General features: G+C 39.5%; 2 protein-coding genes across 9 annotated transcripts; one reads left to right on the top strand and one right to left on the bottom strand.

Moving 5' to 3' along the window:
* Positions 1–34015: 34015 nt before the first annotated feature.
* CUL1 (cullin 1) lies at positions 34016–87756 on the top strand. 2 transcript variants are annotated; one of them, XM_069007739.1, is made up of 22 exons: positions 34016–34103; positions 50671–50963; positions 62611–62785; positions 63457–63624; positions 64687–64737; positions 65706–65796; positions 66507–66670; positions 69968–70130; positions 73744–73874; positions 76564–76671; positions 76771–76877; positions 78018–78066; positions 78597–78728; positions 79265–79382; positions 80352–80428; positions 81199–81330; positions 82164–82256; positions 83420–83467; positions 83554–83636; positions 85048–85153; positions 85919–86032; positions 86966–87756. In XM_069007739.1, exons 2-22 carry the CDS (start codon positions 50824–50826, stop codon positions 87044–87046), a joined length of 2331 nt encoding a protein of 776 aa, XP_068863840.1. In that variant the 5' UTR covers positions 34016–34103; positions 50671–50823; the 3' UTR covers positions 87047–87756. The 2 variants fall into 2 exon arrangements, with proteins under 2 accessions (XP_068863840.1, XP_068863839.1); XM_069007738.1 differs by lacking the exon at positions 86966–87756 and having other exon boundaries at positions 85919–86957.
* Positions 87757–89522: 1766 nt separating this feature from the next.
* EZH2 (enhancer of zeste 2 polycomb repressive complex 2 subunit) lies at positions 89523–139508 on the bottom strand. Of its 7 annotated transcripts, none has more exons than XM_069007731.1 (21): positions 139358–139507; positions 137768–137833; positions 118416–118539; positions 117783–117911; positions 114705–114821; positions 113218–113356; positions 110911–111054; positions 110243–110345; positions 109518–109681; positions 102985–103076; positions 101786–102026; positions 101181–101350; positions 100719–100813; positions 95079–95119; positions 93793–93918; positions 93288–93466; positions 92345–92440; positions 91631–91712; positions 90759–90839; positions 90562–90646; positions 89523–89852 (listed from the first exon to the last, which is right to left on the bottom strand). In XM_069007731.1, exons 2-21 carry the CDS (start codon positions 137803–137805, stop codon positions 89792–89794), a joined length of 2307 nt encoding a protein of 768 aa, XP_068863832.1. In that variant the 5' UTR covers positions 137806–137833; positions 139358–139507; the 3' UTR covers positions 89523–89791. The 7 variants fall into 7 exon arrangements, with proteins under 7 accessions (XP_068863832.1, XP_068863834.1, XP_068863836.1 ...); XM_069007733.1 differs by having other exon boundaries at positions 110923–111054; XM_069007735.1 differs by having other exon boundaries at positions 117810–117911.
* Positions 139509–143623: the final 4115 nt, after the last annotated feature.

The raw sequence follows: 143623 nt of genomic DNA, 5'->3' as shown, positions 1-143623 counted from the left end.
AAAGGTGTGCCTCATGTCAAGGCCTGGTTTTGTCACACCCAAAAGCAGATGTCTAGGGACAATGATAACAAGGTACGTCCACAGCACAAAATACTTGTTCTGCTTCCTCAGAAGAGCCTCTCAGCTGCCAACCATGTGCACTTAAAGGACTTCTGGGGCCAGAGGTGTTTTATATGTTTAGTCATCTCTTTCAAACCTACCTGCCATGTGTTTGTGCAGAACAAGTGAGATCTCCTCACAAGTCTAGTCCTTTCAAAACTGTGAAATTCTGTGCTCTTTAATTTGAAAAACCCACCAGCAACCGAGCGAGAAGGGGAGTTTTTTCCTTTATGTCTGCTTGCTAATGAAACAACCTCACCATGACTTGAAGCAGAGATGCAAAAGAAATCTCTCAAATCTAATTTGTGTTCTGCACAGTTCCAATTACATCTCTGCACGTGCCCATAAAGATCAGTGCATTTTATAATGCTACACTGCACAGCCTGGATACCCAGATAAATCTGCAGCCCTGTGTGATTTGACTGATACTTCCCGTCACCACCTGACAAGATTTGTGGCTTGATCCCACTTTGTGCATGGACTAGAGAATTATTTTTTTGTCTGTGACTTCCTCATCTATCAGTGTTCATGGAGAGTCATGGTGCTTATATGAGAGGCAGGCAGGCAGATAGACACTCTGCTTTTTTCCCTGGTTTAAAGACAGGCCCCAGCAGCATGGCTGCAGGCTGCCTGACCCTGCCAGCTCCAGCCTGAGCAGCAGCAGCTTTTGGGGGAGAGGGGCAGGGGGGACCTGTGCAAGGTGACCTATCCAGGGAGTTCAAAGCAGGGAGAGGTAGCACAGATCAGGGCTGGAAGACTTCCGGCAGGAAGAGCGAGACAACAAGCTTCAGGGATGTCAGAAAGAAAGATTTTTTCCTAGGGCTCTGAAAGAGGCTTTGTTTACTTTGCTGCAACCCAGGAGGGCCTGAAAAGTCGTTGAACTGAGAGCAGGATGAAAGAAAGGGGCTACCCTAGGAAGGCAGTGCAGACAAGGGGAAGACCTGCTTTGTTTATCTTCTGAATCATCCATCAAAGATGAGAGGTCGTTTTGTTTTGCTTTGCTTTTGTTTTCAGAAGTTCCCTTGTGCCAGTTTTGTTTTAGATGAAACCTAACTATGTGGTGGAAAAGCACTTTTGGTATATTCACATCGAGGAAGAACTGTAGGCACTGCTACCTCAAGGTCCTGGCTTATGTAAACTAAGAAAAGCCAGAGGCACCTGACCTCTCCAAACCTCTCCATTCTCACGGATTACATCTGTGATGTTCCATGATGCAATTCTGCAGCAGTCTCTTCCCAGAGGAGGGCTTTGCCTCATCTTGATGGCCAGTCTTGTCTGAATCCCTCAAGCATGGCTGTGGCCTGTGGGGGTTTTTGGACTCAAAAGCCCCAGGAAGAGAGCAAAAGATAGCAACTCTGACAGCTTCATTTCTCCCACCAGCCTTTGTGCTACCCCCCCACGCCTCTCATGGTGTTTTGTACTTCTCCATTTCATCAGTATCCTCAAGCACACAGCAGATTAAACACTGCTTATCCCCAAGCTGTGAACACCTCTTCTTCTGTCTATAGAGGACACAGTTGAAAACCCTGAAGGTCCTGAAAGAGTTTCAGGTATTCCTCTCTCTTCCAACAGGTGTGAAGTTCATCAATGCTGAAAATGCATCATTGCAGTACCTGCTCTTCTAGGGAGGTCAGCTTGGCTTTTTTTCCAGGAGTGTTAGGAAGGGAATCTTCAGTAGCTGGGCAAAAGGGCTCCCACACCCTCTTGTACTGATAGTTTGACCACTAAGATGAGGTAAAGAGCTGCACAGATACAGCAGGTTCAAACTGCTAAGTATCTTAGCAGGATACAGTGAAGGGAAGGGTAGAACCAAGGGGTTTAGCTGCTTGATTTCATTTATAGGGGCTATGGCAAAGCAGCATTTTAAATCCTATCAAATACGAAGCCTCAGAAGTCAATGAGACAGGATATCCCTTTGCAGCGTTGCGCTGGGTGAACCTGTTAATCTCCAAATCCTGCACTTGTTTCATGATGGGATGTCGTAGGCAGGTCACCATTACTGGCTTTTCTCCATTTCCAGATGCCTGCGCATTTAGCTGGATAAGAAGTGAAGTGAAAGTGCTACTTTTGTGCGTAAGGGATTTGGAGGGAATACTTTCTGCTGTGATGAAAGAAGGCTTAAACAGCAGAGTTTCAAGCTGGAGAGTTTTTTTGGTGGGGGGAGGGAGTGTGTTGTTTAGTTTGGTTTTGTTTTGGGGGTTTTTTGGTCTTTTTTTTTTTTTTTTTTTTTTTTTTTAAAGAGAGGGAAATGGCAGTCTGTGGGCAAGCATTTCTCAGATTAAGACACACTCCTGGCTTGTAGATGATTCTTCTAATGGTCCATCCAGGCAGGTGCTCACACTGCCATGGTCAGCCCCCTACCCTGTTCCAGCCACCAGTCTTCACAGCAAGCACTGGGCTGTTGTTCTGTGCCAGTCCTCTGCATGCAGGGAGCTGTGAAAAAGATAAACCTGTGTGTCACATCGTAGCAACCTGGATGTGGGGAGCAGGGTGCCCTGAGAGTTAGCACCAGGCACAAACTCAGTTCCCACCACAGCAGGAGCATCACAGCAACCTAAAATGGGGCTGTCCCTGCAGGTAGATAACAGAATGGAAGCAAGTAGGCCAAAACCTTGCTGACACTTCCTGCCACCCAGAAGAAGGGTTTGCAGGTGGACATTGTTGACATGCAAAAATGATATTGTTGACATGCAAAAATGAGCCTGCAGGCTCATTCTCCTTTGCTTGGTTGATGCCAATTCTAACTCAGCCCCAGTGAGGCTGCCAGCTCCCTGTGATGGTTTTCCCACACAGCAGGTATACCTTTGGGAACAGGATGGATGTTTTGGACGCTGACTTCCCACGACTCACTTGGCAGTGGATGAACTACAGCAGCTGCAAACACATCTCTGTGAGCTGAGGGTGCAATTGCATCTGCTCCCAGAGCAGCCGAGGCCGGAGCTATTTTCAGGATGGTTAACAAAGCAACAGTCCGGGCCACTGCAGCACGCAGAAGGCCAATGGGTTTTTTGACTGGTGTTAGGGCTTTCAGACCTAGCAAGGTGTTTAGCTTTAGTCCAGAACAAACTTCTAGACTGCCCTGCCTCCACATTCCCAGTGTTCTCGTATTTGTGAAGTCCACAAGGACTCTTTCACTCTGACAGAAAGAAGAATTACTCTGATGCATTGCAATAAGTTGCAATAAATTGCATTGACTTTTTCCCCCCTTTTTTTCTCTCCTTCTGCTACTTGTTCAATTGATTTTGGGATGAAGCATGCAATCATAACTCACTCACAGTGTCACAGCAGGGACTGAATTACCTAAGGGAAAAGAGTTGGAGGAGGGAGGAGTCTGTGGAGGACCATTACATCTTCCTTCTTTTCTACAGACCTGAACTGCTTTTAGGGCAATTCAGTGATGGGTACGCCAAGGAGACACAAGCAGAAACTTGAGCTAAATAATGGTGAAAAGTCTTATTGTGGCCTGTCACAAGTGTGATTAATGACATCTGGCAGGCAGACACAGGGGAAAGAAGAAAAGGCAGCATAGAGGATGGAAGAGTGGCACTCATCACAGGCAGTGCAGCCAGCAGCTCATAGGCAGAGAGAGACGAGGATGGAAGGCGAGGTGAGCCCAAGTACTACTGAAGTTGTGAGCATCATTTCATTTTTAAGGGCATCGGGGTGGGAGAACACAATGGAAACCATCTTCCTGTATGAAGAGGCCACTGTGGATAGCAAAGTATTATTCAGTTTCAGGAGGAGAACTCAGTGTGATACAATAAGCAGTAGGAAAGGTTTGAAAAAGGGCAGGGAAGATAAAACAGAAATGCCAAAATCTCTGGAATCAGTTTAGGAGATTTTGGGTGCCACTGGACACCTCATACCCTCCAATTGGGAGGGTTTCTAGTGCTAATGATAGATATTGTCACTAGGGACTCAGCCTCAATAAACATTACCAGCTCCTTCTCTACATCTCACTTATTCCATTAATACTTCCATTTACTGCAGAGGATGCCCTTGAGATTTATGGCAGAACAGCAATGGCATTTTGGACTTCTGTCACGAATTGCATTTTATTACTGGAAGCTGAAGGATTGGGGGATAAAAATAATTAAAGCTGTTTAAAAAAAATAGTCTAAACTGAAAATATTTTAAAAGCTTCCAGTAACAAAATAACCATCAGAAGTTAATATGCTAGCAGCATTTAAGTATTATCTTTTATGCACTGACTAACTGGTTACAATCTGGGGCAAAGTCCTCTTTCTTCCCACCTCCTGCAAGAGCTGGTAAGGAGAAAAGATGCAAAACCTGGTGTATAAAACATACTGGCCAGCTTCTGTTTTCAGTTGTTTTACCTCTCTGTAAATCCACGTGACAGAATTGAAACCTGTGGATTCAAACTGCCAGTAGAGCCTCGAAGCAGACTGCTTCTAAAGAAGCACCATGAATGATTTTCTTCCAAAATATATCTTGCTGTACAACGGAGCACCTGATTCAGAGCATTTGTGACCTGGTGTAGGTGTGAGTGAAACAAGATGCCGAGTTAGTTATTCTAGGAACTGTCATGACAATCTTTGCCTCCCCAGCACAAGTGCAGTGTGACTGGCACCCTGCTATCACCGACAAAAGATGATGTGCATAAAGGATTTGCTGTAGTGTCAGATTAGGGCTTTCCTTAACCCTGTCACACAAATATTCATGCATGTATTGCTGTGTAGCAATTCCTAGAGGATCCACAGCTTTAACTACAGAAAGAAATTAACTGGGCTGGCCATCTGCTCCCTAGATTCACCAGCAGGAATTACAATGCATCAGTTGCATGTCTCAACATGTCAACAACCTCAGCAGAGTCATAAGGCTCCACAGGTGGAGCTTGCTGGGAATTCAGAAAAGCTCCTTGAAAGAGAATTTCAGGAAAGAAAATAAAATAAAATTGAAAAAAAAAACCAGTACAGCGAAACCAAATAAAACCAGGCAAAAGCAGCAAATGGTTTACTTTCCTGTGGAGTGATTTCTAACAAGCACCATCCTTCCCTATGAGCACAGAGAGCAAGGGCTGGAGTTTTCCTGGACCTTATCAAAACAGCAGGGCCTCCATGGACCTCATTGGAGAGACCAAAGAAGGAAGATAAAACAGGAGATGGGAAAGCAGAGATCAAGCTGGACAGGCTCCATGTAGGCAGCCCTTGTGTGAGTTTGGGCTTTCCCACTTTTGAAAAGGGTAGGAGAAAATTTATAATCCCATCCCATTATTATACTGGGAACATGCCAGGGGAAAGCTGTAAAAAAGGCTGGTTCCTGGGTTATTCATCTGTGTAGGTAATTTAGCAGCCTTGGAAGGTGTTCTTGGAAGCCAAGACGGAAAGAGAAGGTGTCTGTTTACACTAAGGAGTTAAAAAGAAAGATGGGAACATTGGAAATCATGCAGTACAATGGCAAAATCCTGGAAATTAGATTAGATTTTGTTCTCACTTTATTTTTTTTTTTAATGGTGCCTAAAGTAAAATTTCAGAAAAACAGATTTTATTTTATGTATTTTTCTGAGAACCAAATATCTGTGTGTGTGTACATGTGCCTGTTTTTATTAATATAAAAATTTCTTAGAGCACTTGAATCCAAAGAGTGCCATCTACTGCTCACAAGAACAAGTTGCATGTGTAAGCACAGCAAATTTGGATTCTGGATGTGGCTTCCTGCACAAAGACGGCTTTATGATATAAGGACTTCAGGCATCTCAGACCATTTTAGATCCTTCTTGGGATTAACCCAAAGCTGGGACGCCTGCTAGAGGGGCCAGCACTCCCAGCAGTGCCACAGCTCTCCTGTCAACAACACTGAAAATTATTTTTTTATTTTGTTCTCAGGTTACTTTCCAGTTTATCATGTCAAGGCAAGCTTAAACAGGCACTGATACATTTTGTGTGATTGTACACCTACACCACTCAAGACCTTGGCTATCTGAAAGCATGGACATGAGAGGCAAAGCTTCAGGATTGCTGTTTGGTACTCTGCTCAAATAGCAGGCTGCAGTCAAGCGTAAAGACCATAAATTGCCTCTATGCCCCCATTACTCTTCCCTAGTCACTCACAGCTCTGAAGCTTGTCACAGCATCATTACACCTCTTCCCTTGTTAGTTGGAAAAAAACCTACTGGGGTTTCCAGGGTGTTGCACTAAAGCTGGTGCTGCCTGTCTGCAAACAAATGGAAACATGTATAAATGCATCTTGTGTAATACCTGTCCGTATGTTAAAGCACCTCTAAGTGTCTTTCTGTGGACTGGGTTTTTTCACAGACTAGCTCAAGCTGGGCACTGAGTCACTTTTCACCTGGCCCTGGGGTACTTTTAGTAGTTTTTACACATTTATTGTTGCAACTGTGACAGTACAAGATCATGAGCTACGTATGTGAAATACTGTACATCCATATATAAGGAGGATGTTACTGCCAAACACCTCCAGCAAAGAGAAGGAAATCTTTGTATGCTGCCTGAGGAAAATACACAAAAGTGGGATCTTAAAATGTCCTTTATCCCCTTAACTGCAAAGCTTGGATCATTGTGTATTAAATCAGCATACTCTGTGTCCTCTGCTCAAAACCGATTTCATATAGTTGGACTTACATGAGAAATTGTTGAAAGCAAAACTAAATGCCACTCATATTGGAAACATCACATGCTGTTATTGAATCATGATGGGTCCAGCTTTACTAGCTTAGGGTTCCTAAAATATGATTTTTGAAACACTGATAGATGCAGATGTTTTCTTTTTCCCCATGACATTTTAGAACATAAAGAACCACTTTATCTCATCCTGTCAGCTCAAAGGACACAGTACTGTAATATGGATAGCATATTCATTCCTGGAGGATAACTGGTCCATTCAGGCCCAGATATGTTGCATTTGCAACAGGGCTGCTCCATTTAGGAAACACATCAGCATCTCTGCTATTCACAGTCATATCAACCCCTCGAAAACCTAGTGAGTATCCAGATCAAAGTTTATTGACTTGAGGAATAAACAAGACGTCACATTGACCAAGAGCCTTTTGTGCAGCAATGTTCTTCGAAGCTGCTCTTCCATGCAAGGAGTGTCTGGTTGGGGAACTGGATGGAGCATAGGAAGTGGCACCTCAGTGGAGCTGTTAACCAGCACTGGCATGATTAGCTAGTAGCTAGAGCCAGCCTGATTTTTTCACACATCCTGATTTAGATGAGATGTGTGAACTGCCCCGTTCACCTCAATAGATGTTAATGCAGGATTTAATAGCTTATATCAGATACTGATGCTAACTACATTCCTTATCAAAGAATGGCAGAAAGGAAACTTTTTCGGAGTTAGGTAGAATGTGGCATACAAAATATTTTCCAAGCAAGCAAGCTTCATTCAAAACAGCATTTTCCTGAGAAGGTTCAGTTTCCATTAAATGCTTTGAGCTTTTGTCACTGAAAATCTCTGGAAGAAAAATGTAACAAAAGTCCACTGACATCTGCCCAGGAATAAAAAACCTCACCAGGTTCAGTGTCATGGTAATGAAAATTTCTTCAGGTGCTCAGCAGGGCAGGTCTCCCAGATTTTGCAACAGTCATGGCTGCTCCACTGGAAAGGGTAGCTTCTCCAACCTTAGGGGCTCCAGCAGAGGAGCAGAGTGTCATGGGGAAGGCCCCCAAGGCATTTGCCTTAGTAGGAGCATCCCGCTGAGCAGCAGGCTTTCCTGGGCTGCTGCAGGAAGGCATAGGAGGGGTGACAGCAGGTAGCAAGACCTTCTTTGCCTTTCTCTGATATTTTCTTGCTTCAATTCCCAGCACATCTACTCAGCTCCATGCCATGACAAGGATACGGGCTGTCACCCTGATGATTGCTGCATGCTGAGAAAACATGGTCTCTATCTTTGGAGAGATGTAAGGGGATTCAAGCTGTTTGCTTACTACAACTGCTGCCTGGCCAGCCACCAGAGCATGCCAGTTTATCCTTTGGAGTAAGTCAGTAACAGTCCTGGGAGGAGGATTAAAAGGGATGAATGTAAAGTCAGGTAGGAAGGGGCATCCAAGCAGTTGAAGTGGTTGGTTTTGGTCAAATGGGTGTCACTAACTGAAGTGATATGCCAGCTAAAGAGATAAAAGATCTTTAGCCTTCTGCAGGTTACCACCTGCAAGAAGTAGAAGTCAAGGCTGCAGATGATGGGATGCAGATGGCTTAAGGACAGGAGAAAAGTGCAGCAAGGTTTGAATGTTGGCCTGAACAGAAGCTGTTCCTGCAGCTTCTCCTGTAAAATGAACAGCATTTCAGGAACTCTGAAAATCCCTCTCTAGCTTATTTAGTCAGGGCCTAGATGGCACTGTGTACCCAAAAAAATAAGATGTTAGTCACAGATTTCACAGTCAGCTGTTTCTGTACAGTTACAGGTTGTGAAAAGTGAACAGCAGTTCAAAGCCTGACAGGACAGGAGCAGCAGCAAGAGAACCAGACTTCTGATGCTGTGGTCGTGCATACAGAAGCCTTATTTATGGGAAAACAAAATGAAGGACCCACATTCTGACCTGAATATCCCCATCATCTGAAATACCTCTTTCCAGACAGGTTTGCAGTACCTTGCTACCGCATGTGCCTGGTGTGTCAGGCTGGTTGTTGGTTTTGGGGAAGAGTACAAGGCCCACAGACCCTTTCTGTTGAACCACAAGCTGCTTTTCTGCCAGAAGAATGTGGAAGCACCAACACAGCTTGTTCCCACCAAGGGTGAGCTGACCTCCTCCCACAATACCTGCAGGGCTTCTGGGACAAATGCCAGGGCATCCGAGCAGCAGATTACTGCACCTCTTGTGGGGGAAGAAAATTTTTCATCAAGATAATTGATAAGGCATGATAAAACACAGCAAACAGCATTCAGCTCTGAAATCTAGGGAGATTTAAGACTTTTATAATAGGGAGAAGGTATTTTTTTCCCTTCCTCATTAAAGCCATGAAGGCAGACAATTCAGTCTGTCTTCAAGCTACAAGAACTTTTCAGAAGCTGACAGTTTACAAAAAAACTGGTATTTGCACACACAGAAAATAATTATATTGCCAGGTTGATTGGGGCTTGGTTTTCTCTGCTTGCCCCCACAACACCCACAATTTGAAAAGGTGGAAACAGTTCCCCCTGAATTACCCCACAATGATTCATTCCAGCAATTACCCCCTGCAGCACCAAGTGTTGTTTTCTTGATTACGGTACATTGGCACACAGTGATGGGAAAAAAAGTGGCAGCTTAAGCAAAGAATTCTTTACAGGCTTGACTCTGAAGCCCTACCAATGGTAGAAGCTGGCTACAACAGGAGGAAAACCAGCCTGGAGGGGTAGAGAAATCCTGTGTCCATCAGGTAATACCATCTGGGGGAATCATTTGGCATTTTGTATGCACCATTTGAAGCAGCACAGAGTGGGCCAGAGGCCACAAGCATCTACAGATGAAATTGCCACCATGTTATTTTTCCGTCTGTACTAGTTTGAAAACAAACCAGTGGGAGGCACCATGTCAGAATAACAACTTAATAAAAATTAAAGAAAAGAAAAAAAAGGTAAAAGAAAACACTGGTTCAAACTGACAGAGTCAAGATACAACCTGAGTCCCTGTTAGGCAGGGTGGTGGTAGCAGTCTGGTAGAATGGTGGTTGCAGTCCTCTGAAGCGGTGATCCTGTAGAAAAAGGGTCTGCTCTTTCTCAGAAGGTCCAGTGGTGGCTATGTAGCTCCTGTCCTCTGGAAATACAGTGGAGAAGGGTTGTCTCTGGTGTTCAGAGTCCCAGATTATATCCATGATGGGATGCTTGGTTCCTCCCTCTGGGTGGAGCATCTCACAATAGGGTAATGAGTCATGAGGCCAAGTGTTGATTAGGTTCGTTAACAGAAGATAGTCCGGAGGGAGTTATCTCTGAGTCATGCAGCAGGACAATGATGGGCCATTAACAGCAAGATAGTCTGGGGGGAGGAGGCAAGGAAACACTGCCCCACCTGATTTCCACAGCTCATGAGGATGGTAATAGAATACACTGCAACCCAGGACACTGTCCCAAGAGTATTTGGTGTCTGACTTGCAGATGGAAGCCTGCAAGGGTGAGGAAGCAGAAGAGGGACCACATGAGGAAGCAAACCATTCTCTAAACCATCTGCAAATTACTGATGAACCCTCCACTGCTACCCTGCACACACATTGATTGAGCTGCTGGATGCTTGTCACAGCGTACATCTTTTGATTGCTTTCTGCTCTTCTGAGGGGATGAAAGATTTACTTACTTGTTTTGGCTCAGGAGGACATCCTTTCTATCCCCTCATTGTAGGGGCTGCTGTCTCTGAGTTCCTCAGACCAATAATCCCAAGCGAATCAATGCTATGGCTGACTTCCTCGACTTGCCTTAATGGGCCATGGAGATGAATACACAGATTAGGTGTCTTTAGAAATGCCCTGGTCCAGGGAAAATAGTAACATAAACAATCCAAGTTGCTTTTGTAGAATGCTTTGCTGCCAATTGCTGTTTAGATTTTTTCTGAGACACCAAGGAGTTATGTTTTGTTAAACTTTAAGGAGATGAGTTCTGTTGCTATAGAAAACTAAATGAGAAGTAAAGTAAATGAAAAGCAAAAACATCCAAGGTAGTTGATTTAAATTAGCGCAAGTGGAATATGAAAACTCAAGTCTTTTGGGGGCCTACAGTAAACAAAAATGCTCTCATCAAGTGGGCAGGATCAAATGGCAACACCACAGTGGGAAATATTCCTTCATATCTTCAACAAAGTTCTCTGAAACCATAAATCCATTTTAAAAAAGCCTCAGTTGATTTTCTGCTACTTCCAGCTCTCTTCTTCCTACCCTTATCCTTCCTATTCTCCTATTCACCTTCAGGACAGTATGTGCTATTAACATAGATAAACTGGTTACCAGCAGCAGTCAAGTCATGGGGCACATCCACATGATGCTTTGTAGGGAATTATGAACTTACCCGCCCTGAACACCTGGGCTGTCCTGACACAGCTGTCCCCAGCCTGTGTGATACGAAATAGTTGGAGTCTTGAGTGAGCTTCTACAAATGATTGATCCACGTGCTGATGAGTCTCCATGTCCAAAGCATCAGCCACAGTCACGTCCAGCATATGCCCAAGCCCATCTCCTTGGCTTTCCTTCCTTTTTTTTTCCTTCTATTTGTCCCTACACCTTCTAAAAGACTGCTGTATTAGGAAGTTTTAAAGAATTATCCAGTTCAGGTTATCCTCTCCAACCATCACCTTTCCTTGCCGAAAGGAATGATATCAAGTATTTGCAGTGCTGCTTCATCCTCTACTCCACCTTGCTCTCATCTCCAGCACAAGGAAGTTTGAGTTTCAAATCCATCTCACCAACCAGGCCACCAAACACGAAATATACTTATTATCTTTTCTCTCCAGCTATCAGAGAAACTTGGGCAAAATTACCCAGCAAACAAGCAGTTGCTCCGATGGCTATAGAAATGAGCCGCTGTATTTTATGTTCTTGGTTTGCACAGTACAACCAGGGTGCAGTCTCAGTTCATTTCAAATGAGCCTTGTTTTCAAGATTCAGCCCTGGGCAAGGTGGCAGAGCAAAGCAGCCATGGTAGGTGAGAGGCATGGCAGGTGAGTTGTGAGACTGACCAGAGCATTACTTAACTAAGTGATGTGGAAATGCACCAACAGACTCTCGCTTCCGTATGTAATGGGATTTCTCAAGGGACTGGTTGAACTGGTTGTGATGACTGATTCACATAAGCAGACCAGTGAGAACTGATTATGGCAATGCCAAAACTTGTCTGAAAGTGTGTATTTATCCTGTGTTCAACAATGTGGAATGACAGGACAAAAAATTTCAGTAACTTCTGCTTCTAGACTGTGTTAATCACACCTGCTGCTTTTAATGGCAAAGTTAAGCTGGGCATTAACTTTCTCCCGCAGCTCCTCAGGAAAATTGCAAGCAATTGCCCTAATGCAGGTTCAGCCAGGGTGTGTGCAAAGCGAACACAGAGAGCAAAGGTGTTTGGGTGTAGCTGAGGGCTTATTTTGGTCTGAGCATGGCTATTAACAACAAAAAGCATGATAAGAATGCAGTCAGAGTTCAGCGTCCTTGGCTAAGTATACAGGACTGAGAGTTAATAAAAACACATTCTTACACATGAGGAAGGTAAGTATACACCAGCCTCCACAAAAGCATTGTACTAATTTAATAACTATGATAATTTAATAATTTTAGAGTGTATCAAAGCTTTACAGTCATCCTGAACTTACAGCACTACTGGTAGCATCACCACTGGTTAGCTGACCTAGGACTCAGGGGAACATACAGAGAAATGAGACAGATTCGAGATTAAACTCAAAGCCTGCATCTGCATTGACTTTTTTTTTTAATCTATAACACAGTTATTCTGCAACACCCATTGTCCAAAGTCTGTAATTTATTTCCAACTATGTAAGTTTAGACTGTATTTCTACAAAGATCACGAGATATTGTTGCCATTTTATGAACTAAATATTTTGCTGTGCTATGTGGATGCAGTCAAAGAATGAAATATTGAACAGTTATCATGGGTCTTTTTGTGATTTACCACACAATAATTTAGTAACTGTAGCTCCTGCTAAATTCAATTATTTCTCCTGCAGCTTGGGTTTTAAAGGTGCCATGCTTTTCTTGCATTCAAAGGACTTTTCCTCTGCCCTGGAAGAATTAAGAGAATTTACAGGATGGAGGTTAAGTGCTAGGAGGGGATTTAAAAAAAAAAGGCATTAAAAACATTAAAAGCAAGTACCATAAACTGCAGATGAACAGCTAATAAGCTGAAGAAAAAATACCTGATTTAGCTTTCATACCTGCACCTGATAATCCCTGAATATTTTTAAGTGTCTCTGAGATGGGGGCTTTTTTCCAGCTATATTGCTAATACAGACATGTTAGATTAGCATGAAAGTTCAGTTAGAAGTATTTTTTAATATTAATGGAAGTATTAGACATTTTCCTGCTATTCATTACAGATGCATAGCTGAATTCACACTTAACATCGCCAAAAACTCTGGGCAGCCATTATGAAAACAGAGAAGCACTGCTAGGAAAAGTGGGATGTGGGCAGGAGTGGTAGGTCCACTGGGTAAATCAAGACTGATTCTGCCACTAAAATGTATATGTATAAAAAATATATGCACACACACATATATATAGTATGTGATAGAAGATATGTATGATATATAGCATATTATATACCATATACACCATATATTACATCATGTATTATATAGTATGAATATAATACATACTCTGGGCTCTGCTATGCTATGTTGTATTATATTATGTTACATTATTTATAGATATACTTACTGTCTTTAAATACATCTTTGACAGTTGGATATTTTAGAAATGTCCATAAATTTATAGAATCAGTTTTTTCACCATGTTTCCTGTGAAACATGCCTTCTCTTACTGGGCCAGTCTTTCTGAGAACACAACTGTTCTGGATGGATCATCTTTAGGGAAGGTACGGGAACCACATGCACTGTCATGACAGAAAGCCAACTTTCACACAAATTCATCCTCTCAATGCTTTCCTATCACCGAATGGGTTGTGAATGAAAGGGAAATACAAGATTTTGAAGACAAGATCTAAAGCACACAGCAACTTGCCTTCCACATTTCAGGAATTGCAAGGATGTTTTATCCTGACTGTATCAACTCTCTGAGAGTGTTTCTTCTCTAGACTATTCTGTAAAGATAACTCTCATGTAAATTGTGCTTTTGGAGTTAAAAAGATGGGCTGGTGTAAAAGTAATCAGGCTGTTGTTACTCTTCAAAGAGTTTGAAGAAATTTCAGAAAAGGTTGTGTACAATGTGAACAATGAATTGTCTCTGCAACTTTTACTTAAACTTCATATATGATGCATGAAAGAACCCTCTGGGCAAATACTATGGTAGTTCAGCCATGGTCTGATGGCTATTTTTCTAATGTGTGGTGTCTTGGTAAGTACATTAGACCAGGATTGTTGATAAAGAGCTCCTGAAAGCAAACAAGCAGTGGTGCCATGTTTTTACAGAAGGGTTGTAGTTTACACAGCAGGCCCTCCTGGCACTTGGATGCCTTTGAGCTAATCTACAGCATGCCTAATCTCCATCAATGCCCAAGCTGTGACCCATGACGTTCTCTCATCAGCTTGGCTTCTGTTGTTAAATTGTACAGCTACTTATACTGTAAGATCATGAAGTTGCTAGGCAACATATTTGGGCCAAAAACCCATCAGAAGTGCAGATTGGAAGGAGCTTTGAGCAACATGGTCTAGTAGAAAGTGTCCTTGCTCATGGCAGGGGGGTTGGAACTAGATGACCTTTAAGGTTCCTTCCAACCCAAACCATCTGTGATTCTGTGCTTCTAAGTCTGTGTATATAATGTGAGCTTGTGTGTGTTCTCATACGGGCATAGAACATACATACGCCTGTGTACATATGTGCATGGAGATTTGTGCACTTGCATATATTAAAATACATGTACACAAAAATTGGACACAGAATGGATGATTTCAGCCAACTACTTATAAGCAGTAGATCTCATAAACAAAGCAATGTACCATATTCATCAGTGATGAAGAAAACACTTTGTAGGACAGTACTCTGGAGCCTGAAATATTCCCACTACAGACCCTCAAAGCCAGCTCTGACAGAAGATACAATGCAGACCAGTCTTGCCCACTTCAAAAATATTACTCCCAGACTTTTGGTTTTCTTAGCACAGTCAAGTTTGGTTTTTAAAACTGCTGGGAATATCTTAAGCAAATAATTTGCATCAGTCCTATTGCCTCATTTAAACCAGATGACACTTAAGCTGCTGCTGATCCAATCTGTTTCTCAATCATACAGCCAGCCATGTACTTAGCGTGGTCCAGTGCTAAGGTAGTTTTAGGAATCATTTCTCTGCATGCATCTACAAACCACAGTTAAACATAGTGCAGCATGATGAAGTGGCAATGAGTTGCCAACAAAACAAGAGACATCAGCAAAATGCCTCTGGTTTCTCACCCAGCCCTGGGTTCCTCACAGAGAAGCTTCCTGTGGGTTTGGGAAAACTGTTTATTTCTTCCAAGCAACAGCAACCAAAACGAGATCATCACAGATTTTGCAAATAAGGTACATGTTTTACAGGTATCTGCTCTAGCGCGTGTCAACGAAGCCAGGAAAGGTGGAAGAGGGTGGCAGAATGGCCCATGGGTTGGATTCTTGTCCCCTGCGGCACATGATGACCTGAAAACACCTGGCACTGATGCTACTTCATTCTGAAGGCAAATATTTGCTGTGCAGAGTACTTGCAGGGTGAACAGAAGTTCTTGCTACCTGTTGCCAGAACAAAGAATTTACCCGAGGAGATGAAAGACTTCATTATTCCTTCTATCTCAGAAGAAGAAATTTAATAACATACTTCCAGGATATCCCCCTGCAACAAACAAACAAACAAACAAACAAATAAATAAACTTTAACAAAAAAAATCATTATGATCTCTATTTACTGAAGTTGCATTTAGGGACACTGAGTAGATCAGAATGGAGATTATGCTCTGAGGGGATAAAACCAAAAATTCTCCTACTTGCCCCTGTGGAAATGCATATGCAAAATACAGATATATTATTCTCATCTGACTGATAGCTTGTTATTACAAGAAACAGCTGGAAGTCAGCCCATGTTTGCCTTTCCCTGCTGATCATTTTTCTATTCACCTTCTATTATTTCATGGCAGACTGAAAAATACTTTGAAAAAATTATTAACTAATAAATACACATATACTCACGCCCACGTCTCTGTGTGAAACATACCATAGCATTTTCCTGCATCCAGAATTGAAAATAATTGTCCTATATGTAACTTTCACATTTATTTTTTAAATATTGCTGGTGATTTTTTTTTTTTACACAGCATCCTAAGAAGGAATTCTTGTGCTGGGAGTGCTATGAAAATTGCAATTTTTTTCACCTTTACCTATACCTGTTGTTTAGAATTCATCCTTCTGGATAAATGAGAAAAAAAGCCCACATCTTATCTTCCCAGATAGGAAGGAACATGAATTTATGGAGCAAATAAGACCTTTTGTAAGTGCCTAACAGCTGTAGGCGACAGGTCTCCAGTGAGAATTCAGGAGGGGACAGTAAAAAGATATCCATGGAGCTGGTCTTAGCCACAGGAGCAGCCAGTATCTTCTTAGTCCAGGGCCTGACTGGACACATACCACATACCTGAGGTCATTATTTCCATTTCGTAGTGTTTGTTAAATGATGAAATTAAATGAAATGACAACCAAACATAAATTATGGAGATTTGAAATGATTCCTCCCCAAACTGGCCTGCCTTAATGGAGCACTGGCTCATAGTTTGTTAACCAGTTACACTTTCTGACAGCATTTTAAGTGTGGTGACTTTGATTCACTGCCATCCCCATGTCAATGGGAAGACTCTGAATCTATTATTTTCACCAGAACATTTTCAGTTGCTTCCCTTCCTGTGTCAGTATCTGAAAGTAACACAAAGAAAGAAGACTTCCAGTACCCAGTTGTGCATCACAGAGGGTGTCCAGCTGGTTTAAGGTATGGAAGTCAATAGCTAATAATCTTCAGATTGAATGAAAGTAATGATACTGAGGATGCCAGGTTGGCTTTTTGTTTTAAAAGATCTCAAAATTTTATGTCACTAAGTGTTTGCTAGGAGTAAAAACCATATATAAGGTATTTTGCAGGTTTTTTAATTAATAACTGTACAGGTACTCATGTTATATAAACTTAAGGAGCAGTGATTCTGGAACAAATTAGCTGAAAAAAATTAAATGGTGTCTGTTCCCAAATGCAACTAAAATTTGAACATAGAAATTTCTAGAGCACTTTGAAACAAACTTAGGGAACTGAAGGCTCTGTGATACAAAGTGTGATCAGCAAGAGCTTTCATTGTACTCTAACTAGGGCATGTTCATTTCTGTTAACACCTTCTGGTGCCCTCATCATATAAAGGACTGGACTTACCCGACCTGTGCAACAGACTGGATGAATTAATTTTGTTATTTGCTAGGCAAATGTATTTCAAAGTCTTTGTGCAACAAAGATAAAAAATTCCTTTTTTTTTAATTTGAGAGCTTGAGAGTTGTGCAGGGTGGGGATTTTTTTCCTTTTTTTTTTTAAGTTTTATTAATTTTTCTTTAGAACTGTGAAGAGACATGCTTATGTTCAAAAGATTTTCCACACTGAGAAAAATTGAACTGTGAGATAACATTACAGTTTCATTGAATTCTTTTAGAACTTTTCCATGAGAATGATACCTGAAATTGTTTATTTTAACATGGCATTTATTTAAACTGTTAGGCACTAATTTGTTCTCTGCTTTATGAGTGTGTTTTCCTTTTTTTTTTTTCTTTAGGACCAGATTCATAGCTGGTTACAATATACGCCACTAGAATTAGTGAACTGGAAAGGTCAGTGTTCGATTTAGCAAAACCTCAAGAATGAGAGCCATTTTTAAAAAAACCTGTAACACCCTCCCTGTCCCTGAGCTCTTTCACTTGAGGAGCTTTCAGATCTATTAAGATAGACATGCATACCAGGTTATTGCCTGTAATAGGTCACCATTCACCATGGGTGACAGTGCAATCTCTTCTGCTTAGCCAGATTTGACCTAGAAACACCAAGCAGCTGAAAAAGCTGACACCTAGCTGGACCAAGACACTGTCAATGTCTCAAATACCATTGTGGGACACAGAGGTTTGGAGACAGTCTAGTCTGTGGGATGTTTCACCTCATTAAACTGGTCATTTTACTTCCCATTTCCAACTGGGGACATAGCATCATGCCTGATGTGAAGCGAAAGCAGCAGGTGGGCAGGGGAGGAAAGGGCAAGGGGGAAGAGAAAGATTTGTCTGCAAATCTTTTAAAACATGAACTTATTGAAATGTTGACAGCTATGTGGAAAGAGCCAAGAACAGACCAATCTTCTTCTTGAAGAAGCCAGCTGTGGCCTTCCTGGTAAGCTGTAGCATGTCTTTGTGGGGACAAAAATGTTAATGAAAGATTGTACTAAATGTGTATATGTATACATATATATATACATATATACATATATACATATATATGCAATCTTTAGGATCTTGGTATTTCTGTGTCAGCTTTCATTTGTATTTATAAGATTGATTTTATTTCTATTTGCAGCATTCCAAAGGGAGGGAGCAAAACCAAACCCAGAACATCTAAGACACAGCCTAAGCCAAGGCTTAGAGCAGCAATCAGATCACAATCACAGCCTGTCCCATATCACCTAGGTATGATAGCATCCCCGGCATCTGCCCTGCTTAGGATACTTGGGTCATTACAAAATACTCCTGCCAATAAAAACAAGCACCCCAGAACAGGCATCAGGTTTATCCTCATGGCTGGTGGATCATATATAGCTTACGCTAATAATTTTCCATTTCTAAATCACAGCAAATGCATACTTTTCCGTTTCTAAATCACAGTGCAGAAATCACTGTAAAAGATAAAATCAGACAGGAATCTTGCAGGTGAATAATTCAGTTTCTTTAAGCATCTTTTGTAGTATTTTCTTAGCAGTAAATGTGTTCTTTCTGTTCTTCAGTGAATCTGATTTGAAAGCCAGTTAGAATTAACAGGATGCTATTTTGACATGTTAGTCTTCCTTTCACTCACCTCCTGCAATCTCAATCCCCCCAAACAGCTTAATCAGCTCAGGCTGTGCCTGCTTCACCTTTCCACTGCACAACTGCTATGGCCTAATGAACATGCCATTGTTGAACAGCAAGGATGCAACCTCTGCTGCCTCTCTCCCTCCTTTTCCTTAGGTGAGCTTCACACAGCTCCCTGCTGAACTCTGGAAAGGTGACACCTCTTCTCCTGAGGCTGCAACATCAAAGGCAGGTGAGTCCAGACTGAGCTTTCCCGCTTCCATACTGGTCTCTCTCCTACTGCTGCCACTCACCCTCATCCAGGCAGCCATCCTGCTGAGGTCAGGCACCATGGCCAAAGACCTGCCCAGCAGCAGGAGAGCAAGATGGTTCCACATCTGCTTTTGGCTACAGCACAAGCCAACCACCCCACTTCTCCAGACCTCATGTCTGTCTTTCATAAACAGACATGGTCTTTTCACTGATTATGAGATCTGGGAAGGAATTTGAAGGAGTTGTTGCTGCCAGCTATAGGCACTGCCAAAGGAAGTTATTGTGTATGCATAGACTTAATCCAGCTTTCAGATGATGTGGAGCTAAACTGAAAACAGACCCAGCCACATCCTTATAGAGGTCTGGCAGGTATGTTACTTTAGCTTCTGTAATGATACCTCTGCAGGAATGCAAGCTGAAACAGATCTTACCACAGAGACACCCTGTTGGGGTCTCCCCCCCCCCCCCCCCCCCCGCCATGGAGCCCTGGGAGAGGGGCCCTGGGGGGGAGACACGGGGTTTCCCTGCCCCTGGTCAGCCTCATTCCCGATTGGTTGGTTTGTGTTCCCCTGTGTGGGAAGGACCCTCGGGTCCCGTGACTGGAGGAGTTCCTGAGCAGAGCCCCGGCCATGCGGCTGGGGAAATAAACATCTCTGAAACGTCTAGCAAGAATCCGTCCACATATATTTCCTTTCCACGGGACTCCTGGTTCGATATATGCTTGTTACAGTATCCCCGCTGTAACAACACCCTATGAAAATTCGAGCATGCCATGTACAAAATTATTTGCCTGTTTGTATTTTGTAAGACTATCCATAGTACCACTGCACTATGTGTAATTAAAAAACCCACGGGTGACCCATGATTAATGAACAGATTTGACAGCTGGAAACCTGAGATCTGATGATGGCTCTCCCAGGCTTTCTATGCAACTTGTAGCAAGTTCTTGCAGATAAACATTTCAAAACCAATGGCCTGACTTTAGCTACTCTGATAAAGTTGATCTCTTTGCCAGAGCCACTGAGTTTAGTTGCTGCATATAAGCTATGCAAAAACTGTGGGTACTCAGTAATTCTGATAATCAGGCTGCTGTTTTTCTTTTAGGTTACTAAATTGAGATATGTCTTAGCACATTTGGAAATTTATCCTGTAAACCTTGTTTCCTGTTTTGATGAAATTTGCCCTTGAGAAATCTCATATAAGCATGGAAAGCCTAGATTAAGACCAAGAATATGATTTTTTTTGTCTGCGTTTAATTGCAAAATGGAGCTACAGGTATTAACCTTATTCACCAAAGGCATTAAGAAGGACATTCATTAAATTTGTATATTGCTCATCTGCTGTTTGAGGTTCTCCAAGATCAAGGACTTTTTGATCAATTGAAACTGTCCCCTGAGCCTATCCTGCACACCAATGGTATCTTCTCTTTTTCTTGTTCCAAGGATTGTCTTTCAGTCTTTGAAGCCAACCTGAACATTTTCTGTCATGTTTTGTGTTATCATTCATGATTCTCAAAGGTAGACCAGACTGAAGACGGAATTAAACAAGTTTGGAAGACTAAGGAGGCAGTAAAAAGAAAAACACTGATAACTGAAAAAGATAAATGAGCAAAAGTGCAAAAGGCTAATTTCAAATTTCATAAGAGAAACAAAATATCAGAGAAGAAATGGTCAGAAATGAAAAATATCCAGAAAACCAAGGAGAAATGCCCAGAACTTGTTCTGCTGTTTTGTTTTGCTTTGCTTTTTAATAGAAAATGTCATATAGCCTGGTAAAATGTTTAGGATTTAAAATGGTAAAAAAAAAAAAAAAAAAATTGAAAACATGAAATAGAAAGATTATTAAAGAAAGACAAAAGAAAATGTAGAGAAGGGAAAAAGAAAATGTTTACAGTAACTTACATTGCTTTTCTAACAATAGAAATGCAAAGATTGAGAAAGTTACAATGAAAGACATCAGCCCTTATTTTAAAATTCATTATTATTACACAGGTTAGCTGTAATAGTTTTGGGACTCCTCAGCTTTTCATAGCTAAAATCCTCACTACTCAGTACCTCTGAAGGTTACAATCTTATAAAGCAATTGCAGCAGATTCTGTGATTACCGTGCAACAATAATTGACCAACTTTTAAACATGCCTTTAAAAATGCAGAAACTTGACATTAATGTTTATTAATGCAATAATATTACTATATACCTTTAATGTTAATATTTAATACAATATTAATGCAGAAACTTAGTATTTCTCTGTGATAACCCTATAATTTTTCATCTTCTGCTGTTTCAAACAAATTTCTTCCCTGAGCATATTTTAACAGTTGTCCAGATGTCACTGTTTTCTTGTCAGACTGTGCTAGACCCAGCACAAGAGACAGAGTTCATAACCAAATGACAAAGGCTTAAAATTGCCCATGAAAATGAAAAGTGGGGGTGGCTTCACAGCCAACAGTATCCGTCCTGTTCTGGTGAGAAGCTGCTCTTCCCATTCCTGGCTTTGATGACATTTCACAGAGCTAGAACAGGGTAGGAGAATAGCAGGGCTCAAGCACGCTCCTTGCTGGGCAGGGTTGGTGGGATTTACATTATTTTAGCAGCATGAAGGTAAGGTGCCTTGTCTCTCCTATACTCCACCTACATTCAGCTTTCACTGGCACGTTTCCCTAAAACTCTCAGCAATCACTGGCTAGAATGGAGGTTAGAAAACTTGCCCCAATTCATTGACAGCTGTAGAACAGAGGACAACCTCAATTCACAAAGTAGCTGAGCCCTTGCTGAAATACATTCCTGCATCTAGTAATCTCTGCACAGGTTGTGGTGTTTAAGTTCATAAATATTTGCTTTTGATCAACATTTAAACACAGAGGTAGTGAACAGATCCTGGTGCTGTATTAGGTACTGAAAGGCCTGTGATATTAAATACCAGCTCCCTGCCCATCTCTGTCCAGCTGGGAGCGTGAGATGGTTCAGGCAAAGGGACAGTTCTGTGTAACTTCAATATGGCCCATTCTCTGTGCTGCCTCCATCTACCAGTACATCACTTGTTAATGGCTGCAATACATCTTTCCTCTGACTCACCACATTTTGTCAAATGCTTTCAGTACTGAAGGTTTCTCTTTTTTTTTTTTTTTTTTTTTTTGCCAGAGCAAATTCTGTAGAGCTAGTAAAGAAACAAATGAGAGGGAGGGAATCAGCTCCTCCAGGCTTTTGAAAAGGAATTTATTTATTTCAACTTGCAAATCACAATTCAGGTAGTATTTTTAACACCATGTCCATGCCTAATTTCTCTTCAGTGCATGAGGGGCTTGGAATCTATGTGCTTTGGGAAATCTCCCTGTGTACTTGCCTTCATCTTTAGATATGAAAAACAGGATCTTAGAATTTCAGTGCCTCTTGCAGTTTCTTACAAAAATAGTGCCTCCCTACAACATGGATGCACTTTGAAGAGAATTACGCAAAATGATCACTGAAAGATTCTTAGATTCTCTCTTGTCAGGATCTTATAAATTAAACAGCAATATTAACATGCTTTTTTAGTTGCTGTGGTGTTCCTGCTGTTGGTTTATTCTGGTATGTTGACGGCTTCAATCGGACCAGCTGATTGCTTTCAGTTAGGCAACATTTCTGTAAATACTTTTGGTGTTTTACACTTATACTGCAGAAATTCAGACTGCACCTGCAACTAGCACTATGCATTTGACTCCTTCATTGATCAATTTTTCTCTGACACACACCCCTATGAGAAATCTAGTCTTTGCAATCCATCATGAGCTGCTGTAAAAACTCGCTCCATAGAATTTCACACTTTCCACTAGCGATGCTCAGAGCTGAAGAGAAAAGGCACAACAGCTCTATGGAGCACATTGCAACCAAAGACTACACTCATAAAGTCATGGAAAAATAATCTTGCTAAGTTTCTGTGCTTTTTTATAAAGGATCCCATTTTCAAACTTGAAGCCATAATTGTTAGGCACTTCAATAAAGTGCCTCCAGCGCTGAATAGCAACAGTGGGCATAGAAACTTAGATTTCCTCAGCACCTCTAAAAGTCAATCTACACTCAGTTTGGCTGCAAAAGTAAGAGGCAGTATACCTAACCCAGCTCTGAAAAGTTGTTCTATGCTATACAATATACTTCCAGCTTAAAGGTGGGACACGTCAAAACCCTCCAGCTATACTGAAATAGAAACTATGTTTCTATTGTTAAGAAACCATTATTGAAAGATTCTTTTCCTCCCCTTCAACCAATCCACTATCTTTGGAAGGACAAACACCATCCATTCTGGGCACCACTGATTACCAATAGAGCAACACTGGTCCACTAATGACCTGGTCCATTAATGATGAAAATATCCTAATAATCAGCACATGGTAGCAACATAGAGGGCAGGAGCCCCATTTCTTCGCCACATGTCCCCACACACATGCAGATCACTCACTGCCTAATGGCACACAGGGACTGTGCTTTGTGCTGGAGCCAGAGCTCAGCACCTACCTCTCCCCTCCTTCTATTTCTGCATTTACAGCCTTTATTTAGCAAGAATTTATTGAGACTGATTGTTGATGCCTGGAATTTTGGAGGGTAGAAATGTCAAGGACAGCAAACAAAAACAACAGCCACCACATGTCCTTGAAGAAGTTCACACAAGCCTTCTGACCAGCCTCAGCAATGTGAAGCAGCCAGGACTCTGGTGTCCCTAATTAATTTGTAATGCTGTGTAAAAATGGCTGCCCTAATTTAATAGGGGAAAATCTGTAGGGGTCTGTAACTCCTACCTTTAAGTAAATTCTCAAAGTCTTAACAAGAAAGAATGAGGCTAAGATAAGACAGTTACAGTAATAATAGTTTCATAAAACTCCTTAAATCCATAAAAATTGAGAGGTTATTAAACACTTGATTTTACGTGATCTTTATAAGGGAGATCAGTATTGCTTTGAAAAAAAAATTTAAAACTGATATATGAATCACTTTATTACAAGTTAGGATAATTTTACTGTTTATTTAATCAGAAGTAAACTGAGAATAGATCACAGTTCTGAAGTAATGGAGGCTTTAATAATAGTGGTTGAGTCACTTAATGAGCAAATGAAAATTTTTGACTCACTAGAGATCAGTTTAACAAATATTAACTAATAGTTCTCCTAAGTGCTGGTTTCTGATTATTTCGAAAACCAGAGCAGTAACTAACTATACATCAGTAAAATAAGGTGCAAGAATGTAGATTCATACTTAAAAATCTCTCTGTGTGTACTTTCTTCATTTGGACAGCAATAGCTTTTCTGGAAACTTCTGTAATGGTAGTCTTCCACTACTGAAATAAATCTCAGTTGCATTTCCAATATTAAGCAACGGTATTCAGGATGTTTCAAATTAAATGGGAAGTTTTTCACATTTGTGTTAAAGAGGAGTAATATTTAGCATCTCAAGTATGTTTATACCAGCTGCCCCACTTGAGTACACAGAACCTTTTTGTGGTAAGCTTGGCTGCAATGATGCATCAGTTACTATCAGACATCGACCAACAACTTTGATATTAAATATTTGGCAAAACCAAAACCACTCACATGGAAAACTAAGTCACACTTAACATTTTATTCATTTATGTGTTCTAAAGCATAAGCATAAGTAAATATTCCAGTTTAGAGAATCCATTGGACACATTTCTTGAACATGGCAAAGTAAAAAAAAAACCCAAAGCCCTGAGCAGCAAGCCCAACACTTGCTGTCTAGAGCATCTTGGTAATTATTAGTGCTAGCTTTATCAAGTTGTCTTATACAGATGGAAACAAGGGAACAATCAGCATCATATTTACTAGTATGAACAGAGGAAAAATAAGATGTCTGCAATCCAGCAGCTGGTCTCTGTTCAGCCTACAACTTTACAGGTTGTGAATTGACTGCTCACAGTGTGTACTGTGAGGGTGTACAAAGAACCTGCATGAGTTACTGACTTTGATGTCATTAGAATTATTTCCAAATGTTTTCAAATGTTGTCCCCTGGGGATTAGTTGCCTTGGGAATCACTTGTATTACTTACCATTATTTTCCTTACTGACACAGCATGATCTTGACTGATAGCCTTAACTGGTGCAGAGGTGGGGGTAGTGTACTTTTTGACCATCAGCCTCATACTCTGATGTAACAAAATTGCCATGATTTTAAAGATAAGTAATCCTTCCCAAGCATATAGTGAAGCTTGTGTCAAAAGGTCAATATTCATGCTATTTTGTGTCTTCAGCAGAAAAAATAAAGCTAACAGGAGTTACAAACTGATCTGCATGGTACCAAGGGGTGTGGGCAGTGGCATAACACCCTGGAGATGGCATCTGGACCCAAACACTACATGTAGCTCTTGACAAAACATTTCACTTTGTTCTCTTGCTATATTATATAACTGAAGTCCAAGTGGCTCATAGAGATAGGTGCATTCATAATAATAATGATGGTTATTATTATGTGGAAATACCTTGTTTCCAGAAACCAAAATGTGAAAACAGAGGAAAATAAGCACATTTTCAGCTTCTGGGGTGATTTCTGTGTCTTTATTTATAGTGGGGGCAGATGTGTTTGCCATCTACTTAAATTTATTTAAGTAGATGGCATTCTAAACTGTCCTAGATTTTAATCAAGTTTAGTGCTATCACAATTTCTATGATAAATTTCAAGGAGTGGAGACATTGTTGCCCATAATTATTGCTCAAGTGTACTTATACTGGCTTTTTGGAGCACCAGGTTTTTCACATACTCATACCACTATTATTCATTTTATGCAGTCTTTTGTTCAGCAAAGAGATAAGAGTATTTATTATCCAGCAAAGTGGGCTAATTTTGCAATGATATGCAGAAAAACCCACTGTAAATTGTTGAACAAAAAAAGCAAACATAATGACAAATAACGGAGCATCAGTCATAAACAACACAATGTACTTCGTTTATTTTAGAACAGCAATTTTAATTCCTTCATAATTGACTTTTTAAGAAAAAAATGTACATCATCTGTTACTATCTGGGTTTTGTGTACTTTGCTCTGCAAAAACACAAGAGAATTAGGGTAAAACTGATTACTTGCTCTACTGAGTTTAAATCTACCACTTTTTTCTTGCAATGGTGTGAAGGTAGTTGCTATTAGCCAACAGAATTGGTCTCCAAGCTATAAAGATTGATTAGGTTATTCTCAGACTTCTGGGATAGAAACATTAAGGCATTCTGGCAGCGTTCATTATGCAAATAACTAAAATCTATCTGATCTAGACAGGAATCACACAAATTATTTTTGGACATTTAGTGACTATACTACCTCAATACAGCAAATTAATTCAAGGTTTTTGCTTTACTAGACCTTTAAAGTCCAGAGACCAAGTCCCTGTGCCCAGGTAGCTGTCCCTGTCCTTGGAGGCTATGCATTGGGTACAGCTGCAAGGCATCCCTGTAAATTCATCTGAACATCCAGACTATGTAAAGAAAGGAATTTATACCATGGGTATAAATGAGTTCTCACCAGGGCTTTACACAATCAATGTCTTTCCTATGGAAAGGCTTGGAACAGTTCAGAAATCTCTTCTGCACTTGTTACAGAGGGGGTTAAAAAATCCTCTGGTGCTCATTAACATTAGCATATGCCTAGTTTGGGAGTTTACCTGTTGTATTACTACTGCTGATCTCAAATGCAACACTTCACTGATTGCTGCTTAATTTCATGTTGTTGACAGATCTGTAAAGCACTCGGATCCCAATTTTCTTTAAGCCATGTGGACTGAACAGGTTTTCTCTGCAATACTCAGGGAAAACAAATAACCGACTCAGTTGTGTAGATCAGTTTAAAACACCTCAGCTAAATATCACTGAAGGAAAGGGTCCTACACAGAGGGTACGGATTGAGACTTTGAGAACATATCACCCCAGCAAGTTTGTTCACACCCTTGGAATGCAGAAGGACTGTTGGTCTCTTTCCCATAAGACCTATCTCTTGAGTGGATGGTTTGGGAAAAGGGAAAGCCACCCAGTGCGTCACTGGAGATGCTGGGGTAGGCTACTGAAGACAGCCCTACCTGAGTTCCTATCTGAAATGAGGAAATGTTTGTGTATGTCTGAACAAACTTTTCTTTTAGGCAAAAAACCATTATTCACATTGAAAACAGCAGCAGAAAATGCTACTGCCTCTGCCCATTCCTGGTACAAAACAAGCATCATGATCTCTTAGAAACAACCAAGAAGAAATGATGCAGGCACACAAGCACACACATATCTATACCTATGCCTGTATCTATCCCTCCAGTGAGCTCCTGGGTTAGTGCAAACAAACCTCACATCCCAGCAGTACTGGTAAGGGCAATGGAGGGCCTGTGCTGAGGACACCAGTTAGAGACAGCAGAGCTGCATCCAGGCAAAGGGGGACAAGCTGGAGGAAGCTCCAGCAGCAGTGCTCTTGCAAGAGCTGCTCATAAGCAAAGACAGGAAACAGAAGCCATGACAGAGCAGCTTGTTTCCAACTCCTGAGATGTCCTGAATTGGTACTGAAAACGAAGGGCCAACCCTAGAAGTAAAGGCTCGAGAAACAGTGACTTCCCTAGCTGGGAGAGAGCCAGGCCATGGGGGACAAGAGGAGAAGGACTGAAACTTCTGTGTTAGAGAAATATTGCATGCTCAGTAAAGGGCAGCACTGCTGAGTTTTGCTGTGCCAGACAAAGGACCGGTGTCCTTTGGCACTGGCTGACATGTCCGTTCATGGGCCTCACTGTTCAGTCCTGCCCCAAGGGTCTCTTCATGGAAAGAGCAATATTCACAGCCTGTAGATCCCCAGGAGGTGCTGGAGCTCCTGTCACTGTCCTGTCATAGGTACCCACAGATTCACACCACAAATATCAAAAGCAGGGACTTGCAGAGATTTCTATGGCAAAGGCCACATTTCAGACAGCTTTCCAGGCACCATCTGATTTCCTGACCACACAAACCACCTGTTTTCTTACCATTCCTGCCAACATCCATCTTATATTGATGCCATGCACTGACATATGCAGATAACACATCAACTTACTCCAAATCATTCTCTTTGTGATTGCCTTAGAATCAAAATGTTAAGGAGTATAAGGAACCGCAAAGATCATTTAATCCCAACCCCATCGCCATGGACACAGGCACCTCCCACTAGACTAGGCTGCTCCAGGCCTTATCCATCCTGGCCTTAACACTGCCAGGGTTGGGACATCCCCAAGCACCCTGGGCAACCTGTTCCAGTGTCTTACCTCCCTCACAGTACAGAATTTCTTCCTAATATCTGACTTAAATTTCTCCTCTTGCAATTTGTACCCATATATTTAATATATTACAATTCACTGGGTTTACCTGTCGAGCTAGGATACAAATATTTCCTCTGCCTATTTTCTTCCACTAAAAACCTCTACAAGACCTAAACCATACAGTTTAAGCACATAAACTCTGAAGTATCATGGCAGGGAAGGAAAAATCAGAAGCTTATCAGTATTTAAATACACTACGAAAAATCTCCTGTCATGCTCCCTACTAGACCTTCCTGCTTGTAGGAATTCTGTGTACAGTGCTAAACCTAACACTGATCAGAGAGTAGCTAATTACCGTACAAGAGAATGTGTCCTGTGAAGCATCTCAGTGGGCTCAAACCTAGGAAAGCAAGCTTTGGAAGGTCTGAAGTTTCAGCCTGAGGAAGAATGTGTAAGGATAAACTCTTGTTTTGAATCTGCTGAGTGTGAAAAGTTGAGCTGTGGCTTGCTCCTATGACACTGCTCTTCTTTATTCTCCTCCCCTCAGGTAAAAATATTGTGAGAAACGAGTAAGCCCAAAGAGCAGTGTTCTTCTATGAACAATGTTCATACGCAACGTCAATTTCCTTCGTTACACATGTTGTGTCTGTGAACAGCTGCCCCTTCATCATCACAAAATATAAAACAACTACAGAAAACAAACAAAAGGAATACTAACTTTACTAAAGATAAATGAAACTTAAGAGTTCTGCTACATTAGCAGCAGATTAGCTGCTATTCAAAATATATAAAAAAATAAGAGAAGCATAACCAAGGTTGTCTTTCAGTCTGCAAAAACTCCTACAAAGAAAGAGATAAACCAAGTTAAACCATTGCCAAGTCTTGGATCTCAGGCCCAATAGAAACCTTCAGCCCAGTGAAGGAAAAGATGGAAAAAGAAAAGGCAGTGGATCAGTGCATTACTTGCCACAGTAGACAGCAGAGGCATTAGCAGAAGGAGACCATTTATGATTAAAAGCTTTTAATCTCAAAATTATTGCAAAGAAAAAAACAAAACAACAGAACAAAGGAAAAAACAACAAAAACCCAACCAACCAAACAAAAAAACTACCACCATCTTCTTTCTATTATGAATTCCCAGAGCACATGTGTGCCTTTAGATGTGTGAACAAATAATGTAGCCAAATTTCCATTTTGGAAATTTAAATATCCTGAAGTTGAGAACAAGGTAGATATTTGCTCTTCCACCCAAAGAGACATAAATCGTCTTTTCTCTGGATAGGCAATGATGCTCCACTTCTTGTGATCCTACTCCACATAATATCTCCACATCCCACCCTGCGGTCAGAACTGTTAGAAGTGATTAGACCGAAGTGCTCATGGACCAAAATATGGTTGTAGCTCCCTTCTAACTCAACTTTTCTTTTCTCTGTTCCTCTTCTCTACTATAATGTTGGAATTCAGTCTGCTGCAAACCTCTAAAACAATCAATTGTCCAGGTGACACTAGTCAGAGAAGAGAAGAGGAAAAACCAGAAGGCTTGAGGAGACCTGCTGTCCTCCACCTTCTATACATGTCTGTATACACATCGTATCATTCCTGCTGGAGATACAGCCAGAGTGCTTTACAATAAATACACTGGCCTGTGCTTTTAAAAGCAGATGAACCAAGGGTTACGGTGTTTGTGCAGCATTCCTGGGCTGCCTGTTTATTCCTTACAGGAGTCTGGCACTACCTGTCTGACACATGCAGAGACTGGCCTTTGTGAAGAACAATTTGATCGCAGCAAAATGTTTTTTTACCTTCCTGCAAAGGTTCACAGCACAAGAAGCAGCAGAGCAGTGGAGTATCATCTGTCACTCAGATTCTTTTGGGCACCTTTGAATTTGGAAGCACAGGTGATGTCTCTTCTCAGTTACTTTATACAAATGTGCATGACAGACTGAGCCCAAGGCTGAGTTACAAGCAATCATGGAAAATCCTGAAACTCAAATTTTCTACTCAACAAAAAAGCTGAAGAAATTGCTAGTATGCTCACATACTGTACACAACCACATATCCCTTTGCCAAACATGTTGTTTTTTATTTCCTGTATCTTAGCCTGCAACCCCCCCAAGAAGGAACAGTAAGGGGAAAAACGCCTGCAGCCTCTCGCCAGCTCCAAAAAAGAGGCTCTCAGAGCTAGGGAGCAAACTGTGCTCAGTTCAAAAGCAGGAATAAAGCATTTAAATGGGGAACCACCACTTACGAGCTTAGACAAACATTCTTGACCAAAACACATAGGAAAATAGATCTGCCAGAAAAAGAGATGTTCAATGCAGCCATGCAACCTTTACCAAATCTGGTTGTCATCTACCTTGCCTATACCAAGCCTGTCCTCAGGGCTGTATGGAGGGGGGTGATATAATTACTGTTTTCAGACCATCACTGCAGATGTAACTAGCAGGGAAAGTATCCCTCCAAATCAGCCCAGACTCCTGACAGTAGTTATAAACTAGCAGCCGCTGCAACTCTGTGTCTTTGAATGACTCAGGCTTTTCTTCCTTGCTGAGGGAGCTACCTACTTAAACTGACAGCAAACATTGTCATGATAATTTTCTTGCTTAGTGTGTGCTGATTCACTGCTGATGCAACAAGTGTGAGACCTGCAAGTTATTTTGAAAGCAGGCCCCTCTCAGGAGCGCCGCAAACTCATTTTAGTAAAAAAAAAAAAAAAAAAAAGTGGATTTCTCTCATGAACTCTGTCTTTGAAATTCTGGCTGCCTCAGTCCCTAGGGGAAGCTTGTCTCCTTTCATGCAAAGTACATAAATTCCATTGGACAATTTAAAACGCATTAGCCATCCTGCTATGAGTAATTTGGTAATACGTATTTTGGCATTCAAATCCCTGCATTCAATTCATTTTTCTCTCTGGGACCACTTACCCTGCTATTGGAATTCTTTCAATGGATGTGTGAAGGAGCCATGTTATGCACCATGTCTGAATCATCTAGCAAGGCTTTCTTTATGGCCTACCTTTTCAGAGTGTCAACTCAGCTACCACTACCATGAATGAAATCAGAAAACTGTGTCTTGCCTCTATAAAGTGAACACAAATCATAATGCAACCCCAGGGGAAAAAAATAAACAAATTTTAACACTCCAAACTGTCAGATCTCAAGCTTCATCTGCAGTTAATCACAAAAGCTAAAAAAAACCCCAAACAGTTTAGTGCAAGATGATGCCAATTCAGGCCTTCCTTCTCCCCTTATTTTGTTCCCTTCCTGCCATATCTCTTCCACTTTTCTTGCTATTCATAGCTCTATTGTCTCCTTGGTGTAGGCTTTAAAACCATGATGCCTTTACCTCTTGCGAAGACAACTGCTGTAAAATAGAGCACCAAAACTTAACTTTCCAAGACTGAAAAATTAGTCCTTATTTTTCATGATCAGTCCATCCTCCTTTGGATTTGATTCCTGTTTGCCCTCACTGTCCCAGTCTTTAACACACCATGCAGAACCAGCCATGCTGATGCCAACCAACTCTCCTCTAGTACAACTCATGAATGTCAGCAAACCAGAAATTTAGTCATGCCCAAGAATGGTATTTGCAAAGTATATCTACACAGGCAAAATTAATATAAGCGTCGTGATGCCAGCCAGCCAACTGAGACAGTGTCCCTGCTACACATTAAACCAGTTCCTCAGACAGTGCTCCTTAGTCAGCACTGTTTCATTGGAAGAGCTGTGTCACTGACTTTGCTTGTGTCCACTTCAGTAGAATGTGCCATGGTAAGGCATTATTATACAGGGAAATAATTTTTCCAGCACTTACATGACTAAGGACCATTATCTTTGAGAAGGCAAATTTTCAGAAAAGGTGAACAGCTGGTAGAACCAGAATGCAAGTGAAGCATTTTGAAAAGAAAAATCTTCTGTTTCTTCCTGTTGCTTCCCCATTTCTCTTTCCTTTCCCATGAGGCTACTGAATTTCATGGGTTTAACTCTTACACTAATATAAAGGATAAGAACTTTTTATGACATCTTTTACAAATGTTTTCCTTCACAACACTGCTCCAGCAATATAATTCCTGTCTTCAAGAATAAATAAGACAGAACTCACTCCAAAATACTACTTTTCTGAAATCTGTCCTAATTTTGGTATGATTTTGTATCATCAATTTCATACTCTTCCAAAGAAAAATTAACTGCCCCACTTTCAATCCACATATAAGTGATGCAAATATGCTAGGCGGTTTATGTTTTATCATCATACATTAAAGTTATGTACACTAGGTAGTTTTGCTTAAATTTATTTGCAGATTGCAAACAGGTCCAGGTAACTTCTTATCCCTCAATAAGTCAGACCAAATACCTTCACACATCTTCCAAGCAGCTCACATCTAAACAATAAAATTTCCTTTCTTTCAATTTCTACCCTCTTCTTCTCTCTGCAGTGTTGTTTCCAAGTTGTTTTGTTATTACTCTTGAAACTCACAGAAAGATTTCTATGTTCTTACAAAAGCCACACTTTAATCAAAGTTTTCAAGGCAATGTTCATGCACCTCAAGGCAGTAATTCCTGATGTGAATAACTCAAGAGGAGCTTCACAGTTTGGTTTAACACTTGCTTGACAAAGACATACTGTTAACACACAGCTGTACCATCCACTCAGGCTCCCAGACTCAGTGTGGTGCCATTCACTATGTCGAGGGCACTTTAGAAACCCATGTTACTCATAAACATAAAAGCAGCTGCTTAGCTATGGATGGAGGAAAGTCTTATCATGTCTAATGATGTCATCCTGAAACACATGGAATCATAGAATGTTACGGATTTGGAATGGACCTTGAAGATCATCTAGCCCCAAACCCCCCTGCCATGTGGAGGGATACCTCCCACTAGACCAGGCTGCTCAAGGTCTTATCCAACCTGGCCTTGAACACTGCCAAAGTTGGGGCATCTACATCCTCCCTGGACAACTTATTCCCTTGTTCCAGCATCTCACCACCCTCACAGTAAAGTTCTTCCAAATATCTAACTTAAAATTCCCTTCGTTGAATTTGTACCATTGCTACCTGTCCTTTCACTACAGTTCCTGACAAAGAGCCCCTCTCCAGCTTCCCGGTAGGACCCTTCAGATACTGGAAGGTTGCCATGAGGTCTTCATGCAACCTTCTCTTCTCCAGGCTGAATAGCCCCAGCTTTCTCAGCCTGTCTTCATAGGGGAGGTACTCCAGTCCTTTAATCAACTTCGTGGCCTCCTCTCGACTTGCTCCAACAGCTCCATTTCCTTCTTATGGTGGGGACACCAGAACTGTACACAGCACTCCAGCTGGGGTCTCACCAGAGAAGAGCAGAGGGGCAGAATTATCTCCCTCACCCAGCTTGCCCCGATGCTGCTTTTGATGCAGCCCAGGTTCGACTGGCTTTCTGGCCTGCGAGCGCACACTGCCAGCTCACGTTGAGTTTGTCATCGACCATCACTCCCAAGTCTTTCAGCTCATCCTTCAGCTCTTCTGGCACGGGACTAACCTGGGGAGGGGTCGGAGCAACGACCCCTCGGGCAGGGCAGGGCCTGGCAGCCAAGGAGATGGCGGGCGGCCGGCCGGCCTCCCCTGCCGAGCAGCTCATGCGGGGGCACAGGCTCCGCCAAGAGGCCGAACCCCAGCCCCACCAGGCCCCGCCGGCGCGGGCAGCCGCAGCCCCGGGTCCCCCACCCGCCGTGAGCCGGGGCGGGGCGGGTGCGAGGGGCGGCGCCTCCGCGATCCCCGGGCCGCGCCGGGGGGAGGCGGCGGCGGCGGCGGATCCGGGCCCGGCGGAGGCGGAAGGGGCGGGCGGACGCGGCCCTGACTCTGCGGGACGCGCGATGCTGGTGAGTGCGGGGAGGCCGCGGCGTTGTGTCGCAGCGAGGCCCGGCCGGGCCTGGCTTGGCCCGGCAGGCGGCGAAGGCGGCGGTGCGGGGCCCGGCACTGAGTCACGCCGCGGGGAGCGGGGGAAGGGGCGGTCGGGCCCGGCCCGCCCGTCCGCCTGCCTGCCCGCCTTTCTTCTCCCGGGCGCGCTCCCGGCCCCGGAGCGCGGGGGCGGTGGTGGTGGCTGCCCGGCCCGCTCGTGGATCCGGCCCCGGAGCCGCGGGCCGCGCCGGAGCGGGGAGGCCGCGAACTGCGCACTCAGAACGCATCGCCCCCGTCGGGGTGCGGGAGCGCCCCGCGGCTGCCCCGGCCCCGCAGGATCTGCCCGGCCGCCGGGGGGTTGCCCGCTCCCTCCTCCGTCCGTCCTTCCCCGGCTCTCCCCCGTTGACCGCGGCCCCCGCATGGCCAGGGCACCTCTGTGGCTGCCCGAGCCTTTCCGTCCCGCCCCGACGGCTCTCAGACCTCGGGCCCGACCTCCCGCAGCCCCACAGCCCTCCCTGTGCTCCCCTCGGCTCCGGGACTGCCCACCCCAGCCTTCCCAGGCCCTGGTCGTCCCACGCCTCTGCCCTCTTTTTTCCCTGTGAGCTTTTGTCCGTAACCTCAGCGGGCTCTGTTTTGGGTTGTTCACCTGCTCTCTGTCCTCCCTGTCCTTTTCTGTGCTGCTTCCTTTCACCCTGTTGTATCCATCCCCATAGCCCTAGTGATACTCAGGTCTGTCTAGGAGCTTTTTAATTGTACCTAGAAAAATTCCCTAGTGCCCTCAGTACCATCGTGGCTGGGGGATATTTGCCACAGTTCATCTTTGTCACCTTCTCTAGGTTTCTCTCGCTCTCAAGGACTGTGCACCAGGCTTCCCCTTGTTGCCACCTACTGTTGTGGCCTTACCACAGAAGGTGCCCTCTGTAACCTTTTGCTTGTCTGTGTATTTATTGTCTCTATCAAGATAACTAGTCCTGCATTATTTGTTGTTTCAAATAACCAGCTCATTTGTTTCCCAGTAACTTTGCCACTGAGAGCTAACTGTGTCCTGATTGGGATCCTTTCTCCATCCTTGTTTCCTCTTGAAGTTATATTCCAGCACTGTCATTATCCCTCTGTTATCTTTCCCCTTCCAGTTTTCTTCTTCCCAATAACCATTTCCTTCTTCGTGTTTTTTTGCCTTTCTGATCTTACTTTCCTGTCATTAAAACCTTCCTTGTGATCTCACCTAATACTATTTTCTTTCCACATACTCCTTTCCTTTGTAGAGTCATGTGCTATCTCCCCCACTTTGTATTTAAATCTATGCCTTTGAGGAGAAAGGAATTGTACCCGAGGTTATCTGTATACGTGTGTTCTGGTTTCAGCTGGGGTAGAGTTAAACACTGAAAGGGCAGAGATGACTTACTTGTTTTACCTTATTTTGTTTTGATCTTTTATTGACTTCCTCAGCAACCTTTCCCTTGGTATATGTGTTCATGTATAATCATATACCTCAGCCCTAATAGGCACACATACCCTGATGCTACTCAGGGAGAGAAAACTCTATTGGAAATCCTTTCGGCAGGACTGGGAGGAATGGTCCACAAGGGCCAGAAATACCTGGTGGCTACATGACTTGAATTAGGCCAAATAATGTTTGTAATACCATATTGTGAATTGGTACTTAGTTGATATGGAGTGTATTTGGGATGCCTCCTCTTTGGGGAAGTACTAAGATACTATATAGGTATCATGGTATGTAGTCTTTACTTACAGTGAACTGCTGTAATGTTGTGTGTTGATGGTTAGGTGTCCATGTGGCATCGGCACTTTGTGTCTCTGATGGTCGCTTAACTAGAAAGATGTCTTTTCCCTCTGCTTTGTAACTTCTTGTTTTCAGTATTTGTTGTCCAACTTCTTATTTTGTTTCTTTCTTAGTTGCTTTGGTTCTTAAAATTGGATACATTTCACAGTCACCTCATGACTACATATGTGAGGTGCAGGTGAAACACTGGGCATACTTGTCCCAGGGAGGCATGGTGAACACATTTGATCTCGTGAGTAATTTGTACACCTAACTCTAGAATCCCAGTTCAGTGCCTTGCGTTAACAATGTCTCTGGAGGAAACTTTCCACTACCTATCCAGAGATCATGTAGAAAACAGTGTCTTAGTTTGGGCACCTAAATTAGGCATATGCATTCTACTCCTTGGCTGATGAAATAGTGGTGCTGGTTTAGCAAAATGATTCTTCTTCCACCTTACTCCTTTGTACACTGGTTTGAACTGGCCTTAAAACTTGGGCCTGTTACTTGAACTGTCAGCATGAGAAAATTGCATTGCTTTAATTTAAATAACTTAAATTCATTTCAGCTAAATGGATGCACACCCTTATTTGGATACTGCTTTGGGGGTGCCTGTTTTTTTGGTTTAGCTTATTCTTAGTCTTGGTGCAAGCTCCTGGATTTTAGATGTATTATTATGAAAACAATACTGAATCCTTTGAGAAAGTTCTCAGATATTCAGCTTAAAAGTTATCCTACAACTGTCATGTTAAGATCGCTGAGTACTGCTTTTCATCTGTTGTGTTTCTTAGGTAGAGCCTAGTTTTGTGTAGTTACAATTATTTCAGTAGGGCCCAGCTTAATGATGAGTCATATCCCAGGTGCCAGTGGTTGCATGAATTGGGAATACCTGGAATCTTCTCTCTTGCCGCTGAAGTTGGATTTTTTTTTTTTTAATTAATCAAAAACCCTACAAAATTTTAGTGAATGAAACAGCTTTAAAGATGTTCTACTTGCACTTACACCACTCTCAACATCAAAAATTTGTATTATGAACATGAAGTGAGGGATTTCCTTGTAAGAGGTTGTCAGTGTCTTACCAACTCTGCTGTTGTACTTCCCGTGCTGTCCAACAGGGTCTGTCTGGGCATCAGAAGGAAAACAGAAACAGGGCAGATGTCCCACTTGGATGGGATATCAGGAGGATGTGTACAGGCAGTTTAGCGGCCTGCAGGTTGATACAACCTTCCTGCTGCACAGACCTGGAAGAAAGAAGAGTATGGAAAACTTGGCCTTGGAAGTTCTGCATGTGCTTTAGGAATGCATGATCTCATTTTGAACAGAATACTTAGGTGCTAGCATTTTTTAGGTACACTAATAGAAAAAATTTAGTTACTGTATTTTTCAAGCTTATCTCCATGTGAAGAAGTGGTTCTTGGAACCAACATTTAGAGGTCTGGGTACAAATTATAATCTGTACAGCATGCAAACTTAAACTACTATTTTTTTTATTTGTTATGGAGACCACTGACTTTCCCTTGCCTGATGAAGGAGAATTTTCAGTAAGAAAATGTAGTGATTGGAAAATCATAGAGACATGTTGAGCTTGTGTACATGAGTAACTTGCTGTTTTATTATAAGAGTTGTAGGTTTTTCAACAGAAGAACTGCTAGAACAAGAACAGATTGACTGTTCATGTTTCTACAGCACTGCAGTCCAGACCTGTTACAGACATGTCTAAATGACTTGGTAATAAAATTGTTCTGAGCTCATGTGCCCTGCTGTAGTGCTGTAACTTGAAGCCTTTACTGTAACCACACAGATAGAACCTTGTCAGATTTAAACACTCGTTGCAGTATCCCAGCTTCTGGAAAGAGCACTGGTTTAGGAAATAATGTGTCCCAGTGGGTAGTTTTCTGTCAGTTTGCTTTTTACCCATAGAACCTCTGATGTCACAAGAGTGAACCTCTTCCTGTTGCTGGCTTACCTCTTCTCATAAATGATACAAGTCAAAATCAAATACATTTTTTTTTAAACTAAACCAAACATTGATTACATTCCACTTCATTTAATGTAGTGTTTTTCAAATCCTTCTTTATCTATGAACCTTAGAAAAATGCATATAGGCTACTGTGAAAATAGGAAAATAGTAATTCTGTTTTGCACTTGAGGAAATGGGTATAGACTCATATGTAAATTTTTGCCAGAGTTGGGATCTCTTTCTCTCCAGAATTGCACTACTTTCTTTGCCAGTTGTATCCTGAACTTGTCAAAAGGAACAGGTGATTATTGCCCTCTGTTCTGCTCTCAAGTGACCCTACCTGGAGTACTCTGTGGCACACAGCACAAGAAAGACATGCACCTATTGGAGCAGATCCAGAGGACGGCCACAAAAGTGATCAGTGATGGAACACCTCTCCTATAGCTGAGAGGGTTAGGCTTGTTCTGCCTGGAAAAGAGAAGGTTCCAGGGAGACCTTACTGAGGCTTTTCATTCAGTTTATAAACGGGGATTATGAGAAGGATGGAGAGAAACATTTTACCAAGGCCTGTAGTGACTGGACAAAGGATTTAAGTTTTAAATGGAAAGAGTGTGGATTTAGTTTGGATATAAGGAGGGAATTCTTTACTGTGGAGGGTGGTGAGGCATTGGAACAGATTAGCCAGAGAAGTGAATGCCCCATTTCTGGCAGTGTTCAAAGCCAGGTTGGATGGGACTTAGAGCAACCTGATCTAGTACAAGATGTTTGTCTGTGGCAGAGGGGTGGTTATTAGGTGATGTTTAAAGGTCCCTTTCAACCCAAACCAGTTTATGGTTCTTGAACAAACACTGTAACTTCGATGTGATGTTCTTCCAAAAATCTCAGAAAAAAAAATTATGTTGTCTCCTTTTCTTCCCCTTTGGATTATTCTGGTTTTGGAGTCAAAAGGTTCCCTGTTTTAGCTTGGCCTAGTAGGTACAAGGCATTGCTTGACAGCAGGACTAAGAATAAAGGACTAAGAAAATATATTTTCTCTGACATCTTTGTAGTTATGCACTGGATTTGAGTATCAGTTTGATACCATTGACTTCTGGGGTTTTTTTCGATTAGAAGTACCTGAAGGTGATATAAAATTCTCATTGTCTTTGGATTTCATTAGATTTGCTGTAGTTTATGTTCTGTATGGCTCAAGCTTGGTGTTATTGTGAAGAAGAAATGGATTTGCATGTAGGATGGTGAGGATCATGATGCTGGAAAATTTTTGCAGTGCAGGGAGCTTCTCACTCTGCTCTGGTAACATACTTTTGAACACATGCACATGCTTTTCCCGTTTTATTGGAGACTGGTGGCTTTGCTACTGGGACCCAGATGTATTTGATTCATTAATATACAAGGTAGAAGTGAAGTTTTTGACCTTAAAGCAGGTACCTACAAGAATTTGGGTTATTAGTAATGCAATTTCAGCTATAACTGAACTTAGAAACTTCTTGTTTGTATTTTTAATATGCATTTGATGTAACTTGACTTTTTGTTGCTCTGTATTTCAGGTTGGACAATATCTTAATGTGGATTAGATTTCAGAACTAAGGCTGCTGGTGTGACCTTAGTTCACCCTGTTTTGCTCTGTAATTTAAACTTAATTTCATATGAAAATTTGCAAGCTCATCTTGTCTCACAGACAGTGGAGACTCACTTGGAAGTTTTATCTGAAGTTTGGAGGACTGAATTAGGGGAAAAAAAGAGTTATAGGAAATAGTTCTTGTTTTGTTAGCTGTTAGTCTTTTAATCTTGCTTCTCATGGTAATAATTTCATGGGCAAATGCTCTGCTTGCTTCTGGGTAGCCAAAGGATAAACTTTTCACTGTACAATTGAAAATGCTTTTTTAGAATGTTTTGCATTTTCTTAAGGAAATAGGCTCTTCTCTTACTCTCTTTTTTTCCAGAGATAACTTCGGAAAAGTTTACTTTTATTATTTCTGAAAGTATGCCTATGCTAGGATGCCATCACTAATAGGAGTTGTATAAAATCAAAATTGATATCCTTAAGTAATTAAATTGATTTTGTTAGATTCTAATGCAGGGTTAGGTTTAAACCTTAATGGTGTAAGCTTAATCAACAAGAAGGAGGATTTAAATGTGGGTGTTAAGGATGTGTGGCAATTTTAACTTTTACAAAATTAGTTAAATTGTTTCGCTTCTATAGCAAGGGTGCCTGCTGCAGTCATTAGAGGTCAAAACTGATTTAAAATGTGCTGAAAATGATATAGAATTTAAGCAGAACTACCTTTTTGTGAGGTGTAAATTCTTGGCTGTAAGTTAAGGCTGTTAGAATTCAGATTTAGTAGTTGAACCAGAAAAATTACATGTGAATCCCTTTCTAAGCTTTAGAAAGCCCATTCTTTTTTGGGCTGGCTGTATTTAGGCATCTGGAATGAAACATACGAGAGTTGTACTGTTCATTGCTAACAGTGTTTGCAGCATTACACCACAGTAGGAATCAAGATCACTAGCACATATATCTGTGCACTTAATGTAGACACGATTTAAAAGGATAATAAGAAAATAAAGAGGGAGCGGCTTTCACAGGTCGTGATTTTGTCACATGCAGGAAATGAATGTAAGTAAGTGCAGCAGTCCTTGATTTGTCCATTATTTGTCACTTCAGACTGAAATATTAGTATCAAGGTGAATATGGGAGGAAGCTCTTCAGTATTTAAGCTGTGTTCTTGTGGTACATTTGAATGTCTGAAAATACCAGACTGCTTGCAAGATGAATCGGTGTGACCATCATCTTTTTTTATAAATCAAAGTGGCAAACTGGATTGCCTTAATCAGTTGAGTTCTTGCACAAGTAACAAGAGGGAAGAAGCTGTAAAATTAGCAAGCACTTGGGAAAAGATTCCAGCCAGAATTGTTTTTCGCTTGTTAACAATCTGTTAATGGTAGTTTTAAAGTTATTGGTAAGAACTGCTGCCTTCCAAGAGCATGGAAAAACTCTGTATGGAAATATCATTGCAGGTGAAAAATTCCTGTTTGTGTCTTTAACAGGGCAATATGAAAGTATTTGTTGTGGTGCATTGAGTGCTGTTATAATTTTGGGGGATTTGTGTTAGGGTTCAGAGGCTTGCCCTGTGTGTTCTGGTGGAGGTCACGCTGTGTCTGAAGCAAACTGTTAGACGATACCAACATTTTCTTGGTGGAGACCAGTAGGATTATGATGTTTTAGCTTATTAAGTTGGATTTAGTTGAAGTTTTGATGTCTGGTAAGATCTTTTGGGAAAGCAGTTATGGGTAAGAATTGTCCTTGCAGGATCATTAAGGTCTCTAAACTGGCCCAAGGTATTTTAGAGTTTCCAGTCTTCTGTGCTTGTTCTTTCTAAATTGCATGGGATTTGACTCCCTGCTGCTGTTGCTTCTTTTTTCTTTTTTTTCCTTTTTTTTTCCTTTTTCCCTTTCCAAGAAAACAAGGTATATTACTCTGTCTTCTGCTTGGCATATTGGGTATCTAACAATTTTCATGGCTTGTCCTCCTTCATTTTCCTTTTCTGCATCTTGACTGGTTCAAGAAGTGCATCTTCACATGCATTGTCCTTCATGGTATGTTTATTTGGGTTTCATTGGGCTTTGTTTAGTCTTTTGCTTTCTTGTTTGTTTTTATTTTTGTTTGGGTTTTTTATGCAGGTTGTATCATATAGATGATTTAAGCCAGACAGAAAATGGGAATAGTCAAGGCTCTTTGACTTATTGTGGTGGTTTGACCCTGGCTGGATGCCAGGTAGTCACCAAAGCCACTCCATCACTCCCCTCAAGCAGACTGGAGAGGAAAAATACAATGAAAGGCTCATGAGTTGAGACAAGGACAGGTACAGATTTCTCACTGATTACCATCATAGGCAAATTAATTGAATTTATTAGTAATCAAAATAAGAGCAGGTTAATGAAAAGTTAAAACAAATTTTAAAAACACCTTCCCCCCACCTCTCGCTCCTTCTTGGGCTCTATTTCCTCCCTACCAGCAGCACAGGGAGACAGGGGCTGAGGTATGGTGATTTCACCACAGGCTGTTTCTCCCACAGCCCAGGGAGAAGCGTCCTTCCCCTGCTCTGGTGTGGGATCCTCCCATGTGAGATAGTTCTCCATAAATTTATCTTGCATCAGTCCTTCCCATGGGCTACAGCTGTTCATGGACTGCTTCAGTGTGGGTGTTTTTCCATGGGGTGCAGTCCTTCAGGCACAGCCTGCTCCAGTGTGGGTTCCCTACGGGGTCACAAGTCCTGCCAGGAAATATCCTCCAGCATGGGCTCCTCTCTGCATGGGTCCGCAGGTCCCTGCCAGGAGCCTGCTCCAGCATGGGATTCCCATGGGCTGATGCCTCCTTTCAGGCATCCACCTGCTCTGACATGGGTCTCCTCCATGGGCTGCAGGTGGAAATTTGCACCCCTGTGGACTTCCATGGGCTGTGAGTGCGTCTCTGCATCCCTGTGGTCCTTCATGGGCGGCAGGGGCACAGCTGTTTCACTGTGGTCTTCACACAGGCTGCAGGGGAATCTCCACTCCAGTACCTCTTCCTCCACTGACCTTAGTGTCTGCACAGTTGTTCTTCTCACATATTCTCATTTCTCTCTTCTCTGAGCACAACTACATCTGTGCAATAACTTCTTTTCCTTCTTAAATATGTACTCACAGAGATGTTACTGCCATCTCCGGTTGGTGCAGCCTTGGCCAGCGATGATTCCGTCCTGGAGCTGGCTGGCATTGGCTCTGTTGGACCTGGGGGAAGCTACTGCCAGCTTCTCACAGAAGTCACCCCTGTAGCCCCCCTGCCACTACCAAAACCTGGTCACACAAACCCACTTCACTTCTGTAAAACTTTCTTCCTTCTTTTCAGTGCACTCATATCTTGACTTGATTCTCTTTGTTCTTTTCATAATCAGCAGCATTCTTTTTTCCAAGGTGTAAAAGCTGAGCATAATTGGTGTTTTAAGAAGCTATGAAGCATGTTACTGCAGGCTCAGTTAAAAAAATACTGTAGGGTCTGCATCCTGTTTGTGACACAGAATATGCAAGACCTTAGGTTAGAAAGGGCATTTCAGTTTGGGAGCAATCTACAAACTTTGTACATAAGGATTACTTCATCAACAGCAAAGTGAACTCTCTCTGAAGATGGCCAAGCAAAACTTGAAAAGTTTTACCTGTATAGTACTTAAGGATGTAGTCCCTTGCACTGTTTTCCAACTTGATGTTGATGCAGTAAAACGACCATGAAACTTTTATTGTTGGTGGGATTCTAAATATTGACCAAACTTTACTTTAGCTGAAATTGCTAAAGGGAGAGTTTGCTTGTGTAGAACACAACAGCAAACCTTGTTGAGTCTCAATCTAGCCTTTTGTTTATGAGGCAGCATGTATATGTTGGGGTTTGGTGTGGGTTGTTTGGGGTTTTTTTGTATTAGCTATAGCATTATTGTAGGAAAATACCTGTCAATAGCTGCTGGGATTGTTTGGTCAAGGAAGACAAAGGTAAAGCTGAAAGGAGAAATAAAGAAAGAATGTTAAAGAGCTGGTAAAAGAACGGGCAAAAAGAAGGGGAAAAGCAGCACAGTCCAAGTTTCTTGGTGTTCTTCTGAGGAATAGTTATTGGTATTTTGGAAAAATCCTTGTTCTCAGGCATGCAGATAAACCAATGCAGTTAAAAAGGCTTTTAGTGAGCACAATCATGGATAATTTAAGTAAATAAGAAAAGTGTGAAAACTGCAATTCCAAGTTGCTTCCATATATTGTGTTTAAATTTGAACGTACAAGTGAATTTTAGACTCTTTCTAGCTGTGAAGAACATGTCCAGGCTTTGTTTTATTTTTTCAGCTGGCAACTGTATCATTGGCACATGAAGTAATGTAGGAGTGTATTAATTACAGTGCTTGAGATATCACTGATCAGAGCTGTAAAACATGGAGGAGAGGGTGTGGGGAGAACATTGAAGCCCTAAATGAAGTCATCGTTAGGGAGGTACAGTATTAATCACCCAAAATTTACACCAGATTTACACAACTTGGTCTTAAATTACTGCCAAATTACACGCACTTGCTTCTGCTCTTTCTTTTTTTTTTATGCTGCAAAGAATTTTTTACCACCCAAAGACAACTTTTGGAAGGGAGGAATGCATGCCTACATCTCTGCCTTTTCTCATAATGAATGAATTTTCTCATAATGAACTGAATTTAACTCCCTTGAAAATAAGATGATTTAAAGCTTTTCATACTACATGTAACTCAGTGTTTTGTAATAATACAGAGGAACTGAACATTGTAAATTTTGTAATTTTTCTCTTAAATATCTTTATTGAAAAGGGAGAAAAACTTCTAGTATTACTCTTCTGGTACTGATTTCTGGAATAACCATTTTTTACAATAGTTGTGTCATTTTGCTGAGGTACAGGGAAAATGACTGCTATAGGCAGATTTTCTAGATGTTGATTAATTACACATTTATAGTATATGAAGTGCTAAGGACACTATGCTTGTTCCTAGTCTTGCTTTAAGGATTGTGTCATATGAAATGCATCAACTCTCTACCTAGCTTATAGCCTTTATATTTAGTGACCTAAAATAATTCTGGACAGAAATGTGAGTGCTATATAATGTTGCATGCAGGGCCGTGGCTCAACTAAGCAGTGTTACAGTTCAGAGCTCATAATGCTAACCTCAACTGAAGTCAAATAAAGACAAAATTAATTTGCGGGTACATGGATATGAAAGGTGTCTTTGAAATCATAAATTGTGAGTGCAAGTGATTATAGGGACAAAATAGAATTATTTCTCTTGTCTCTTTCCATTCCATCTGACAAATATGTGCTGGAATGGAGTGCCTCCTTTAGGAGCCAGGAGGCCTTTTTTAACCGGGAAAAAATTTCAAAGAAGTAGCTTATGAATTGTAAAGGCAAAGAAGTAAAAGGTGAAAAAACAAACAAATTTTAATCTGTCCCTACCTTATACTTAAATACTTATATAAGTATATACCTATATAAGTGTACAAGTATATACTTATGTAAGGCTCCCAGCACTTATATCTAATTAGTCATGTAGATTGTATCTTACAGGCTAACTCCACAGCGGTGGAGGGAGGTATATTGTTCTTAGCTCTGTACTTAGCATTTGCATGCCTTTTTCAAAAGATGTTTGCATGACTTCAAGAAGAATCTTAAACCTGGTTTGTAGGATGGATTGTTGGCAGTGTCCTATCTCTGAAACGGTGTATGTTTTGTAAGAGAGGATATATGAATGCTGAATTGATGACTTCAGTTGTATTAGGGGTTTGGTTTATTTTTTGGTATGTTTTCTATCAAGCCTAATACTGAAGAAATAGGTGTACCTTTGGATGCGTATTGTAAGGCAAAAACTTGCCAAATATTTTGATATGGTAATACCTAAGTATCACTTCAACTGTAGCCATTTTGAAATTTATGTCAGCTAGAGTATAAACTAGCATGCAATGTTTTGAGTTGTTTTTAAAATAGTATAAGAACAAGCACACAGCTTGTGCTAGACGAAAGGTAGTGTTTAGTGTGCTTCTGTTTCAGTTTTTTGAAAATACTTGTGTGCTTGTGTCATATAGCGTTCATTCAGTATTGAATGTCTTGGGTAACCTGAGAAGTTGCCTTTGCTCAATGCAGAGACTTTGAGGGAATAAAACTGGTCAGAAATCTTATTGAGTGCTGCTGTTTGTTGAACACAAGAGAATCTGTTGAATTTCTGGATCAGACTTGCTTGGAATACAGCAACAGGGGAGCAGAACAAAGTAAGTTAGAGGAGTTGGGCTGGAAAAATGGGGAGAAAAGTGTTCATCAAGAGGAATTTCATACTGCATTTTTTAGGGAGTGACTGTACTAAATTCTTGACTTTGTTCTTTCAGCACAGAGGGCTGATATTTTGCTTTTAGTGGCCGTTAAAGTGAGCATGGTCACTGCATCATTTTTACAAAAGATACCTGCAGCCACTGTCCAAATGAACTAGTACTGTACTCTTGTTACTGGATAACTTGCATTCAGTTTTAGAAAATGGATTTGAGGCAGTGTACAGAGGTGAAATTCTGACTTTTAATACACAGACTTGTAAACTTTGGAAACTTCATAATGCTGAAGGTCTTTGAACTTATTTTTCATGACATTCATTCTACCACAGCTTATTAGTGAAACTTGCTTCTCTTCCCAAAGGTGTTTGGGCTTAGTATGATTAAAACCGGTCACTTAAACTCATGCTATTAGACATGACGAGAATGTTCTCCTCATATTTGAAATTAGACAAGAGATAAAATAAGTCTAGAGATTGTGCCTCTTTATTGTGTCTTTAAAATAATGCTATCTGGGCTCTTGCATCAGCTGGGAAGCTTTGCTCTGAACCTTTAAGTTCTTACTGTGCAAGAAGCTGACAAGTTCAAATTCTATCTGTAATTACTGAAGTAAGCTATCTTGAAATATGTAATTTAGAAATAAGGGGTTGTAGGAGAACAGCAGGTGATGCACAGGCCTCAGAGCTGTAAAGTTGAAAGTTGTATTGTGTTAGGATGTAAAAATTAGGTACTCGCTCCAGCAGATGGCTTGGGATGCTGAAAATCTGGTGGGGATTATTGTGTTTTTTAGATAAAAGTAGGGTTAACTTTCACATTTTCCTGAAGGCTTCTTCTGGCCTACACATTGTTTTCCACAGAGGGGGGCTATCTAAGAAAATAGTCTTGATTATTAGATTATCAACAAAAACAAACCCAGTGTTTTCTAATGCAATGTATTTCTTTGTATATGAGGTTTATCTATCATGATGTGTGTCCCCAGGTGATGAAAAAGAGGGAGTAACATTTCTTTTAAGTCCTTCAAGGCAGTTTTAAAGTTTTGGCAGAAGTGTTAACTCCTTTTGTTTGGGACTATTTTAATCGCAGTTCTTGAGTGCAGGGTTGAAAGATTGGGTGTCACTGAATACTTATCATACTGCTGCATCAAATTGTGCATATATTGTCTGGAAACAGCAGGGGTAATATTTCTCATGCAAATATAGCTGGTCCTGAAGCTATAATGAAGTCTGGGTTCTCTGGTCCAAAGCTACAGAGTGGATGTTGCAACTCAGGCAGCTGGTTTTATCCTTGAGGCAGGTCAGCAGCCAGTCTGATCTGTTTGGGTGAGAAAGCATGGTGATGGTCAGTTCAAGACCAGCTTGTGCATAGTCCTGCCAAGAGCACTTTGCAAGGAAGAGATCTCACTGATTTAAAGGTCACGACTTAAAGGTGAGGTTTTAATTCAGGCAGTTGCGCACAGCCTGGGCACTGAGAAATCTGGCTTAGGAGCTCTTTCTCCCTCTTTTTAGCAATTGAAGTGTTGGGTGAAGAGATGCAGTGTAACTACTGTGGACTCGATTTGACCCTTGAGAATTGTTTGCCTGGGAAAGGTTTTTTTGCGTGTGAATCCCAATAATAGCACTTTTCACATGAAATAGAATTTCTTGTGTTTGTGTATGACAACAACTGTGCCAAGTAACATAGCTTTGTGTTACCACTGCTCTTTCTATAAATTTAATCCCATAGTTTAGTTTAACCACTAAGTACGAATAGTTGTTTTCATAAATACGTTTTTGTAGTTAAAGTATTCTTAAGTATTGAAACTTTACTTCTATATATTAATAATTACCTTTCTATTTTTCTGCCATGAATAAATCTGAAAAAAAATTCATAGTAGCTTATAGAATTATTCATCTATTACTCTTTTTCTGATTGTTAACTAGTATTTAACTGGAAGAAGTAAATTGTTTGAGTCTAGGAAGTTAGTGAGATGGTATTGTCATTCTGTATTCATGTGTTTAATTGCAAAATTCAAACTGGAAGCCTACCAATAGTGAGGTAGTGTCAAATGCAGTGGAATTAAGACTTATAAATATCTTTATATAGTGGACCATATAAAATATATATATTCACATGTTTTATGAGAAAATATAAACCAAAATTCAGTTCTTTTTCATAGTGTTGTTTTTAATAGCTACATCCTGACCTAAGTACAGAGGGGAAGGGAAGGGAAAATTAATACAGTGTGAATGAGGAACGCCTTGAGTTGAAAAGATTTTGGGAAAAGGTTGTATTCGTAGATGCGCCAGGGTACATAAAAACTAGGAGATGCTTAATTAGAGAAGAGACTGCAATAGTTCCGTCATCATAGCGAGGGAAACTCACCATCTGCTGGTTATGCTTTCTGCTAGCTAGCAAAGGGTTGGCCTTTTGTTAGAAACTCTTGTAGAGCAGTGGAGTATTTTGTATTAGGTACACCAAAATGTTTTTACACAAATGCACTCTGAACCCAGGCTGCTGGCTATTGGCAGATTAATAAGAGAGTGACAGCTAGTTCTTACATGTACTGCAGTTGTTGTGGGGTTGCAGATTCAGAACCGTGTCTTTCTTTGCTCTACAGAGAGTTCAGATAGTACCAGATTTAAGGAATCAAAGAGTTTCTGCTCTCCTGGATTGTAGACACTGGATTAATTTTCCTGCTTTTATTGCATTGCTGACTTAGGATCGTAGTCCAAGACTATGGGTGTGTAACATGCACAGAGTATTTCCCGCAGTGGAGGTGAATGGCCACTCGTAAACCTTTGTTCTTCCTGGCTTTTGTTGCTCAGTCCTGAAAGTCCATCATCAGTAGTACCTCAGCAGGTTTGATTTCCAGAAATTTAAGAAGTTAAATACAAGCAAGGTATGATCAAGATTGCATTTCAGCATTATAATGCATGATTGTCATGTGTCTTTAGTAAATAGCTTGCTGTAATTAGAGAAAGAAAAACAGCAAGGTAGAATTTTAGGTGTGTGTTTTCTAAGATGTATATTGATTGAATTCTTGTTTTTCCACCTAATCCTCTGAGTAACTGTTACCCCTGTAAAAAAGAAAATTAGCTGCATAAGCGGTTGTATGTCAGACTAAAATGAGACAGTACTTGTTGCTGAGACTGACATAATGAAAATACTTCTTGGTGTTTTTACTTAGAGCTTGATATTTAAATGTGTATGGGTGATGGGAAAGCAAAGGACTATGAGGAGCGGTAATTTCTGTGTTACTGTAGTAAGACAGTCATTGACTGAAAAGAACGAAAAAATGTCTTTATCTCAGCTGGTCTTTTTAGTGTCCAGGAGAAAAGGCAGAAGGAAACTTCAAATAATTGGATGGGTGTCAGGGAGGGTATAACAGAATACTTAATCTTCAAAACTCTGTGAAGCCTGGAGTGGAACATGGAGAAGCCTAGAAGTGGCTGTGACAAAGCACCTATGACTTTACTGTAGATCCCGAAGGAATATGTTTTATTTTCTGCTGCTCAGAGGTCAAGCACAAATAATAGGATTTATCTGGTCTCAGCCAATACTGTTCTTGAAATTATGGAGGGATTCATATGAGCATTGGATGACAGATTTATCATAAAACTGTATTGTCTGTAGAAAAATGGAAAGCCATCGTGTTTCGCGGTGGTTTGAATATTCCAGTCAATGAGCTCTAGTATGCAGAATGACAGAGTGGTTTGGGCTGGAAGGCACCATCTAGTCCAGTCTCCTTTTCTTGAGCAGGGACAACTTCCACTAGATCAGGTTGCTCAAAGCTCCTTCTAGCATCACTTAAAACACTGCCAGCATCAGGCATCCACAACTTCTCTGGGCAACCTGTTCCAGTGTCTCACCACCACCCTCACAGTAAAGAATTTCTTCCTTATATCCACTGTAAAGCTACCCTGTTTTAATTTAAAACCTTTCTCCTGTCACTACAGTTGCTAGTAAAAAGTCTTTCTCCATCTTTCTTTTAAGCTCCCTATATGGGGAGACTGCAGTAAGATTAAGTTGGTCCTGACCTAGTACAACTCTCTTATTTGTGGGCTAATTTTTTACATTGACATTTTTTGATATATTCTTAACTGTGTTGCTATGGACAATAAGACATGTTAAAATTGCAAAAATATTTTTATGGACTTGTGTAAAAATGGATCTTCTCTGCTTGATTTTTTCAGTAGACCTTTGCAGGTGTCTGTGTTTCTTCTCCATCGTATCACAAGGCTGATGAATTGGTAGCCATCTTTTCACTATGTCCTGAATTTTGTGCATTTAAAACTCATGGGAGTAGTGCATTTTCTTACTTTCTGATTGTTTCATTCACAATTCATTCAATATTTATTCTGTGTACTCCTATTAGTAGTTCTTTCTTCCCACCATTATTGACTGCATATTCTCTTGCTGGTGAAATGACATTGAAGGAAGTGGTGTTCTACTTAGCAAACAAATTAATGTAATCCTATGCTTGCCAGATAGAAAAATTTTCTGCTTCCAAAATGCCTTGGCCTTTCAGGTTACCTGTAATAGAATCTCAAGTCTGGGAGAGTTATTGATACCTGAAGAAAAAGTTATTTGTAGTATCTTCTGGTTAATCTTTGGTATCCATCAGGATGTTTGTTAGACAGTGAGCTACCACAGAACCCAGAGCTGCTCACAAGTACTGGGGTTTTACTGTTGAATGGGAAGGAAACACTTGTTGGTAAGTGGTGCCTGCTGCTTGGAAATCTTTTTACTGTTATGTTTTGTTGTTAGCATTAGGGTTTTGTTGTCAACTGCATTGGTCTGACTACCTACAGCCTTTGGATAGCTCTGGGTACTAACTGTCTCATTCTGTACTGAATTGCAAAATTATGTTCCTTGGTTTTGGTATTTCTCATCTGTGTAAATGACAATATTGCAATGAAGTAATAATGAAATAATTATCTTTCATGTCGTATAACATGTATATTTTCTTTTCCTGTTGCAGGTTATCTTCCTGGGAGACATCATTTTCTGTGTGTAAAGAATATCTTGCTGAGTTGCTGCAGCTGAGTTTAGAATGTTACTTGACTTGTGATTCTAATGGAGGAATAACAAGATCTCAGGCTGTTGCACTGGAAGACTTTACAGGAAATACAAAATGTCATCGAATAGGAGTCAGAACCCGCATGGACTTAAACAGATTGGTCTTGACCAGATATGGGATGACCTAAGAGCTGGAATTCAACAGGTTTACACCAGACAAAGTATGGCGAAATCCAGATACATGGAACTCTACACGTATCCTAGTGCCTATGGAAGTTAGTACTTTCACTGCTAGTAGATTAGAGGTAGCTTTTTACTTTTTTTAGACACAAAATTGCTTCATAACTATTTCACTTAATGTTTTTTAAGAATACATGGTTTTATTTTGAGGATTGGCCTTTTCTGTTTAATATTACTGGCAAGTAGCAGGAACATTCTGTTGTCTGGAAAACTGACTTCCATAATTATTAAGGCTATCTCTGTATTTCAGGTTTGCTTACTATTATCTTTAATAGAGCACATGTTCAAAGAGATTTTATTAATAGTCAAATTTTGAGTCTACAATGCACACAAAGGAAACAGAAATTCTTTTTCTTTTTTCTGTTAGTCTCTCACATTATGCTTCAGGTCTTACAGATAATCATGTCTAACTACCTGGAAAATTTTTCAGTTATCATTCTCTAAGTAATACTTTCCCTGGACTTTCTAAGGAAGTAGAAGAGTTTTTCTGTACATGTAATCTCAGCATCAACATGTAATCTTTTCTATCCATGGCTGCAGAATCCATGCTCCAGGGTGTGGTGGGAGAAACCCTGAGCAGCCTGCTATATGTTTCTAGGCTACTTATTCAATAGTGATGGGAAGATGAAATAACATTTGTTTAGGGTCAGAACTTTTCCTAAGGCCTAAAATCAGTGATTTCTTGCAGCACTAGGTTCAACGTTGGTTCTGACTCAGTGAAACAAATCTGCAAAAGTTGAATGTCTGATAGAAATTTGACACATAGTAGAACCTCTGAGAGTTTTTTCTTCTGAGTGCCTTTGATATATTCTTGTTTGTGAGGTCTGTTAAGCAGGGCAGCTGAAGACTGATTATAATGGTAATGGTAAAGCACTGACTTTTCTCCTCTCCTGATGTTCTCAACAATGCTCAGAATGAAGCTGTAAAAGGGATATGCTGTCTGTTAGTTACTCATTTCCTCCTTGCTGCTGCTTCAAGGAGTTGTTGGTTTGAAACTAAGGACTGTTTTTGTTAATTTCATAAGTTAATTAATTTAAGGGGTAGTTTTGGTGGTCGACTTGGATTAATATAGTTCGATAACTCAGAATATTTGATACTGGTTAGGCTGAGTATTTAATCTACTATGAAGATAGCAATGCATTTTGCATTCTTATACCAAGTACACATGTTCAGAAGTTGTGCTTAAAAGATTACACCCCTTTCAAAGCAGTAATTGTAACATGTTTTCTCAGTCTTTGTGTACAGTAAGTCTAGTAGTTTGGTGGACTTTTATTTCAGGAAGCTTTGCTTATCAACCAGCTTAGTTTGGAAAGCAGAACAGCTGCAGATGAGTTTCAGCTGTAGCTGTAATTGATCTCAAGATCAGCCCTACTTACAAGAATGTCTTGCCCAATGGACAGTTTAGTTTTTCCTCATCCTCTTTTGTCCTCTTTCTCTCTTCCCCCCCTCCTTTTTTTTTCTTTTCATGATCTCACTCCTGAAGTGGATTTCATTTCATCCCTCTTAATTTATAAGAGGAGAACCATACATACCAGCAAACCTACCTTCAGTCCTAGATCTGCTATCAGTTTTTCAATCACAATTGGAGATGTAGAAGATTTTGTTGTGCCTTGGTCAAGTCCCTCTGGAAAAGAATTAGAATAGTTACATAATTCAAGCAGTTCGGACCTCTGTCACACCTGCACTCATTTTCTTTGTTCAGAGCATCTCTTTTTGTGAAACACTAAATTCAGTCTCTGAGTACAGGCTGGAGCTTGTACTTAAGGTGGGTTTTTTCCACTTCATTTCAGTGAGAGCAGAAAGAAGTTGATTTTTCCAGGAGTTTTCTAGATCTGAGAATATTGAAGAGGGGAACGAAAAATTTTGTTTCTGAGTGGTGGTTACCAAGTTCCTCATACGTACTTTTTGTAATTTAGATTTATTTGTGCTTTTAGTTGCAAGGTACCTTTTTCTGTGAGATGAGATGATTATGTGTTTCCTTGTGTGGTTTGTTGTTTTGGTGTTTCATTTTTTTTTCTCCACATGTGAGATTCTCAAAAAATGAAATCTGGATGTTTTTCTGTTCCTTACCAACTTATTATGTAATATCTAGTACTGAAGAGCCTAGTCGTTTCTACAATAGTAATTAACATCATCTGACAACCAGTATTACAAGCTAGTTCAGAATTACATGCCAAGCATTGACTTCATGCTAAAGAGAGAAATAGGCAATAAATTTAACAGGATTTCTAGGAACAGTAGACCTAATAGCACTACTAATATTGTGGGGGATGGGCCTGTTTACCCTGTTTTCAATTTAGTGACAGTTAGTTTGGAGGCTGTGAGCCACAGGACCCACTTGTAAAAGTCAGCATTAGTGGTATATGTATTCAGAACGTCTCCTGATGGCATTCAGTCTGTTTGGAGGAAACTTCCAGTTAGTCTGTCCAAGAGAGAACTAACTGTGCTTTTGTGTAGCAAGTTCTGAGTTTGTTTTGAATTGTTGATTGAAAACCTATTGCTTGGTTTACTAGAATTATTCTTACTCAACTTATTTATGTTGCTGTAATCCACTTGTCTTTATAGCCACCTCTTCTTAACTGTGTTTGGCAGTGATAAAATATTCATACATCTTGTACTATTTTCTTCTCTTTTAGAAGGTGGTGATGTCCATTTTTCAAACTAATTGTATGGTGAGCCTGCAATTTATTTTCCTCAGGCCTCATGGTATGAGAGGATGAATTGGAATTTACTTAACATTTGTATTTAAACTCAGCAATGGGGAGAACAAAAGAATTGTGACTTTTCTTTCTTCTTTTATATATCTTAAGATTCTCAGGCCAAGTACTAAAATATCAGAGAACTTTCCTGCACTGTATCAAAGTAGTATAATTTTTCACAGTGACTTAGACAAAGAGCTGAGTAACTTTCTAAAATATTATTTTTTTGTCAAAATACACATCAACAACTTTCAGATAGCATTGATGAATGGAAAGATTAGTGTTGTGCTTCTCTTTTGTATGTGTGCAGTGTTTATTTGAAATGCCAACATTTTGACATAAACTCATGCTTTCACTGCCCTGATTTACAGCACATAATCTGAGAAGCATTTTTAGGGATTCTTTTAAACAATGTAGTTAATTTATTCCCATACAGAACAGATTAATCTTTTTGTCCAAGTTTAATGTTTAAAGAAAATTTGAGAAAAATAAGACAAGTTTAAAGATTCCAAGCACTATTAATTTATAACAAATAAGATTTATATCTGCATGAGGATATCTTAAAATGTTTTCATTGATAAGAAGAGTTTATAATACTGTGGAAGGCGTGGTGTGGTTGTTTAACAAAGATATAAATTGCAATGTCCAGATTGCAGTGTTCAGATTGGCTTTCAAAGTCTTTCAGATGTTATGTACATAAAAATTACACTGTTGATTTCAGCAGGTTCCTAGAATATGTTTCAGTAGTTGATTGGCATCATTATCGTGTATGTTTTATGTGGAAATTTGAAGAAAATTACTGAATTTATTATTACTTAAAATTTGCTCAAGTCTTACATCAGTAAATTGGATTTTACAAATGTGTTTCATATATTATTCCATTATTAGCCATCATTAGTAAATATTTTCAAAACAATTGCTTGAAGTTTGTCATGGTTAGGTAAAGGCTAGGCTGTTCTGTCGCATTTCAATATTTTATGAAAAGTCCTTGCTTATTGTGATTCAATTTTGTTTACTTATTTTAACAAAGCGGTAGCTACTGATTATCCATTGGATTAAATATAAGTAATTGTACATCACAAAAGGTTACTGTAATCATTTTATAAAATGTTTTGTTTTTTTTTCTCACATATTAGCAAGTGATATAGGGAAATACTGTGTTGAACATTAAATAATTAAGTGTAGTATGCTTACACTTTAAAAATACCAGATGACTCAGGATAATCTGTCTGTTCATAAAATAGAAAGTATATTTAATTTTTTTTTCCTGTGAGTAGATTCAGCACCAGCAGTACATGTTGACAAAGCAAAACCATGAAGCCCTTTTCCTAGCGTCCATTTGCCAAGGTCTTTTGTAGTTGCTTCTAATACAGTCGTCTTCCTTGTGGCTTTCACTTGAATTCCTGTATTTTAGTAGGATTTCGGATCAGCAGATGCATATTAAAACTGTGAAAATATTTTATTTTCTAATCACGTGAATCTGTTGTTACCAGGCAGCATGGTATGTTCTTGTTTTTTCTTTCTAAACAGATTATTATGCTCTTTCTGTACAGAAAAGATACTGAGGTGTTAAAGCATGCACTTTCTATTTACATTTGAGACACTGTTCCACTTTCTCTTAAGATTCTGTCACTCTAAGCCATCCTTTCACTTCAATGTCAAATTGTTTAAGGTCACTTTGGATACATCAAGGCAGCCTCTTCTGTCTGCTAGTATTAGTCCTGCTTATATTCAATATCCTATTTCATAGCGCTTCTCATGTTCCAGTTAATGCTTGTATGAAACATGAAGTTAGAAGTAAATGTATTTGTTGACATGATTGAAGGGTGCATAATACACTTTTTCTTGTGTGGAAAGTACGTATGATTGTATGCATTTGTGTGTTTTTACAAAGATTGCATCTTCAGTTTGAAAGAAGGGCAGAATATGTTTATATTTGTTCAGTCATTTCCTTTCTTTATGCACTCTTCCACAATGATTGCTTGCTGTTCTACTTGCTTTTTATAGTAACCAATAATATTCTGTTCAAAACCAACCTCTGTCAATGCAAAGAAAGCTAAATTTAAAAGCAACCTCAGAGGTTCTTACACAACTCGGAGGTTCTTACACTCCCTGGCATAAAGACTGTACACTTTGTTTATGCCTTTGGCTTTGAAATTCTGTGTTTTCCTTGTAACTCAGTGCTTGCTTCTCTATGATTCTCTTGAGTTTATGCCATGAAGAGGGAAACAAGAAGTTATCTATTAGTCTTCAGATGGCTTTTGCTGAAAGTGTCTCTGATCTCAGACTTGTAGAAATGTGTTTGAGCTGAGGTATGCCAGGATTTTCATAGCAGCTGCATGGCTGATGCTGTAATAGCTCCTCAATCTCTGCCTCAGCCCTTCCCTGGCTAAAACAGTTTGTCTAAAACGGAGTGATTTAGCAGGGCACTTGTATCAAATCTAAAGACTTAAATGTATCAATTAAAATTTAGTAGTTTTTTAGCACAAGTGGTGTGTGGGACTGGGTACAGGATCTTAATTTTGTTTGTTTGTTTTCTCTGAATTGCTTTGTGGGGGTGACCCTTCTTTACTGGATGGTGAACTGAACATGCATAAAATCTCTTGCTGATACCTCCCTGAAAAGAATGATGGTTTCTGGGGTTTTTGTTTTCCTGCTGCTCCTCACAAAGCTAAAGTAAGTGTTCCAAGCACTTGTTCTAAAAAGTGATTGTTTTTTGACAACCTTATAATTTCAAAAACTCATGCAAAATTCCTTCATCGTTTGACTCACAAAACATTAAAGTCATATGGACACGTCCACTTCTCTTAGCAACTTCTCTTATGTCTGGGGAAATCCAGTCTAGTCTGCAGGATTTCAACAGGAGTTGAATGGCTTTAAGTTTGAAGAAAATTGGTATAGCGGTTCTTTAGTAAATATAATAAGCTGTATTGTTTGTATTAGAAGGGGTTCTACAATAATACAAAGCTTCTGTAATCTTCCCTAGCCATTTTCCCATCAGTATTTTCAGTAACTCTCTATATGATGTTCTTGCATGCCTTTAGTGTAATCTGGGAAAATACAGATTTTTGACAAAAGTGGAGCTAATCTCAGTTTAGTCCTCTAGGCCAGCTGTCAAGCACTGAGCATAAAGTTAATTACTGCTTAAGGTCTGTGAAATAGCAGATTTATGCCTAAAACTGATCTTTATAATAAAGAGACTAGAAGTAACGAGAGAGAAATTGTGGTTGGAGAGTTGTTCAGCTTGTGTTGTTGTGGGCATCTCTGCACTATAGTTTTGTTCTGTGTTCTGTTAATTCTGCTTCCCTTTCAGTTCCTTTAATTTTACGTATCTGTTCCTCACACAGACTTCTTCCAGTTATGTTAATTTTTCATAGCAATATGGAAGAACTGTGGGGACCCAGCTGTGCTGGTGAAAGGTGAAGCAGTTATTACCTCAGCAGAACTGTTTTCTTTTAAAAACTTAGACTTGTGCAAAACTGAGTAATTTATACTCATTAGTGTAAAGTCTGAGTGCTTTCTTGTTGTGTGTTGAATTACAAAACTGATCATTTTTCTTATATAACTTTGGTTTGCAGTTGCTTTGAGAGGAATAAACAGCCATATGGTGTACTTGGGTACTTTTTGAGGGCAGAGGGCAGATTAGAGTTGACCATGGTATGCTCAAGCTTGTCTTTTGTTGGCATACTTGCTGAAAAAAATGTATGCGGTGCTGCTGAAAGAGCCTGTTTCACTTCCCTGTGTGCACACAGAAGTTCGGATCTGGTCACCAAGGCCCTGGGGACAGGGACAACAGTTGTAGTGCCAGTTACTTCCCCAGGCCACATGACTGACTGACTGCATGAGCTCCCATGCTACTGGAAACCAGGTGGCAAGTAAGCTCTCCAGCTGGGTTGTGTGTTAGGATCATTGCCTTCGGTGGAAGTGATCTTGCACAAAGCCTTAAATTTATTACAGTGTGGCAGCACAGGATTTTTTCTTTCCATTGCCCACCTTTAGAAACTGAGCCAAGGCTGTAGAAAGAAGTCTAAATTATATTGATGACAGAGGTGGTAAAATTAATTTGTCTTTAGCTATTTTTTGTTCTGAAAACTTTTGAAGGAGAATAAAGTTCTGAAAAGATTTTTCATCTTGAACAGCACAATGGTGAATTATTTTATAAACTTCCTTGCAGTCTTCTACCTCAAATTTTAATTTAGACAAGTAAATTTAATTTCTCCTTCACTGTAGGGAAGGTTTAGAGGAGATTGATCTTGATCTGTTCCTCCTGTTTGTCTTCTGGGCCAAATCTGAAGTTCAGCAGGCAGAAGCTTGGGGACCATCACAGCTTCACTCTGGTTCAAACTTTTCTATTGATGAATTAACTTCTTTGCTTGTTATGGTATGCAAATTGCTATACAGAATTGTGCAAATGCCCCCAAAAATATTTCCTGGTAGCTGTTTGAATATGTAGATAGCTTCCAGCATACAAAGCATTGTGGGATTTATTTTGCCTTCTGCAACTAAGAATTCTTTTCATAGCATTCCCCTTGATTCTCAGATGGACTGTCATACACTTTGTTGTAAGCAGTGCAAATCTGATTTTGTTTTGAATATGTCCGTCTTTCTGTCAGTGGCTGGCTCTAGCAGATGGGGACACAGATTGTAAACAAAGTGTGAGAGAGCATGCTTTTATGTAGAATATGTCAAAGAGTGAGTTACACTTGCAAACTGCCTTCTGCATGGGGAAACTAACTTCAGTTTGACTTGTATGGAACAATGAAACTAGAGCACTTCAGAATTGCTGTGTTGGACCCTTTGGCTAGCAGATCTCAAGCCAGAGTAAAAGGTAAAGATGGGCATTACTGGAATTACTTTTGTTGCAGCTCTGAGGTGATTACTGTCATGCATGGACACAACGTCTCTGTCTCTCAGTGTTTACTTCACAAGGAATTGTGGGTTTAGTAGTAAAATGTATGGTGTTAGAAAAAGGCTTATGTCTTCTAATCTTGGCTTTTTATTTTTCTGAAGGCTGTTGTGATTGTTTGTAGAGATGAATAGAATGTTTTTGTCCGGCAGTACTCTCAAAACTGCAAGCATTACCTTTCATCTGGACAGTCTTCGCATTTTCAGGCTTGCTCAAAGCCACTTGGGATAGGAGAGCTAGGGGAAGGAGGAGGCAGGGCTGTCAATTGGGTATTTGTGAATCAGCCCTGAATTCTTAGTATCATGATGGAGAGGTTTTCCATAAACAATTTAGAAAAAATTATATATTAGCTATTTTAAAATTAATCTGTGAGGTAAACCCTGCTTTTCTTGTCTGTGGCAAGAAAGTAAGTTGCATATCTAGAAGAAAATTGTTACGCTGTGTGGTGTTCTTCACTTGAACAGGGAATTCTGAAATCAAAGTGTACATGGTAAAAGTAGCAACAGTGCCAGGGAATTTGAACAAACAAATTACTAGGAGATGGAAGAAATCATTCATGTCCAGGAAATCAGTGGCTGATAGAGATAAGAGGCTGATTAGAAGTTCAATTGCTTCAATTCAATACAAATGAAGGCTTTATGTTACTGGTTGACGTTGTGGGAAGTTTAGTTATTAGGCACCTGGATGAGGTAACAGATAAGAAATAAATGTACACTGTGTATTTTTCCAAAAGGGTTAATCTTAGGCAAAGGGCATTACTTCTTTGCACACTATGCAATGACTTTCTGAACAAGCATGTAAATATAGACTGTGAGTAGGCTTTCCCTGCAGCTTGATGTGAAGACCCTAAGCCTTGCTGCTGGTGGCGTGCAGGATGCTCTGATTGTTAAACCCAGTTTAAGGGTATGATTCATCTATGAAGCATTTTATAAAGTTGATTACAAGGAATTTAACTGGATATTTTGAGACATTTTTCTTATTGAGCTTTACTATTTAGAAGCAAGTCTGTTTATAATGACTGTAATGCATCATATAGTTGTGGTTTATAATTTCCTTGGTATTTACTTGTGCTGATATCTTCCCATTTTACTGTGCTGGACTTTGTGAAGGGAAAGATAAAAGTTAAGTCTCTGCAACATACTAATTTTCTAATTCATGGTGTGCTGTGCAGGAAACCTGTCTAGTGGTTAAAGCTGGGTCCACTTGTGTTAAAACCAAATTAAACTTTCTGGATTGGTTAATACAGTGTTTTCTAACGAGGGATGTGACTCAAAAGCCTGTCCTTGGACTGCCAGTAGAAGAGTGAGTGCTCAGTAGTTTCATTCCTGTTGGCTGATTGTTGTCTGTGTGTCAGGGTGATTTTTGTTGTCCGATCTGAGTCCTCATCAAGTTCAGTTTGGGTGGTACTTAGCTAGTTTATTTTTCATGCTTGTGGAATGCAGCTTCTTTAAGGATGCTGCCTTATTTGAAGTGTTTGGGACAATGTGACTTCCACTTACTACTTTGGAAGAATTTCTGAATATTTGAAGTTTTTGGATCAGAAAACGGAAAGTGTTCTTGAAATGTTACATTGATAGTTACAGTGAGTCTTCCAGGCTGTTTGTATTATTAGTATATACATATATTAGTAGTATATATATTAGTTATATTAGTGTATATATGTTAGTTATATTACTATGTTACATTACTATATATATATTGTTAGTATATTTTCCCTTATACTTATTAGTATAAGAGGAAAGAATATTGCTGCTACTTGTTAGGGTCGTCTGCTGCCTCCCTGGTACCTGGCTTAAAGATGTAAAGAGCGAACTTCCTACCCTAGGACGGTTCTCAGATTTTTCAGGTAGACAGTAGTGAAGTTGCAACAAGAAGTCAAAAGGTAATCAAGAGACACTTCAGGGACTTGGGATGACTGGTTAAGAAATCAGAAGCACAAGTAGTTTTCTCTTTCTCTTTCCAGTTGCAAGGAATGATGAGGGAAGAAACAGGAAGAGCTGACAGATCAATACTTGCCTCTGAGCCTGGTGTCAGCAGCAGAATTCTTTTTTTTTTATCAGGGGTTGGTTTATATGACACCAGACCTGCTTGGTGACAGACAGGGTGCGCCTATCTAAAAAAGGGAAAAGTATTTTTGCAGAGGAGCTACCTAGAGGTCTCCTAGAGAGAGCTTTAAATTAGATTTGAAAAGGGAAAAGGATAAAACCAGGGGGCAGCATGCTGATGTTTGAGGGATGGTGTGCTAGTGAGGTCCTTTGATCTCACATCTCAGTGGAGGCAGGGGATGGAGATCCATGTGGCAGCAAAGGGGTCACTGATGTGTTAGAAACCATAGAATTGTCTGGTCACACAGGAATTAGGGCTTCTAGCCCAAGAAGAAGGTGGTGGGATCAAGAGCCCAACCAAGTGCATCTATATGAATGCATGCAGCACAGGCAGCAAGCAGGCAGCCCGTTGCAGGCCTTCTTCCCCAGGGCTCAGTGCTGGAGCCACTTCTGTTAAATCTCTTCATCAATGACTCTGAGACAAGAGGATCAAGTGCACCCTCAGTGAGTTTACAGAGGACACCAAGTTGGGGGAGAGTACTGATCTGCTGGAGTGTGGGAAGGCTCTGCAGAGGGATCCAAAGAGGCAGGACCAGTGAGCTGAGGCTTGTGGTATGAGGTTCAGCAGGGTGACATGCTGTGTTCTGCACTTCAACCACAAAAGCCCCACGTAGTGCTGCAGGTTGGGGGAAGGGTGGCTGGAAACCTTCCCAGTGGAAAAGGGTGCTTTCCCATGGACGTGAGAGTGCTGTTTGACAGCTGTCTGAACGTGAGCCAGTGTGTGCCCAGGTGGCCAAGAAGGCCAATGGCATCCTGGGCTGTATCAGCAATAATGTGGCCAGCAGGACCAGAGAAGTGATGGTCCTGCTATATTTAGCACTGGTGAGGCTGCACCTCGAATCCTGTGTCCAGTTCTGGGCTTCTCACAACAGGAAAGACACTGAGGTGCTGGATTGTGTCCAGAGAAGGGCAAAGGAGCTGGTGAAGGGTCTGGGGCACAAGGCTGATTAGGACAGGCCGAGGGAGCTGTGGCTGGAGAAAAGGAGGCTCAGGGGGGACCTCATTGCCCTCTATAACTGCCTGAAAGGAGGTCATAGCCAGGTGGGGGTCAGCACCTTCTCCCATGGAATAAGCTACAGGACAAGAGGAGATGGCCCTAAGTTGCATCAGAGGAGATGAAGATTGGATATTAGGAAAACTTTCTTTACTGTAAGCGTTGTCGTGCATTGGAATGATGTGCCCAGGTAGGTGGTGGAATCAGTGTCTCTGGAGGTATTTAAAAGACCGTTAGACATGGTGATTAGGGAGATGGTGTAGTGGTGGACTTGGCAGTGCTATAATAATGGTTGGATTCATGGAAGTCTTTTCTAATCGAAACAATTCTCTGACTCTGTAATTTTTACACTGAAATTTTTGGATTAACTTGTAGCCTAAAATTGGTTTTTAGTGAATCTCATAGTGTGCATTTAAATATGTGTGTGTCTCACCATTACTGCTTTCCAGGTTTGTCTCATGTGCCAATCTTCAGTGGCCAAATCTTTTATAGGAGATGGTGTTTGAAAGAGAGCAAAAATACTCTCTTGTGTTTTCAACTACTCGGTGTTGCTTGAGGCTAGTATTGAAATTTCTTTCAGTTCAAATGAAAGCTTATGTATTTGTAGAAGAGAAGTATAATAGATCAAATAAATTCCATTTGAATAATCTTATCAGCAAATTCCACTGATTTGTTTTCTTGGTGGTCTTGTTAAGTAAGCGTTAAATGAATTTGATGTTGGGATCAGTACTTGCAGTGCCCTCAGCAGTCTGACACAGTTTTGCTGCAGATAATTCTGCTGAAAATTACTTAATTTTCTTAGCTTTGGTTAGATTTGATGTGGGCTAGTGCATCTTGTAATGCATTATGTTTAAGTCATTCACAGTTATATAAATAATAGCCTACTGAAATTAACGTTTTTCATTGTATTTTTAATGTCTTACGGTGGTACAAATGTATTCCTTAACTTTCCTGTCAGTCATGTTTATAACTACTGTACCAGTGTACACCAGTCTAATCAAGCACGGGGAGCTGGAGTACCTCCTTCTAAATCGAAAAAGGGCCAGACACCTGGAGGCGCTCAGTTTGTTGGCTTGGAATTGTACAAACGGCTAAAAGAATTTCTGAAGAACTACTTGACAAATCTCCTTAAGGTAAGATGGGGTATGAGATCGATCTGCACTTGTAGTAACATAAACCGGGGTGAGAAAAGCTGTATCAACAAACCTAGAGGTGTATGCAGCCACTGGAAATAAACTGAATGATCATAAAATGTACTTTTCTCTCCGTAGCCATTAGAATGTTTTGTTGGCTTTACCTCAGACATAGATCAGTTTGTACCTTTGAGCTGCTTTTCCTCTTCAAGCCAAAACAACATTCCTGTGTTTTATAGAATTAATGTTATATGACATCTTAAGCTGTCCTTTACTTGAGCAAGAATAGCTAGACTTTACAAGCAATTAACCAGCATATTAGGAATGCCGAAAAAATTGATGCCTATCATGTTGAAAATGCCTGATGATAGCCTTTATTTTAGTTTAATAAATAAACGACTAATAGAACTGAATGTTGTCTTGCCTCCATAGGGACAGGGATGTCTTCTGGAGCTTTATCTGTGCTGTGCGGTTTTTTTTCCCAGCCTTTTAATTTTGAAATCTCCTACTGGCTTTGTGCTTTAATAATGTAGAACTGAATGTATTGGCAGTATGTTTCCTGTAAATACATTGCATGGTGCAGATTTATTATACAGTCAATTCGTATACCCTTATGTATCTTGGTTGTACCTTAAAATTGTGCAACAGTACTGGCAAACTTGTCATTTCAGGATGGTGAAGATTTGATGGATGAGAGTGTGCTGAAATTCTACACTCAACAGTGGGAAGATTATAGGTTTTCAAGCAAAGTATTGAATGGGATATGTGCCTACCTCAATCGACATTGGGTTCGTCGTGAGTGCGATGAAGGTCGTAAAGGAATATATGAAATTTATTCAGTAAGTAGCTTTTTGGAGTGATTTGTCTATTCCATCTGCCATGTTTGCATTATCATCCTGCAGATCACTCCTTGAATCTTGTAGGAGGTCCATAGAAGTTTTGAAGAAGTGGTCAAAGAGGCATTCTCCTTCCTTTCCCTGCTCCTACCCCAGTATATTTGTAAAAATTCCAAGGGTCTAAGCCTGTGAGATGTTCAGTCTGCCTTGTACGTTTTGGGACTTCCAGTAGTAGATTGTTAAGGGTTGTCTGTTTCTGAATATTTACTGCTTATAGTGTTATCTGTGTGCCTCAGCATGGCCTTGTCATCCCACTTAGAATTCAGCCAAGCATTTCAATCACCAAATGAAGAAGGAAATAGTATTTTTTTTCTGATGACTTTAATACATCTCTACAAATTTGTTAACGGCCAGGCTGCTAAGATTCAGACAACATTTGGTTTTTAGTGTAATTTATTTTGGTACAGTTCTGAAAGATTGATATGTGATCTTGATAATTTTTTTTTTTTTAATGTGAAGTAATATAAATAAGAACTTAACAGAGCTTCTGTATCTCAGATAACTAAAAGGGTTGGGTTTTTTTTAAATAAAGGGTAATTACTGTCCCTACTGGTGAAGCATTAGGAAAGTGCTGTGCTATTCTCCTGCTTCACTAAAATAACTTTGCATATGGTAGAAAAACAGTTGGTATCCTTACTTCCCTTCCTCTTCACTTTACTAGCCTAATGCTATAAGGGACTGTGTCAGCTTGGAAACTGCCAACAAAAAAAGCTGTATGTTCTCAAAGTAACTCAAAGTGGGTTTTGTTAGTTTCCAGAGTTGGCAGTGGATCCACTGGTAGAAAAAGGAACAACTTAGTAAAGTTACTAGTAAAGCAGGTTGTAATTTTAGTGTGAAACAATCTCATTGCTTGAGAAATGTGTGTGCCAAAATATAATTTTGAAAGTTCTGATTAGTTAGCATGCTACATCAGCTTTCCTTAAATAGGGAGTTACCCTACATGTATATGTGTATATGTAAATATTTTCTTTATTCCATCTTTCTTCTCCCTTCTTTTGCTTCTAGCTTGCCTTGGTGACCTGGAGAGACTGCTTATTCAGGCCATTAAATAAGCAGGTATATACATAAATATATTAAAACTATAGTGTTATTTTACAGGGTTCATTTCATATATTGTTAGTAACTGCTTCAGGCAGTTTGCAGAGCGGGGAGCTGGGGGCGGAGGGGGGGTGCACACAGATCCAGAAAACAAAATGGAGCCCTCTACTTCTCCTTTGTGATATTAAAAGAAAAAGATAAGTATTTGAAGGAATAGGCCTTTGTGTGTGTGATTGAACCTTGATATCAAGACTGTTCTGTTATCTCTCTGCTGAGAGGACACTTGGCTTTTTATTTTTTTAGAAAACTAAGGGGACTCAAATGAAGTAGCAACTTCAGTGGTTTCTAAGCTAGGCAGGAGTACAGGCTGATGGCAGTCATGTCTTAAGGTTTGGGAGTTGAGATTGGATGAGAGCAGAGAGTGACTGGCTGGGATTTTGGTCTCTCCTAATGTTGCTGTGAATTGTTACGTATATGCTGATGCCTGGGAGATTCAGGTCAGCCAAATGTTTAAAATTAGTGAATCAGCACAATATAAAAACAAGACATTCCATCACAATTTTTACGTACATGTATGTGGATTTCACTTGTTACCAGTACTTCCTAATGAAGTAGTTGCAGCAGATTATTTGTCCCAAGAACAGGTGGCTAGCTCAGCTCTTGCTACAAAGTTCTTTTGTATTTCAGGTATAAAACAAAGAGAAGTTTGGCTCAGAAGATGTTTTTTTGAAATTAAAGAAAAAAAAAGTACCATTCACTTTAATACCCATATTCACCTTGCCACTAATCAGACTGTAATTGTGTTGTATAACTTAAAGGTGTATCATTCTCTGTAGGAACTTTATATGTTCAGAGCTCTGTAAATGTTGTTCTCAACGGGCCTGACTTTTCTTGAATATAGAAATACACTCCTAATTTAGTATGGTGCTTGATCTACCAGCTGCTTTCTCTGTGCTTGACTTAACTTTTAATCCCTGTTTCCTAAGGTAACAAATGCAGTGTTGAAATTGATTGAAAAGGAAAGAAATGGTGAAACTATCAATACAAGGCTGATCAGTGGAGTTGTACAATCCTATGGTAAATGTGATTTCTTTAAGATTCTATTACTTTCTTAAAAATAAATAAATTTGTGTACCCTATCAGAGCCCAGAAGTAACATCCCACCTCCTCGGATGTCCAGTAAATATTTTTTTTACAGTAACATGAATGCAGTTATGTATTGTTTAACTTCATATTTGAACTGACACTTGATACAATAACAGTTGATTATACCATGTTTGTAAAACTTGAGAGTGCAACTGATAGACAAGAGTGTTCATTGTTTACAAATCAGTTATTAAGGACCTAAATCTGGAAGTGGGGAAGGCTGGTAGTTTACAAAGCGGAGTGGGGTATTTTTTTCCATTTTGCATATTACTGAGAGCATTGCCATCCAAATTACTGACCAGTTTCATTAATAAAACCAATAGCATATAATCTGGAACTCTTAAGAGGGAAAAATGAAAGGAGAATCTGAACTAGCTTGAGATAGTGAAGTTCTCCAAATCCTATAATACATTTAAGAAATGTATCTAAAAGTGTAGTTTACATTAGTAGTGTCTTGTACTGATAAATTTTTAAATGCAAAATCAATGTACATTTTTAAAAGTGGTGCTGATACAGTCCCAGTTGATTGCTTTCATCTAACTTAAAAGGAGTGTACTTGTTTATTTGCAGGATACCACTTCATAAAAAACAATTTTGTCATTTCTTGGTCTTTTTTGTTTGGTTGTGTTTTTTTCCTGTAGTGGAGCTGGGGCTGAATGAAGATGATGCATTTGCAAAAGGACCTACACTAACTGTCTATAAAGAATCCTTTGAATCTCAGTTTCTTGCTGACACAGAGAGATTTTATACACGAGAAAGTACTGAATTCTTGCAACAGAACCCAGTCACAGAGTACATGAAGAAGGTAAATTAGTTAATCTGCTTTGTGATTTTTGTTTTTCTGGATACAGATATTTTTTAGAGGTAAAGGAATATAAATTCTAGGCTTTTATTATCAGTTTCTTAAAATGATGGTTATTTTACAGAAACAGCTAGCTGTTTTTCCCTGTAGTAATTTGCTTCTGTGTTTATCTGGTCTGAAGTTTGTCTCCTTGCTGCATTTCAGTGAGTACAGTGCAAGTTTGAAACTTTCTAAACAGGCAAAACAGAAGATTAAGTTAAAATAAATTCAGATTTTGTTAGACTTTAAGACACCAAAACAGTAATTCTGTTTTAATCCCACAAGTTTACCATTCCTGTACAAGGAACAGTGTGTCAACACATTTATTGAAATACCTTCCTGAGCAAGCTGTCTAAGGAAATACATAATTAATTAGCTTTAATTCTCTCAGAATATTTTAGTGTTGTGAACCCCTACACAGTACTTCTGATCAACAGGGGTCAGATTTAAATTCTTAACTAGTCTCTCATTTTGGGGATGCCAGACAGGGCAACTAAGAGCAAGCAGGATAAACATTGACTATTTCTAGCCTGGTTACTGGGTCAGTCTTACTGACCCAGTAATAGATAGGTCATCTTCCATCTTGGACAAGTGCTGCTTTATATATTTTTTTCTCAGCACATTTCTTCACTTTCTGAATTGCTGCTTGTTTATTGCCTTTCAGCTTAGTTGAAAAATAAGAGGGCTTTTTGACTATGTAATATGCAGATACACATCCCTTCTTGCAGTATTCTTTGTGTAATGCTTTTTACCACAGAAGACATCCTTTCTTAACTCTTGTCATTAAAGTCAATGAATTACCCAAAAAGAAAAAAATAGTGGGAGGGGAAGTCCTAGAAATAACACAGTAAAAGGAATTGTGCCTTTAAGTAGTTTCCCAATAATTACCAGACCAACCTATGTTTACTTTTCTGTTGTTGAATTAATTATTTTTTGCTACTTCCCTTTCAAGTTCTTGTTTTAACTTTGATCCCAATATATGTATAAAGAGAGAGTAAGGAAATTTCAGTCATTCAGAACCTGAATGACTGGCTCACCCAGACTTCCTTGGTACAGGACAGTAAAAAGCTGTCTGGAGGTCATTGCTATTTCAAGAACTAGAGACTATTGGCAAGTAGAAATAACTTATTAGTACCCCCAAACAATCCTCAAGGCTTCAGAAATCCACAGAACAGCAACTCGCTTTGCTTGAAGCTGATGTTGAACATCAAAGCACGTACAAAGTTATCAGACAGCAGGGAAAATGTTCAGCAAGAAAGTGTGTAGCCTTATGTCTCTGCTCAGATTAAGATATTAGAGATGTGTACAAGCCATTTGGGGACTCTTGGCATCTCCTTACAGACTAGTGGCTATAAGATCTTACAAGTAATCTGTTGGAAGCGTGAATTGTGAACAGAGTAACCTGCTGTTCGTACGCTTACTTGACGTTCTCACTGGAGCACTGTACTTTGTGTTCTGTCTTGCGATAAATAGCATTGCAAAATAAAAAGAAACCTTGGAGTACCTTAGTGCACACCAGCATAGCATCACTGTTACCATGTTACAGTAGAATTGTGGTAGTGTCTTGTAAAATACTCAATGAAATCTGTACTAGAACTAGGATTTGTGTATGTAGTTATATAGGCGGACTTACTGAGTTTAGAAGGATTGTGAATTTTTCTTCTCAGGCCAGAATTCATGAGTAAAGCTGGCATAGCCTGATGTGCTGTAGGGAAAAAAGGTCAGTATTTCTTAAGACTGTCCCTTGAAATATAGTCTCAAACTGAACTTTTGATCTTTATAGTTGAAACAAGTGAAGATACTGTGGTGTGAACTAATTATTTTTCCCTTGTTTCTGAAATGTGACTTTTAAAGGACAACAAAGTTGTAAGAACACAAAAAAAAAGTGAGAGTATAAGGAAACATGGCGTCAGAGTAAATTTCTTTTCATACAAGAGCTCACAGTAAGAGTTAACTGTTAGCATTAAAAGCGAAGGTCTAAGGATATTTTAGAAAGCAGCATTAGAAGCAGCAGAATTTTCTGAACTACAGAAATACAGAATTGGTTAAATATAGGATAAAACAGTCCTGCCAGTCTTGATGCCAGTTTCCAATGTTCATAAGAAAGATTTGCTCCTATTTGCTGTCAGTAAGGAAGTTGGTTGTTATTCCTTACTGGTAAGAAACTGGCAAGTACTCTGGAGCTGGAGCTTATATCCCTTCTCAACCTACTGATTTCATTTCCTACATTTTTATCAGTCCTGGTTTAGCTCTAGGAGACAGTAATCCAGGACCGTTTCACAAGAGCTAAGTGCAAAATCATTACAGAATGAGTGAAGCTAACAGTGGCTGAGATGATTTAAAGCTGTCTATGTATGATGCGGTGCACTTGCAGTGTAACTCTTCCCCTTTTATTGTCCAGAATATGATCTTTCATGCTTACTTGATATTCTGGCATATTAGGAAAACAAATTAACCTAATTTCATTTTCTTGGTGACGTTGTTAATTTAAATAATTTGGTCTGATAAGAGGACATACACACTTTATCCCTACTAATGTGCTGCAGTTACAAATGATTTGTAACGCGAATCCTTAACACTTTTGCTAACAAAATAGAGGTAATTGTTACGTAAACAATTTCCATTTTACATTTTGGCATAAGTTCTATTCTTTGAGTGACATTTAGAATTTTAGTTTGCCAGGGAGATACACATATGTAGCATTTCATATGCCAAATTAAATGCTAGTATAATTTAAATGATTGTAGTTTATTGGAAAGCTTTTCTGTGTAAGAATGTAAATGAGAATATTCAAATAAATTTGTCATGGGCATAGTGTTAAATTGCAGTTTCCTGCCTATTAGTTTTGTGGAGCCATGAAATACATTCATGTTTGTCTTAAATGAAACTAGTCTGTAGCTGGAGAGCTTGCTGATTCTAAAACTGCCAGCATCTCATGTCAGCAGCTTTCTCTTTTTCTGACAGCAGATTTCCATCTGTAAACTTCTTATTCAGAAGCAACAGGAAAACAGTCTTGCTGTGAATCTCCCCCACCGTTTAAACAGTATATAATATTTTCATCAACTTAAACATCAATTCCAAATGTATATTATGATTCCCAGAGAAAATAACTGCTTAGGTAGGTGGTCCATAACACCAAACTAGAGAGAGGCTTGTTTGTTGTTGTTTTCTAGAATTTATTGAACAGTCATCTGTTTTCTGCTGTAAGATTCGCGTTCTGCCTTCCCTGCAGGTTTCATGTTTATCTCTGTGTTTCTGTAGGCCGAAGCTCGCCTTCTTGAGGAGCAGCGTAGAGTTCAGGTGTATCTCCATGAGAGCACACAAGATGAGTTAGCACGAAAGTGTGAGCAAGTACTTATTGAAAAACACCTGGAGATATTTCATACAGAGTTTCAGAATTTGTTGGATGCTGACAAAAATGAAGGTAAGGAGGTTCAAACACTGGCATTAGGCTTAGAGCTCTCCTCCTTGATGATTTGTGAATGTAAAAGATTCTGCTAGCTATATGGCATTTGTTCAGGAATTAGATTAAGAGAGAAGATAGTCACTAAACTGAGGGACAAGCAGGTTTTGATGAAATTGGGATAGCTGATAATACTGCTTCAAGAACCCTACCCCAATCCCAGCTATTAAGGCAGAACAGCACTAGTTTGATTTCTCTTAATGTGGCTGAAAGAGTTTCAAGAGCACTTGAGCCACCCTTCCAGCAGAAGCTGAAGCTTGTGGGAGAGATGGGAGGTGAAAAACAGACCAGTACTCTTTCCAGCTATTTCAGTTTAATCCATGGATCTTCCTGAGCCAGCACTGAGAATTTTAAAATCCAAAGTATTTAGAAGTGTGTATAGGAAATGTTAAAAGAAGAATACAAGCAAGTAGGTAGCTTTTAAAATAGAGTATATAAAATATGTAATATTGCATATAGAGCACAAGGAAAGGGTGGATAAAGGGTGGAAATGATTAATTGATGAGTTAATTTTAGCTGTGAAAATGATTCTTAAGTGTTGCTAATGGATCAAGTTTATATTGTCATGGAGAATACGTAGAATAAAGACTTCTTCAGCACTTCCTCTAAAATAAGTGAAGATTATCAAAGTTTAGGTATCTTTTAAGGAATTGTCAATTGTGTTGATTTGTATGAGTTTCTTCAAGAGTTAATACAGAGCACGAAATAACAGCCAGAACTAATTCCTGTGGATCATACAGGTGATAAGGATGAATGATGATTCTGATTTCCCAGTTGGGGAATTAATTAAATCTGCATTTCAAGTCAGAGTAAGGCTGTATAGCTGAAATACTGCTCTTAAGAAAGTGGCAGAATGTAAGAGATGCTGTGGTTAAGTTACTAATGATGCTACTGTTATTTGAGAGTTTTAAATTGTAACTATGACTCTGTCTCATTGTATATCAGTCTTAAAATAGAAACTATGAATTATTACTGTAATAGTCATGTTGATAACCAAGAGATGCTTCAGAATCAAAAAGGGCAATTCAGTGTGATTAGTAGGTCAGAAGTTAGCCGGTTCAAATGTAAATAATCTGTACTAGTCCTTGAGTCAGATGTTGTTTATGTTTGTAAATATTTACTCCATAATTGGAAGAGATTTTGATGGGTGTTGATTTGTGAAATGACTTTTAAAATAATTCTGAAAATTGAAATAGCAATAGAACAAATAAGAAAGTTTTTTCTGGACTCAGGATGCCTTCGCAGACTTTTCTTTTTTCCTCCTACTTTATCAAGCTCATGGGTTATGGCAGCCCTTAGTACAATCACTTACCATAGTGATGCAATTCCATGAGTTTGTCAGGGTAAAAAAGAAAAGATGTGTCTTGTGTCTTGGGCACTGTCTAGTTATGTATGGGTTTACTTTCATGTGGGTTATTTCTAAGATTAACTGGACTTTTTTAAAAATTTTTTTTTTCTTCTTTTTCAAAATATTTCTCTTCTGTTATTGGGCTTCACTTATGGAAATTGTAGCAGTTCCCTTGCCCTTTTTAAGATCCATGAAATTTCAAGACTAGAAAATTTATTTTGAATAATAGTCTGATAATTCACTCTTTAATCACTGTAATCAGTTCATTCTCAAATTTGTGATATAATAACACAGCCTTTGGTAGACTAACCTAAACTTACAATGAAAGGTTGCTCTTGATTAAAATACTTAGTGCTTTGCTCTTGAAAGTACAGTGGTTTTGCGGTCCTCCCATGCACACTATGTTTGAGCATATGGTATTACAGGCCGCTCCTGTTGGTGTTCTGTGACTTTTTAATCACATTGTGCAACTAATGTATAAACTGGTTATAAAGGTTGTGGGACACATTCCTCATGTGTTGCCTACTCACATCAGTATGATACATGTAGGAAACAATTCGGTTTATTGGAGAAGGTTGTAGTGATGTAGGTGGAGTTACCGTGCAAATCTTCCATGAAACTTTGTAGCATCTTTTCCTTACTTCGCCTAACACAGACATCCTCGTAGACCAACCAACCTGTGAACCCTTGTTTGTGGGTAAATCTAGCAGCAGCTTATTGTATCTATGCATGGCATTATTTCCCTACCTTTTTTCTCAAGTTCTGTAGGGTATTCTTCTATTCTTATAAAAGTTAACATCAGGTTGCAATTGTGGTTTTCATAGAGAAAAAAAAAGTTTCATTTTCAGATCTGCAAGTTTAAGATTGACAAAGTTTTAAGGAGAGGAAAGTGTTATGCAGAAACCTAACTGAACTGAAATGTCCTCCCTTCAGTATTAGAAGGCATCAAACTCTGTGTGTTGTATTTCAGAGTTAGGTAGAGCACCAGCTCTTTGATTGCTCTGTTTTGTTTAATCTGATAATCCTCTGGTGGTAATAAATTGCTCACAAGCCCTTCAGAGAAGTCCTTGCACTTCAGAAGAGTTAGATGCATCTGTCAGCCTTAAGATGGGTTCCACAAGGTAAAATATCCTCCTTAGTTTGCAGCAAATAATCTGATTGTTTACTGTTTCACTGGAGTGCCTGTTCAGTGAGGGCAAGATTGCAAGAGGTGACTGGTATGTTTGTGTACCTGGTTTATGGCCAATTCAAAGTTTGCTCTTTTTTTTAAAGAGTTCTGCACTCAGAAAATACAAAGCCTCTATCCTGTTGAAACTAAATAATAAAAACCAAAACCCTCTTCAGTATTAGACTTTCCAAAATTGCTAATTGATGTGGAAAGTCTTGGCTGAAAACTGATGAGATTTAGCCTTGAGATATGTGAAATGACATGCAGTTTATTTTTACCTTCATTAATTCTATTGTAATGCTTTTCAGAACCTCTTTTTTTCTTTCAGATACAGTTATTTCTGCTGGTAATCGGTTACTTAAACTTCTTTTTTTTTAAGATATGTCTTTTACTGACAGTAAAAGACATATGGAAGGAAATTTGATTTATAATGTTTCAATTTATCTGCTAAAGTCATACCAATAACATAACATTTTGCCTTAAATTTCCAACTGTTAGCATTGATGCTGCCCAAAGTAAAAGTGTTTATATGCAAAGGGCTACAAGTAGTGTTAGATCTCTGAGAACTGTCCTGTTAAGAATACAATTTAAAGGACAGGGGTCAGCTGGAATATGTAGTACTTGTACCACAGCCAGCAATAACATTAATAATCATCTCAAATTCATGGCAGCACTTCAAAATATTATTTAAATAAGGGAGGTTTAACACCATTTTTAATTCATTGCTGTGAAAACTAAAAATCAGAAGTAGATTTTCTACCATTCAAACGGTGACTTTTTTTTCTTGAGATTTGTTGCATTGTGAAGGTAAAAAACAGATCTCAATATAACAAATTGTTTTCTCTTTAAGTGGTGTTAGCTTTCCAGGTGAGTGCAAAGGTTTGCTGTACTGTATAATTGTTTACTGTCATTTTTTGTGGCTTTTTGCAGGAGCAATTGCATGTGTTTTTTTGTTGACAATGGATGTTTAGCTCCTATTGACAACTTGTAAATGAGAAATTGAAGTAATAGCCAGTACAGATGGGAGATGCTAGCTTTCCTTTTTTTGTCTTTTACAGACTTGGGTCGCATGTATAACCTTGTATCTCGAATCCAGGATGGCCTTGGAGAGCTGAAAAAACTTTTGGAAACCCACATTCATAATCAGGGTCTAGCTGCAATTGAGAAATGTGGAGAAGCTGCACTAAATGCAAGTATCCCCTCAAAACGAGTCTGTGTGTGGTTGCTGACACTTTTATATTAGGGCACAATGAATGCTTCCTGATAAAACTTCCAGTTTGCTTGTTTTCCCTCTCACTAATTTAATTTGTAAGGACTAGGCGATTCTCAAATGTTGACAGTAGGCTTAAAATAAAACCTAGATCACTTTCTTACTGTTCTTTGAATTTTGAGGGGGTTTAGGGGTGTTTTTTTGGTTTTCTTTGGTTTGGGGTAGGGGAGAGTTGTGTGGGAGTTTTTGTTTTGTTTGGGGGGAAGAGTGAGTTTCCTTCTGAGTTTTTGCTCTCTGTCAGGTTGTCATGCTGTTTGGAAAGCTGGCTGTGCAAATACAACACCCAGCACTTACAATACAAATACACCTAACAGTCCACTGTTTCAAGAAGCATTATCTCCAGTCAACTGTATTTTATTTCATCATCTTAAGGAATTCTGACTTGGATGGGACTAGAGAAAGTTTCTGTTGGTTGGAGTTTTTTGATAACGTCTTTTTTCTGTTTGGAAAAACATGAGAAATAGAAGAAGAAGGAACTGAAATGATTGGAAAGGTCACAATATAGGAGGAGGTCAGGTCTTTGGAAAGTCTGCTTTTTCAATTTTTATCCCATAACTGTAATTTCAAACCTAGTTTTGTATTGATCAGGGTTGCATCTTGGCAGCATGAAGTTAAAATCCTTTGCTGACCTTCTTCTCTATAGACAATATGATGTTTTCCAGGGTTAAAAAAAAGAATGAAACACTGCACAAAGCAAGATCAGGGTAGAATATAGATTCTGGTAAATTTTATTTAAAGTGGGATTCAAGAAGCACTTGGACAATGTTCTCAGGCACTGTCACTGATGAATACATCATCAGCATGATTCTTAGGGGGGTCCTGTTCAGGGTCAGGGGTTGGACTTTGATGATCCTTGTTAGTCCCTTCCAACTCGGGATACTCTATGATTCTATGATTACTTTCAATTTTTGACAGAGTTCATTTTAACCTGTTGCTGTCCTGAGAAATTCTTGATGTAGCTTCATACTGAAGCAGTAATCTGTATTGAAGGATGCTGTTCACTTCTGTTGTTTTAAGTGCGTAACTTTTTAGCAGTGTTGATCTTTTATGAATCATAAAGTAATCATGAAGCAAGTTCAGGCATCTTCAGCTTCATTTGCAGACGTCACCTTACATTTGGAAATCAGATCTGCTCCATGCTTGACACATCCCCCTAGTGGTCGTCACTCTTGAGGTTTTTTTTCTGTTTAGGCCTTGAAGAATTTACCAGAAAAAAATGAAAGCTCTTTTCTCCAGGTATTATTTCATCTTTCAGAGACGGGAGGCCCAGAATTTGTATGTATTAGTTCTTTTGTCTCCAACCATTTACAGAACTCTTCCTGCCTCTGACACTTTTTCTTGTTTCCTCATCTTTCTTTTTTGTTCCTTTTCTTACTCCACACATTTGTTCTTCATTTTTATAGCAGTATCTCTGGATGTTTCCCTTGGGAACCATCCTGCCTTTTCTTCTGGTATCCCTCACACCACTGTATTGCTGTTCATCGTTGCCTTGTTAGCCCTGTCACACTTAGGTAGGGTTGATTCTGCCCAACTTCATTTACCTGTACCGTGTCTAAACAGACAATCAGCTGAACAATGCTTCTCAGTTTCTCTGTAGTCAGTGCAGAGAAATAGTCATACCAGCCTGACTCACCTCACCTATTTTAGATTTTTACTGCAGGAGTTGTGCTCTAGTCTCTGTTTACTGTATTAACAAGACTGCTCTTCAGTGAGAGGATTTGCTGCTTTTTGTGCCTTTGGTTTGGTTTTTTTTTAGTCTTTGTAAGCAGTACTTTTCTGAATGTCTTTCAAATCCACTTGCATTCCTTATCTCAGAAGTTCTCAATAATCTCAGTTCTTTATCTTAAGCATGGCATTAGATTGGTGGTCCATGTAGTCTATGTCTGTCTTCAGTGCAACAGGAAATGTTTTTCAGGATCCTCATAAAACCCTGCCCATATTCCACCATGTCTTGCCAACAAGACCTTATGATCTCTGAATTGAAGACTTCCAGCCTTTTTTAGTCTGTTGAGTAGTAGCTGTCCTGTGTGCCTGACGGTTGACTTGCCCATCATTGTCCCTACACTCACTCCACTCCGTCTTTATTGAGAAACAAAGATCAGTAACTGCACACAGAACTCAGTATGAGTGCAATAAACTTGATGTTTATTGACATTTGGCTGCCACTGGGTGTTGTGCAGATAATTTTTAGGAACTGCCAACGGCTGAGGCTTCCGTGCTGAGTTGGACCTATTGGATATACACCAGTTGCATTCTTACTACAGAGATTTTCCTCTATAGCAGATGCCATTTTATGATTGTCCAGCTCTCTCAGGTGTGACTTGAAATAAGTTTAAGTCTTGGAAAATGTTTGCAGTGGTTGAGTAAATAATTTTGTTGTATTTTGTACTGTGTGATGTGGTACAGTCTGCACTCTGGTTGCTGTAAATCAAAGTTTGCAGTAACATCAGTCAGTCCTGGACACAGGACCTGAACCAGTCTGGTTATTTCTAATACTTCATGGACTTTCCCCACACAAATTTTCATGGGCCAGTGAATAGCTCCATTTTGGGGGAAGTAGGAAGCAGAAAGTTAACAGCTTGCAAAATCCAGTCTCTCCTTATTGCAGGATCCAAAAATGTATGTACAGACAGTGTTGGATGTCCATAAGAAGTACAATGCTTTAGTCATGTCTGCATTCAACAATGATGCTGGCTTCGTGGCTGCACTAGACAAAGTAAGTGCGTGTAGTGGCAGATGCTGGACTTATTTTTTACTTCCATGCAAAATAAAAAAAATTGTCTCCCAAAATTTCACTGTCTTTTTTGATTTATAGGCTTGTGGTCGATTTATAAATAATAATGCAGTGACAAAAATGGCTCAATCATCCAGTAAATCCCCAGAGCTACTGGCACGATACTGTGACTCTTTACTAAAGAAAAGGTATGTCCTCAAAGACGAATGATTATTTCATGTTGGCTTTTGTTTTAAAATGTTTTAGCCTATGAAGTTTTATACTGTCTTCAGAAACAGAACTTCACTTTGCAAGAAATGAATTGTACCAGATTCTGGATATGAAAATTTCAGTGGGACCATTCCTGAAGGTCCTGTTGTTTACTTTTCTTTTTAAGGAAAAGTGGAGGAAATAAGCAAACCTTTCTTGCCTTATAGGAATCTTAAGTTTTGGGCTTTCAGTAAAATTGAAGGAAGGGTTTTACGTGGGGTTTTTTTACACTGAAAAATTTAAGTTGAGTTATATGTAAAGATACGCACATTCCCTTTTTCCCTTAAAACTGCTGCTCTCCTCCTGTTGTTTTTTTCTACACCTTCTTCCATCTGGGCACAAATTGAGGAGGACAAAAACTGCTTTCTAACCTCTCATGGTTCATATTTTAATTCAAGGTATTTGGCTTTAAATGATTTAGCAGCTCATACACGGAGTTGGTATCAGCTCAATTCATACTGGATTGGTGTCAGTTTTGCCCCTGGCAACATTTCTAATTGTTGTGGGAGAGGGGAAAAAAGCCACCATCAAACAACCCAAAAATGTGAGAACTTGTTCGCTTTTCCCTTTCCCATCCCCTCCTTCCTTCAGCAAAGGATTTATTTTCTCCTTTACAATTACTGACTGTGTGCAGGGTAGGTTTGGGGTTTGCCTGGTGGATAAGCATGAGATGGAGGAACACAACGTGGTGCCACCTGAGCTTTCACCCAGTCAAATCTCAGCTCTGTGGGCTGGTTTCTTCTCACTGTGCTATCTAAGAAATAAAGATAGCATTTAGCAGTGGGAAGAGAGAAGTCCATGTTTAAGCCCATAAATCCTGAGAAGTATCAAGCTACCAAGAAGTCCCAAGCAAGTCATGGTCCAGGACTTCAACCTGTGACAGTCGGGAACTGTGGAATTTCTGACAGGTGGAGCAATGAAGTGATCACTTCATTACACTGTTTCCTCTTTAAAGAGCCTTTGATCCCAGAACTACTCAAATCTGCATTTCTTTATTTCTGAAGTTTCCATATATATCCATATGTTGCTTTAATTCTGCTGGTGTGGGACTGATTAAAAATGCTCTTCTTTAATTGCAGCTCAAAGAATCCAGAAGAAGCAGAATTGGAAGATACACTCAATCAAGTGGTAAGATGTCTATAAATACAGTTCTCTTCTATGTAAGGTTTGGCAAGTTAATAATATTCAATTGTCACACAAGGCAGATAAGAGAAAATTTTTTTTTGATATATTTTATTTCATTGCTTAGTATTTCGGCTTTTCAGTAATAATCTCTGTGTGGCTTTTTTTAAATGATTTTGTTTTGTTTTTTCAAAACCGCTTTACAGGTGATTTAAAGTGGATGTATTGAAGCAATGCTTTTACTTAATTTGTATATACATACAAAATATGTATAACTTCTACAACATCTTTTTGTATCATTATATATCCACGTATATATAAAATGCTGTACATGTGGAATATACAGTTCTTGTTTTAAAATAGTATCCATATGTAAAGCAAACACATACCACCAGACCCTCTACCCTCCCCCAAAAAAGCCAAACAAAACCCCCAATCTTAAAAATTTCGGTGCAAATGAAGTAGCTCCTGCTACAGCTTTTTCAAGACAAATGTTTAAATAGTTTTTCCGTTACAAATTATCTTGGCTCTTCCAGATGGTTGTCTTCAAGTACATTGAGGATAAAGATGTGTTTCAAAAATTCTATGCTAAAATGCTGGCAAAGAGACTTGTGCATCAGAACAGTGCTAGTGATGATGCTGAGGCAAGCATGATCTCCAAACTAAAAGTGAGTATTCCATGACTGCCCCATCATCTACTGCCTTGCAGGTCTTCAGACTGTTTTGGAAAGCATTGATATATGTCCTTTCATTTGTTTATTTTATGCACAGAAAAATATGCAATCTAGGTCTTTGGTTCTGTATTTTTATTTAATCATAGGAACTTCTAGTGCATGTCTGTCTATTGGATCTAAGCTTAATTATTCTTAACCAAATGAATGACACGGATTTAGTTATTCAAAGGAGTGACTACTGAAAATTTGCTTAATTTCATTAACCCATATTTATTCAGAGTTAAACAAAATACAATCTCCTCCCCTTTGGGTTCTGTTTTATTGTGTTTTGCCTGGTTTTTAAACAAAATTTTCTTCAGTTGTCAGTGACACTTAAAGCTCATATTCCAGTGGGAATCGGCACTTTGAGTAAGGGAAATATGGAACTTTGTACATCTTCTGTTAAGAAAATAAGTTCCAACACTTTGTTATTCTCATTATCCAATGTCAAAAATGTGTCTTGCTGATGTCTCTGTGCTTTTAAAATACAGCAAGCTTGTGGTTTTGAGTATACTTCCAAGCTGCAGCGGATGTTCCAAGATATTGGTGTAAGCAAGGATTTGAATGAGCAATTTAAAAAGCACCTGACCAATTCAGAACCATTAGATTGTAAGTAATACCTTTACCTAAGTTACTGTTGCATAGTTTAGCTTCCCCTTATTTCTACAGAACTAAATGTGTGAGGGAAATATTTGACTTACTCATACTGCCACAAGTTAGTGTTCTTCTGACCAAAATAGCTGGCATATTTAAATTGGTCTTCTAGGTCTGTTCTTTGTCTTCTAGTAGCTCTATATCTTTTGTGAGTGGCTTCCTCCTGATTTTGTGTTTCATGTTTAGGTATATAACTAAATTAAGTTGAATCCTGTATTTTCTTTTTTTTTTTTTCTTTTTTTTTTTTTTAATGTTTGATTGGAGAGACATTTTTCTTTGAACAGTTTTGATTTTGAACACAATGTGGCCTAAGTTCACACTTCTGTGAAAGTATTAAGGGAAAAGGTATGTTGTGTTCCAGGTTGTTAGATGTCCCTATTTACTTTATATATATATATATATATTTTTTTTTTTTTTTTAATTCAAGCATGTTGAACCAAATTCTGTCAAGAATTGATAATTATTTCTTGGATTACAATTAGAGTTGTGTATTGTCAGGCTTAAATTTTACTTAGTTTTTATGTTATTCATTCCTGACTTGACCAAAATGGCTTACAAGTTTGGGTGTGAAAAGTCTGTTCTTGCAGTTGTGTACTGTGGAGTGATGATGAACACTTACAGTTTTCACACTTGTGTGTTAAAAGAGAAATCCATTGTGGGGATAGAAACAAGGTAATAACGTCTCCAAATGAGAGAAAGTTGAGTGCCTGCAACAGTAAATCTAAAGCTCTCCAACTGCAGTGACATCTCTCATGAATAGCTTTGGTTTATGGTCTGACAAAAATAAAATAGTGCTTAATGATTTTTTACCATGTTAGTTTGACCACAAGGCCAGAACCGTTTCTGTGTTGGAGCTGGGACTGTTTGAAGAGGGGTTAGGAGAAAGTGGGATAATGCACCTCATCCTGTTCACCTCTCTTTCAGTGGATTTCAGCATCCAGGTGCTGAGTTCTGGATCATGGCCGTTCCAGCAGTCCTGCACATTTGCTCTGCCATCTGAGGTGAGGCACTTCTACTTCATTCATCTGAACATGGAATGATCATGAGAGAAATTTGTTTTACAAGGCTGGTGTCTCCTTCTGTTCTGTTGGGTATCAGGGAGGACTACAAGTGTCTCTGCTATTTGCCTATTTAGCCTGAGAATATTTGGAACAAGATAATTGGGTAAGGTAGTAGGAGGGGACTGTGTGAAATCCGTGTTTTCATATCTTTCCCATGAAAAGTCCATGGTTAATGAATCTTTCTTCAAAATATTCAAGAGCAACTAAAGCAAATCTTTATTAGTGCATTTTTCTGGGTATACTTAATTTAAGAAACTTTTTCATACTGTTGCTTCAGCTCTGCCCAGTAAAATCTTTAGCTATTATAATCACTAGTTTTCTGCTGAGTGATTTATTCAGAAGAGACAGAACATGAATATTTAACATGAGAAATAAGTATAATGCTGTTACCCGGAGGATGGAGGTGGTTAAAACAAATCCGCTTTTCTAGCCATGCCTAATGTATCCTAAAAGGAAGAATGAAACTTGAATGGTTGTTTACATTTGTACTGTTAATGATACTTTAAAGGGGAAACTTGTAACAGAGGGAAATTTTCATCCAGTCTGCCAAATTTGAATACTTCAAGTTTCTGTTTGTGTTATTCAGACAACGTAGTGGTTGAGGGTGATAAGATTTGATGATCCTCTGTTGCTTCCATAGCATGTTCTAGTAATGGTAAATGAAGGTAAGTAGTATTATTTATTTATTTATTATTGATGTTTTTATACAGTTAGAACGGAGCTATCAGAGATTTACTGCATTTTATGCCAGTCGTCATAGTGGAAGAAAATTAACGTGGTTGTATCAGCTGTCCAAAGGGGAATTGGTTACCAACTGTTTCAAAAACAGATACACGTTACAGGTAAGGACAAGTCATGCCAGTAGAAACACTTGGTGATGGTTGTATTCAGAGGACTGGATGCAGCTGGTAGAACATTTATTGTATGTTTATTTTATTTACTGTACTGATACTAAAGGTCTGTGTTTAAAAGAAAATTGACTTATGGAATGGAACACATTGCCTGTGGTTTAAACAGGTGTTGAACTGCATTTTGTGAGACAACTACAACCTCTTTGCCTAGGATCTCATGCTGCTTACAGTTTCCTGTCTGCTCTTTCTCAAAAAGTAGATGGGATGGGGAGTTCACAACAGTGAGAAGAAACAGGATAATGTCAGACTTTGACCTTGTCATCAACATATGTTAACCCTGTGGTGGTAGACATGGATAAGCCACTGATAGCTGCTTTGTTTATAAATTTGGTTTTATTGTTCTGGTGGAGTTGGGAGGGTTGTGAGGATGAATTCAGAGGTTTGTGTTGGGTTTAATGAAGATTAAATGGGTAAGAGTCGGAGTGACAGAGCAAAACCATTTAAAACTTTATTAGCAAGTAGAAGGATAATGCTTTGATACCATAGTAGATGATTTGATGAAGTGTCTGTGAGCAAGCTAAATGATCCTAATCCTGGGGTTTATGTTTAGATAATGCTGGTAGGGGGGGAGTTCTGGCTGTATAAGCAGCATTAATTTTTTTTTTTTTTTATTAGTACCAGTTGAGTATTCTCTGTTGCCCAAATATTCCAGTGTGTGTGTTTAACTGGTGGATTTCAGGCTGTTCAAATTCAGAAAGTGTTGTTCATTCTCATTTTTTGATTTCCCCTCTCTCCCCTCTGTTCTCTGTTTTTGGATCTGTCAGGCATCCACATTCCAGATGGCGATTTTACTTCAGTACAACACAGAAGATGCCTACACCGTGCAGCAGCTGACAGACAGTACTCAAATAAAAATGGTAGTGACTTTGCACATTTTACCACACTCTTGTGAACAAGTGTTTTGGCCTTCAGGGCTCTTTCTGCTATCATAAGAAATTTGGATTACACATGCTTGGAACCAGAATCAGTTTCTGTCCTGAAGGAGACAGATGTGCTCTGTTCTTGGTCAATTCACTTTCCTGGTTTACTTTCCTGTAATTGTAACTGCCTGGTCTTCAGATGAATCTTCGTGCATTCCTGTTCATGACTGGAGTGAATTGTCTAGCTTCCTGCTGAGCTCTGCTTGGAAGTATTCAGTGTTTCAATGCATACATTTTAATGTTAAAAGACAACATTCTAGCAAAAACAGTGGTTTTGCTAAATGATTGAGCCATGCATCTGTCATTCTTTTATATCTCAAGGCTTTTTTACATGAACATAGTAAATCTGCAGTTCACTGGCTAACTCTCTCGTGTGGAAAAGGTTCCCTCCTTTTCTTTCCAAGCAGGCTTTATGGCCCACAGTTTGGCATTTATTTGGCCTTTAGTAATAGGTTTGAATGAAGTCTGCTCTGCCTTCTGAAAAGTTAGGTGTTCCTATTCAGCAGGATCTTTACTTCTAGAAACATGTATCTAGAAAGTTATTGTTGCTGATGATTTACAGCAAACCCAGAAGTCTTAGGGATTGCCCTTTATTATAGACTGGTAAAATAGCAGCTTTGCAGGCCTGCACAGAATATTGCCAGTAGCCTACTGGCTGACCAACCAGCAACAGCAACCAGAACAGATCCCTGTTAAAAGAAAAAGATGTTAATCCAAAAGCAGAGAGTGCCTGCTTTCTGAAGGTTAAGCTTGCCATGGTATATATATTTGCATGGTTTGGGAAAAATGATTTCTTAGGCAATAAATCTGCTTGCAAAATAGTTCCTAAAACAGCAACTGGAAAGATCTCTTGCTTGGAATTAGTCTTTCTTAAGAATTTTATGTTATTTGACCGACCACAAGGGGGATATGTCCTAACATCCAAAAAGGACATTATGTTTTATTTCTGTGAACTATGTTTTTACTGCTTTTTTTCCCCCCTCATTTTGCAGTGTTCTGCACTCATTAGTTCTTAGTCTAAATATATGCGTTCTTGTTCAAGTTTTTAAGTTAGACAAAGGTGCTGTCTATCTGCGCTGATATTTTCTATAATTTTGTAGGATATCTTGGCACAAGTTCTACAGATACTGTTGAAATCAAAATTGCTGGTAAGTACTCCTTTCTTACGACCTGCTTAACATACAGTGAAATATGCTAAAGACTATTTATTTATTTGTTTGTTTATTTATTGCAGGTTTTGGAAGATGAAAATGCAAATGTTGATGAAGTGGAGTTAAAACCAGATACTTTAATAAAACTCTATCTTGGTTACAAAAAGTAAGCAGCATACATCACTTAGATGTAATGGGTAGCATTCTCCTCTGCTTTCAAAATCTGGGTGAAACCTAATATACTTGGGATGAAAGCTTCAGGGTTCAAGTGCCAGAGGGCTGGCAAGTGGTGGGGGATGGGTATGATTCCAGCTCTTTGACACTCTCATAGAAAGTCTGTCAAGGCCTCACATATTTTCATATGTCCTTTTTGTTCCTTGATTCTTGTCTAATTCTTGACTAACTGGTTCAAGTGCTGCTGTTTCACCAAGGCACGTGACTCGCATGCACTCGGCAAAATCCATGATATTTTGTAAGTTTACGGTAGTGTCTAGTGACCAGCAAAGGTCAAAGGCATAAATGTTCATCCACTACTGCTAACACAAGAAGATCAGGCTCATTTTATAACCACAGAGTATACAGTGATTTGAAGACTTAATAAACACAATTTTCAGTTGGTTTTATTACTTACTTTAAACAGTTGTATATTTTAAGCTGTTTACAGCACTGTGGTACTTTTTATCATGCTTACCTGAGCATAGATATAAACACACATAAATTCAGTGAGGAGTTCAGTACTTCCTGAAGATAAAATCTTAAGTGAAAGAAACATTTTAAAACCTTTCCTTGTACCTCACTCTTTATCTGCTTTCTATCCCCCTTTACCAATAATTAAAGATTTGAGAATTCATGGTCAGTTCCATTAATGCAGTGATGGAAACAGCTCAGTGTTGCTGCATTGTGCAGCTGCTGGTTCCCAATTTATGATGGAGAACACTGTGCTAAATAAATAACACATCCTTTCCCCAGTGCAGCCAATAGGCTGAGCAGAGCCCTGTGCTCCCTGGTGCTCTGATGCTGAGGTTTGCTCGCCACTTGTGCCACAGAACCTTGTGTTGAGAGTGGCCATGTGTGGTAGTGGGCTCACCTCAGCACAGCCATCAGTGTTGGGAGCATGTGAAAGAAGGGCAGAACTCAGTTCTGCAGAACAGATCTCTCCATGTTATTGTGAGAATCCAGTCTGTAGATCAGAAAGGGGATTCTGTTTCCATTGACTTCCCTTGTCCCCTTCACTGACTCCAAGCTTCTTACTACACATAGAAATGTTTTGAATACAGTGTAACTGTACAGTGCTAGTTAGACCTCACAGATCACTAGGATGGATGCAGAAAGTTGTGAAATAGACAGACACTCACCAGAAAGGTATTTTGTTTCTTTGGTTGGTTGTGGGCATTCTTTTATTTTTTTTAACATTAGAGTGTCTAAAGTTTTCAGAAGAGCCCAAGTCCTCTTTTGCTGTTAAGTAATTATGGTGATGAGGCTTTTATTTTGGAGCTGGGTTTTGTTTGGAGTATTTTCTGTGTTTCTTCAGTTTTTAAACAGTCTAATTGTTTATTAATTTCTGCTTTTCTTTACAGCAAAAAATTAAGGGTAAACATCAATGTGCCAATGAAGACTGAACAGAAGCAGGAGCAAGAAACTACACACAAAAATATAGAGGAAGATAGGAAACTACTGATTCAGGTGAGTTTTATTGCAGAATGCTGCCATGAACTCAGAATCACAACTTTGTAATCATTTAATGAAGTTACTGTACGGGTTTCTTAATTTTTATTAGAAGACAATATGCCATTACATTGCACTATGTCAGAGTTCAAAAACTGTGTTTAAAATGTTCTTAAAGGTCATTGGAGTCTGTAGTAGAAAGTGGAGGAAGCATTCCTACAGATAGGACGTGTTCTTCACATTTGTTCTAACCTGATGTTGATGAGTGTTTGGGTTCCTTGGATGCACACACTCACCAGACCTTGTCCTGGGTGAAAACTGAATAATAAAAAACCAGTAATACCCAGGTAGTATGAAATTAACAGCAGTTTTATATCAGTTCATTTGGAATCCACTTGAGAGGCAGGGGAAGGAAATACAGATGTACCACTAAGAGAGTGTCACAGTAAGGTTAAATACATAAAGAAGTCTCTTTGCTACACAAGTGGTGTTGTGTGGCTCTTGGTACCAGTTGCTGCTATTGTTACAACTGACTGACTGTAAGCACAGTTCTAAAAATTCATGTGTCAAAACCACTTTTGATGACTGTGTGCTGGGTAGAGTCTGAGCTCTTGAAGTCTGTGTGAGTAGCTGACACTCGTGGGCAAGCCTCTCCCCATCTGGTGCTCGAGTTGGTTGTGGTGGTGCTTCTGTACGAGCAGACATGATCTCCGAGGGAAGTGGCTTTATGCAGAGGGACAAGTAGTTTGCTCCTAAACATGACTTCCTGACTTTGCTGTGCAGGCTGCTATTGTGAGAATCATGAAAATGAGGAAGGTTCTAAAACACCAGCAACTGCTTGGAGAAGTGCTAACACAGCTGTCCTCAAGGTTCAAGCCACGAGTTCCTGTAATTAAGGTATGTGAGAACCACAGCTCTGAACCTGGATTCCAGGAGGTGAGGAGGATATATGTACAGACAAAACACATGCTTCTGAATTAAAGGAAAGTTAAAGTGATGAGGTGGGAGGGGCAAGGACAGATTTTTGAGTTGTAAGCAGGAAATACTTTAATGAGAAATATTTTATTTCTCTTAGGGTAATATCCGTGTTTCACATTGTTGGCAGTGGTGGTAAAATAGTATCAGGATTGCATCTTTCACATCACTGTCAGTTTACCATAGCCCTTGATCCACGCTTACCTTTTGTTCCTGCTCTCCCAGTTGTGGGACTACAGCCAGCCACAGGGTTGGCTCAATAAAACAGTTTCCTGCTTTCTTTTACAATAAAAATGTTGGGGAGGGGGGCATTGTATTTAATTACTTACTCATAATTATGTTGATTATATTAATTATTCATGTATGTATATTAATTTCTTCATCAGTTTGTCTAAGTGAGCTCAGCAGCAGTTTTTATATCCACAGCCAAGGGTAGGTGGGGCAAAGAACAGGCAGTGAGAGCAGTTGCATAAACTGGCACTGGTCCTGGGCAGTGACACAGGCAGCTCTTCACTGCAGCTGCTGTCTTTAGTGACCTTACGTAAGCTCTCTGCATCTTGGTGTAATTCTTCATTTGCTGTCCTACAATGAAGTTGCTCAGCATACTGATGATCTCCCAGTCACACCCCTGGAATGGCATCCAGGAAGTGTAATTCAGTTTAGTGGATTAGCAAAGCCCTGTGCTTGGATGTGGTCAGAAAGAGAAGAGTGAGCTGCTGTGGTTTGTGTCCTTCACCTACTCCCTTCCTCTGCCTGGCAGGGAACTCCCTCGGGGGTCAAAATCAAAGTTTGTAGCAACCCCCAGAGAGGCCTTTTGTTCCCATGTGCCACCACTTACCTCTGTTGCTCCCACAGAAATGCATCGACATCCTCATTGAGAAGGAGTACTTGGAACGTGTAGATGGTGAGAAGGACACCTACAGTTACTTGGCTTAACATTTTTATTAGCAATTACCTGACTGTGTGACACTTGGCAAGTAGGTATGTGATGGAAAGAATGAAAGCGACAGAACTTCATAGCAGCCACCCTGCTGCCATTTGGACCTCCCTTTTTAATGACTGAGACCAGGACTCCACCAGCCAGTCTCAGATTTACATCAGAACTGCTCAGGATTGATACATTTCAAGTATGTAAATATGGACACCAATGCCATTTAACCTAATTTAAGAACAGAAAGGAATCAGACCCTTCTCGTTTAAGGGTTGCATGCTACTGCATTTAAATCAATACATTGGCTATATGATAAACAGCTGCCATCACAGGCAGCACTTATACATGTTGGCAGCACTTGGAGAGCGAGTCTGAATGGACCCATGTGTAATCTGCTATGAAAAACCATTTGTATAGTGTGTTTCATTTTTTAATGTGTGATAAATAATAAAAAAAATTTAAAAGATTTCTGTACAAGTTGCATTTGGTTTTATTGTTTTAAGTTTCATGACTTATCTTTCTAAATGTAAATAAAAGGTATAATGGTTATGAAAGCTATTAGAAATTCGTTTTGCTTTTCCTCCCCATTTTCTGGTGCTTTAAGAACATTTTGTTCTCTGAAGAAATTGTCATCTATTATCTGTGCATGTTATTTCTTTTTGAAGAGGAAATGTCTGGACTTTGAAAATAAAAGAAATTTGTGACGATTTCACAAGATATGCAGAACAGAAAATACTCAGAATATCTGTGGCAATGCTTGGTCATCTGAAATTTGAGCTGGTTTTATATTGCTCATTGTGCTATAAAATGCATCACTCTTGCATAAATGCTGCCTGGAATAAAGGAGGTTTAGGCTGCCCATTTCTTTGACTAGAACAGAAAATTGAATGTGTTCCTAAAGATTAATTCCCATTAAATGCAACCTGTGATGGGAATTAAAATATTTTTGAGTGTTACTACACCTACCTTGATTGACCAGGCCTCATTCTGTTCTTCTCACAACATTTTATGAAATGAATTATTGGCTTTCCACATGCTACAAAGCAAAATGCTGACATCCTCACAGGTCTCATTTTTGGTAATCTGTATTTTCTAATCTTCATGGTCAAAAGAACTTAACTTCTGTGGCCATTTTACCCTTTAGAATTTGTGATTTGTTCAGTGTTTCTTCTCCCAGGAAGGGAGCCAGGTTTTGTGTTGTTAATGTTTTTCTGTTGAGGGAAACTAATGGTTACAGTTGAACTCTGGGTTTAAAAAACAATTATGGAGCAGTACTAGATGTGATCCAGACTGATTTGGAAAAAAGGGAGGGGTGTTATCTGTGTTTGAGATTTTGTATGTTTGCTATTTCTGTTCCGAAAGAGCTGAAGATTGCCATAATGGGCAATAGAAGCATCTTGCTGCTCAGTTTTAAAATTGCTTTTGGAAATTTAGAAGAGTGGAGCTTGTGCTGCCTCTTTAGTTTTTCTTTTTTTCTTTTTAAGATGCTGCTTTGTTTTTGTAAACCCTTCTTGTAGAAAGCTCAGGGCTAATAGATTTTTGTAGCAGGATGTGATATGATGACAAAGAAGCAGCCTGAATTCCTCTCTTAGGTGTAAGGCCGGACATCACCTACTCTGAGCTGCCTTTCAAAGCCCTGGCCTGGTTAAAGCAGTGCATCCAGCTTCAGACCAGGAGCTGTGCTCTACCCAAGCAGGGAGAAAATCAGGTTTTTACTGTTCTTTTCCTCATGAACTCTTAGTTCTTACTTGGGCCACCACCAAGGCAGAGGGCATGTGGCAGCTGCCTGTTGTATATGGAGTATGGAAGCAGGAAGAGCTGAACTCAGCCCCAGGCTTGGAGCCCCTTCAGTGCAAAATTAAATGGTCACCATGGACAAGATTTCTTGGAATCACTTTGGCAATAATGCCAGCCTGTGCCTGCCCTCCCACTCCAGAGCATTGTATTCTACCTCACAAGAGCCTCCAGAGTTCACAATCCACTGGCACGTAAGAAATAAATATGGTAGCCCTATATGAGACCCAAACAGACATTTACCTGCTCTCTAAATGATTCTGGATATAAACTATACATTTCTCTTAATTTTTTAATGTCTCTGTAATTACTGTTGTATTCATCATTCAGTTTGGTGCTTCAGCAAAGCCACAATGAGGGCACCTTGTACTACAGCTTTATCTTGAAAGCAGCATTTGTCACAGAAATTCCAGCTCTTCTGGCACTTACTCCAGAGAACATGGATGTAGCTGCATGCCAAGGGAGCAGAGAAGCTGCAAGACCACACCTGCCTCGCTTAGGCACTGCAGCACCACAGGCACCTGACTGACATCTACACTGTTTGCATCTTCACACTATTGTAAATGTGACCCAGAGTAACAGGACAGGAGACAAGCATGGAGCTGCCTTTGCACAGAAGTTACAAGTTAAATTCACATTGCTTCCTCAAGGGGCTGACACAAAATTCCAACTCAGTTCCAGTAAAAATGAAGAAGTTCAAGTATCCTTTATTCAAGGTTGAAAAATGTACCACACCACATTATTGCAAAAGTTCATAGGTACAAAACACTTTGCAGCTGGTGAGAAGGCAATAAAAAGTTGGTTTTTTTAAAATTTGTTACTATAAATTACTGTTACAGTACTTTGCAAATACAGAATTTCAAATTGCATCATTTTTATTTTTCTAAAATTGCCCACAGTACTAGAAATTCCTGAAGATAAGGCAGCTGTTTGTTTAAAAGAAGAGGTAGCTGGTGTCAAGGGATTTCCATTTCTCTTTCAATGCCCACATACTTAAGGGCATCAGCTTGGCTATATCTGAAATTAAAAAAAAAACCAAAATCACAAATGAAAAATCGGTATCATGGAACATTTCAGCACCACAGCCCAGAATCCTCTCATACTTAGATTTTCCATAGTTTCCTCACCAGCTGGGGTGTTTCTTCCTTGTGTGTTTGCAAGTGCATAACACTGCTGACCACTCAAGATACTACTTTTAGAGGTGTTTGATCAAGAGACAAATCACTAAAATTCCATGCTTTTTCACCTTGAATCTCAGTCATTTTTAGTACTGGAAAGCACTGCATTTCTCAAGGTTGACCTACACAGTATTGCCACTAGACAGCTTAGTTTTTGTCAGGTGAGATGATTGTAGAGGAAAGTAAGAACACATTCTTAGCAAGCCCTTCTCTGTAGTAATTCTGACATTTCACTCTCTGAAATTCTTGCCTATTTCTGAATGATGGGGGAGTTAACCTGTACTGGTACCAAGGGGAATCCTACCAGAGAAAGTCTGTCACTACACTTTGCTCTACACGAGCTGCTGTTCCAAGTTTGCAGGCTCTTAACCAGCTGCTTTGCTTAAATGAGTCTGCTATGGCATCTGGCTTAACAAAACCAGTGTGGGGAGTGCTGCTTCTGAGCTGCTGAGACCTGAGCTTGCAAGGATCAGGCAGGCACAGGAATTAACCATGAGCTGCACGGCGATACTGAAAGTTAATCCCACCTCTGAAATTCATCTACCCACCTGTAGTCAAAGAACAGTTCTTCACCAGTCTGAATGGCTCTTTTAGCAAATATTCCTATTCTGTGATCACCATTAACCATCATAACTGTTTTAAAAGAAATTAAGTGTGTTAGTACAAATACTGATAAAAGGCATGCTAAAGAAGTAGCTCACAGTATTTCATACATTGATGAAAAGAAAGTAAATGTGAAACTTACCTTTTGCATAGCAGTTGGGATTTACTGAATGGTTTGCAAATCTAATTTTGTTGCCCTTGCGTGTTGCATCAACCACAAAATCTACGGGGGGGGGCAGAAAAAAACAACAAAACCCACAAATGATGGATGGGTCAGCTAAAAACACATTTTTGAGTGTAATACCTAGTGTGTTTGGATCTTAGCAGCTGGAGAAGACAACTGCACAGCTTCCCACAGAGAAGAGCTGGCCCATCACCTTACAATAGCTGAACTCTGCTGCTCTGCACTGTGCTTCCCCTTTACCTCCTGTCATAGTGGCACCAGCACCTTAGCTTCTCATTGAAGCTTCTCTACCTTTATTCCACAAGGACAAGCTCCATAAATATGCTAAGTCAACACTGACATAAAGCAGCAGGTCTTTTCTTCATTTCAACTATTTTCTAGTATTTTATGCTTGACACAGTGCAACCTGTATTTTTCTCTTCTAGTGGCAGCAGCCACATAATCTGTATGTGGCTTTTTTCCCCCCAACACAATTACCATCATAACTTATGCTGATTTAATTCAGTAAAATTATTTCAGAGAATACCTGGCAAGCCTTTTAAATTCTTTAGTCTACTTAATGTCTGCACATAATTTTACTCCATGAAGTTCTACTCTTTTTGTATAGTTGCTTGTGTAATAGGCTCCATCACTACATCTAGCTGACTAGCATTGAGAGAAAACCCCAAACACTAGCCATCGCTGGGATTAATCCACACACTGACAGGGAAAGATGTGTGGAAAAAAATTCTCATTGTCACCTGCTGTCTGCAGAAAAACAGGGCTGAATGAAATGCTGAGCATACATACTTTGCCTGTGCTGCCAAGGGTTGCAACTAATGCATACATACCATTATTCAAGTTAAACAGAAAGCTGCACATGTATTTGTCGTACACTTTTCCTCTTCTGTCTGCCTCATCCTGAGAAATAATCTGAAAGAAACAGTACTTGTAAAAAAGAGAAGCACTCCTCCGTTTTGTAACCATAGCAGCTTAATGTCAACCCCCCCCGCCCAGCGTTCTGAAAGACAGGTGGGAGTTCTTTTTATTCTCTGAGATTCAAAGTATTCCCAAACAGTGTTGTTTTCAGCAAGCATTCTGCATTTACCAAACATCCGTGCTTTGCTCTTAGCATAAATTAACTCTTTCAGAGCAGAAGAAAAGGAAGAATTGCTTCTCATCTCAAAATCGGGACTGCATACCTGATTCAGGGTTTTAGTGCTACAGAACATAGCTTAGCTAAAGCACCTACTGACTTTCACTACTATACTAAATGATTTGCCACCAAATTCCAAGCATGCTTGAACTGAAATTCCATCCAAGATAAAAATGACATTCCAGCCTCTCCTTCTCACAAGAACCTATTTCCAAATGTTTGTGACAATTCAGCTGTGTAGCTCCTGGGGTCTGAGCCTGTGACAGCAGCTACAGCCTGTGACGCTTAGTCAGCCACACGGCTCTGTCTAAAGGTGATACCAGGTCACAGACAGTGGTATCCCATGGCTGGTCCCTGTCAATGCAGAACTTCACCAATTAAGCTCATAACCAGTGTTCTCCATCCTTACCTCACCACAGTATTCAGAGATGAATTCATTCTTCTGTACAGGATCTTTGATAAAAATTCCCCAGCCTGCCACATCTGAAGGTGCCAATAGTAAGTGCTGTGGAGCAGAAAAACCAAAAAGTTTAGACATGCCTAGCTTAGATTTGAGTTCAGGTTTTTTCCATTTTGTTTTGTATCACTTAGTGAAATGTGTATGTTGGGACTCCAGGAGAGCGGACAAATCCAGAGTCTTCCAATGATCAAATACACACTAAAATTACAGTTTGTGGATCAGAAGATGTATGTAAAAGAAAAATGACCAAGTATTTGAAAACTACTAAAAATTTTAGTTTAACCTTAAAGTGAGGGTGTTACATAAAAACTTACTTACTAAAGGCTTCAACCTCAAAAGGTCTGCAGATAGGAGCCCACTACTCAGGTCAGTCATCAACTGTTTTGTGAGAAGATGTTCCAGAGTAGAAATAAACTTTGGCTTATTGATTTATTTATTTGTCAGAACTGAATGATATTTCAAAGATATTTCAAGATATCCATAGACTGTATACAAGTTTATGCCTTAGAATTGACACCTGAAGAAAGGAACAGGTTCCAGACTCTGGGATAAACTTCTTTATGCTGATCTGGGGAAGACTGCTGAGGGATCACTTTAGAACAGCAGCCTATTTGCAACTAAGAAGCAAAGCCTGAATGGGGAAAAGGAGATATTCTGCTGCAGTGCTGCACAGAAAACACTAATTGTTACATGACAAAATGTAGAAAGAGCTTAACAGCAGCACATGAGCAAGCTAACAAGTGACAACTCCTTCTTTGCTGTTTTGTTTGGTTTGGGTTTGTTTTCCTGTTTGACAGCATGAAGGCAAATATGTTCAAGTTCTCTGGCTTGAAAATATCAGAACACCTCAAAACCCAGCAACAGGCATGCAGTTGTATAACTCTGGACATACTTTTTTGGATCCTCTCTGAATGCTGCAGTTCTTGCAAGAAACATTTTTGCTGTCCCAGTGGTCAGCTGCTCCACAAGTCAGGCAGAGGTCAGGATCACACTCACGGACAGCCAGGTAACAGGGGCACTGCTTGGTGTTGCATTGTGCTTTACAACGACACCCAGGAAAACGATTTTGGCCTACAAAGGAACGTGTGGGAAAGGAAGAGAGCAAGTATGAAAAAGTACAGCATAAAATTAAGACTGTGCAGTTTATAGCATATCAGAATACTGGCAACAAAGCCATTGATATCTGCAGAGGACAGTCAAGTACTGTAAATTCTTTCCTTTCCCGATTTTAATTACTCTTCCTCGCACTTAATTACTTTAATTACACATGCTCACACTGTTTGACACAATTTGCTGCTCCTGTAACACTGTCTGCAGTATGGACAGACTGGTAGGACAGAGCTCGATGGTGGGACAGTGAGAGAAGTTTACAGATAACTTCAAAATGTTTTACTTACATTCTGAGCTGCACTGACAAAACTTCTCACAGAAGTTTTGAGCAATTACACATGGGCATGAGCTATCACAAGGCTGACGTGGGTGATCACATGGCTGATAGTTGTAAACGTGATTCGATGACCCATCTGAATAAAAATAGCAACATTTTGTAAAGTTGAAAGTTGCAAACAAACAATATACAATATACAGTTCCCCTCACTCTAAGGCAAAAATTCCCTTTTAGTCATTTAACTAAGAAAGCCCAAACATGAACAAAAAACCCAAACCCACAGCAAGTGGGGTTAAAAACCCAAAAGACACCAAACCAGAACTGTAACATTAGTGAGGTGTTTTACACCATTAGCTGCTTCCTAGTGCAGCTCATTCTGCCATTGCTCAGCTGCTCTGAGTATTCAGAGCTGAAAGCTGTTTCTGTGGAAAACTGAAAAACGAAACTACAATGGTATAATTTCCTGTCTGAACGTGTTTTGGAATAGCACTGATATTATTCAGCAAAGTAAATTTGCTTAAATACCCAAAGCAATTTTTAATGTGGAACAACAGTCAACTTTCAAACAGGTAACACTGGCAATGTAATCCCTTTATTATTATTATACCACTGTGCTTTCCCAAGTCAATTTTCCAGTACAGACAATGCTGAAGTCTTCTAAGCAAGAAAGGAACTACCAGGGACAAGTCTAGAGCTTTACCTATAGAGCAGCTAGGAAAATTTGGTGCTATATAAATTATATTTGCTATTAATACTCCTGAGCTTGTTTTGGGTTTGCATGAATTTGTAAATTTGTAAAAATGCTCAAGTTAGCAATCAGCAACAAAAAAGGAGAGAGACAAACTGATCAATTATTTATGTTGCTAGAAGTCCCAACCACTCTCAACAAATTTTCAGAGAACTATTTCTAAATTAATTAAAAAAAAAAAAAAAAAAAAAAAAAAGGCACTTTTTACTGCAGCTCCTATCCTTAATACTGTTTTTACCTCTCCTTCAATAAGGCCATACTGGAAAGACTGTAAACTCAGCCTCCTTCCCTTTTTATTGAATTACACAGAGCTCTTCCAGCTATGTAAACCGAAGAGTACCTGTTGTCCCTACAATATGGGTAGTGAGAGTTTACTTTTTTTTTTACTTTTCACTCCCATATAATTTCTAGCTCCCCACAGAACATATATAATGGCCTAGCATTAAAAAAAACAAATAATCAGGCCCCCCCAAAAAAAACCAAAACCAAAAAAAGCAATAGTAGATTCTTAAAAGTTCAGGACATAAATTGAATGGAAAGATGCTAACCCTTTTTCAGCTGTATCTTTCTGCAATGAGCAGCCCACAACCTGCAAAAACACAAAACAAACAAGAAGGTTGACAGGAACTCCTCCTGCAGTGGGCTGGGAAAGGCAGCTGCATCTTGTACCCACACTTGACTTAAGATGGGAAAGCTTCTGGAGACATGAACACCTGCTAACTGCACACAAGTCAGAGGGGCTGCAGCAGAACCACCCTGTCCCAGTCTCTCAGGCTTGACAAGATCAGAGCTCTGCAGGCTGCTCCCCCCATTCCCCACATCATTCCTCTAGTCCCAGGATTGTACAGACGAGCAGTCCCCCACCCAGCCCAGGCTAGAGATGCTTAAATTCAGATGGTCTTGAAGGAAACCCTGCCAAGAGCTGGCTGCTGGAGCTGCTTCTGGCAGGCAGGAGCAGCAGCGAAGGAAGGATATTGAAGGTGCAGATCTGCAGGGTCATGCCTAAACAGGGGGGTGAAAGTGGGACAGCTGTTTGCTTCACAGGACTTTCCCCAGCACCACTCTGGTTGTCAACCTCAGACCACAGCCAGGTCCTACCCTTCACCTGAGGAGCTCCAAGTACTTGAGCACAGGAGACAATGTCTGCCTGGCACAGCCACACTGCTGGGACCTCAGTACTCTTTCCGGCTGGATACTTTTCCCCAGTTGTCCTGGCTGGTGGTGCTGCACTGAGCCTTTTCCCTTCTGCTTTAAAGCCTATACTCCTTTCTCTCATGTCCTTACAGTTTTCCTTCAGCATCCCCCTTCTCAGGTAGCTCAGCCAAGCAAGCCCTTTGCCAGAAGTGGTGGTTTTGTTGTGTGGTGGATTTTATTGTTTGTGTTTGTTGCTTTGCCATGTTTTTTTAAGAACAACATACTCTTGGTTAGCATAACATAACTCACTATACTTGCAAGTTCTTGCAAGTTACAATTCCTCCTTTATTTTGTACACATTTCATATTGCAAGCTCTTTGGCCAGGGAGTGTCACCTATTCCACAAACAATGTCAGATACAATCAAGTAAAAACACCTGTCTGGACCTTTGGTACCAAAAGGAAAGCCAGACTTTTAATTTCAGTAGCCTTAAAATTAAAGGAGAAAGCATTTGTTTTATTTTTTCTTACTTTATTTTATACTTCCTTAGTATATCATATAACAACATGATGCCAATGTGGGAGAAGCCTCATTCCCTGGCCAAATAATACATTGCCAGCTGCATCGAGCAACCTCACTTCCTCTGCAGATTTACTGAGCAGCCTAAAACACTCATGAACACAGGTACTAAAAGATCCCCAGCACAGAACACCTAGAAAGCTGTTCTGCCTTTCAGTGACTGCAACACTCCTCAGAAGTCTGCACTCTGAAAAAATATCTCCCACTGTAACTACTTAAATAGGACTTTTTAGCTGCTACTTCTTTCATAAAACCACAGCAGCTTCTACTTCAACCAAATGGTGTGCTGCGCCCTCCAACAGCTTCAGATAAATAAGATTCTCTATAAAATTGCCCTTTTAAAGCTTTACTTTGAGCTTTTAACTCGACAACCAACTTTCTTACAAGCACTGAAGGAGCCCATACGAGTTAGAAACCAACAAAGGCAGATTTATCCAAGTAACTAAGGCTGAGGGGAAGGAAGAAGCCCAGCATCACAGGGTACTGTAATAAATAGATTACATTCCTATTAAGAGTGATTTACTCTAGAAGAAAAGGCTACCAACATACATTTATGAATTCTGAGACTGATTCTGCAAGAAGAAACTTCCCATATACCTGAAAGGAGTGCAATTTTGACTTAAATTACTCTAATGCACATCAAACTACTTTCTTTCTTGTCTGCCTGGTATTTGGAAAATGTAATATACCATATTTTTGAACAAGTCTTTCACAGAAACTTGTCTGTCACCCCAAGATAATAAGGGCCTACTAGCACACCAAACCCTTAAAAGCATTCTGTGGCCAGACTTCTTAAAATACTCTTTCATTAGCAATCAGCAGCTTTACTTTTTCTCCTAAAGTAAGCACTATCCTAATACTTTAAATGTACACACACATCCACAAAGCATTAATAGTAACAAATCAAAGCAGAAAGAAAACTACAGGTGGCAGTCACAATGGGAAAGGCATCCATCTGCTCTGCCCCTCTTCTGGAGAGGAGGGAGAGAGGCCAGTGAGAGAAGGGCTGGAGACACGCAGTGGCAGCAGGAATTGTGGGGAATGACACAAGACAACAGGCAGCAGGCTGCCAACACTGACCAACCCGACAGGAGCTTTGACTGTCACAATCCAATAGTGCATTCACTGCCTTGTAACTTCCAAAAACTGCCACAAAGCACTGCAAGTTCCCCTGGTTAGTGCACAAAGCTGAAGCCTGAGTAAGCACCATACTAAAGGTAATCATTTTCGTATCTGCCCTATAATCTGCCATCTTAAACAGAAACAAAAGGCAAGACCTATTCCCATGCAGCAGGAAGCAGAGGCAAGGAATAGACAAAGTTGAAAAAGCACTCACAACTTGAAGCTTCATTAAAAAAAAGCCAGCTGGAAACTTCGTGGCAGGTTTCCAAGCAAGCTGGTGGATTTGTACATCTGGTTGCTGACATCTGCAGGAGAGCCAGCTTAGAAAACAAGTGTTTGCAGAAGCATCATGACAGAAGTCAAAGATCTTGTTCTTCTCTCCTAACATCCTACTAGACTTTGCCAGGGGTTCTAGGCAGCAGCTTGGTGTCAGTCAACCCAACACTAACAACACTCTTTGGAAGAAGCTATTCCAGCATTTCTTGCCCTGCACAGGGATACTCTGCTATCAGAAAGAGCACTGAAAATTCAAAATACATGCCAATTATGTCCAATACATCTTTGCACTGTTTGATGTTCTGGCATCACTCAAAGACTTCAGTCTCCCAGGTCATCTTATCCACAGCCTCCCCACAACTCCAAGACTCAGCCTTCCGACCAGGTGGCACATAAGAATATCTGTGCCAACACCTCAGCTGCACCTCTTGCCTGATAACAGTGAGACTTTAAATCCCTACAAAAAGGCATCCTGAACTCTTGGCAGAACTGCATAAGCTATTCAAACACATGCAGTGAACAGCAGTCCAGCAGAAGGTAGGGACAGGAGAAGGAAAATGAGAAACTGGTGGGAAAAAAAAGAAAATATTTTCAAATAAAATTTACTAAGTGGCCTCTGAATAGGGGATGAGGGAGAAGAGGAAAACCAAAAATAATAAAGAAGCAGAGCTTTACATGGCCTTAAAACCAGTTCCAAAATAGAGGAATGAGTGCTGATTAGTTAAAGCAAATGCAACTCAGCTCCCAACAATGGAAGAAAAACATACACATGAAACAATGAACACTACTGAAGCACACTCTCCCTCCAGCATACACCCATGCTTTTCAGAATTCTTTCTTCATTCAGATTTTTTATTGGCTTCTATGCAAAGTACTCACTTGTCATCAAGGCAGAGTTTTCTCAAAATAACAGATTAATTTGGTACACAGGCCAGGCTCTGACACTTACTGGTTCTCCAAAAAGCAACTCTATTAAAAGTCATCTTCTCCCTCTGATCACCCTTATTACAGCTATCTTAACAAAAATGACACAGGAAGGAGGGAGACAAGATATTTCACTATCCAAGAGGGGTGCAGTCTTGCCAGCTAGTTGTTCAGTATGCCCATGTGGGCACCAAGGTGACTTGGGAAATAGGCAAAGTCTTGCAAGAAAAGATTTTATCTCTTCTCAAATCAGTTACAAGAGGCCAGCAAAGACAGCCTTTTGCTGCTGCTTTTCTCTTTGGTGACTCTGCTTTAGCTCAAAGCCACACACACATGAGGAAAACCTGCCAACAGGTAAGACCCCTGCAATGGAAAAAAGCAAAAGGAAGGAAAGGGTGTCCCTGGCTCTAGGACTGGATTTACTCTAAGAGTGAGCAAACTCAACTAAAAGAAAGGTAAGAAACAGGAGAAGACTTCCAAATGGTTGTCCCAATTGCTGGTTGTGGGAGATCTTCAGAGTGCTCAGGTTACAGCAGGATGTAGGTGGGCCAAACTGCTTTCCTTTTTGAAAAGGCTACTGCCCATAGAAGAATGGAGACAGCTCGATTGCCACATATTCTGGGGCATGACATTTGTAAAATTATCTCCTTCCTTCAATGAGAGTTTAAAGAATTAAAGGGCACTTCAAAACTAAATTGCTACCATGATAGGTTTTATATTGGCAACTAATAAAAACAAAATAAAGTCAAGAAACCCCATGCAATGGTGTGTGCTTTTATTTACTTGGGAAAAAAATACCCTAAACTAAAAAAAGTCTGAAAACTCCTCCAACAATGTCAGCCTGGTAATCATACAATCCATTTCAGCAGCAAAAATACATTTGAGCCTTTTGGCTACTCTTTTCAAATAGATGTAGTGGCACCATTTTTATAGCAACTTGCGTGAATCTGACAGCAAGCTAATTCTCAGCTGCATATTCCAAACTTCCACCATGGCTAATAACCTAAATTTAAAACAGCCAAGCCTACCAAATGCCCAAACACTTGAAAACTGTGCCAAGAGCATTAAAATCAATAGCTTTTGCTGAGAACAAAATCTCTTCCAGATGCTCACTGAATCTTTTCCCAGCTCACGTTGCCTGCCTCTATGCTACAAAGCAGAAATATTCTACTCCACATCAACAGGATCTTTGAACCAGTTCAGGAATTTCCCTAGGCCTGGAAATAATAAATAGACAAGCTAAGACAGAAGCAAGAATTGATAGGAGAAGAACTGGAAGGACAAACTTGGGGGAAAATAAGGAAAGTTGAAGGGAGAAATAGGAAATTATATGGAAAAAAGTGTACTTATTGCTTGCTAAAGAAATGTTTTTGCTAATTTTCAATCAGCTTTTATCTCCTATGTTCTTATCTCTGGGAATAAAAATAATCAATGCAGAGCTGCATTTTCCAAACCTCAAAATTCTCAAAGAAAAATGCATTTCACAGATAGACAGTAGCCACCAAGTCTGCAATTTCAACAGAAATTAAGTCATATGGTCTTTGCGGCTCCAGAAAAAGCTTTATTTTGTTCTTCATTGCAGCTTCACTTCAAATAATAACTTGTTAACCTGGTTCTGTAGTTGGTGTTCTAGGTGCTAATGAAACTGGGGTGCTACAAAGGAATAGTCTCTCCTAAAGAAAACAAAAGGCAATCCTACTAGCTTGCTAGAATATACTTCATCATTAACAAAAAAGGTTTAATCTTAAAATACCATATAATCATTACTCAATCCCATTGAAACGCTTCTAAATTTTATGTTTATTGCTGTAAAAAATAATTATACCACACTATCTTGTATGTTGCAACAAGCTGCATAGGTGATTTCTAATCTAAACAGAGTTTTGACTACTTGCAGTAATACACCTACAAGAACCTGGCTGTTAAAGAGCTTAAAAATAAAGGAGAGGGAAAGAGAAGAGGAAGGTTATACTTGCCAAGGCAGCAAGACTTTTGTCTGAAACTAAAACACCATGTTGTTTTACTGCTGCAACTTTTGGTTTTGGAAGCAAAAGCAGAAGAGTTGCACAACTTTTCCTCCAAAAAACTTTCTGTTCTGATCCCCTGTATCTCCAATTTATTGTTATGCTAAGGGTATTTAGTAACAGATTTACCTGTGTTTCCTTTTCTTCTTTCTGGGAGGAGTATCAACATCTTCAGCAGGGACTGGTGCAATAATACTAGATTCCTTTACTCTAAACTCATACACCTAACAAGAGATACCATAACACATCCACGATAAATCTCTCACTAGTACAAAGTTGCTCATATTCTAAGTTAGTATGATTTCCTCCAACCAACAACTTACAGATTATATCCAGTCATAGTGTCTTTTCAATACATTTAAAGTTGATTATTTTTGTCATTTAAGAACTGATAGTCCAATTTAAACCTCCTGCAAGTTTAATTTTAAAACAGTTTTAAAACAATTGTGGTATGAATTCTGGACCATAGCATTCTTGGGAAAACCAAGAATATTAATTACTTTTCCCTTTTAGTAATCAATACTAGTATTTGTATAGTTTAGTTTTAAAAGCAAATTGCTATCATTCTTAGCAAGTAGCTTCCCTTCTTACCTGTCTGCATGTTTTGGTCCCAATCAGTCTGGCAATTGCACAGAAGTTGTCATAGTAGGTGCCAATAAGAACTCTAAACATTGAAGCTTCTGCACCACTCCATTCCACATTCTCTGGAGGCTCAATATTTGGTTTCATCTTTATAGGTGTTTGACACCTAGAATTTGCTTCTGTAATAAATAAATAAACGTAAGGCTACGTTTCAAAATTTACATTGCCCTCAAAAATGTCAAATCATTAGCTGCAGTTAAAAACTATCCCAGGTTTTTTGTTGTTGTTTCCTAAGTGCCAGGAAAAACAGCACTTTTCACATGCCTCTTACAGAAGCTAACAGTAGCTACTCAAATTACATGACCAGTACATAAATTGAGACAATACAGACATTTTCTTTCAGTTGGATTAAACTCATATTATTATTACTCTGTCTTTTCACTCAGTTCCATACATTCCAAACACATGTTTTCTAGGATTGCATGGCCCAACTTCTTCTATTTTTTTTTTTTTTTTTGTTGAGGTTTTTGGGTTGGGGTTTCTGTTGTTTTGGTTTTGTTTCATCCTCTCAAGCACTGCAGCTCATTGAATGAAGCAGCACTGCCCAGTCTTACCAGAGGAACTGGATGTTTCATCTTTCTTTTCCTCTTCCTCTTTATCATTGTTTTCTCCGCCGGTCTCGGTGCCAGCCTCCCGGTCGCTGTCCGTGTCCTTTGACTCCAGCACGTTTATGGTGGGCGTGCTGGGCCTGCTGGTGTTGTTTGGGAGCCTCCCCCTGCGGCGGCCGCCGGGGCGCTTCGGCGGGGTCTTGATGCGCTCGGCAGTCAGGGCAGCTGCAAACTCCTTTGCGCCTTCCTGGACACAAAACATCACCATTTACAGCAAAAGAAGTGAGAAGTGCTTCTTTCACTTGTGGTCAGGGCTCGTGGGAGAACACCTTCTACTTGCATACTGAGTAACTTCCCATTGTTCTACAAAATAATGACGTGCACAGAAATTCCAGTGAAAAGCCCTCCAACCATGAACACAAGTACTTGTGATAATACCATGAAAAAAATCTACGCTTACTAAGTACTTATGTCATCATTTCGGTTCACCTTTTACTTTGGCTGCCAAGTGAAAAATAATTCAGTAGTAAATTTCTATTTTCTCAAAGGACAGAAAAAAATTAGAATTTCCCACAGAAAATACCTGTAAAAATACAAGAACTCTTCTTGCACATTGTACTTAAACAATATGTGTTCTGCATTTTTTAAAATGCAAGCATTGGTAATTTGTTTTCTAGTGAAAAGGGGTATGACATTGTGTAGCAAGTTTTTAGATGGGAAAATTGCACAGTTTCTCATACTAAAAAATTTAGGGGAATTTTGAGAGAGATTTAAAATTATATTACTGAAGATTTCACTTTATTAATTTCCATCCTGTTTCTTCTTAAGAGCACAAGTCCTGGATGGACTGTGCCTTTGACAAACTAAAAAAGCTTTATAATTTTTAGTCGTGATATTATTTACAGGAGAGCTAAGTCTGCAGTTCCTTGACTAGATTGGGCACAATAGCAGAAACATTATCATTAGTGGATAGTAGTATTTCTTCCCTACAAATATCTCAGGCTACATCTACAAGTATTCCTACTCAAGATGACTGCAAGTTAAATTTTTTCTTTCACACCAACTGAAGGTAATATACTTGACTGCAAGTGGCCCACAAGCAGATGCACTATCCTAGATCCAGCATGTCCTTAAACTAAGCATATCCTGCTATACTGCAGCTAGCACTAGCACTCAGTGAGTTGTGACATATAAAATTATCTTACCAAATGTTGATAACAGTGAGGTCCACAAGGCTTATTATCTAATGCTGTTTCTGTATTCTTTCGTTTATAAGTATTAGGAGTTGCATGGAATGCTGTTGAATCAAAACATCATATTTTTAAGTTTTCAAATAAAAATACATTCAATATCTAACCTGAAACAGTATCAAAAACACAATATTACCAAGACATCACTAAAACCAGAGTACAAATATTAACAAATAGTAAAAAACCCACAAAATAAACCCCATGTAGTGACATATGACTTACCACTTAAATACACAGAGACAGTACATAGTTAAAGTTTCACATATCACGGAATGGCTTGGGTTGGAAGGGACCTTAAAGATCATCTAGATCCAACCCCTCCCTGTCATGGGCAGGGACACCTTCCACTAGACCAGGTTGCTCAAAGCCCCATCCAACCTGGCTTTGAACACTACCAGGGATGAGGCAGCCACAGCTTCTCTGGGCAACCAGTTCCAGTGCCTCGCTTCCTTCATAGTGAAGAATGTTTTCCTTACATCAAATGTAAACCTATCCTCTTCCAGTTGAAAGCCGTTATGCCCATTTACATCAGCAAAAATAATCCTCACATCTCTTCAATGTGTAAGATTCAGCTGTTAAATTTCTATCTTGTCAAAAAATCCAACCCCATGCACACTTTGGAAAGGTAATAGAAGCCGCTTTGCATTTCTCACATAGTGAGAAGGACACATAAGCATTTTTGCTCTATTAGTTTATCAGCACCGCAGCTAAGCTGACAGGATATAAGAATTCAGTTCCTGTATCCCAGCTGCAGGGTAAAAATGAGTTAGCATTGCACAGTGAGTATGGATAAGTGAGCTAAGCCTGCACCTTGCAGAGAAGCGTCTGATCCTGTATCTGATGGACTCTGTACAGCTCTGTAAAAGCTGCAGATTGGTGACTCAGAAAGGAGCAGGACTGGGTATGTTACACGTGCAACATGGAGAGCAGAGTTTCCTACCCATTCTCTCTTGCCAGAGCCAGCTCTCCTCCTGGGCAAGCCCTGTCTCCCAGCAGGATGTTTTCAGAGAGACTGACTTTTCACAGTTTTGCTGGAAGTCTTGGGAACTCCTCTGTACCCCTTAGACAGCTTTTCTGAAGCCTGGAAAACCTGCCACTAGAAGCTCACCAAAACTCTTACATTCAGGCGCCCACATTATATTAGGAGTTTTTTGAGACTCTATCGTAAGTTTTCTGCAATTCTCTTTTTAACAACAACTCATCTGTGCTCAAGGAAAAATTATTTTGTTTTTTAGAGAGAGAGAGACAGATATCAATCAATATTTTTTCCCTCAAAATGTGTTAACAGTGGCATACAGAACTGCAATGAACAAAAATGAAGAATGGACTGAAATTTAAAATTAAAAAAAGAAGAGACTACTCAGTGCTAGCTGTCTGTTTGCTAATGCTCCATGAAGGCCCCGAAAAGATGCTTAACTGAAAATGTGCAATTTCCAAGCTATGTAGAAGCACTCATGCTGCAGTTTTACCACAGCTGCAGTTGGGCAACTGTAACTTACAGTGAAGGTTTTAAACATTCAGTGAATAAAAAGCGCTAATGTTCAAAATTAAAGAAGAAACCCCTCCCCTCTTACCCATATTAATCTAAGAGTGCTGTTCCACACCAACACCTCACACACCTCCTTCATTAAGCCACCACCATAGGCTTTCCTATTCATCTTATTTCCAGATCATGCTCAAGGCTTCTCTCTGTATGTCCACTATGCTTTAAAGACTCAACTTCTTAAATACAGTTCCTTCCCTTTTAAAGCGGGGGGGGCAGAGCCCACATGTCTTCCCAGACAAAGCTTTTAAAAGCAAATTTCATTTCAGTGGTCTGGTTTGCAGCATAGCTCTGCAAACACTTGTTTTGGCACCAGTGGGGAGGGTGACCAGTTCCATCTTAGAACCGTCACTTCACATTTCCCTCCCAGAAAGGAGGGTGGGTTGAAAAATCAGATCACAAATTCTGCAATATTGTGCCTGTATTAATGATAGCAGCACATGGGAACCCCCCAGGAAAGCAATGTACTCTTCCAAGGCTTTCTTAAAATGGTATAAACAATATAAAAGTATCACTAATTAAACATTACATCCCTTTCTCCAGACAAATATATTATATTTTATAAATCTGGAAACACAAAAAAAGCTTCCCTCTTCTATATATGGGCATATAGATATATAAAAATTATTTACAAGCAAGTATACAAATGTAATTTATGTATATCTTTGCCATTAGTGCTCTTTCTTCCCCCAGATTCCAGTTAAAAGCTTTTATTGCTACACCACTTCTCATGTTTCACATATCCCTCAAGTGTTCATATATTCTGTAGGTAAAATATGTTACACTTTGTTACAATAACAAAGAAACCATGCAATTTAATGCAAAGTTATTCCACCTTTTTTCATCTTTTAAGAAACAATGAGACGATGGGAGCCCTTTACCCAAAAGTAGGGGGGAAACCCCCACATTTTTCAACACTGCATCTTTAAATTTACACAGTATACCATTTCATTCAGGGTTTATTTCCATTTAACTGTTTTACCTCTTCTTCATTCTACAAGGAAAATAATTCTTCAGCAATGCAAAAGATCAGTCAAACATTTCCAAGCCATGATCTATACCAGACTGCTGCAATGTACAGAAATCAAAGCTATTCTTTTTATATGTCACTTGCAGATGCAATCATTTCTCTCAAAAATTCATTTCTGCAAGGTCCTGAAATGAGTATTTTTTTAAAACTTGTTTTCCTTTAGAAAATGAAGAAATGCTTAACTTGTAATATAATGAAGCAAACCAACCTTTGATATTTTTAAACCTGTGAGACTTCAAAAATAGGCTACATCTGATACTTAAAATTAGAATCATACCTTGTGTTTGACTATTTAAAAAACACCCAACATGGTAAAGACAACTACAGTCAAAATCTACCACCTCTGTTGTGAGGTATTTTTTTGTGAGGCTTGTTATAAAGAAAGGACCCAGGACAAGAACAAAACTATTTGTATAGCTGTATTATGAATTTTTAAAATATCAGTAGTAATTTTTTTCAAAAAAATCACAGAAGACTTTATAGAATTTCCTAAACACCTGAAGTCTGCATTTCTTTAACAATTTCCTTTAGAGAAATCATTCTAAAATGGCTTCACTGACCATGTTTTCTGTCTTCGAGATTTATTATCTGTCTCATCCCCAATGGGCTCAGCTCTCATTTTCCATAATGTGAAAGCACACAGGCAACAGTTTAGCCTGAAATGTACATTTGCTTCACAGTCAAGCTATTTGGGAAATTCTCCCTACCTGATATTTTTCCTTCTTCTAAATTCTTTGTTAGTCCAGACATTTAGGCATAATTCCTTGCTGTCAGCAAATGAAGTCGGTACACAAGTTTTTTCAGTTATGTCATCACCTGCACATAAAGGGATTGCCAGGTCGTCAAGGGGACTTGACACGTTAAAAATCTAATGATAACTTTTCCTATAGTTAACTCAAATGTTCTAGAACAAAGATTGGAAACTCCACAAAATAAGGCTAATCTTAACAAAAATGGGATCTAAGAGGGGGAAATACAAAAAGCAAAACCAGACCTAATAGAATTCCTGGATTTTATTAATTCTCTATGCCTTCTCCAGAGATTTACACCTTTCAAAGCACAAATCTGATCACTGTAGCCCACCACATTACCAAAGTAATTCATCAAAAATGTCATCTGCAGAAGCCAGCACAACATCCCATAGCACTTGGCATGTGCATGAAACAGAACATAGAGGCAACTGTAGAAATGTAATAAAAGTTAAATTGTCAAATTGTTGCAGAGACACTGAAAATTGCTACTGCAGCCTTCCAATAACCAAAGCAGTCTTTTTTTTTTTTTTTTTTTTGATGAGTTACTTATTCCCAGCAATGAGCCTGGTGAATTTGACCAACAGCCTTAAAATTTCACAGAAAACAAAGAGGCCAAACAACTGACTCTCTCAGTCTTTAACAAAAAATTTCCGTGCTCTAGACAGACATACAGACAGACAGAGACAAAGACAGAAAACAATCCTCTTTCCTTGATGTAACTACAGAAAAAAGCAAAAGGAAGCAATGCATCCAAAGCAGTGAGCAGTCATTGTTGCGGTGGAATTTGGGTATGTTTTCAGGGAATGGCAACTGAAGAGTCAGTTTGCTACAGTCACAGTCCAGTCCAAGAGAACATTGAGCAATCTCTTTGCAGTGATCACGTATCAAATACATTGTTATCAGTGACAATGCATGTGCTGCATAAGCTGCCACAAAGAGCATTGTCATAACCAGTAATTTCACCCTCCAGCTGACACAAAGGTACATCTTGAATGCCTCCACAGTGCAAGTGCTATTCATCCCTCTTTCTGCTATGGCCCCGACATCCTGAAAGGATGATTTAAAGATTGGGCACATTTAAGTACGAGGCACAGTTTAAATAAAGCCTTGGACATACACCACTTTGGAAAGAACACCAGCTTGCATCAAGAACATCACCAGCAACAAGAACTTAGGCAATCTTTTAGTATAAACACTTTGTCTTCCATCTCAAGGTTATGAGCACAGAGAAAGGAGGCACAGTGCTTTTGGTTTAAGGGATGCTGCTGGTGTGAGAACTGAGGTCCTTCAGCCAGCCAGTGACATGGCTCCGGACATTCTCACTGGCTGAACCTAGCACCCAACAACAAGACAAAAAGTACAGGACTGTGAACCCATTCTTCACAGCACTTACAAAAAAAAAGGCTCCCAGAGGTGGTGCCTCAAAACTGTGGTCCAGTAATACCAGGTTCCCCAGGTAGCAGGTACCAAACATGATCAACAAAACCTTTCAGTTCTACTTCTATCAGTCTGCAAAAATGACCATGAAATGCAAATCTATATAGATTAATGAAATAGAGTCGTGAAATATATGTGTGTTTTAGAGGAGCCCCCACCTTCATTGAAGAACTCCTAAAAGTCTATAAAATCATTGAGAAAAATGTCTAAAATCACTGCAGCAGAAATACCTTTAAGTCTTCAGAGGTGCCACTAGAACAAGTCTGTTCTCACTATGTCCAGACAATGTTTTTTTGTTGACTTAAGAATCAAAATCCTTTTAAAATGGCACCCAATCTCTCTGCTAGACTATTGAGAGTGTCAAGAACGCCTAAAACCCCTGCCAGACAAATGGATTGCCAAGAATCAGCATACAGCTTCACCTCCCTGTCCGACAGAATAAGGCTGCACACAGCACTTCTTGGAATGAGTTCTCCAGGCAACTAAGACACTAAGAGATCTACAGCTTCACAGAACATACTGTGTTGAAGCTGGCTGGACAAGGCAGCAGCTTACTCCAGAAACTGTTCCTAAGTGTTATGCAGAAGTAACAAGCTTTCTTTTATTTTTTATATTGTATTTTCAAGGAAGGTCTATCAACAGAATATAAGGAGAAAGTGAAACTAACAGACCTAACTCCAAAATGCACAAGTACTAAAGGAACTAGGAACATGAAAAGCTTCCCCTTCCCCACCATCTGAGAACAACTCCAATTCCTCCTCAAACTGAAAGGCAACCAAGGGATACAAAAAAGCAGCAGCACTGTGCAAAGCCTTCAGTGTGGAGTACAAATACAGGCAGATTGCATGTGTGCTGGATGAGGAGCTGCTGACAAAGCACAAGGATTTCCAATGAACATGCACGCACACTCACAGTGGAACATGCAAATGAACAGCTAAGTCAAAAGAGAAAACTAATTTGATATAGAGGGCATCATAGTATACTGCTACAAGTTGAAACCACTTCATATTTGACTGTTAGTTTCCCCTTTACATTTAAATCTCTGTCAGAAGAATAATTGTCTCAAGTAGCACTTCAGAATCTCTTCACACTTTGCAAGTGAAAGCCAACATCACTGCTAAGCTCTTGTTAGCTTGTTGGCCCAAAACAGTGGGGCAACAAGAAAGCAATTCTGCGGAAAGGACAACACAATTTCTAAAACGCAACTCTGAAACAATTTTTGAAATAACCACCTACAAGTAAAGTGGCTAGAAAGTAACATGGGAAACTAAAAGATAAAACTGTTCATGAGTGTTCATTCTCCCTACTAGAAAATGAAACAAGTCTAATGAATAACCAGGATTTTTAATGGAAAAATACATCCCATTCTCCATGCACAAACTGAGAAAGTGTAACACAGAAACAGTAGTAGAAAATAATGTCATTTTCTTGCAGACTATATAAAGAGAAGTGACATTTCTGTTTCGTCCAAGTCAGGAATTCTATACAAAGTCCTAAATGCAAAAAGGATAACAAACTACCCACACAGGTGCCTTCGTTTTTCTGAGGCATAGTTTTCACTGAAAAATAGTATCAACATGTGCAAGCTGTTTTCATAAACTTTAGAGATATCCCTGCTTTTATTTTTATTTCTCTTTCCTTCCTTCTACATTGCATCTTACGGTATTTTTAAGTTTCCTCACAAAAATAAGTAAGATATATACAAGCACACTTTAATTGTACTTACGATGCAAGAAGCAATCATATTTAAAACAGCGTCTACAGAAGAGTGTGTGAAAAGAGTGCAGGCTTTGCTCCCTCTGAACAGATTTAGCATTTGGTCCATCTATGTTTGGTGTGCACTCAGGAGGAAGAGCTCCAGGAAGCTGCTGCTCGGTGAGTTCTTTGTATCTTTAAAGGAAAAGAAGTTATTTATTAAGTATAATTTTTTTATAAAAGTATTTTTTATTCCAGTGCCACTCTGCATTTTCAATGACAACTTAAAAAAACCTCTAAGAAATATGTGCCAGCTAAAAAGGTCAACCTGTTAGTGACATAAGCTATTAATTCCATTCTCATTAATACAATTTGGCTAGGAAAGAATGCATTTGTTTTCAAGACCTACATCACCTCATACAGAGTATCACTAACTCCAAAAAGGAGATAAGATTTTTTTTTCAGCAGTTGCTTTTATTTTACCACCTCAAAAAATAACTGATTATTAGAGACACAAACACACCCACTTTTCAGTAGTTTAAAAGGAAGGCTAATAAACACTTCTGTATTGTGTGACTTGGGGGAAAGAGCCAAATCCCTTCCAGTGTCACTTGCAGAAGTTACACAACTGCCACAGAACTAGCTGCAAAGGAGACCATTCCTAATCAACAAATATTTAATGAAGGATTTATATCATAGAGGAATCTTTGTTTCATAAAGCAACACAGCAGTATACCCAAAGAAATACGTTCTTACTTCTCTTTCAATTCTTCTGCTGTACCCTTGTCTGGAAACATTGAGGAAATGGCTTCAAATATCTTGTCAGAAGGAAATCTCCGAGGTGGGTGGGTTTCTTTCTCTGTGAAGGAAGTGAAAAATTTGGACAACAAAAGAAATATATTTCTGCTCTTTTGCTACCTCAAGAAGGTGTTCAGAGAAAGGGGGAGTTTGCCAAACCTCTAACATAAAAAAGAAGTAAAGGTTTTTATTTATAAATTCCTTACAATTTTAAGTGTGTTTAATTTTACTGTGTTCAGTGATCTTTCCTGATGAGAAAAATCTACTGGTAAAATTTGGAGAAACCATTATTTTACCAGCAGATGGAGATGGAAATTCAGAACTATGGCTGCTTTAGAATAATGATACATCATTTTCTGAGGAGTACCAAAGCATTTATTAGACAGATACCTGACAGATTTTTGGTGCATTTGACTGCCTCAGTATGCCAATAAACAAAAAATGGCAAAAGTGCCTTTCATGGTGTTCTCAATACAAATCTTTAACTGAATGACAAAGGAAATTATGAAAATTATGCTACTTTAGACCTGAAAACTATCACATAGGAAGATGGGTTTGAACAAATTTATTGAGTGGTTAAAGAAAAAGTTTTGGGTTTAATTTATAAAGTCTGCAGACAGACATACCCATCCTGTTACCTTCCCGATCTTTTTGCTTGTCATCTCTTTCATCAGGATTGTCATCTCCATCATCATCATCTTCATCATCACTATATTGACCAAGGGCATTGACCAACTCAACAAATATTTCATCATTGATAAATCCACATTCTGAAATTCAGCAAAATTAGGAGTGAACAGAAAAGCACAAGGTGTATATGAAATATTTTTAATCCTCCCTACACTTTAATTAAATTAGGGAAATGCTGTCATTTATGAAAAGCAATTTTGTCGTTTTCCCCTCTTAAATTGCAGTGTATGAACCAAGACAAGTTAAAAGTGCTTATTATTCATTTCTTAGACTGACAACTGGGAAGGGAAGAAGAAAAATTTCAACAATTTTGTTCCCAACTCCCTGTGCTACATACCAGTATATATACATATATATATATATAAATCTCTCTTCCTTACAAGATAAAAAATACTACCAGCTAGATCATTTAAGAGATTTTATGCCAGAATCCCAGTTCCAACATGGTTGGTTAAGCCAGTCTGAAAATGCATGCTAGCAGTCTATAAACTAATCCTTAGACAGCTAAGGAATCTCCAGAGAGATTTTTGGTTGGTAGTTCCTTAGCATCCACTTCCCACAATAGACCCCACCAGCTGCGTGATAAAAAAATAATACAGTTATAGACAAAAAATTCAAGAGAAAACTGAAAGATACAATGCTGCATATATCTATTTATTAGATTATATTCTGCTGTGACATTCAGATGGCAGAACGGTTTAAATAACAAGGCATTTCTGCACAAGGGAAAAATCATAGTTAGTGCTGACAGAGACTATTTTTCCAAAAAAACCCAAATAACCATGAACTGTGTGGGAACTGTAGTGCTTATCACCATCCTTTTGAACCTGGACTGGGTTTGGATGTCAAAACACCTTGACAGAAAATAATAGATTTATTACTATGTAGACAATGAAAACACCACTTGGATGTTTTAAACAGACTCTTAATATACACACACAGGTTAGTACAAATTATCTCCCAAAAGTGCAATTACAGAGCTAGTTTAGAATTCTGACTCTTACATGGGAATGCCTCTGGATTACAGATTCCCACAGTATTTACATTTAATTACAGTCACACAATACTAGTCATTGGGATACTAAAAAAAGTCTTTCTTATAATATAAAGAACCCATAGTAACACTAATTGCCATCATAAACGTGGGTCTCAAGATACTCAAACAGGATTAATTTTAAAGCTAAACTCCTTTGATAATAAATTAATCAATAATAGGAGACATTCACTAGTAATGTCATCATTTTGACATAACCAGTTTTCTGACAGGGATATCAGCAACCCGTAAATCTGTAAAAATATCCAAAGCCCATGAAACATTCCATGTTTCTTATGAAACAAAGGCACCATCTATCCTGAGGACATTAACAAGTCTAGTGTAGGGATGAGTAGCATTTATTATTGAATCACAGGCTTAACCTTCATGAATGGTACACGATGAACTCAAAAAATGTGGTTCTCTCTCAGTCACTTTTTCACTCAGCTTTAACAGGTATATAATTAATTTTAAGAAGCTATTCTCTGTTTGAGTGAAGGGGTGGAGTGTGTGGGTAATATTTCTGTGAAGAGGGAATTACATTAGTCAAGAGAAACCTTTACAACTCTGAAGTTGAGGCTCAAACAAGCCAGTTCTGAGGGAGCACAGAGCAAGTGAAAGGTCACCATTTCACTGAGACTTTAACAAAGTAAGAGACAGATTACACTGCCTGTAGTCCAGATCCCACACAAGAGAACAGGTAAACTAGACCTAAGAATAAATATATATAATGTACCAACAGATGCACCTTTGCTCTATAAGCTGATTTACAGAGAGAGGGTTTTTTAATAGCTAGCAAGTTCCTTAAAGAAAGGAAAGTAAAAAAACCCCCACAAACCTACAAGGGGTTATTCTGTTGAATCACATTTGCAAATGTTGTCATTATCAGAGTTTTGTATAATTCTCCTGCCACTTTATGCTATGCAGGACACATTACAATATCATATTCCAAAGCTCTGAGCACAAAATTGAATACCAAGAATCACTGTATGGTATAGGGAAAAAGTTAGTGTGCTTAATTTCTGCAGACTACTGCTTTAAAACACTGCAGCCTTATGAAAATGCAGAACAATACATTTAAATAAGAAAGTCTGTTATACCTAACATTTACACAATGTAGAGATTCTAGATATTTAACTGTAACAATCAAGCATCAGGCCTTAAGCAACACTACAACAGTAATTTATATAGGAAGAAGTGATTAGTATACCTGAGTGTTTGGGCTCACCTCTGTCTCCATGCACTTTCCCATCATAATTCTTGATCAGTTCTTCAATAAATGTACCATCCTGGTCAAGCACCTCATCTCCCATATATGGAATGTTATGTAAAACAGTTTCATCCTCTACCTAGGAACAACAGTTATGATCAAACAATTTTAAATTGTGTTGCTAAGTGACCATTTCTGCATTGTCTTTCACAATCAACAGGAGTCTAGCTATCATAGTAAACTAACTGGCTTCACTGCTTTAGCACATTTACCATTAATTAAAAATAAAACAAAACCCTCAGTGACTTTCAACAATGTTTTGCATTCTCAGTGGCTGGCTCAAAATACTAACATTAGCTCCTATTCTTAAGTTTCCACAAAGCCTCTACTATGGAAACTCATTAAGTTACCTGGCTTTGGGAAGCTTGCATTTGGTAAATTCATTCATTCTCCCTTGGTTCTCTCCTACAGTAATGTAGGAAACCACAATGGGAACCACCCTTTCACTGTTTGGCCAGAGATAAGAAAATATTTTACAAAAAGACTCTAAATTAAAGTTGTCTAAAGAGCAAATAGAAAAACATGCCTGATAATTTAATCTGAACTCCACTGTCTCTTTTTTTTTGACTGCATAAAGACTAAATGCATTAATACTCCCATGTTTTATGAGTGGAATTTATGGACCTTGATACTCAGCTGTATCTTCCAATACTACAAAAGAACCTTCTATTGTTAAGAAAATAAACTTTCCTGCTGATCATGATTCTGCAGCAGTCCAAAATATCCAAACACTGATAAACTGAAAGCAAGGAGAAAAATGTGTGAAAGAACTCTGTACGTATACTGATAAAAAAACGGTTGTTTAAACCACTTTGTAACAATTATTATCAAAATAGCCAGTCAGCAAAGGTGGTCAATATACAAAATGATGTGACAAAGACTTGCAATAAGGTAAGCTTTTCAAAAAGTCAAATATCTACATCAGAAATCTAATGTTATGGCTTCTGCATACAGTGAAGCTAATCTGGAAAAAAAAGGTATACTCAAATATGAGAATGATCATTACGGGGGGGAGACTATTTCAGGATTAAGTTCCCTTTATCCCACTAAAATTACTATGTTGGTTGATTACCTTACATAAAAGCATTCATATTCCTCAGAAAAACCTTTCTCACTACACTAACTGGATACTTCCAAATAAAACAACATTTGTTAACAGCCACACAAGACAATAGGTCTCCTGAATTAAATAAACTTTACAGCAAGATTTTAGAGATCCTTAGGTACATTGAGGACAGGGATTTGGTTTGTAAACTTACCTTTCTCTTTATTTTATTTGGAGGAGCTTATTTCTGATTATGACTGCCCTATTACCAATACCTAAGATAGGGAGGACAATTGGCAATAGAATTTTGCTGGCATGCTTTTAAACTTAACACCTCCCTTTTCTCCATTCCTTTCTCCTCCCTACACTTGTTTAAACTTACCATAAAATTCTGTTGAAGGGGAGACCAAGAATACATTATAGGCACAGAAGCAACAGCATTGAGAGTCTTCAGTGGGATGACTTGTTTTGGAAAATCAATGTCGCTCGTAACAGAGCACTGAAAAAAGAAGTTGAAGTTACACTTACATAGCAATGTCAGAAAAAAAAACCCAAACAAAACTAAATCACAGAACACTCTACAATGTACAAAATTCGAAGTTCCTCAGAATTAGCTGTATCAACCTCTGAAAAATGCATCAGTTTTTTAAGGCATAATAGGAAATATTTTTAGCAAGAAAAGAACATCAAGAATTATTTCTATGTCAATAGCTTTGCTAATAGATCATGATGGGTTTTTTCCACTTATTATTAAGTGGCTGTGATAGCATTTTACTCAGACTATTCAACCTACGATACAAATTAAGTTTGGTATCTCAAACCAGATTTAGTACCTGTTGCTGCTGCTACATTGATGTTAGTGTATTTACTCCGGCCATCTAAGAGGCAAGTGAATTCCCCTGGCTCCAGATCAATACACTGCAGAAATCATGTATTATTTATGTCATAAAAACAAATAAAATTTTACTTTTACACCAGCAAGACACCTTATATAAATAAAACCTCCATATGTCTTTTTAATTCCTGTTTCCCCGTTATTGTCTGTTTATCCTATCCTCAAGTCTTTTATTATGCTCACTGCTTGCAAAGGAGAAATGAAAGCTAACTCTTAATATTAAACTATGGATACATCAATGAATTTTTCAGCTACAGGACTTCTGTTTTGGAGATTCAGAGATTAATGCTGCCTCCAAAGGATAAACAATCCATAGAAACACAGAAAACAATTAGGTTATTCTTGCATCTAATAATCAACGGTTAACAAACATAGATCAACTTTTCTCAAATACTTGGACTGCAGTATGCAGAGCTCTGGGAAAAAAGTTACAAGCAAAAGCAGATGGGAACATACAAAGCTAGGGGAAGTACAACAGAGAAGATTTGGAGGTAGGTCAAACAAAGTTTAGAACAGCTATCATAGCTACCTGAAAGGAAAAAAGGAAGTGGAGACAAAAGATCTTTCTCCTTTCCAGAAGGGAAAGATGAACAGAGCTTCACATTTCTAAAGAAATACACAAAGTAATGTAACAAACAATATACAGAGACAGTACCCCGGCAGAATGACACAAGCCAGATTTATTCCTTTCCTTTTTAATCTGCAGCAAATGAAATTAAATTTCTGCTGTGTATATTAATATTCTAGACACTGTCCTATGCTACTGCTTTATTCCCATTTCAGGTTAATGTTTAATTTTCTAGCTAGCAGCCATCAAGCATATTTTTCATGTATTTTTAAAGAAAAAAACAAAAGTAAAAGAATTAATTACTTTTATCTTTGGAACTAGAAGTCTCAGGCTGACAAATGGGCTACGTCAAAATGACTCTGTTCAGTACTAAGCCTCAGTTATGCAGCTCTGTCGCTCTGGTATGGAACTCAGGTTAATGTCTGGTAGGCCTGCACAGGACATGTTATGGGCTCCAGTTGATGCTGACTGGAGAAAACCTCTGTCACCAGCAATGCCCTGTGGTCTTCACCAAGCACAGGAAGGCTCTCACACAACCTTTCTATTTCTAGCCAGTGTCTTATGCAACTCTGAAGAAATTCAGCATATTGAGAAAAGAAGATTTTAAAGTAGTCTTTTAAAGTCCCCACCATTTTTTCATCTCGCTTCTCTCACTACAAATTATGGCAACCTTAAATCAAGCACTAGAGTTCTGATTCATGAGACAGAGACTGGCTTGAATGCAGTAATTAGTGTGTTCTATCAATACAGGCATGAAATTAACATATAGAATAGTGAACACCACACTTGAAAGAAAAGAAAAAATGAAGAGGAATGGTGAGGAACAATCTTCTAGTAACAAAAAAAAAAGTGAAAATTGGGTGTGTACTGTGTCAATTATTATCAGTTCTGATCCCACACAATAGCTATAGAGCTGTACATGAGCAATTGCATATTCAAGAATGCTGAAAAGAGAACACCCGAAGTCCTCACCTCCTTGTGTTTGAATGTGCATGCACACAAATGCACCTCTGTGACACACTCCCACTCCCCAGTTCTCCACTAAAATTTTAGGAAAAGAAACTCTGCAAATTTCCTTGAAGATAAAGTACTTTGGTTTGCCTTTTTTAACCTATTCACAGTAAAGTCTTTTCATTCTTACCCTACTAAAGAGTTAGCTTTTCAGATTTTTACAGATAAAACATCTTCAAACTTGTTTAGTTTGAAGAAGTGCCTAAAGAGCAACTAAGAAAGAAGGTAAATCAACCTGGGACGAACATAGAAATCTGGAGTGGGCTTAAATAACGGTTGAAGGTACTGTGACACAGGACACAATCCTGAGTAACATGCTCTAGGATGACCCTGCTTGAGCAGGAAAGTTGCACTAGAGGATATCCAGTGGTCCCTTCCAACCCTACCAATTCTGTGGAAACCAGTTTAGGTGTTCAAATTATGCCACAACAATGGAAGTGTTTTTCAAAATTTAGCACCCAGTCTGCTTGTGCAACACAAGGATTCGTCAATCTAACTAACTCCTGTTAGGACCTCTGTGGTTAAATGACTTTAATTAATATAAAGAAGACTTTGTCAAGTGGGTATGTTCACAGCTTTCATGTACTTTAACCCAGGAAGAACCAAAGTAGCAACTCATTTGTACAACTGGGGGAAAACTCCAACAGGAGCAAGACTAAACTCCCAGTACCATGGAGACAAAACAGCTTGATTAAAGGATGCTGAGGTATGATCCAAGCATTATCAGAAATAAAGAAGTTTCGCTTTTGTGTGTCATTCAAAGCTAGGTAGCCTGCTACATATTTACTTATTTATTGCTTTACAGAAGTCATATGATCAAAGTACATAATAAATAAATTCTTTAAGACACTCATACAAAACACATTGAGCTGCCAAGTCATATCATGCTGAAAAAAAAATATAAAGAACAGCCAACTTTCCAGTAATAAAACGAAAACGTGCTAACAACCTTGTAAGTGGAATTACCACAACACATGTTAACCAACCTCCCTGGTCCCGCGCAATGAGCTCACAGAAGTCATGATGTGAACAGGCTGTATCCTACGTTGTTTCCATTCTTGATTTAAGATTTCAGTTCTTTCCAGTATCTTCTGACGGTTAGAATTAAACATACTCTAAAAATTAACCACAACATTACAAATAAATGAAAGACTCCAAGTTCATCTGTTAGCATCTTAAGGCATTATAACATTTAACCAGACATGTTATAACAAAAAAAACTGCTCAAAACTCAAACATACAAATTTAGTTTAAACGCCAGTGAGGTTCAATATACTTCATTATCCCTTTCTTCAATTCATACCATTTTCTCACATTTAGAGAGTCACACTTTTAGCATGGAACTAAATTCTAAATGGAATTTGGAAGAGTGTGCAGCTAAAGAAGTTGCCACATTAGCTCTCCACAACCTCTTTTGATGCTTAATATTCTCAACCCATATGATACATATAAATGTATCATACCTGTTTATAAGACCATAGAGTTAAGACAAGTTTTCAGTAGGTTGACAAAGTATTCAATGAAATTTTTATAGCAGGTGTTAACCACTGGACACATACTTCAGAAAATAATCAATACTTGTACAATTTTACAAGCAATAGAACCAAAAGATAAAGTACCTTTACTTCATCAGCACGTCGGAACCTCTTGAGCTGCCTCAGTCTCATATATTCTGATTTTACACGTTTTCTCCAGCAAATTGGTCCCTTCTCAGATTTTTTTCCGGTTTGACCCATGATTATCCTACAAGAGACAATGCCATGTCAGTATTACCAAATCTGACACCACTGCTTACAGAAGAAGTTAGACAGGAGAGCAACATTCCTTTAATATCTTTCATATCCAATTCCTTTAATTCCTTTCAATCACACACTTGCAATACCATCCCAATCCAAGAGAAAAAAAAGGAAAACATATTTAAGTGATAGGCACCAGAAAAGAGTAATTTTGATTGCAAATCAGTGGACCCTTCACATTTGCACTTCTAATACCTCTATACAAAAAGGTATCTGATGGATTTAAAGGGGTGAAGAGGAACAAATCAAGATTCCCACTGCAAAGATACATGCTGGAATTCTCGCAAGTAGCCTTGTAAATTAACTTCTGGAGATCTACATTCATGGCAGAAAAACCCCCTTGCAGGAGGGGTTGTCTTCACTAAGACACCAACTCCTACAATAGACTTCTGAAGGTGACCTCAAGTACAAAGAGGTACCCCAAGGAGTACCCAGCTCTCCCACCGAGCCACTCTAGTGTGAAAAAATTGTAGAAATTCAGACAATGAATTTTGAAACAGCTAGAATAAGAGACTTTGCTCTTTTGTCAAGTATTCTATAAGACCACAAACTGCCCACTGATTCCACTTTACGGATCACCCTCCTAGTGCCAAGTGGTTCATTTTTATGTTACAGAACTGTTGGCAATGAAGTTGTATTTTTATGTTATAATCCAAATGCCTTGCTAGAATATGCCAATCTGCTCCGTATTTTTCAAAACCAAGGACCGTATGCTACAACGATGCTGGCAACGACTATTTTGACAGCATCCTGAAACTAAACCACTACATCAAAGACTGTCTTCTTCTTAAGAGCTGCACTGTAAAACCTACAATCTTTCACTCAATAGCTCAAAATATCATTCGCAATAGCCATGATGGACTGAAAGGCTGAAACATCCAGTTGCTCAAGCTTAATACATTATCAAACGAGCATAACCAGTTCGAGCACAAACAATTCCAGCCCTTCTAATTACCAAGGCAGGTCAACATGAACAGAGAGTGTCATCTTTGGGCTCAAATCCAATGCCCACTGCTACCTCCACTGCCCCACACTACAGCTCCCCTGACAGTCACAGGTACAGCTTTATCCAAGTTACTGGAAGCTTACTGGTCTATTTTCAGCAGTTCTGTACAGGTCAGATTTGAGTTCTATCAGACTTTATGATGATGATGAGAGGGAGAAATCAATACAGAACCTGCTTATTCTCAAGACTATGCATTAATTTACAGTGAACAAAAAGGTAGTAAGCCTATAAGAGCCTGAACGCATTTTCATGCAAGACTTAATAAGATTTAATAATAATATTTTGTAAGAAAAAATGTTGAGGTTTTAGATTTAGAATGAAAAATAATCTACAAGCAAATAGCATAAATGCCAACCCAGATCATGGGAAATATCCTTCGAGGAATACAGGATACAAATAACTACATAATGCACCTGACTAGACGGAGGGGGAGGACAGAGAACCAACATGGGGAGGTAAATCTAGAACAAAGCATCAAACACAGTTACCCTGCTTCCATGTACAAGACAGCAAGTAGAATCCACCTGCATCTCATTTGCCACAACACCAGTGGTTACAAAAGATAAAAAATAAAACTATAAATAAAAAAATAACCCTGGACCATTCATTGTTAGAACACAGACAAGACATTCAGTGATTCGAAGTGCACAATGATATTGATTAAGGAGCAGCATAAAAGCATTATGAAGTATAGAAAATACACTGTATTACATGCTAAACTAAGCAAAGTAAAAATATTGAAAATCAACCCATTAACTGGAAACAAATCAGACATAAAAAAAGTACCATTAAATAACAGACAGTCTCAATTTTTAAGCAATACAGAACATCAAAATTGCTTCAGTTATGATTCAGCCAAAAGACATGGAAAAAGCATCAATGAACTCAAAAGATAAATGAAAGCTCAGCTGACAATACGGAAGTAACATAGCCCATACAACTGAAACACAGCAGATTACATTTACTTACTCTAATACTGCACCAACCACAGCCCTTCTTATTCTAGTTTCCTGGATAATAACAAATTACTCCAGCTTAAAAAAAAGCTTTCTTAACTGAAATTAAATTGCCAGATAAGCCCTGCTCATCGGAAGCAGATCTATATAGAAATCACATATAATTGGATTAAAAACAACAACAAAACAGACAAACCCAACAGAATTTCCATCTTTCTTTCATACAACTTAAATACAGCCCCATGAAGACCCCACAAACAAGGATTTAAGACCTGAGAGAAATACATCTCCCCCCCCCAAAAAAATCCAATCTATTCAATTTTCCAGTAATGAACATCGTTGTTACCTGTTGTATTAAAATAGTAACAAAATAATACTTTATAAGAAGATCAATACTTCCTTTTAAAACAGCATAACTTAAACACACTCAGGTTATTCATCTGAAAACAAACACAGCTTATAAGAACACTCTCCCCTTGCATTAGTTTCAAGTTGCTATCTGGGGTACAGCACAGACAACTTAATGGTCAAGGCACCAAGTAACACATGATAGAAAATTAAAAAAAAAAAAAATGTACTGTTGCTTATGCCAAGTTATAGCAAGAAAAAATTATCCTACATAAAGCCATAATGTTAATGTGCAAGAGTCAGTGGGATATACATCATACAGTAAGTCCAATATGTACAAACAAATTAGAAACTACTTCTTAAATGGCAAGTCCATATTAAGAGAAAAAGCACTGAGTGGAAAGGAAGCATATGCAAAAAGAGAGTATAGAAAAATTATATCTAAGGAACAAAAAGTGTCCTGGATGCATGTCTGTAAAAAATTTTCAGGGATTGTCAAAATTAATATATTAATGGTGTCTCAGCAGCAGAGCCAAGTGAACCACATTTGTATGTTTTTGGGCAGTCTAACATAACCAAAGTAGAATTACAGTGTTGCTAACATATGTACTGTGGTAGGAGACAATCGGTTTTGTGTCACAAATCTCAGAAGAAAGTACAGAATAAAAATAAACCAAGGCAGGGGCAGGGCAGGAAGAGCATATTCATAGAGTTGATTCTCACAGTGCAATTGATCTATCATCCTCTCATTAGGACTATAGACAAATGCCACTGATGATTTTTCATGTCAGTTCAAAGGTTGTCCCCAAAACTATAAATTTAAGAAGCAAGACCTGAAAAACTGGGATAAGAAGTTTTGCAGGCAAGGACAGCCAGCGTTGGGAAGCAAAAAATGAAACAGAACTATGAAAGTAGGGTGCTGGACACTACTTCCATCCCTGAAAGCAAAAGTAATTTGGAGAATTAAAAGGCTTCAGGGAAACATCAACATAATCTCTGGGGCAGGTTCAGGGGCGTAGATGCTGTCTCAAGCCTATTAGTGGTCTACTTGCCTAGTATTTCTGTGCAAGACAAACCTCTCCCAAATCACTTTCTCATGCACATTAACAGTAGAAATGGTGAAAGTACTCTGAACTGTAACAGACTACACAGTTCCCACTTGGCTAGACAAGACAAAAAACCTGTACATTGTCCTTAAACTACATTGTATGGGAGTCACAGCTAGGACTGCAGAGCAGAGAAACTAGTGAATGTTAAGATCAATTTGTCAGAACTCATGTACTTTTCATATAGTTTCAGAATATTCCCTATAGCAGCCGAAGTGGCACAAGCTAAATCCCATCTGTCTGAGAATAGTTAATCCTGTCTTAAGACAGCACAGTTTGAAACAGTTTCCATGTAATAAATAAAACATGATACTGATTGTCTTAGTGCAATGGTCTGATTCTGAGAGCCCCTAGGCCTTGTCCCTCTTCTCTGTCCCCATTTCCCCTTCTGAATCCTGCTAGCTGTTTGTATTGTTTTAAAATCTTATTCTTTCCCTTTTTAAAAAATCCTTTTGATTAAAATGGTCCAGAGAAACCATCTAACTGCCAAAGAGCCAAGTCCTGCAAAGTTCTATCCGAAAAAAAAGGAAAAAAAAAAAAAAAAGAAACTGTGTAGCAGCCAACTCAGTTATGCATCTCCAGAACAGATACAAGAAAGCAATCCTAACTCCAAAGCAGCGATACTGTTTCTAGAGAAAGCTCTTCTCACAGAGTGCACAATGACTTCCACGCAAAAGCTGAGCTAACCTCCACAGATCTCACCTGGCATCATAGTAAGGAGGGAAACCTTGCCATAACTCCTTGCATCCTGTGTGCAGAAAAGAGAACCCTGTGGACTGTCTCAATCCATACTGGGCAATCACCCCAATGCCACAGCAAAAAAAGGAGATAATTATACTAACAGTGTTATTCCAGACCCCCACCAAGTACAAGAAAAATAAGAAAACTAACCTCTCTTAAGGAGAACAATAAGAGGGTACTAGGAATGAGACCTACTAAAGCCTCCTAAGCACCAATTTAAAAGAAAAACCTATAAGAATATAGAAAAAAAAAAGACATGACTTTCTTTTCAGTTTCTACTCATACTTGCATAGCTGGAAACGAAAAGCAAAAAATGGCAGTGTCCTAAACCATATACAGGTGTTTTTTAAAGAAACCATGCTTAGCATTTCATAATTCTGTACAAGACCCACATTATTTACAGTAAGTTTTTAAGAAAATTCATGCCTATAAGCTTAAATCAGGCAACATTTACTTTCAGCAGACAAATTGTGTACAATACATCTAGGATTCGCAATGAGACAAAGTGTAGAACAATTTCAGCTCAAATTGCTCCTGTTTTGCCTACAGAACATAGAAATAGCCTTATTTAAAGACAACCTCCTATTTTTCTTTGATCATTTTGGCAATATCCATCAGTGACAGACAAGCACACAGATAATTTTCTAAATTAGGCAGCCTATTCAAACAGTCATACGGCTGTCAAAAACTATATTTAAGCTCCTCTGGCTACCATGCCAAATTTCAGGAAAAAAGATAAATTAATGAAAATTTTCAACTGAGAAGCATGGGCGAACAAATGAGGGGGCCTGCCCTTTTGAAAGAACACTATTAGTTTGCAATTGTGCTTAATATTACACAATATTTTAAACTGTAGAAACATTACATTATCTTCCCACTACTCAGGATTCCTGTTTGGACATATTTATGAATTAAAACATTTTTTGTACAGTAAAGTATAATTTACAAGTTCTTTTTTTGTGAATTTATCTACACTCATAAGGTTATTCACATACTTTAAATATATGCTACTAACAATACAGCACTTCACAGCACTCTTAACCACCAGTTTCAGTGCAGGGGGTGGGGGGACAGTGAGGTTGGAGGAGAATATAAAACCCAGTGGAGAAACTGCATTTGAAATCTGATGCATATAGGATAATGAAATAAGTAATCATGGTTTTTTGATGCCTAGAGTAATGAAGGTATGAAAAAATTCAGCTGGGGCATGGGGCACGTAGGGGAGAAGTACTGCTTCTACCTCCCACAAAGCCCAAATGCTTTTACACGTGCTTCTCAGAAGCTGGAGGTCCAAAGGAATGTATTTACTGCAGAACCCTGCTCAATGGACAATACCACAGCGCTGTTTGATCTCTCTTCCAGCTCACCCTCAGCATGCCCACAGCCCTGTCTACAGGGTTGCCACTGACTGCAGTGCTCAAAGCCTGCACCTGCGCTGGCTTCAGGAGCTGTCATTTCAAACTCTATACACTTACTGATTTAGAGACAATACTACATCATGAAGGTACTCACCAAAGTAACTTGCTCAGCAGGGATGGCACCTTACCATCATCCCACCCTTCCCAACTCTTTATTTTCACCCCAGTACAGCTCATTAACTGGATTCAACTGAGCAATGATAAATAAAAGCTCACTTTTGCAATTGTTTCCTGAAATACAGATGAGTTTCATGATCCCATCCATAGCGGTGGCTTCCTCTGCACAACTAAAAAGCAGGAAGAATTTTATAAAAAAATCAGACCAATACTAGAGAAAAACTAGTGCAGGCAATGAAACCACAAATAGGCACTGGTTTCATACATCAGTGTGCTCTGGAGTGGCATGCATGCTCTTTAGCTGTAAGCTGTTATCAGATCCAGACAGTATACAAGTCTTTCAGCCTGAGCTTATGCAATCTTATTAATGGATAAATTATTATATAATATACCCTATCTGAAGTCAACACAGAACTCCTTCAAGCATCTACAAAACTTAAAGAGAAAAAAAAACAAACCAAAGAAAACCAGCCACACCCCACCACACTCTTCTACATTTTTTCACAAACTAAAAAAAAACTTTTACTTGGGCAGCAGAATTTAGGACAACTTTCACATTCAACCAAAAAAGCAGAATTTCAGTAACGAAAGGGATTAACAAGATTTTTCCACAAACCTGCAAAAATACTTGCTAGAAAACAGAAAAAAACCAAACACCCCCCAAAAAGAATGCATTTCAGGTATCAAACCCAATGTGTTAAGCTTAGAGCTGAAGTTGTTAGTTTTACCAAACTACCTCATAAAGAACTCATATCATCTTTTCATTACAGGATTTTACGCAGCACAATACAACAAAATGATTGTTCAACTGCAGCTACCTATTTTTCAGATATGTTAAACTAAACTTTACTGCTTAGAAACTCTTAGAAATTTCCTTTTAGTATTCTACTTTGTGCATCCTAAATGCAAACAAGATAATACAGTCTATGAACCTATCCTAAACCTTTCCAGAGTAAGCAGTTTCTAGCACTCTTACTACAACTATCAAGCACCTGAAAAAAGCAACCAAGCCAATAAAACACATACATATTGCCAGACTTCAAAAAAGCTGACTTAAAAATTAATTATAAATTAATGCTTTAATCTACCAGATCTGTCTTCAACATTTATACCAAACTTGGGATTCTTGGGGGGAAAAAAATGGTCAAAACCCAATATCCTTCTTTTGGATTAAGTAAGAAAAATTGTTCACTGCTGTGATTTCAGAGTTTCTAAGTCTGCTAAGTTATGCAGGCTGTAGGTGTGGGGGCAAAAATGACGCTCACAGAATCTCAAAGGGCTTTTTACCTGTGCTGTTATAGAAAACACACAAAAAGACATGGCTAGAAGTTTTATAGTTGCCACTCTGCTTTCAGGACTTTCTAAAGCAAAAAAACCCCATGGTTTTCTTTCAAACTTGTCTATGTAAAATACCACATTCTCATTTCTATGGGAAGAAAAATATTCCCAAGGCCACTGTCAGCTTGGGTATTTCAGATCCCAAACTAGTCCAACTAACAAAAATCTCTATCTCTGAAATACAATATAGTTTATTATTAATATTTCACACCAAAAAAAACTACAGCACATTTAATCTTTTACAGAAATAATCAGAGAAATAGATGGGAGTAAACTGTAGTATGTTTTTATTATTTTATATCACAGAAATGTGGTATTTTAAGTTTGTAGTACAGTTCAACCTATTTTTAAACAAGAAATACCTAAAAATACTTATATATTTGTATCACTTTGTTATTCCATATGCTGAACTACTGTATCATTAAAGGCAGTTTAAATTTTGAGAAAGAACTTACATCAGTTCAGCAACCTTCCACAAATGCTATTTGGTGTCAGTTTGACCTGGAAAAGACATCATCTGTCCACTGTATCAGTGATCATTCATTTCCACTTCTACACAGCCTTCTCTACTGTGAGTGCTTAAGTGCTTAGGATTCTGTAATCAAACTAGGTCAGGAGGAAAAAAAAAAATCTGTCTGAACAGCCCAGAAAATGAACATACTTAGTTTTTAAATACATTTTTTCAACAAAATCAGCTCCACATGCTGGTTTGTTCAGCAGCCACAGATTTGTTCAAGTTTGCTCAAGTCATGAATTCTTGAATCCACACAAGGGACAGAGGGGCGACAATGGGGCAGAAACAAGAGGCAAAGAACTAAAACTGGAGAGGGCAACAGTTCAGGCTTCAACGTAAGTGTTTGTCAAACCATGCCATCCCTCTGACACTCAGTTTTACTGAGAAAAGAAAAATAATTCTTTAAAACCAGAAACAGGAAACATTTACTAAGCTATCCATGCCATCTGTACCACTCTTTGGGCAGATAAAGGCCAGCAGCTTGTACTTGCCTACAAAGGTTTAACTAGGACTGGGTTCTCTTTGGTAGTACCTGAAAGAAAAGGATCCGTTTGTTAACTGATCTAAGCAGGTAACTCCAAACAATTCATCTGTCCTTCCTCACTGTGACAGGCATCAGTGGTTGTGGATGATGTAAGTTAATTAAACACTCATGATCAACTCTGACAAGATTACATGCTCTGCAGGAATGTTCTTGATCACTCAAGACATGGAAGCTTTTATAAGCTATTATTGAAGACAAAACTATTAACTTTAACTAATCTGATGGAAGGAGGAGAACCATCAACAGCCACAGATGTACCAGCGCCAACCCCAAACTGAAGAGCAATGACTGTGTGTGAAAATTCAGAATATTTCCTGTTTTTCCTCCTCGAGTTAGCAGAAAACCCCTGGCTTGCAAGTAGAATTAAAAACCTCTTCTGCAGTGTGGGTAACAACCACATCCAAGACATTTTAGTGTCAGCCCTAACACCAACACAGACTGATGATGGCTATAGGCTTTCCAGGTAATATGGCAGCTCCCAAAGCAGAAGGTCTGCTGCTATAAACAGGCATGCTTTTATTATGAGCAGTCTTATTACAAGTAAGCTCCTACTATTGTGACAGCTATTTATTTGCAATTACTATTTGCAACACTAAAATACATTTCAATTAGTAGAATTCCTTTTACAATACTCTGTCACTACAATATTGGGGAGTTGTTTATGTACCAACAACCTGAAGATTTTGCCTCCACTGGAACTGCTGTTAAATCCAAGGCCAGTGTACTTTCTCCTTTCTGATGCAATCAATGGTTACTAGCTTATTAGCAATTATCTAACAGAATTGTGCTAAGAAGAACATCTCACCCAAAACTAAACAGCACATTCACTTACCTGTTTGCTTTTGAAAGCTGATGACAAATACATCCTAGTGTACTTCTCAACTAGAACCGGGAAAGGAAGTGGGATCTTAAAATGGCATTCATTTCCTCTCTTCTTTGTCTGTCTACACTGCTTTAGCATCTCAGAGGGACTTTACATAGCAAATATGGTACGTTTGATTGTGCTGATCAGTTACTTCATATCTTTTCTGCACTCAAAAGAAGCAGAGCTTTCTAACTGGACCAAAGCTGTTCATACAGCGGATACATATGGTATCATAAATATCCAAACTGGCAAGGAAGAAGCAGAACCATGAAACCAGAGTCAAGGGAAAGCAGAAAAAACCTTTCCTCTTCAATGCAAGCAAACAATTACAGCATACCATCCACTTGTCTTAAACTAGAACATTTATCTTCCACACCATGTAAAACATATTATTCACACTGTGTAGTTTTTTGTTCTTTACAGCACTTTGCACAATCAATGCAGTTAATGTGTTAACTACTTCTGCAGGAATAGCTTTCAGGAAGCTGTTTCCTGCTATCTCTTGATCAACTAAAGATTGCTCTGAAAAGATGTAGTCAGTGGCAGACAATAGTAGCAAGCTTGTCTAGATTACTTGCCAGTGCAAGACAAATGAAAAGCTACTGTAGGTTCCTTCAATTTCCTTCTGCCTCATACCTATGTTCCACATCCCACCACAGCCACTAAAGGAGTATTAGCACAAGTCAAAGGCTTCAAGGCATGTTCTATTTATTCTTAACAATATTCTTTAGAATACCACATGTAAGCTCCCCAAACTCCTGAACACATTCTTAGGAATGTGTCATACTTTTGTCTGTTTCTGGGCCTTATCAAAATTGGACGAGTCCCTCCGAGAATTTCAACCACTACACAATGGAATTAACTCCCTGAATAGCCTGCTTTCCTACACAAATCAGAGCTAAACCCAGACAATCACAGAATTGGAGCTCTGTTCTAGCTCTTCTACTGAAACATTCTAATCTATGCTAAAAGGAAAATACAAGAGGCAACAGACAAGACTCAGCAAGGGATTTCATTTCATTACTGGAAGAAAATTCTCCCCAGTGAGTATGGTCCAGCATAGGAATGTATTAAGCAGAGGTGTTAGAATCTCCACTCTTGAAAACACTTTAAAAGTGGTCTGGAAAACATGTTTTCAGTGTTGGCCCAACCCAAGTGGGAGACTGGATCAGATGACTTCTCGATCTAAAACTATTCTACAAGTCAACACATCTCTCAGCTGGGCCCACCATCTCAAAAACAAGGACCATGCTATTTCTAAAGCTCATGCCAGGGAGTTTGTTTGCCTTTTAAATTTCAGTTAATATTCAAAAGATTAAAACAATCAGCACTAACACTTAGTATTTCAATCTGCTACAGACATGCTGTGAAAAACACTACCATTAAAGGAACAATAATTTGTGAATTAAAATGCTTAAGAGCTTAATCAGACTAAACTCTTCAGTTTAGTGTGCAATCACCAATTCTTACAATCAGTAGAAACATTAGTCTCCTTTAACATCTCCATCAACTAGCTAGTTCACATACTCCTTCCCACTACTATGCCATGTGTTGGTTCACTTGAAAGATGCCTTGCCTGGTTAACAGTACAGTTGGAACTTTCAACTCTCTCTCTTAAAAACTGTAATTAAAAAAGACAGATTGGAAAGCTCTTCACTAATTAAGAAAGCAGTCTAACTAGAGTGCCTAAACTTAACATTATGTATAAAATAAATAAAAGACCACATATATGGGCTGTTATTTTCAAATTAGTTGTCTTCTTATCCTAACGGGTTTCTGCTTCTCTTACAGCCCAACCTTTGTGTCTTTGAAGTGTCACTCTTTTCAGACCTTTTACTTTCTGCCATTTAAGCGACTACAGCCTCAGCTTGCACTTGTCATACTTAAGATCAGAAGCCTGATCTCTACCCTGGAACATTAAATGGTTGATAGTCTTTTGGTTTGGGGTTTGTTTTGGCTTTTTTCCAGCTTTTTTTTTAATTTTTAAATTTAAACATATTCTAGAAGAAATCACTAAGTGAGTCAAGAGGTACACACGTTCACAATAAACAACTAGTCTATGATTTGCCTCCCCAAATCTTGAAAGATAGATGTGCCACCTCAATTATTTCTTCCCAAACACTATGGTTTTTTGGGCCTTGTTACTACCCCAATAGCTCTTTAAGTTAATAGCTCTCAATTCATACTTCAAGATATTCAAGACTAATGACATGCTTTCCTGTGTCTTTTGAGTAAAAATCTCAGCTAATCTCAAAACAGGCTTAAAAAAAAAATCCCCATTTTGTGGCAAATTCACAACTGGTCATCACATACTACCTGATCTGTCATATACAAAATGACTATGCCCAGCCTTTTCTCTTACAGCTATGTAAGAGTGGCTATCAGTCAACTAAGAGGACAGTCTCACAACATATTTAATCCAATTAAACTACTTATTTTGTAGTAGTACTACTATGAAACTAACTTGTTAACTGTAATGACTATATTTTTATTTGCAGTATTATTCCCCAAACTAAAACTAGTTACCACTGGAGGGGTTATTAAATTATTATAACATAGGCAATACCTTGAATCTGAGCTAAGCAGTGTGTCAGAATTTCCTCTAAAAATGGCTGATTTTTAGCCTTCCTGTGATAACAAGGCTGATGCACCCTTCTGCATACATCATCTACAGGAACTGCTGATGCAAGTGGCAAACATAAGCCAAATGTGACATGGTTTACTGTTCACTAAGTTACATATACATTCTGCAACAGTTTCATGAAGGACTACAAGTGCTCTGGTATTATGAAAAGCTCCAGCATGAACATATATTCCATACAAAATAAAACACTTAAAGATTGGGGGATGCATTAAAAAGAAAATTAATAGGGAGAAACACCACTTAGGGCTGCAGACACTGATGTGTCAACAGAGAGCAGCCCCTCCCCAAACAATGCCATTGCAGCCAGTCACCATTCCAAAGGCTCACTGTCACTGCTCTCTGCTCCAGTATGTAACATACATATGTAACATACAGTATTCTACAGCCGCTACAATCCTGCACTGTATGCCTAGATGTTGCTAGGGAATGCTCCTATCTTAGCTATTAGGAATTCTCACCTTTGGTCCAGATTTGGTAGGAGCACCTGTTTCCCCTCCACATATTTAACTCCTGACTTTGGCTCACCCTGATCACAGCACATACTTTCCTTCATCAATTACTGTTTCCAGTCTGTTTTTAACAGTTAAAGTAATCTCTCCAAACACAGTTCCTCTTTACTGCCCAAACATACCAGACAAAAACTGTCAGCTTTGACTTTCAAGCATCACCCCTACTTTATGCTGGCACTGCTACAAAAAGAAGCACTTTTACTTGCACCTGTGCTATCATTTCCCTCCTGACAGAATGAGCATTTCTGCAGCCATTGACAGAAGCAAAGAAGATCTCTGGCTGAAAACACCTTGCTGCTTTTGACTGAAGAAAGCGAGCATCCAGCCACTCTGGCCCCATCTAAAGACACTGATCCATGGCCTTAGGCATTCCATTTTCAGCTCCTTGTGACAGTACTAAATGCCTGCGTCTGCAGATCAGTTTCTGGATGTGCACAGTTCATACCACTTATTTTTTGAAATGCTCTCCTCACTTAGGAAGTCAGAGCAGTTCAGTTTACTGACATAAAAGACAGGAGGGAAACATGTCAGCTCGAGGGCTCACAGAATTCACATTTTCTTCAATCCTGCTCCCTGTCTGATTTTTTTAATGTAAATATTAGTTTGCCTCCTACAGCATTTTATTTCTTGCTTTCTCCCCTAGCAGTTCATTCACAATACATAGTTTAACACTATGTTGCATTAAAATCCTTCTCCAGAGTTTCTACCGTTATTATATACTGACCAGGCAGATATTAAAAACTCCCATGGACAAGGAAGAAAGAAAGGAAAGAATGAGAACTCAAGCAGCTCTTGGATACTAAATAGAAAGGAATGGTGCTTCACTCCCTTTTGCTTCCTGGAAAAACATGAGCTATCTTGATTTATGTTCTTGCTCTTTTTAAATAAGAATATTTTATTTTTCTGCATTAGAAAACTAATTCAAAGCAAAGCAACTGCCAGTATTCAACACCCCTTACTCTATCTGCCAGCATGTCAAAAACTTTGCAGTTCACAGTTTATAAGTAGCGCTTGATCTTCCAGAAGCACTTCAGAAAATACAGTCAAATTTGTGTTCCTTAACTTCTAAAATGATTTTAATCAGAAGTTTAAATAATAGTAATAATTTTAAAACCCCACAAGATCTCACCTGGTCATGACAAAAAAAAACCCAATAATTTTAAGTTTTTGGAACTAATTAGAGGTGGATTAAGCATGAAATACCTGAGCAAGATCCCACAACAGCACTGTTCTAGAAATCAAGCTTATTTCAGATTTTCTGTGAGACAAAGAAGAAGGGCATCAGTTTGATGACTTCTTTTTTCCTAATAGCACACTGCCTTTGGATTTATTTTGACATTATCTCATTTTGTGGGAGTTCTTCATTTAGAACATTTACTCATCAAGAAACAGTGGTATGGATGCTTCATTCTCTTCAGTAGAGAAAAATAAAAATGTTATGTCTGTTTATAAGAAAACAAGGTTTCAATACAAATAATTAGTGTTTCCATACATTTCCTTAAACAAATACAACAGTAGAATACAAAAAGTAACACAGCATAATTTGTTTTCAGACAGCCCTTAAAAGAAAAAGATAAATCCGTACTGGAGTGTTCTGCCTATCTGTATAAGCAAGCCTGCAACTTTCAAAGCTATTCTTCCCTTCAAAAAAATCTTTCTGTGTCCCTACTTCAGCATTTAGAGAAACAAAAACAGACATGAAATCATTACTGAATACCACTTAAGGAATAAGAGTAACCTATTTCAGAGAAAAAAAATTCTAAATTCCCTACATTACCACTTTCTTCCAGCACATTTCAACATTTGATACTTTTAGAAAAATACCGGTTTGGAAATAAAAATAAGAAGTTCAAGTACTTATCCACTTGGGTGGGGGGAGGGGGAAGAGGGAACCAGGAGACCATAACCAATTATTTTATATTAAAGGCTAAACCAAATTGGCAGTAACTGAAGACTGACTGACATCTCACTTCACTTTGGGCAACCTGAGCCGAACACCATGCAGCAGGTAATGCAACTATTTGCTTTTCACTTGGATATCTGCATCTATAAATACTTCTAACATTTGCTTGCATGAGTAAGACTATTTGGCTCAAAAAACAAATAAAACATTTTAAAACTCCAAGCAGCACCACAGCAACAAAAAGTTTCAAGCCCAAATTTGATCATACTTTTTACAAGTCACAATTAAAACCATCCCACGTTCCTCACAGCAGACCAAGCCTGGCTATTTGTCAGGAGAAAGCAGAGTTTTATGCATAAAACTTGAGCTTCACCTTTGAGTCGCTCAAATGCGTACCTCCGGAATTTCTCTCTTCACACTCACTCACAGACACCCAGAGGAGTTACATGACTCCCACACACATTCCAATTAACCTCTGTTGCCTAACACCTCCATCTCTTAAAAATTTAGTTTTTTGATATCCTGGATAAATCTGGCAGAAAAAGTAACACTTGCTGGGAACACTTAAGACATGTCTCCACAGGCAAAATAATTTATGATGTGAATTTGAAGAGCACAGACTATTCCACCTGAACTTGTTTTGTGGACACACCTTTTATACTCTAAAACTAAAATAGCCACAGGTTCTTCTGTTCAAACCATAGTTGCAAAAGCAACACACAGTCCATACAGGAAAAACCCTGATGCACAACAATTCAGGTTCAATAGTTATTCCATACTCTTTCCCTGCATAGGCAAATAGCCTAAACTTTGAAAGATGTTACGCTTTCACATATGCAGAATTTACTGCAGAGCAGTCTGGCAAATTTGAAGATGAACTGGTACTTGCCATTTGCCTGAATAACTCCAAAATGAGCTTCAAATGATAAAAGTAACCATAAGAGTTATTTTAAAAAGGATTATTTTAAATTTCACAAAATAACTGGGTCTACTGTACGGCGTCCCTATTCTGTAAGGAATACGGCAATTAACCCACCTGCACATTACATTAGATAAAGGAAAAAAAAGGAAAAAAACTTATAAAGGAAAAAAACACAGATACTACTTTTCCAGAAGCTTGACTTAATGCAGAAAACTAATTAGAAACAGTTTATCTTGAAAAAAAACAGTTTATTCTTGAAAACAAAAAGCCAAAATGAAAAAAACCCAGCATGCAAACACAAAAAAATCTACCACTCTCCAGTGAAAAAGAAAACATCTCCCTTAGGCTGTGGAAGAGAACTGCAAATACTAACTAAGGTCTTAGAACCTTATGTCTCCCAGTTTCAAAGTAACCATGTACTGAACACCAGTAATGGTTAAACTGTGTTAAGAATAAAACAACATATGTCAATCTCTTCTTCCAATAATTACTGAATTTAGCTTTGCACCAAACACATTGGCAATAAATACTCACTAGAAACATGGCACAAACTAGTGGACACACAACAGGAAGAATTCATCACAAAGGACAGAATTTACACTGTCCTTGTTATATACTCCAACACTAAAACAGAGATGATAATGACTTTAATCCATTTGCCCCGGTACAGTTCCATGGGTAAATCAAGTATCTGTAACACACATCCATAAGACTTCTGACAGAAGCAGCAAAATGAATTCCAGCTCTAGAATTTTTTATCTTATTAGTAAAAATGAAATCAGACTACACACCAAAAACACAAAGCTTGCCAGATCCACTCATGCTAAGAAACATGGAAAGGAAACCAGCGCACACTAAAAAAAATTGAAATTATATGCGAGTTGTAAGATTTCAGTTTCCTTCCTTTCAAACACTTTGTTTCTTTAAATTACATCTGATGGCTTTGGGATTTAAACCGAACATGCAGGCTGTGAAAAGAGAATGCATGGCAGGAAAAACTGAACTAACCATGTTAAAGGCAGAATGGAAAGGAGCCAGATACAACAAAAAACTGACAAGGGAAATAGGCCTGGTTCTAGATCAAAAAACAATTTAAAAATATTAAGAAATCATACCCTCCTGTAAAGATTTGTTTTCGGTTCATATCTAAGAAAGCCTAGGACATGGACTGCAATTTGTACTACTTTGCTTGCATAATTACACATACAATGTTATTCAAGCAGGCACCATATGTATATACAAAAAAAGAAAACTAATAGCAAATTCTGGAGTATTCTGTAACTGTGTATCAAGGAAGTCTTTATTTGCACACAGTAAGACACCAGTTTTACCTCATTTGCCAATGAAATCATATCTATCCCAATTAGAAGCCTTGGAAATACTACATCACATTTTCAAGCAAATGACAACACTGTGCTGATCCACTCACATCATTACACTGTTATTTTTATCCACAACATTCAGATCACATGCAGTATCTATCTAAATGTCCAAATGGCCTTCTTACCTTAAGAGTACCACTGATTTTAGCACTAGATAGGAATGCATTATAAACCATTCCAAGTCAACAGTAGTTTTCACAAACAAAGCAGAGGCACAATAGATGAAAAATCCAAACCCAAGCTTCAGCCAGGTAGCCAAAAGGTTTTGTAAATAAGAGTGTGCTCCACACTAATCTGGGGGTGAGCACTGTTTGTTTACATTTTTTTTTGGACACAGCAGGGGCATTAATGGACATCCTCTTCTCTCTCAATATTTTTAAATTATAATCAGTTTACAAACCTGTGGCTAAATAATTCATTATATATTTAAAAATTCCTTTTTTTTTTTAGTATTTTTAAGAGAAGCTTAACTTCCCAATTTTATATGCAAATTATACTTTTCACTCTTCTTCTTAAGAGTTGCCTCTATTCAAGTTTACTAGTGTTATTATACCTCTTAATTCAGAACCAAGTCCACAGTCTGACCCACCTTAGTGGAAATCTAGGTGTACAATTAGAAAAAGACTGTGACAATCAAACTGCCTACTACTATCAGTTAGAGAAAGCAGCATGTTTTAGAAAACTTCCCTGTTTCTTGCTTGGAGCTCAATAGAACCATCATTTTTAGTTTCACCTCATCCATAAATAGACATACACAGCATTATCCCAAAGTCTTTAACTGATCTCTGTGAGAACAGATAGGATAGCTACTTAGTAATTCTGTACATTGTTTTCCTTTTAATATTTAGCTCAACAAAACCCTTGGGCATATACTCAGAGCTAAAAAACAAACCTGAGCATTTGACTAACTTGTAACAAGTGTTTTTATCATCCCCCTGTAAAGCACCCTTCTCTCTTCTGCATACCTTTTATACAAGATTTTGTTGGTTTGGGTACATTTTATACAAGATTTTAGTTTGCCTCACTGTTCTCCTCACGGACACAGCTACTTTAACTAAAATTATTCCTTAAACTATGTCAGGACAGGAGTAACTCATCCATTTAAAGACTAACTTAGCCACTCCAGAGCAGTTGTACAAGTCATATACTTAGGTGTTAAATGTGTAGATACATTTATAGATAGATACATTTACAAATGCTGTCTTCAATCAGACAACACTTCAACAGGCCCAGCACAGCTCTCCATGGACCTTGCTGACAGAAGGAACAGAAGGTTGGAAGTAGCTTTAACATTAAAATAAACCTCCTGTTACTGTCCTACAGCTTCTGTTAACAGTGGTCTTGTTTGTTAATGTAAGTATTACGCAAACGCCTCCATCAAATCATTAAGAATTGTATTTACAGCATGCAGCCCATTTCCTTCACTCTTTAAAAAATCTGGTAAAGTGAATTTTGCTTGGATAAGTAATACTGCCAAAATTACTTTCTCGACTCGGTGAACTTCCTTGCTTAGCAAAGGCCAGGTTTTGTTCCTGAGATCTTCAGCATCCCTGCTGGGGAAAACATTATTCCCCCTAAAGCTTCACAGATATTTTTCCTCAAGTCAGCTAAGATCCATCTGTAAGTACTAACAGTAGAATTACAGAACCTCCAGATTACAGCCAACACTAAAGTTTTTCCACAGCACTTTTGCTCAAACACAACATAAAGCAGACATTTATTAAATGTGCCTTCTCTCAGTATTGCAGCCATTTTTAAAAATAACTCTCACTGTTCAATCACATAAATATAGAACTGTCATCTAAAATTGTTCTTCAGTTTTAACATTACAGCTGTGAACTTATTAAAACGCATCAATGATCTATACTGCTAAGGAAGCTGAACTGTCTCGTGAATGGTGACAGAACACTTCTTTTGACTAATAGCAAGAGGAATTTTAGAGTGCACCAACTTTCCTGGGAGCACTGTTGGCCTGCACTGGATACTAGATGTAGGTTATTCTGACATAAGCTGCTTTACAGAAAAGGGCTTGCATTCTCTCTATATCTAATACAGCTCATGCATCCAATAATGCACTACAAAAATTCCCTTCTCCCAAAGCCAAAGTTTCTTTGCAGGTAAGAAGTAGTGCAGGAATATTTACATTTCACCTATGAAGGTTGCAATGTTACAGAGCAAACAAAAACCAGTTTGAAAGCATATCTTCAAAGAAATCACCATATTTCAGCTTGTTGGCAATTTTAGCAAGAAAGGAAAAAAACACAGCAGGGGGCAAAAAGATTGAGCTTGAATTTCAAATCTTTGGCCTAAGTTTACACACCTCCACTTTAGCTCATTTTAAACTGAGCAGTGACATTTTATGACTTTTTGAAGGTGCAGATTTCCAGTGTCTGCCACTTTTCAAGGTGAAATTACATATCAAAAAAATCTATGAAAGAACCTGAAAGTTCTTCCCAGTTTTTCTCTTAAAGTCTTGAATCCTTCCAGAGTTCCAAATGAAAATAGCAGTTGGCATCTCAAGGAATATTATACTGTCACAGATTTCTCCACAGGTTTTTTAACTTTAATTGTTACTTTCATTTCTCATGGAGATGGAGGAAAGAAAAAAATATTTTTCTTTTTCTGCCTTTTTTCTTGTAAAGGAAATCCCAGAACAATAAATGTAATGTTTTTTTACCCAGAACTTCATAAAGTACTAGCTCTTAAAAACATTCAACACATCACAGAAAACTTTTGAGTCACATCTCCTAAAATACTGGAATTCCACGTGTTTGCTGAAAGATTTTGTAGTTTTCAAATATTCACATTTTAATAGTCACTAGTGAGACTAGTTGTAGTACACTATGTACAAGTAATACTCACCCTTCTGAAGATGCTTTATTGTTACCACAAATAAACATTCCCCGGACTCTCAATTTGATATAGACACTGGGGACAAACAAAGAACGACCTTTAAATTTTGATAAATTGCATAAAGAATCTGAATGTGCCAACCCCTAAAAAAATATTAACCTATCCATGAGAAAAATCCCCACTTATAAGTGAAGATTACACTAAATGTGCTGGTAAAAACTCTCCACTGAAATCTGCGTTAGTAAGAACCAAACTCATAATAGCTGAAACTAGAGTTGTTAGACTTCAGCAAAAACAAACCTATCCTGCTAGAATTAAACTACATTCTCCAAACTGTTAAATGCTTCTTGTCAGAGAGACCAAGAATCTGAATTTCCAGCTTTAAAAATACAAAAAACTTTTCTCTTGCTCCAATAAAATCAGTGTGGTGCTTTGTAAGTTAGAAATAAGTATCTCGAGTAATGTACAAGTTTGTTATCCCATTCCTGCCGCACATCTATGCACGCACTCCTTTTCTTTTGTGTATGAATAAGAATTTTTGAATCATCATGAAGACCTGGTAATGTTAAATACATGTGCGTGATGCCACAACACACCGATTTCTTTAGCCAACCATTTGTTGCTCAGGGACGGCTCAGCCCAGTGCCCTCCTTCGCACCTCCCCAGACACCCTAGTTTTAGACAGCGCTCCGTATCGCCGTGCTTGGCGACATTAGACCCAAACCCCCCAAATTTTCAGCTATTTGTTAACTTTCTTGCGGCGCTCTGGAAGATCGGGATCGTACGGTGTCCTCCACGATTAGGAAGTTCGCCGGAGCAGCCGCCAGACTGAGTTACCCCCTGGCCCCTCCTGAGCTCTCTCGCTGAGCCTAGAGAGCCCCAAAGGCAGGGGCGGGAGCCCCCAGCCCAGCCCCGCCGTCCCGCGGGTGCGGGAGGGCGGCCCGGGGCGCGCTCAGCCTCCCCGCCCGGCTCGCCCCGGCTTCCGGGAGCCCGGGCGGACCTGTCCCAGCCTCCCGGGAGGAGAGGGACGAGCTGTGTGCCGCGCTGCCCACGGCGGGCACACGGATTTCCCCTGCCCGGCGTGCGCCGGGCTCACACACACCTCCCTCTGCCCGCGCCGGAGCCGCCGCCGCGTGCCGCCGGCTGGAGCGGAGAGGAGGGGAAGGGAATCGCCGGGTCTCCCCCCCGTTCTCCCTCTCCCCACTCGCCCGCCGCCCCCCGCCCTTCGGAGGAGTGGCGGCGAGCTCGCCCCCAGCCCGGGTCTGCGCCCCGCCAGGCGGGGATCGGAGCCGCCGGCCGGGCTGGACGGAGCCAACTTAGACAAAGGGCACTCCAGACTCCATGTCTCCCCCCTCCAGCTGTCACCGGCCGGGAGCGCGCGTGTCTCCCCGCCGGCGCCCTGCGGAAAGCGGACGCGGGGGGCGGCTGCTCCTCGGGAGCCGTCGCCGCCGTCGCCGCCGCCCCCATCCTCCCTCCCTCCCTGCCGCCCCCTCCCCTCCTCCCCTCCCCCATGACAAAGGACCCGGGTATAAATAGCCGCTCCCGGCACCGCCGCCGCCTCAAGCCCGCGAGGTGTCGCTCGCTCGCCCGCTCACTCACCCGCCCCCCCGCCGCCCCGGCTCCGCGCCGCCGCCACTCCCGCCGGTGCCGCCGCCAGCTCCGCTCGGCGCTCCCGCTCTGCCTCCCTCCGCCTCCGGCTGCCGGATTCACCCTCCCGGACCGAGCGCCAAACGCGCCGGCCCAATCGCCATCGCGCTCATTGGCGAGCGCCGAGCGCCGCCCCCATTGGACGGACGGACGCGGCCGGGGCCCCGCCGAGCCAATCGGGGGCGGCGGGGGCGGGGTGAGGGGCGTGGCCTCGCTCCCCACGTGCGGGGGGGGCAGGGAGGGGTGGGGAGAACTCTTTGTTCTCGCGCTGCCCGCGCGGGGGGACGGGGGGCTCGCGCTCCCCCCGCTCCCGCCGCCCCCCGCCCCCCGCGCGCCCGCTCCCCCCGCGCCGCGCGGCGGGGCCGGGCCCGGGGCTGCGCCGCGCCGGGGAGGCTTGAAACTCTCCGGCCGCCTCACGTGGAGAAGGGGGCAGAGGGAGGGGAAAGGGGAGGGAGGCAGGCGAGAGGATTGGCGGGCACCGGGAGGGGCCGCGCTGCCGCTCCCGCTCGGCGCCGCTGCCGAGTTTGAATCGGTCCGAGAGCGGGAGAGGCGTAACGGCCGTAACGGTCCCGGGGGGCGGGAATGCCCGGAGCGGGCCCTGGGTCCCCGCCGCCGCTCCGCCTGTTGCTCCCCTGGCGCGGGAGCTCAGCCACTGGAGGTCACTCCAGCCTTTCTCCATCTTCAGCAGGGAGAAATAAAATTGCCAAGATAAGTTTTCCTAGCGGGTACTTAGCCCTTCCCTTGTGACCGCATCCCTTTCCGATGCGTCCCGCATCGACTGCTACTTCCGAGATGCACTGGAGTAATCGCCGCATCCTTGCCTCCACAAGTGCCGGCATCCTTCCTCACCAAATATCGCCTTCCCGCTTCCTTGTGGCTACCTCAGAGCATCTTCAGGGTCAGAAATGAGCAGCGTCCACTGTAAGGGGGTCCTGACTGGTAAAAGTCTCTTGCGGGGGAAATAAATCACCAACGCGCCCTCATTTCCAAACCACGCCGTAGGTTTACGTGTCAGATCTGTGAGCGTGGCTCACAGATTAGAAACGAGGAAGAACGAGGATGTGTCAGCCTTGGAGGCAGGGGACAGCCCGCGCACACGCCTGCGGGGCAGCCCCGCCGCTCCCCGGTGGATGTCTCGGCCGGCTGAGTCACTTTGCAGCTCTGCTGCCTCGTGTCCGCGTGTTTGACCTTTGCCCGCCCAAACTTTACCGCCACCAGCCCTCCTTTAGTGCGTCGCACCGGCAGCTTCCTCTCCCTCGCTGCTCCGCATCCAGCGCGGTTTCCCCCTGTTGTGGGGGGATGTCATAAATCGCAGCAGCAGCAGCGAAGTGCTCGCTCCGCATCAGGCTCGGATCCTGTTGCTCGCTACGTGCTGTCTCCAGCCTCTAAGGTTGCTGTCGTTTCCCTCGTTTCTAGCCCGCGAACCATGCTCATCAATCTTGTTGCCGAGGTTGTATTTAAACCTGGAGGATTCGTGCACCTTTACTCTGCTGTGGTCCTGCTCTCTGGTTGTTCCAGCCTTTACACCTCTTCAGCAGCGAAAAATAAAAATGCCAAGATGAGTTTTATAATGGGTGCTTGCACCTCCCTTGCCACTAGATCCCTTTCAGATGCGTCCCCACATCAAGTGCCACTTCCGATGTGCTCTGGAGCAATGGACACATCCTTACGTCCGACATCCCTCCTCACCAAATATCAGCTCCCCTTTTCCTTGTGAATACCTTAGTGCTTCCACAGGGTCAAAGCTCCAAAAATGAGCAGCGGCCACTGTAATGAGGTCCTGAGTGATAAAAGTCTCTTGAGGGGGAAATAGATCACAAATGCACCTTCATTCCCAAATAATGCAGTTGGCTTACATGTCAAGTAAGGCTTGGTGTTCTGCTTAAAGGCAATGTGCTCGTGTGTTTTTGTAATCTCTAAGTGTAAATACTTAAAATTTCCAGACTTCATTGTGTATTAAACTTGGAGTGAGATCTCAAGTGTGGGCATTCCTACACTGTACATTCTTGATTTACCTCATGGCCTTGAAAAGGGGTTTCTAATAATAGCTCATTTTTCTTTTTTGTTTTTTTAATCTCTGGGGTTTCATGAGTTATGAGCAAAAAAACATGCAGCAGAAATTATTTCCTGTTACTGTTACATGTCATAGTGTAGTAGATGGCTATAACCTTCCTCTAACTCTAGTGGAGTGGCTGACAATTGGTAAGATTGTCTTTAAAATATTACATTTGAAAAATATTAGTCATTTCTGGAAATTCAGCTATTTTGAATCTACTCTGCACCAAGATGGCTGCCACCACCAAAATGGCTACCCAGTCATTCACAACCTTCACAACTTAGGTTTTGTAATTTATTTTGGTCCTTCAAGTTGCACTTCATGTGATCTGGTTTTAGCCAGCAAGAAAAATTGCAATTGTTAAATAAGCATGAGGTAACAATGTAACAGGTACACTCAGTCATAAGGTGGAAAAATCTGTGTTGTAGAACCTACCCTGTGAACTAGACCTCAGCACTGATCACATCCTTTTCCTCTTCTGCACAAAAGGTTATTCATCTGCTATACCCGAAACTAGAAAACTTAACATGTTTTGAACTGAGTTACTCTTTCTCCCTTGCACTGTAGCAAAACAACCTCTCCACCAAGGCTCCATTCTAGGTGCTAAAACTGATGAACTCCAGTCGAGAAACTCCATGAGGTGTTGATTTCCCGATCCATAGCTCAGGCTGTCTCAAAAATCCAGGAGAATTTTAGCAACTGTTTGATTCTCTACACAGGGGTTTAATGCTGCAACAAGCTCCATACAGACTTTCTGTTTTCACAGAGTAAACCACCCAAGTGGTTTTCTGTTCCTGCTGTATTTTTGTGATTAAAGAACAACTATTTGAACAAGGATCTGTGTTATGCGGAGACATTCAGATTGGATCTTTAGGTAAAAATAGTGCAACAATTTTTGAAAGAATTACAAAACCTGGTATTTTGAGGAGCCCTTCTGAAAGGAGTGAATTCTGGTGGCAGCATGGAACAGTGCTTTTGAGAAAAATGACTAACATTGAAGAAATATACACGTGTTACATGACAATGAAATCAAATCAGGCTCAAGAAAAAAGTATCAGTTTTAGACCCTTCTGGAACTGTTGAAAGCATTTGCCCTTTTTTTATATCTAACACACCGTAGAAGAGCTTTTTCCACGTTCCCAACTCACGAATGTAACCTGTACATTCATATTGTATGTATGACTAAAGAGTAGAATAAGGATTTGTCAGTGCTAGATCACCAGCATCAAGTAGACATAAAAATTATTGTTTGACAGCATCAGAGAATGTTCCTAACTATGATTGCTTCCATGGGGGGATACTTATGTGCCTCTTTTCACCCTTTAAAAGAGTGCAATTCGAGTCCAGGCGAAAAAAGGTACGAACAAAATTTTGCTGCAAAGCAAAATAAACAGTTAACTGGTTTCTTTTAGATATTTTTTATATTTCAAATGAGGCAGTATTTCCTAAGGATAGGTTATTCTTCATGCACTATTATCCTAATACTTCCTTGTAGTCAGAATCATGTGGTATTTTTTCATATAGCTGGCTGGGGGAACCAAGCAAGACCTGTCTGGGAACTACCTTGGCCTGGAATAACAAGAGATGTTGGCCAGTTTTGCCCTTGCCCACCTGGTTTCATTCAAGAGAGGCACAGCAAGGCTGCCCCCAGCACCAGCAGCCCGGAGCAGACACGCCGGTAGCTGCATCCGTAATTCTTGTAGATAAGCTGGTGACTTGCTGATGGCAGCGTCGCTTTCCTTTGTGCTCCGGAATGGCAGCGTAACAAAGCTGTGTGCAGCTTTGGGCTGGGTCTCCTCTGTGGCGCGGGCTGGTGGGCTCCACGGATTAGTCACACAGCCACGAGAGGTTCCGTCTGCTTGTGTTTGAGCTCTCTTCTCGATGGAGGGGAGGGAAGGAGGATGCACACCCTGTCCTGGTTACACCTACCCCTACAATCAAAGCTGATAGCACTGCAAGTAATATTTCATCCAGCAGTACGTTTAAGGAGCATGATCTTTGTTTCTTTGTGTTTTGTTTTTTTTTTAATATATCTTATTTATTCAAAAAGTTCCATCCATACACTAATCATTCATTTCCTAACTGTACTTTTCCTGATACCCCAGCTTGTTGTGTGTCTGAAATTCTGCATTTTGGTCCATGTCAATTTGATGAGATTTTAC

The sequence above is a fragment of the Aphelocoma coerulescens genome, chromosome 2 (assembly GCF_041296385.1).
Source record: "Aphelocoma coerulescens isolate FSJ_1873_10779 chromosome 2, UR_Acoe_1.0, whole genome shotgun sequence".
NCBI lineage: Eukaryota > Metazoa > Chordata > Aves > Passeriformes > Corvidae > Aphelocoma > Aphelocoma coerulescens.
Note: the sequence above shows the minus strand (reverse complement) of the source record. Positions and strands in the feature narration are given on the sequence as shown.

Bases quoted from the DNA above. Each gene is read 5' to 3' on its own strand.
- CUL1 (XM_069007738.1), top strand. From the start codon at position 50,824: ATGTCATCGAATAGGAGTCAGAACCCGCATGGACTTAAACAGATTGGT. The intron at 73,875-76,563 runs GCAAGTATCCCC...TCCTTATTGCAG, and splicing joins GTGGAGAAGCTGCACTAAAT to GATCCAAAAATGTATGTACA. The intron at 83,468-83,553 runs GTAAGTACTCCT...TATTTATTGCAG, and splicing joins TGTTGAAATCAAAATTGCTG to GTTTTGGAAGATGAAAATGC.
- EZH2 (XM_069007731.1), bottom strand. From the start codon at position 137,805: ATGTTTATTTGTGGTAACAATAAAGCATCTTCAGAAGG. The intron at 114,822-117,782 runs GTTGGTTAACAT...TTCTTTTTTCAG, and splicing joins CATTGCGCGGGACCAGGGAG to TGCTCTGTTACGAGCGACAT. The intron at 92,441-93,287 runs GTATGTCCAGAG...TCTGCTCCACAG, and splicing joins TTCAGAGAGGATCCAAAAAA to CACTTACTATTGGCACCTTC.